At 46.0% G+C, this 144,179-nt stretch overlaps 1 protein-coding gene across 1 annotated transcript; it reads left to right on the top strand.

The window, feature by feature from the left end:
• Positions 1-67,117: 67,117 nt before the first annotated feature.
• On the top strand, positions 67,118-114,660 carry LOC141096233 (hydroxysteroid 11-beta-dehydrogenase 1-like protein A). Its single transcript, XM_073582735.1, has 6 exons — positions 67,118-67,274; positions 75,136-75,266; positions 75,511-75,622; positions 99,233-99,418; positions 112,937-113,080; positions 114,430-114,660. The coding sequence occupies exons 1-6, from the start codon at positions 67,190-67,192 to the stop codon at positions 114,639-114,641; spliced, it is 870 nt and encodes a 289-aa protein (XP_073438836.1). The 5' UTR covers positions 67,118-67,189; the 3' UTR covers positions 114,642-114,660.
• The last annotated feature ends 29,519 nt before the right edge of the window (positions 114,661-144,179 follow it).

Genomic DNA, 144,179 nt, shown 5'->3' with positions numbered 1-144,179 from the left:
GCTACCGGGACAACTTACAAAGCCTCATAACACCGTTGAATCGGGAGCGTAAAATGCGGGAGTACCAAGACACACTGGTGCATTCCATCATGTTCTCCATTCCACCCGAGCGCAGTGCTGCTAGTGCTTTACAAAGCAGCTCTGTGCGTCGAGGCAGTGGAGGAAGCTCTGCACAAAGAGGGAACAGAGGCAGTGCCTCAGCACAAGGCAAGACCAGTATGGCCCAAATGTGGCAAAGTTTTGTGTGCCCTTCACAAATGTCTACACCATCACAGACGGCTTCAGACAGCAGGAGGCAACGTTTCCGTCAGATGGTGACAGACTACATGTCTTGCCCTGTCAGTGTACTCGCAGACGGCTCTTCCCCCTTCAAGTTTTGAGTCTCTAAGCTGGATACATGGCTAGAGCTTAGCCAGTATGCATTGGAGGTGCTGGCTTGCCCTGCTGCTAGTGTATTATCGGAACGCGTCTTTAGTGCCGCAGGTGGTGTACTAACAGACCGTCGCACGCGACTATCCTCCGATAACCTTGACCGGCTTACTTTTCTGAAAATGTACAAGGCCTGGATCTCGCCGGAATTTGCCAGTCCTCTTCCAGAATAAATTGGTTGGCAACAGTATCCAGGTCTCCTGTTGTGTTCATGTTTCTACCACCTGAACTGTAATCCCTGGGCTCCAACACCGCCAGTTGTTGCTCAGAAGTGCCATCTGCACAGAGAAAAACACTAGCTCCTGTGTTAATGGGGTTCAGTAATGCCAGCTGCTCCCCTGCTGTGTGTCCGGCAATATCTCCTGCTCCCTCCACATTCAAACTACATCAGATTTTTCACTTGCTCCAAGTAGGCCTCAGCCTACTCCATGATAGACCCTGGGCTCCAACACTGCCAGTTGCTGCTTAGAAGTGCCGTCTGCACAGAGAAAAACACTAGCTCCTGTATTAGTGGGGTTCAGTAACGCCAGCTTTTCCCCTGATGTGTGTCCGGCAATGTCTCCTGCTCCTTCCACATTCAAACTACATCAGATATAAAACTTGCTCCAACTAGGCCTCAGCCTACTCCTTGATTGACCCTGGGCTCCAACACTGCCAGTTGTTGCTCAGAAGTGCCGTCTGCACAGAGAAAAACACATGCTCCAGTGTTAGTGGGGTTCAGTAACGCCAGCTGCCACCCCTGCTGTGTGTCCGACAATATCTCCTGCTCCTTCCACATTCAAACTACATCAGATTTTACACTTGCTCCAAGTAGGCCTCAGCCTACTCCATGATTGACCCTGGGCTCCAACACTGCCAGTTGCTGCTCAGAAGTGCCGTCTGCACAGAGAAAAACACTAGGTCCTGTGTTAGTGGGGTTCAGTAACGTCAGCTGCTCCCCTGCTGTGTTTCCGGCAATGTCTCCTGCTGCCTCCACATTCAAACTACATCAGATTTAAAACTTGCTCCAAGTAGGCCTCAGCCTACTCCATGATTGACCCTGGGCTCCAACACTGCCAGTTGCTGCTCAGAAGTGCTGTCTGCACAGAGAAAAACATGCTCCAGTGTTGGTGGGGTTCAGTAATGTCAGCTGCTCCCCTGCTGTATGTCCGGCAAAGTCTCCTGCTGCCTCCACATTCAAACTACATCAGATTTTACACTTGCTCCAAGTAGGCCTCAGCCTACTCCATGATTGACCCTGGGCTCCAACACTGCCAGTTGCTGCTCAGAAGTGCCGTCTGCGCCGAGAAAAACACTAGCTCCAGTGTTAGTGGGGTTCAGTAACGTCAGCTGCTCCCCTGCTGTGTGTCCGACAACATCTCCTGCTCCTTCCACATTCAAACTACATCAGATTTTACACTTGCTCCAAGTAGGCCTCAGCCTACTCCATGATTGACCCTGGGCTCCAACACTGCCAGTTGCTGCTCAGAAGTGCCGTCTGCACAGAGAAAAACACTAGGTCCTGTGTTAGTGGGGTTCAGTAATGCCAGCTGCTCCCCTGCTGTGTGTCCGGCAATGTCTCCTGCTCCCTCCGCATTCAAACTACATCAGATATTAAACTTGCTCCATGTAGGCCTCAGCCTACACCATGATTGATCCTGGGCTCCAACACTGCCAGTTGTTGCTCAGAAGTGCCGTCTGCACAGAGAAAAACACTAGCTCCTGTGTTAGTGGGGTTCAGTAACGCCAGCTGCTCCCCTGCTGTGTGTCCGGCAAAGTCTCCTGCTCCCTCCACATTCAAACTACATCAGTTATAAAACTTGCTCCAAGTAGGCCTCAGCCTAAACCCTGACTGAACCTGGGTTCCAAAATCGCCAGATGTTGCTCAGAAGTGCCGTCTGCACAGAAAAAAACACTAGCTCCTGTGTTAGTGGGGTTCAGTAACGTCAGTTGCTCCCCTACTGTGTGTCCGGCAAAGTCTCCTGCTCCCTCCACATTCAAACTACATCAGATATAAAACTTGCTCCAATTAGGCCTCAGCCTAAACCCTGATTGAACCTGGGCTCCAACACTGCCAGTTGTTGCTCAGAAGTGCCGTCTGCACAGAAAAAAACACTAGCTCCTATGTTAGTGGGGTTCAGTAACGTCAGCTGCTCCCCTGCTGTGTGTCCAGCAATGTCTCCTGCTGCCTCCACATTCAAAGTACATCGGATTTTACACTTGCTCCAAGTAGGCCTCAGGCTACTCCATGATTGACCCTGGGCTCCAACACTGCCAGTTGTTGCTCAGAAGTGCAGTCTGCACAGAGAAAACACATGCTCCAGTGTTAGTGGGGTTCAGTAACGCCAGCTGTCACCCCTGCTGTGTGTCCGACAATATCTCCTGCTCCTTCCACATTCAAACTACATCAGATTTTACACTTGCTCCAAGTAGGCCTCAGCCTACTCCATGATTGACCCTGGGCTCCAACACTGCCAGTTGCTGCTCAGAAGTGCCGTCTGCACAGAGAAAAACACTAGGTCCTGTGTTAGTGGGGTTCAGTAATGCCAGCTGCTCCCCTGCTGTGTGTCCGGCAATGTCTCCTGCTCCCTCCGCATTCAAACTACATCAGATATTAAACTTGCTCCATGTAGGCCTCAGCCTACACCATGATTGATCCTGGGTTCCAACACTGCCAGTTGTTGTTCAGAAGTGCCGTCTGCACAGAGAAAAACACTAGCTCCTGTGTTAGTGGGGTTCAGTAACGCCAGCTGCTCCCCTGCTGTGTGTCCGGCAAAGTCTCCTGCTTTCTCCACATTCAAACTACATCAGATATAAAACTTGCTCCAAGTAGGCCTCAGCCTAAACCCTGATTGTACCTGGGCTCCAAAATCGCCAGATGTTGCTCAGAAGTGCCGTCTGCACAGAAAAAAACACTAGCTCCTGTGTTAGTGGGGTTCAGTAACGTCAGCTGCTCCCCTACTGTGTGTCCGGCAAAGTCTCCTGTTCCCTCCACATTCAAACTACATCAGATATAAAACTTGCTCCAATTAGGCCTCAGCCTAAACCCTGATTGAACCTGGGCTCCAACACTGCCAGTTGTTGCTCAGAAGTGCCGTCTGCACAGAAAAAAACACTAGCTCCTGTGTTAGTGGGGTTCAGTAACGTCAGCTGCTCCCCTGCTGTGTGTCCGGCAATGTCTCCTGCTGCGTCCACATTCAAAGTACATCGGATTTTACACTTGCTCCAAGTAGGCCTCAGCCTACTCCATGATTGACCCTGGGCTCCAACACTGCCAGTTGTTGCTCAGAAGTGCAGTCTGCACAGAGAAAACACATGCTCCAGTGTTAGTGGGGTTCAGTAGCGCCAGCTGCTCCCCTGCTGTGTGTCTGGCAATGTCTCCTGCTCCCTCCACATTCAAACTACATCAGATTTTACACTTGCTCCAAGTAGGCCTCAGCGTACTCCATGATTGACCCTGGGCTCCAACACTGCCAGTTGCTGCTCAGAAGTGCCGTCTGCGCAGAGAAAAACACTAGCTCCAGTGTTAGTGGGGTTCAGTAACGTCAGCTGCTCCCCTGCTGTGTGTCCGGCAATGTCTCCTGCTCCCTCCGCATTCAAACTCATCAGATATTAAACTTGCTCCAAGTAGGCCTCAGCCTACTCCATGATTGACCCTGGGCTCCAACACTGCCAGTTGCTGCTCAGAAGTGCCATCTGCACAGAGAAAAACACATGCTCCAGTGTTAGTGGGGTTCAGTAACGCCAGCTGCTCCCCTGCTGTATGTCCGGCAAAGTCTCCTGCTGCCTCCACATTCAAACTACATCAGATATAAAACTTGCTCCAATTAGGCCTCAGTCTAAACCCTGATTGAACCTGGGCTCCAACACCGCCAGTTGTTGCTTAGAAGTGCCGTCTGCACAGAGAAAAACACATGCTCCAGTGTCAGTGGGGTTCAGTAACGCCAGCTGCTCCCAGGCTGTGTGTCCGGCAAAGTCTCCTGCTGCCTCCACATTCAAACTACATCAGATATAAAACTTGCTCCAATTAGGCCTCAGCCTAAACCCTGATTGAACCTGGGCTCCAACACCGCCAGTTGTTGCTTAGAAGTGCCGTCTGCACAGAGAAAAACACATGCTCCAGTGTTAGTGGGGTTCAGTAACGCCAGCTGCTCCCCGGCTGTGTGTCCGGCAATGTCTACTGCTGCCTCCACATTCACACTACTACTGATTTCAAACTTGCTCCAATTAGGCCTCTGGCTCCACTCTGTCTCTAGTATTTACCCTGGCCTCCTAGTAGTGGGAATGTGGACAGAGCAGGAGACATAGCCAGACACACATCAGGGGATCAGCTGACGTTACTGAAGCCCAGTAGCACAGGAACAAGTGTTGATTGTGCAGACGGCACTTCTGAGCAGCAACTGGTGGTGTTGGAGGCCAGGGTAAATACTAGAGACAGAGTGGAGCCAGAGGCCTAATTGGAGCCCGCTTAAAATCAGTAGTAGTCTACAACAGATATTAAACTTGATGAAATTAGGCCTCAGCCTACACCCTGATTGACCCTGGGCTCTAACATCGCCAGTTGCTGCTCAGAAGTGCCGTCTGCACAGTCAACATATGCTCCAGTGTTATTGGGGTTCAGAAATGTCATCTGATCCCCAGCTGTGTGTCCGGCAATTTCTCCTGCTCTGTCCACACTCACACAACTACAGATTTTAAACTTGCTCCAATTAGGACTCTGTCTCCACTCTGTAGTATTTTCCCTGGGTTCCAGCACCTCCAGCTGTTTCCCGGCATTGTCTTTGGCACAGGTACTCTCTCCTGCCCAGTCTGGTTCCAGCACGCCTGCTGTTTCCGGGTAGTGTCAACGTCACTTTGCCACCAATACGTTGACCTGTCGTGCTGCGGTCAGGTTAGCCGAGTCTATGGTGCCTGCAGTTTATGGGCTTCCTATGTGGGCTGCGGGATCTGGCAACAAAGGTTGGTTCCATAGTGCCAATAGGACAAGCACCCCCTGTAGGACTGTGGGTTTCGGTAATTGCGGCCGGCTCACGGCCTTGCAACTTTGTTTTTCTTGGGTACCTTCTGCTACCCATCCGGGTTCCAGCACCGTCAGCTGGTTCTCGGCAGTGCCTTTGGCTTAGGTGCCTCCTTCTCGGTATCCGAGTTCCAGCAACGTCTGCTGGTACTTGGTAGTGCTTTCTAGCACAGATACCTCCTGCTTAGTAACCAGGTTCCAGCACCGTCATATGGTCCTCGTTAGTGCCATTGGCTCTTGATCCTTCTGCTGCCCCTCCGGGTTTCAACACCGTCAGCTGGTCCTCGCTAGTTCCATTGGCTCTTGCAGCTTCTGCTACCCATCCGGGTTCCAGCACCGTCAGCTGGTTCTCGGCAGTGCCTTTGGCTTAGGTGCCTCCTTCTCGGTATCCGAGTTCCAGCAACGTCTGCTGGTCCTTGGTAGTGCTTTCTAGCACAGGTACCTCCTGCTTAGTAACCAGGTTCCAGCACCGCCAGCTGGTCCTCGGTAGTGCCATTGGCTCTTGTTCCTTCTGCTGCCCCTCCGGGTTACAGCACCGTCAGCTGGTTCTCGGCAGTGTCTTTGGCACGGGTACTCCCTCCTGCCCAGCCTGGTTCCAGCACGCCTGCTGTTTCCAGGTAGTGTCAACGTCCCTTTGCCTCCAATACGTTGTCCTGTCGTGTTGCGGTCGGGTTAGCCGAGTCTATGGTGCCTGCAGTTTATGGGCTTCCTATGTGGGCTGCGGGATCTGGCAACAAAGGCTGGTTCCGTAGTGCCAATAGGACAAGCACCCCCTGTAGGACTGTGGGTTTCGGTAACTGCAGCCAGCTCGTGGCCTTGCAACTTTGTTTTTCTTGGGTACTTTCTGTGTTGTGAGTTCATTTTCCCCTTCACCACTGAGGTCCGATGAACTCCCTCTTCTGGTAAAGAAAGGTAGTGAGGCTGATTATCAAGCACCTGAGCCTAATGATGATGACTGGCTGAGTGGAGTTACTGACTGGATATAAGGCCGCCAACGCCCTTCTGCCTTGCGGGTGATTTCTCTGAGGGATTCTTGGAGACCAGTCTGAATTCCTGCTCCTCTAAAGCTAAGTTTTCTGCTCTGCTTTTTGCATTTGTGCTTTGACTTTGTTTTGCTTTGTTTTTCTGGATTTCTGCCATTCCCTGCTGGGGTGAGCTGAATTCCTTTTGCTCTGTCTTCAGAAAATACCTGAGTGCTGATATAGTATTTTGAAGCCTAGCGGCTTCAGGGTCTTTTTCCATATCAGCCTGTTGGCTTTTGTCTTTGATAGGGTTTTGGCAGATTGCAGACAGCAACCTTCCTTTCCTGTCCTGTTTAGTTAGCTTGGGCCCCATCGTTTTCTCAACCTATCTTTCTATCTGTGTGAGTGTTTTTTCATCTTGCTTCACCGTCATTATATGTTGGGGGCTGCCTTTTGCTTTGGGGTCTGCTCTTGGGCAGTTCAGATTTCCCTTTCTGTCTTTAGGCTATTTAGCTCTCCGGCTGTGATCAAGGGGTCTAGGGCACCGTAGGAACCCCCCACGGCTACTGCTAGTTATGTTGATAGGTTCAGGGGTCTGCAATCTGATAGCTGCCAACTTCTCTGGTTTTCTGGACGTAGCTTCTATTTTTGTGTCTGCCTCCTACGGTGACTCTTTCATAACAGAATCACCCGCCATACCGCAGATCCTAGGGTACTCAATAGCAGGAAAGAATTGTAAAAAAAAAAAAAAGGGTGTGTATATTTTTTCCTCTATATCTCTGAGGCCGTAGGGGGGATTTTTTTTTCTCTCAATGGAGATAAAGCAATTGTCTGATCGTGTGGAGCAGCTCGCTGCGGAAGTGCGGGGAATTTCCGCCTACCTTGCTCATTCACATGCTGCTGAACCAAAGATTCCTACACCTGATGTATTTTTTGTGGATCGGTCTAAATTTTTGAATTTCAAAAATAATTGTAAATTATTTTTTTCCTTGAAGCATAACTCGTCAGGGAGCTCCGTGCAGCAGGTTAAAATTGTCATCTCTTTGCTGCGTGGCGATCCCCAGGATTGGGAGTTTTCTTTGAAACCAGATGATCCTATTCTGACTAATGTGAACGCATTTTTTCAAGCCTTGGGGTTGTTGTATGACGAACCTAATGCTATTGATCAGGCTGAAAAGACCCTGCTGGCATTGAACCATGGTCGAGATTCTGCAGAATTGTACTGTCAAAAATTCCAAAAGTGGGCGGTACTTACTACCTGGAATGATAATGCTTTGGCTGCTCTCTTTCGGAAGGGTTTGTCAGAAGCCGTAAAAGATACTATGGTGGGATTTCCTGTTCCCTCTGGTCTGGACGATTCTATGTCATTAGCCATTCAGGTTGATCGGCGTTTGCGTGAACGCAGGATTGCACGAGAGGTGTTGCCACCAGTTGAACAGGCGTCTGAACCTATGCAATGTTATAGAGTTTTGTCCAGGGAGCAGCGTCAGGAGTTCAGAAGGCGTAATAAGCTGTGTTTTTTCTGTGGAGATGCCTCGCATATTATTTCTGTCTGTCCTAAACCAGAGAAACGCTTTGCACACACGTTTTCTGTTGGTGGTGTTCAACCTAAGTTTCTTCTGGCAATTACTCTGATCTGCTCCCTGTCCACATTTTCCGCCAAGGCTTTTGTGGATTCGGGAGCAGCCCTAAACCTAATGGACTTGGATTTTGCTAAACGTTGTGGATTTCCGATGACACCTCTGCAGACGCCTATCCCTTTGAGGGGGATTGATGCTACTCCTTTGGCAAAAAATAAACCTCAGTTTTGGACCCAGGTGGTAATGCGGGTCGCTCCAGACCATCAAGAAAATTGCAAATTTTTGGTGTTGCATAATCTGCATGATACCATTGTTCTGGGGTTTCCCTGGTTACAAATTCATAATCCAGTTTTGGATTGGAAATCTGTGTCTGTGGTGAGTTGGGGTTGTCGGTGTGCCTTTAGTGAGGCTCCGGTGTTTTCCACCTCTCCTCAGTCGCATGATGTTCCTGACTATTTGGCGGATTTTTATGATGTATTTAGTGAGAATGAGTCTGCATCTTTGCCTCCTCATAGGAATTATGACTGTGCAATTGAACTGAGCCCGGGGTGTAAATTTCCCAAGGGTCGGCTCTTCAATTTATATGTACCCGAGAACGAGGCTATGCGATCCTATATTAAGGAGGCGTTGGAGAAGGGTCATATTAGACCATCCTCGTCACCCTTAGGTGCCGGTTTTTTTTTTGTGGCCAAAAAGGATGGATCATTAAGACCTTGTATTGATTATCGTGCCCTCAACAAAATTACTGTTAAATATCAGTATCCGTTACTCCTGATTTCGGATCTATTCTCTAGAGTTAAAGGTGCTTGCTGGTTTACCAAGCTTGACCTCAGGGGGGCGTATAATCTTATTCGCATTAAGCATGGGGATGAATGGAAGACGGCGTTTAATACTCCGGAGGGACATTTTGAGTACCTGGTGATGCTTTTTGGGCTGACTAATGCCCCTTCTGTCTTCCAGTGCTTCATGAACGATATTTTCCGAGATTTTGTCGATAAATTTTTGATTATCTATCTGGATGATATTTTGATCTTCTCCAAGGATTGGGATTCTCATGTGGAACATATTCGGACTGTGTTCCGGATCTTGAGGGAGAATTCCCTGTATGTCAAAGGATCTAAATGCCTTTTTGGAGTACAGAGGATTTCTTTTTTGGGATTTATTTTGTCTCCATCAACTATTGAAATGGACCCGGCCAAGGTACAGGCCATTTACGATTGGGTTCAGCCCACTTCTTTGAAGGCCCTCCAGAAGTTTTTGGGTTTTGCTAATTTTTATCGGAAATTTATAGCAAAATTTTCTAGTATTGCCAAGCCATTGACTGATCTGACTAAGAAGGGTGCTGATGTGTTAAATTGGTCTCCGGAGGCTGTTTCTTCCTTTCAGGAGCTGAAGCGAAGATTCACCTCCGCCCCGGTTTTGCAGCAACCTGATGTCTTACTCCCGTTCCAGGTAGAGGTGGATGCTTCTGAGATTGGTGCAGGAGCTGTTTTGTCCCAAAAGGATCCTGTAACATCTAAAATGAATCCCTGTGCTTTCTTTTCCCGAAAGTTCTCTCCATCTGAACGTAACTATGATGTGGGGAATCGGGAACTGTTGGCCATGAAATGGGCATTTGAGGAGTGGAGACATTGGTTGGAGGGAGCTAAACATCAAGTCGTGGTCCTCACTGACCACAAGAATTTGATTTACCTAGAGTCGGCTAAGCGCTTGAACCCTAGACAGGCTAGGTGGGCCTTGTTTTTTACACGTTTTGATTTTGTGGTTTCTTTTCTTCCTGGAACTAAGAATGTCAAGGCAGACGCCCTCTCTAGGAGCTTCTTTGCTGATTCTCCTGTGGTGACCAAGCCTGCTACCATCTTAGACGAAGGGGTAGTTCTTTCTGCCATCTCACCCGATTTGAGACGTGCTCTGGAAGAGTTCCAGGAGGACAAACCTGAGCGTTGTCCCAGTGGAAAGTTGTATGTTCCTGACCAGTGGAAGACGAGAGTGATGTCTGAAGTTCATTGCTCTGCTTTGGCTGGTCATCCAGGTATTTTTGGTACCAGAGATCCGGTGAGTCTGTCTTTTTGGTGGCCCTCCTTGTCTCGTGATGTCAGGAATTTTGTGCAGTCCTGTGGGACTTGCTCCCGGTCTAAATCTTGTTCTCGCTCTAGTGGGTTGTTGATGCCTTTGCCTGTCCCCAGGAGGCCATGGACCCATATTTCAATGGATTTCATCTCTGATATGCCTGTCTCTCAAAGAATGACTGTTATTTGGGTGATTTGTGATAGGTTCTCTAAGATGGTTCATCTTGTACCACTCCCTAAGTTGCTGTCTTCCTCTGAGTTGGTGCCCCTGTTTTTGCAACAGGTGGTTCGCTTGCACGGCATTCCTGAGAACATTGTATCTGACAGAGGAGTTCAGTTTGTGTCTAGATTTTGGAGAACTTTCTGTTCCAAGCTGGGAATTCAGTTGTCCTTCTCCTCTGCTTTACACCCTCAGACCAATGGGCAGACAGAGAGAACAAACCAGACCTTGGAGTCGTATTTGAGATGTTTTATTACCGCTGATCAGGATGATTGGGTTTCATTTATGCCCTTGGCCGAATTTGCTTTAAATAATAGAGCTAGTTCTGCCACTTTGATGTCACCTTTTTTTTGTAACTTTGGGTTTCATCCTCGATTTTCTTCAGGGCAGGTGGAGCCTTCTGTCTGCCCAGGTGTTGACACTGTGGTGGAGAGAATGCACCAGATCTGGGACCAAGTGGTGGATAAGTTATCTCTCTCCCAGGAAAAGGCCCAGCGGTTTTCCAACCGACATAGGACCATTGGTCCCCAGTTTAAGGTTGGGTATATGGTGTGGTTATCATCAAAAAATATTGCTATGAAGGTGGCTTCTCCTAAGTTTAAGCCTAGATTTATTGGACCTTACAAGATTTTGGAGATTATTAATCCGGTCTCTTTTCGTTTGGCTCTTCCTGTCACATTTAAAATCCATGTGTTCCATAAGTCCTTGTTGAAGAGGTTTGTTGAACCAGTTGTTCCGGGGGGTGGCACCTCCAGACCCTGTATTGGTTGAAGGTAACATGGAATATGAGGTAGAGAAAATACTGGATTCCCATCTGGCTAGACGGAGACTCCAGTATTTGGTTAAGTGGAAGGGTTATGGTCAGGAGGATAATTCCTGTGTCTCTGCCTCTGATATTCATGCCAAAAGATTGGTGCGTGCCTTTCATCGGGCCCACCCTGATCGCCCTGGTGGCGTGGTTGAGGGTTTGGTGACCCCTCCTCAAGGGGGAGTGTTGTGAGTTCACTACTGAGGGCCGGTGAACTCCCTCTTCTGGTGAAGAAAGGTAGTGAGCTTGATTATCAAACATCTGAGACTAATGATGATGACTGGCTGAGTGGAGTGGCTGACTGGATATAAGGCCGCCACGCCCTTTTTGCCCTGCGGGTGATTTCTCTGTGGGATCCTTGAAGACCAGTCTGAATTCCTGCTCATCTAAAGCTAAGTTTTCTGCTCTGCCTGTTGCATTTTTGCTTTGCCTTTGTTTTGCTCTGTTTTTCTGGATTTCTGCCATTCCCTGCTGGGGTGAGCTGAATTCCTTTAGCTCTCTCTTCAGAAAGTACCTGAGTGCTGATAAAGCTTTTGAAGCGTAGCTGCTTCAGGGTCTTTTTTCCATATGAGCTTGTTGGCTTATTTTGTTGTGAGGGTTTTTTCAGATTGCAGACAGCAACCGTCCTTTCCTTTCCTATTTAGATAGTTTGGGCCCCATCGTTTGCTCAGCCTATCTTTCTGCCTGTGTATTGTTTTTTCATCTTGCTTCACCGTCATTATATGTTGGGGGCTGCCTTTTGCTTTGGGGTCTGCTCTGGGGCAGTTTAGATTTCCTTTTCTGTCTTTAGGCTATACAGTTCATCGGCTGTGATCGAGGGGTCTAGGGCATCGTAGGAACCCCCCATGGCTACTGCTAGTTGTGTTGATAGGTTCAGGGGTCTGCAATCTGATAGTTGCCAACTTCTCTGGTTTTCTGGACGTAGCTTCTATTTTTGTGTCTGCCTCCTACGGTGACTCAATCATAACAGAATCACCCGCCATACCGCAGATCCTAGGGTACTCAATAGCAGGAAAGAATTGTTAAAAAAAAAAAAAAAAAGTGTGTATATTTTTTCCTCTATATCTCTGAGGCCGTAGGGGAAATTTTTTTTTCTCTCAATGGAGATAAAGCAATTGTCTGATCGTGTGGAGCAGCTCGCTGCGGAAGTGCGGGGAATTTCCGCCTACCTTGCTCATTCACATGCTGCTGAACCAAAGATTCCTACACCTGATGTATTTTTTGGGGATCGGTCTAAATTTTTGAATTTCAAAAATAATTGTAAATTATTTTTTGCCTTGAAGCCTAACTCGTCAGGGAGCTCCGCGCAGCAGGTTAAAATTGTCATCTCCTTGCTGCGTGGCGATCCCCAGGATTGGGCGTTTTCTTTGAAACCAGATGATCCTATTCTGACTAATGTGAATGCATTTTTTCAAGCCTTAGGGTTATTGTATGACGAACCTAATGCCATTGATCAGGCTGAAAAGACCCTGCTGGCATTGAACCAGGGTCGAGATGCTGCAGAATTGTACTGTCAAAAATTCCGACAGTGGGCTGTCCTTACTGCCTGGAATGATAGTGCCTTGGCTGCTCTCTTTCAGAAGGGTTTGTCAGAAGCCGTAAAAGATACTATGGTGGGATTTCCTGTTCCCTCTGGTCTTGACGATTCTATGTCATTAGCCATTCAGGTTGATCGGCGTTTGCGTGAACGCAAGACTGCACGAGAGGTGTTGCCACCTGTTGATCAAATGTCTGAACCTATGCAATGTGACAGAGTTTTGTCCAGAGAGCAGCGTCAGGAGTTCAGAAGGCGTAATAAGTTGTGTTTTTTCTGTGGAGATGCCTCGCATATTATTTCTGCCTGTCCTAAACGAGAGAAACGCTTTGCACACACGTTTTCTGTTGGTAGTGTTCAACCTAAGTTTCTTCTGGCTATTACTCTGATCTGCTCCCTGTCCACATTTTCCTCCAAGGCTTTTGTGGATTCGGGAGCAGCTCTAAACCTAATGGACTTGGATTTTGCTAAACGTTGTGGATTTCCGATGACACCTCTGCAGACGCCTATCCCTTTGAGAGGGATTGATGCTACTCCTTTGGCAAAAAATAAACCTCAGTTCTGGATCCAGGTGGTAATGCGGGTCGCCCCAGACCATCAAGAAAATTGCAGATTTTTGGTGTTGCATAATCTGCATGATACCATTGTTCTGGGGTTTCCATGGTTACAAATTCATAATCCAGTTTTGGATTGGAAATCTGTGTCTGTGGTGAGTTGGGGGTGTCGGTGTGCCTTTAGTGAGGCTCCGGTGTTTTCCACCTCTCCTCAGTCGCATGATGTTCCTGATTATTTGGAGGACTTTTATGATGTATTCAATGAGAGAGAGTCTGCGTCTCTGCCTCCTCATAGGAGTTATGACTGTGCAATTGAACTGAGCCCGGGGTGTAAATTTCCCAAAGGTCGGCTCTTCAATTTGTCTGTACCCGAGCACGAAGCTATGCGATCCTATATTAAGGAGGCGTTGGAGAAGGGTCACATTAGACCATCCTCGTCACCCTTAGGTGCCGGTTTTTTTTTGTAGCCAAAAAGGATGGATCATTAAGACCTTGTATTGATTATCGTGCCCTCAACAAAATTACTGTTAAATATCAGTATCCGTTACCCCTGATTTCGGATCTATTTTCTAGAGTTAAAGGTGCTTGCTGGTTTACCAAGCTTGACCTCAGGGGGGAGTATAATCTTATTCGCATTAAGCATGGGGATGAATGGAAGACGGCGTTTAATACTCCGGAGGGACATTTTGAGTACCTGGTGATGCCTTTTGGGCTCACTAATGCCCCTTCTGTCTTCCAGTGCTTCATAAACGATATTTTCCGAGATTTTGTCGATAAATTTTTGATTATCTATCTGGATGATATTTTGATCTTCTCCAAGGATTGGGATTCTCATTTGGAACATATTCGGACTGTGTTCCGGATCTTGAGGGAGAATTCCCTGTATGTCAAAGGATCTAAATGTCTTTTTGGAGTACAGAGGATTTCTTTTTTGGGATTTATTTTGTCTCCGTCTACTATTGAAATGGACCCGGCCAAGGTACAGGCCATTTATGATTGGGTTCAGCCCACTTCTTTGAAGGCCCTCCAGAAGTTTTTGGGTTTTGCTAATTTTTATCGGAAATTTATAGCAAAATTTTCTAGTATTGCCAAGCCATTGACTGATCTGACTAAGAAGGGTGCTGATGTGTTAAATTGGTCTCCGGAGGCTGTTTCTTCCTTTCAGGAGCTGAAGCGAAGATTCACCTCTGCCCCGGTTTTGCGGCAACCTGATGTCTCACTCCCGTTCCAGGTAGAGGTGGATGCTTCTGAGATTGGTGCAGGAGCTGTTTTGTCCCAAAAGGATCCTGTAACATCTAAGATGAATCCTTGTGCCTTCTTTTCCCGAAAGTTCTCTCCATCTGAACGTAACTATGATGTGGGGAATCGGGAACTGTTGGCCATGAAATGGGCATTTGAGGAGTGGAGACATTGGTTGGAGGGAGCTAAACATCAAGTCGTGGTCCTCACTGATCACAAGAATCTGATTTACCCAGAGTCGGCTAAGCACTTGAACCCTAGACAGGCTAGGTGGGCCTTGTTTTTTACACGTTTTGATTTTGTGGTTTCCTTTCTTCCTGGAACTAAGAATGTCAAGGCAGACGCCCTCTCTAGGAGCTTCTTTGCTGATTCTCCTGTGATGACCAAGCCTGCTACCATCTTAGGCGAAGGGGTAGTTCTGTCTGCCATCTCGCCTGATTTGAGAAGTGCTCTGGAGGAGTTCCCGGAGGACAAACCTGAGCGTTGTCCCAGTGGAAAGTTGTATGTTCCTGACCAGTGGAAGAAGAGAGTGATGTCTGAAGTTCATTGCTCTGCTTTGGCTGGTCATCCAGGTATTTTTGGTACCAGAGATCTGGTGAGTCGGTCTTTTTGGTGGCCCTCCTTGTCTCGTGATGTCAGGAATTTTGTGCAGTCCTGTGGGACTTGCTCCCGATCTAAATCGTGTTCTCGCTCTAGTGGGTTGTTGATGCCTTTGCCTGTCCCCAAGAGGCCATGGACCCATATTTCAATGGATTTCATCTCTGATATGCCTGTCTCTCAAAAGATGACTGCTATTTGGGTGATTTGTGATAGGTTCTCTAAGATGGTTCATCTTGTACCACTCCCTAAGTTGCCATCTTCCTCTGAGTTGGTGCCCCTGTTTTTGCAACATGTGGTTCGCTTGCACTGGATTCCTGAGAACATTGTATCTGACAGAGGAGTTCAGTTTGTATCTAGATTTTGGAGAACTTTCTGTTCCAAGCTGGGAATTCAGTTGTCCTTCTCCTCTGCTTTTCACCCTCAGACCAATGGGCAGACAGAGAGAACAAACCAGACCTTGGAGTCGTATTTGAGATGTTTTATTTCCGCTGATCAGGATGATTGGGTTTCATTTTTGCCCTTGGCCGAATTTGCGTTAAACAATAGAGCTAGTTCTGCCACTTTGATGTCTCCTTTTTTTTGTAACTTTGGGTTTCATCCTCGATTCTCTTCAGGGCAGGTGGAGCCCTCTGCCTGCCCAGGTGTTGACACTGTGGTGGAGAGAATGCACCAGATCTGGGACCAAGTGGTGGATAAGTTATCTCTCTCCCAGGAAAAGGCCCAGCGGTTTTCCAACCGACATAGGACCATTGGTCCCCAGTTTAAGGTTGGTGATATGGTGTGGTTATCATCAAAAAATATTGCTATGAAGGTGGCTTCTCCTAAGTTTAAGCCTAGATTTATTGGACCTTACAAGATTTTGGAGATTATTAATCCGGTCTCTTTTCGTTTGGCTCTTCCTGTCACATTTAAAATCCATAATGTGTTCCACAAGTCTTTGTTGAAAGGGTTTGTTGAACCTGTTGTTCCGGGGGTGGCACCTCCAGACCCTATATTGGTCGAAGGCAACATAGAATATGAGGTAGACAAAATACTGGATTCCCATCTGGCTAGACGGAGACTTCAGTATTTGGTTATGTGGAAGGGTTATGGTCAGGAGGATAATTCCTGGGTCTCCGCCTCTGATATTCATGCCAAAAGATTGGTGCATGCCTTTCATCGGGTTCACCCTGATCGCCCTGGTGGCGTGGTTGAGGGTTCGGTGACCCCTCCTCAAGGGGGAGGTACTGTTGTGAGTTCACTACTGAGGGCCGGTGAACTCCCTCTTCTGGTGAAGAAAGGTAGTGAGCCTGATTATCAAACATCTGAGACTAATGATGATGACTGGCTGAGTGGAGTGGCTGACTGGATATAAGGCCGCCCACGCCCTTTTTGCCCTGCGGGTGATTTCTCTGTGGGATCCTTGAAGACCAGTCTGAATTCCTGCTCATCTAAAGCTAAGTTTTCTGCTCTGCCTGTTGCATTTTTGCTTTGCCTTTGTTTTGCTCTGTTTTTCTGGATTTCTGCCATTCCCTGCTGGGGTGAGCTGAATTCCTTTAGCTCTCTCTTCAGAAAGTACCTGAGTGCTGATATAGCTTTTGAAGCGTAGCTGCTTCAGGGTCTTTTTTCCATATCAGCTTGTTGGCTTATTTTGTTGTTAGGGTTTTTTCAGATTGCAGACAGCAACCGTCCTTTCCTTTCCTATTTAGTTAGTTTTGGGCCCCATCGTTTGCTCAGCCTATCTTTCTGCCTGTGTATTGTTTTTTCATCTTGCTTCACAGTCATTATATGTTGGGGGCTGCCTTTTGCTTTGGGGTCTGCTCTGGGGCAGTTTAGATTTCCTTTTCTGTCTTTAGGCTATACAGTTCTCCGGCTGTGATCGAGGGGTCTAGGGCACCGTAGGAACCCCCCACGGCTACTGCTAGTTGTGTTGATAGGTTCAGGGGTCTGCAATCTGATAGTTGCCAACTTCTCTGGTTTTCTGGACGTAGCTTCTATTTTTGTGTCTGCCTCCTACGGTGACTCAATCATAACAGGGGAGGTACTGTTGTGAGTTCATTTTCCCCTTCACCACTGAGGTCCGATGAACTCCCTCTTCTGGTAAAGAAAGGTAGTGAGCCTGATTATCAAGCACCTAAGCCTAATGATGATGACTGGCTGAGTGGAGTTACTGACTGGATATAAGGCCGCCAACGCCCTTCTGCCTTGCGGGTGATTTCTCTGAGGGATTCTTGGAGACCAGTCTGAATTCCAGCTCCTCTAAAGCTAAGTTTTCTGCTCTGCCTGTTGCATTTGTGCTTTGACTTTGTTTTGCTTTGTTTTTCTGGATTTCTGCCATTCCCTGCTGGGGTGAGCTGAATTCCTTTTGCTCTGTCTTCAGAAAATACCTGAGTGCTGATATAGTATTTTGAAGCCTAGTGGCTTCAGGGTCTTTTTCCATATCAGCCTGTTGGCTTTTGTCTTTGATAGGGTTTTGGCAGATTGCAGACAGCAACTTTCCTTTCCTGTCCTGTTTAGTTAGCTTGGGCCCCATCGTTTTCTCAACCTATCTTTCTATCTGTGTGAGTGTTTTTTCATCTTGCTTCACCGTCATTATATGTTGGGGGCTGCCTTTTGCTTTGGGGTCTGCTCTTGGGCAGTTCAGATTTCCCTTTCTGTCTTTAGGCTATTTAGCTCTCCGGCTGTGATCGAGGGGTCTAGGGCACCGTAGGAACCCCCCACGGCTACTGCTAGTTGTGTTGATAGGTTCAGGGGTCTGCAATCTGATAGTTGCCAACTTCTCTGGTTTTCTGGACGTAGCTTCTACTTTTGTGTCTTCCTCCTACGGTGACTCTTTCATAACACTTCTGCTACCCATCCGGGTTCCAGCACCGTCAGCTGGTCCTCGGTAGTGCCATTGGCTCTTGTTCCTTCTGCTGCCCCTCCGGGTTCCAGCACCATCAGCTGGTCCTCGCTAGTTCCATTGGCTCTTGCAGCTTCTGCTACCCATCCGGGTTCCAGCACAGTCAGCTGGTTCGCGGCAGTGCCTTTGGCTTAGGTGCCTCCTTCTCGGTATCCGAGTTCCAGCAACGTCTGCTGGTCCTTGGTAGTGCTTTCTAGCACAGGTACCTCCTGATTAGTAACCAGGTTCCAGCACCGTCAGCTGGTCCTTGGTAGTGCCATTGGCTCTTGTTCCTTCTGCTACCCATCCGGGTTCCAGTACCGTCAGCTGGTTCTCGGCAGTTCCTCAGCCTTCTTGTACCTTCTGCTACATTTCCAAGTTCAAGCTTTTGGAAATGGTTTTTGGTTATCACTCTGGATCAACCTGATGATGACCCTGAAGACGATGACCCTGAAGACCACCCCGAAGAAGACGACGACCACGAAAACGATGACCCTGAAGACGACGACCCGGAAGACCACCCCGAGAAGACCAAAAAGATGACCCTGAAGAAGATGACCAAGAGGACAAAGAACATGAAGACAACCACCAAGATACAGAACAACAAGAGACAGAAGACCAAGAAACAGAAGACCAAGAAGCAGAAGAACAAAAAGCAGAACAACATTAAGCATAAGACTAAAAATCAGAGCAAAAGCTATTATCTAAATTATAAGCAGAAGAAGACTAAGCAGTGTATGGGGGAGAGTCCGTTCCTCCTCGTGGTGCCCCTGGAAAATGCCTGCTGCTGCAGGCCAAACTGAGCGCGGACAAATCCTGTTGTAAATCTTTTGTGACAGGCAGAACGGAAGGTGTAATCTTCAAACTTTTATAGATAACAACTACAGGAATGACTGTCACAAATAAGAATATGATGAAGAAGAAGAATAGGAAGAAGATGAAGAAGTAGAATATGAAGAAGAATAATAGTTGAATAAGAAGAATATGAAGAATGTAAAAAAAAAGAATAATAGGAAGAAGGTGAAGAAGATGAATAAGGTGAAGAAGTTGATGAAAAAGATGCTGCTGCTGCTAAGGATCATGAAGGAGAAAGTGTGGGAGAAGTCAAAAAGAAGGTGAAGAGCATGGAAGTAGTGAAACATACATATCTGACAAAATATAAAAAAGGTTAACATAGTCAATATATATGTAACTCCGAACGTCTTTAAAAAAAAAAAATTATTCCTGCTATTCCATTTGATTGGGCTAAACCTCTATGCCTTTAATGTCTCCTCCACCTCCCCCCAATACATTCTACATTATTATTAGTTGTTTTTCTTCATGTAGAATTAACATACAAGGAAAGAAAGGGTTTTTTTTAATTCCGATATTTCTGTCCCATTGACTTGCATTGGTTTCCGGTATCGGAATCGACGATACCCGATACTTTTTGGGTATCGGTCCGATCCAATCTGATCCGATATTTCACGATATCGGATGGTATCACTCAACACTACTTGCAAGACAATTGGCAGCGACTCGCTCACAGTTGTAGATAAACTGAGCACAGGCATCACTATTAGCTGTTGGAAGACACAAAATGGCAAGAATTATTTTATGGGGTGTACAAATAAAATGCATCTCTAAACTGCATTTCCTTAGAGTCAAAGTGATGAATACATTGCCCACTTAATATCCTTCGAAACTTTTGATAATTGGACTGCACACTTCTTCTGTCAGTCGAAATTATTTCTACACTTTTACAGAATAAAAGTGAACAAAAAAAATGTATGAAGCACTGTAGCTTTCTTAACCTGGTTATACATGCAAGGTGTGAGCTGACTGTTGGCGAATGCTTGATGGGCAACTACTGTATGTCCTCCAACCAAAGGCGATTAGGGGACAGTGAGGAACCATTATAAACACTAGGGCAAAAATTCAAAAAGACTAACATTTTAAACCACTAGTATTGATCCAGAGTCTGCTGGAGTAAGATGCACAAAATTCCTTAAGAGGTATATGCATCACACTGAATTTGAAGCTTCTCTCAGCTGCCCATATGTCAGCAATGGAAATCCCTCTCCAGTCCTAGACAGGAGTACATTTATATGCTATTATCCAAATACCCAACAATAATGTAAAAAACTCTAAAAATGACAATAACTTTAAAAAAAAGAAAGAGCTTAAGTACCAAGATAAAAAAATTGTAAATCTTTATTAATACTTTAAAAAGGAACGATATCAAACAAAGTACTAATGCCAAATCAGAGGCCGTAAATCCATTAATAGTCTAGGGAGACCATAGTTCATCTTTAGCTCATATATATGGTCTTAATTAGCAAAAAAATACATTAGATGCTAAAAAAAAATCATTGTTTTTAAATTGCTGCTAACAAGCATGCAAAATAAATTGTGCAAACAATGTACACTGCTGTCAACAAGCATGCAAGAGTCAGGCTAGTTTCACACTAGCGTATGGAGGAGCTGCGGAGGGATGCGGACTTCCTCCGTGAAGCTCCGCCTTCATCGGAATGCGGCCTGCGTACCCTATCTTTAGCATTGGGTACGCAGGCCATGCCGATGTATGCGGATGCCTCCACATGCATCGTTTTGACGGTGCCGTGACCTGCGCCGAACGCAACGTGTTGGATTTTGTTGCACTTGCCGCACCGTCAAAACAACGCATGCGGAGGCATCCGCATACATCGGCATGGCCTGCGTACTCAATGCTAAAGATAGGGTACGTGTCATAATCCAGCGTGGATCTGACAGTTTAAATGGATAAGTGAACTTTTTTTTTCTTTGGCTAGGTGCCAAAGTGATGTGATTTCCCCTGGTGGCCATTAGAATTATTACACGTGGTGTCGTTCATTCTAAGTTGCCCCGGTGGTGGTGTGTGGTAGTGCACTTTAGTTTCTTTGGTTTATGCATGTAATTATAATTCAGGTGTGAGGCTCTATAAAAGAGAGCCAGGTGTGTTCAATCACTGTTGGTGATATTGTGTTCGTCATTTGGGAAGCAAGCCTGGGTGAGGAAGGAGCTGAACATGAGTCCTGCGCAGCCCAGCCAGAGGGGATGAGTGGCAGCTGTGAGGTCTGCAAGAAGGGCTGGCAAGGCGTGGTGGAGTCACAGTTTATGGTGTCGGCAGGAAGTGCTTGCATGGCTTGGTGGAGTGACGACTATGGAGAGAGTTGCACTCAGCATGCGGGACTTGGTTGCTGAGAGCTGGACTCAAGCATGCTTGACTTTTTGGGCAGGACCTGAACTCATCTTTGGGACTCTGTTACTGGACTTCTGCAATTGGTGGTGGACTCTGCTCCAAGGTTGCACTATGGTGAAGGATCCAGTTATGGTGATGGATCCGGGTGGAGGAGAAGATGCACGCAGGTGGTGGGCTCTGTTGCTGGGAGCGTACGCGACAGAGCAAAGCTAAGTGGTGTTTCCCCTGTATTGTCATTTTCCCTCATGTGTGTTTAGTGCAGTGGTGGGATTAGTTTCCGCACGGACCAATTCCCTAGTGAGGGACTAGGTTCCGGGCGAGCTAGGGTTTTTAGGTTCCTGTGTGTCGCCCGGTGCGGAACCGGCATAGGGAACGTTAGGAGTGCAGGGACACTGGCTCAGGGGAGTACAGGAGGTCTCCACTTCCCCATTCCCTATTGCAGGGCCCACCATTGTTAATGTTACCCAGGTTCCCCTTTATTATTTAAATTCGCCTTACTGGAGGCGGGGTTCCCAGACTACTTTATATATACGTGTAATACCTAAATTCGCCAGTTGGAGGCGGCGTATCCAGCTGCACGTCCTATTATTTAAATTCGCCCAACTGGAGGCGGTGTATCCAGGGTCACGTGTGTCATATGGGTTCGCCTTGCGGTACTCGCTGCATCCAGACACACGTGACCATGACAGTACACAGGCCAAATGCCGATGGAAGCGTCTCTGAACGAAGGAGGTGCGTCCGTGGGCGCAGTTTCACAGAAGAAGTCCGCATCCCTCCGCAGCTCCTCCATACGCTAGTGTGAAACTAGCCTCAATTGTTGTGAGTTCATTTTCCCCTTCACCATTGAGGTCTGATGAACTCCCTCTTCTGGTGAAGGAAGGTAGTGAGGCTGATTACCAAGCACCTGAGCAGGATGATGATGACTGGGTGACTGGAATTGCTGACTGGATATAAGGCAGCCGACGCCCTTCTGCCTTGCTGGTGATTTCTCTGAGGGATTCTAGGAGACCAGTCTGATTCCTGCTCCTCAAAAGCTAAATTTTCTGCTCTGCTTTTTGCATTTGTGTTTTGGTTTTGCTTTGCCTTGTTTTTCTGGATTTCTGCCATTCCCTGCTGGGGTGAGCTGAATTCCTTCTGCTCTGTCTTCAGAAAATACCTGAGTACTGATATAGTCTTTTTGAAGCCTAGCGTCTTCAGGGCTTTTTTCCCTATCAGTCTGTTGGCTCTTGTTTTGATAGGGTTTTGGCGGATTGCAGACAGCAGCTTTTCTATCCTGTCCTATTTAGTTAGCTTGGGCCCCATCATTTGCTCAGCCTATCTTTCTATCTGTGTGAGTGTTTTTTCATCTTGCTTCACCGTCATTATATGTTTGGGGCTGCCTATTGCTTTGGGGTCTGCTCTGGGGCAGTGTAGATTTCCCTTTCTGTCTTTAGGCTATTTAGTTCTCCGGCTGTGATCGAGGGGTCTAGGGCACCGTAGGAACCCCCCACGGCTACTGCTAGTTGTTGTTGATAGGTTCAGGGGTCTGCAATCCGATAGCTGCCAACTTCTCTGGTTTTCTGGACTTAGCTAGTATTTCTGTTTTTGCCTCCTACGGTGACTCATTCATAACACTCAATTATACAATCAAAACACTAATGTGAAATACTTAATAAAATATTGTAACATTAATGTGCAAGCAAAATTAAAGGGAATCTGTCACCCCTTTTTTCGAATATGAGCTGCCAGCACCGACATCAGGGGCTTATCTGCAGCATTCTGTAATGCTGTACATAAGCCCCCGATGTAACCTGCAAAATAAGAAAAAAGAGTTAGATTATACTCACCCCGGCATCCGGTCCGATGGGTGTCGCAGTCCGGTCCGGCGCCTCCCATCTTCATACGATGCCGTCCTCTTCTTTTCTTCCTTTTATGGCTCCTGCGCAGGCGCACTGCTCTGCCCTGTTGAGGGCAGAGCAGATTCCTGCAGTGCGCAGGTGCCGAGAGAGGTCCGGTGCCTGCGCAGTGCAGTATTCTGCTCTACCCTCAACAGGGCAGAGCAGTGCGCCTGAGCCAGAGCCACGATGGACAGGAATGAAGAGTGCATCATCGCTGCAAGATGGGAGGACCGCGACTCCCTCCAGACCCGAACCGGACCCAGACTGCCCCTGGGTGAGTATAATATAAATCCTTTTTCTTCTCTTTCAGGGTACATCGGGGGCTTATTTACAGCATTACATAATGCTGTGGATAAGCCCATGATGGCGGTGTCGGCAGCTCATATACGAAAAAAGGGGTGACAGATTCCCTTTAAGTATGAACAAATAGAATGAACTTACATATATGAAAGCAAGGTAAGATGCTGGTGCTCCCGCCTCCCCAACGCGCGTTTCGTGATTGTATAGTTAACTCTTGCATGCTTGTTAGCAGCAGTGTATATTTTCAAAAGCACCTTTTAGCAATCAATAGATTCTTAATTCTATATTTAATATATATTGTAAACTACAGCACTTTACTATTTGACGAAGCAATTTATAAGAAAACATTGTTTGCACTATTTATTTTGCATGCTTGTTAGCAGCAATTTAAAACGAATGATATTTTTTTTAGCATCTAATGTATTTTTTTGCTAATTAAGACCATATATATGAGCTAAAGATGAACTATGGTCTCCCTAGACTGTTATTGGATTTGCGGCCTCTGATTTGGCATTAGTACTTTTGTTTGATATATTTCCTTTATGAAGTATTAATAAAGATTTGCATTTTTTTATCTTGGTACTTAAGATCTTTCTTTTTTTTAAGGTTTTGAAGGAGCACATTTATACTATAGTATACTCAACTTCTGTGGAATAATTAATACTGAATCTGAATACTGAATCTGTGCTCTGCCAGTCTTTCTTCAGCTAAGCATTGCACACTTTTCAAAGAGTTGTAAATGCACCAAAAGTCGCAACATTTTTGTACAACTGCTCATTGGGCAAAAATTTGCAATTATCTCACTCCAGGCATGAGATGCCCTGTATTGTCACTAAAACGGTGGAACAGCGGGAAATTGACCGGCTATTTACAGTGTGGAAAAAAAGTATGTAGTCAGCCACCAATTGTGCTAGTTCTCCCACTTAAAAAAATGAGAGAGGCCTGTAATTGACATCATAGGTTGACCACAACTATGAGAGTCAAAATGAGAAAACAAATTCAGAAAATCACCTTGTCTGATTTGTCAAGATTTATTTTGCAGATTATGGTGGAAAATAAATATTTGGTCATTAACAAAAGTTCATCTCAACATTTTGTTATATATCCTTTGTTGACAATGACAGAAGTCAAAAGTTTTCTGTGAGTCTTCACAAGGTTGGCACGCACTGTTGGTGGTATGTTGGCCCATTCCTCCATGCAGATCTCCTCTAGAGCAGTGATGTTTTGGGCCTGTCGCTAAGCAACATGGACTTTCAAATCCCTCCAAAGGTTTTCTATGGGGTTGAGATCTGGAGACTGGCTAGGCCACTCCAAGACCTTCATATCCTTCTTACAAACCCAATCCTTTGTTGCCCTGATGGTGTGCTTGGGTTCATTATCATGCTGAAAGACCCATCCACATTTCATTTTCAATGCCCTTGCTGATGGAAGGACATTTGCACTCAAAATCTCACAATACATGGCCCTATTCTTTCTTTCATGTACAAGGATCAGTCGTCAAGTTCCCTTTGCAGCAAAACAGCCCCAAAGCATGATGTTGGCACCCTCATGCTTCACAGTAGGTATGGTGTTCTTTGGATGCAACTCAGCATTCTGTCTCCTCCAAACATGTCCAGTTTTTTTTCTACCAAACAGTTCTACTTTGGTTTCATCAGACCATATGACATTCTCCTAATACTCTTCTGGATAATCCAAATGCTCTCTAGCAAACTTCAGATGGGCCCGGACATGTACTGGCTTAAGCAAGGGGACACGTCTGGCACTGCAGGATCTGCGTCCTTCGCGGCGTAGTATGTTACTGATGGTAGCCTTTGTTAAATACAAATATAAATTATGGTGAACAAACTAACAATGACAGACTGGTACAGAAAGGAGATTGCCCTGCCCTTGCTTACATTCTGCAAGATAATGGGGAAGGAGACAGTAGGTTGGGGGTTTGCAGCAGCTTCGGTGATGGTGAGGTGGCATTGTCTCCTTGAAGAGATGGGTTTTCAAGTTTCATCTGAAGGCTCCAAGTGTTGCTGATAATTGGATGTGTTGTGACACAGAATTCCAGTGGATGGGGGAAACTCGGGTGAAGCCTTTTAGACGATTGGGTGAGGAACGTATGAGTCTGGAGGAGAGAAGAAGGTCTTGGGAGGACAAGATATTGTGTGTTGGAAGATATCAAGAGATTAGTTCAGAGATATACAGAGGAGACAGATTATGGACGTAAGGACGGCTTTGTAGGTCAGTCTTTAGCAGTTTGAACAAGATATGTTTGAGAATTGTAAGCCAATAAAGAAAGAAGCAGAGGAGTAACATGGGGAGAGGTGGATTAGTCGGGCAGCAGAGTTAAGGATGGACTGGAGAGGTGCCAGATTGTTAGCAGAAAGGCCACAGAGAAGGATATTGCAGTAGTCGAGGAGGGAGATGATGAGGGCAATAGGTATTTGTGGCGCCCCTGAGGTTCAGTCGCCACAGAGGTACTGCACCTTCTCCTAAGGTATAGTGCCCCACCAACTAGGTAAGTTGGGGACTCCTTTCCACACTCCAACACCTGCATCCCACACACAGGATAGTTCGGCAGGACCACGTTGCGGCTCCATGCTTGGAGGGTAGCAGAGCACCTTTCATGGTTCCTGGCTTCGTAACACAAGATGTGCTGTGAGGTGGGTGGAGTTGAGATATATAAAAGGTTGGGAAGGTTTAGAATTACAGGTCAGTTTTACAGAAGGTCAGCCAGAAGGTTCAGTCTGGCGGGAGGTCAGGCGAGAGGAGAGAGGACAGTCAGTCAGGAGAGTCTGAGGATGGGTCTGAGAGGGAAGGAGATCCCTAGAAGAGGGGGTGAAGAAGGAGTGCTGCAGCTGTCTCTGTGATCTGAGTCAGCTAGCATTGGAAAGGAACAAGAAGGAGAAAGACGTAGAACTGCAACCTAAGCTTCCATAAGAGAGAGAAGGAACAGCGCGGAACGAAGGAGTAGGAGAACAGAGAGGAGTTGTGGGTTGGAAGAGGAACCCTGCCTATAGGTTCTCAGCGCAAGGCCGGGGCCCGGTCCCCGAGGTTGTATGGACACTTATGGTTCTGCAGCAGACACCGGTGGAGTAGTTGGCTGTAAATGCACTACTCCCATCTAAGACTTGGGGCACAACAGCAACCGAATAGAGAGCCAGGACTCTGGAGAAGAGAGTCCCCGATAGAGGTTACAGCTGTTTGTCATACAAGTAGAGTTGTTAGGAACATCTGACAGGAGGAACTTCAGAGTACCACGGTACTGGAGCTTTTCACACTAAAGGCGCAATAGAGGAGTCGTTCAGGAAAGGTACATGTTGACGGGGTGTTGGAGAGGAGAATCCTGACTTGCCCGGGAGGTTGATTGAGTCTCTGCCCCGGAGGACACGACACGGAGGCCAGCACCAGTGTGTACCATGAACTGGGAGTAAAGCTTTGGAACTACAAGCCATTGTGTCTTCCGTTCAATTGTGCGCCAACACCACCAGCACTGCTACATCTGGGTACCAACATTCCTCACACCGCCTGCACCTATTCCCATCTATTGCAACTACACTGCCCTGGGGTTACAGCTCCACCTGTGGGGAGCTACACCATCTATGCTGCAACACACCATCAGCCCCAGAGGATCTGCATGCAGCGTTGGCTTAACATCTTACTTGCCAAACACCACAGGTGGGGTCTCGAACTATTCCATTCCATTACACCGCTAAACCACCATTGATTTGGGCGCCCAGGGCCACGGACCGGGTCACCGCTGCTGTGACACATTCCCCTGACACCGGCCCGGTACCGAGTACCCCACAGCCCTGAGAGGGCGACCCATTTTATTTTTCTTTCTATAAATATTTTACTATCAAAATACATATGCAAATATTAAGGGCATTTTTTTATTTCTCCAAGTGCATACACAAGCTGAAAAAATACATCAATTTAACCCAAAATAAGCCATATTATTTTGTACAACATATAAATTTGCCTTACATAATTATGAAAAACCTAGACAGACCACTGAAATACAGAGACATTTGATATGATGGTTCGTTGTTTCTCACATCAGACAAAAAACGCTTACACTGCCAGGCTACCTAACTTTCAGTGGTGAAAAAAAATTTCTGTGCAACTGTTTGGCAGTTTACAGAAATTAGTGTGCAGTGGCTGTTGTAGAGTGAAAATTGCAAATTTAATTTGCTACTTAAGTGCCCAATACCTAGTGCCCTGCGGGTGCTTCTGGGGACTTGCACTCCTTAAATTGTTGTCCAGGACTACTCATGTTGAGATAGGTCATCAATTCTTATAGGTGTTGGTCTGACACTTCCATTAATCTGATGAACTAAACGATGTACAGGCTGAATTCTGAAATCCCGAATATTGCTTTGTGGTGGCTGTTGAGTACTACAGTACCCTCTGTTCAATGGAAAATAAAGCGCAGTAGTCATCAGCATACACTAAGCAATATACCGGGCTGCTGTGTTTCACCCATACATCACTGCCGGAGCAGTTTTCACCTAATCAGTGAGTGTGCCAGTTGTCAGACCCCAATAGTCTAATGTTTATGAACTATTCATCGAAAAAGTTGTCACCGATTTAGACCAGGACAGCCTTTTAAGAGAATTCTCCCATCTGCAGCGATGCCATACATTTGGATGTTGGATGTGGTTTGGGCACCCTGCAAAGCTCAGGAGGTGGGCCGTTCAGGAGCGTGGATTTTAATGAATTTTCTTTAGGAGTTAAGTTGCTTTTCCAGCGCTGTTGCGCTACTGGTAAAGTGGAAAATCTGTTTAAACATTGATAGACTAAAAATGTAAGTAGGGAATTGCTTTTTGCGATATCAGATGAAGCTTTTATTGGTGTAATTTGGAGTACCAATTTAGAAAATGGATTTTAAACCTGAGTTCTAACCTAAAACAGCTAACATAAATAAACCTCTAAAACATTAATGACTTATTAAAATGAAAGAGATTAAATCCCAAACACACACAACACGTATACACTAATATTTAATGAGCTAGAAAAATAGACATGCTAACAGCACCCTAGTGAAGGACCTGTTCTGTGTTCCTGCCTATCAACGGAGGTTGGCACCCTATATACACCGACAGTGGCGCCCCCGCTCCTCGGTGGCTGTCCCTGATATCTCTATTCCGCCCTATATTATAATGAAAAGGCAGTAAATTAAAGAACAGCCATTAAATGTTAGAACTCCAAATTTGACTGCACCATCTCAATCATCCTTATGGAATTTGTTTCTTTCTGTTAATAATCACTAAACCAAAAGCCAATGATCAATGATGGGTAACCCACTTATATAAATGCTGTATCAAACCATTCCCAAACTTTGGAAATATACCCACCCACAGTGACCCTACAGGGCACACAGAGATGGGGAAGAGTCTGGATCTTCATATAAGATTAAATCTTTCTGGTTGGACTACCTTACCCTGGTTATGCCTAATGACTGTCTCCTGCCTAGCTGTGGAGGTTGGCACCCTATATCGCAGGCGCCATGGCGCCCCTGCTCAAAGAAGGCTGTCCCTTGTTGCCCATATACAGCTCTCACAACAGTACCTTGCATTGACTGCTATCAGATCTTAAATCAATGGCCGTTCCAGAGGCATATCCTATTGTCAAACTGGGCCACTTGAGATTATCTGCATTTGTCACCCCACCCCTAACCACAACTAAGCCGGTGTATTAATGGGTTGGTTAGGGTATATCAAAAATAGGTATTTTAGCATATAGGTATCTTAACAAATCCCAGGAGGCCCATTTCTGAGGAAGAGATTATCGAAACGTGTGTCAAGAGGTGCACTGGAGTTTTCTGGACCCTGTGTAACTTTCTACACCTTCTAGCCTGGATTTATAAATGCCATCATGTGATACTATGCACTTGCCTTTACTTTCAGCTATGGTGTGCAAAAAAAAAACTTTTTTTGTTTCTGGATTCTCCTATGATTTAATCTTTTAACGAGCTCATTATACCCATTGTATAACACTTTCTAGGAGATACCAGAGACAAAATCCAGCAGTGACCAGCTCATTTATTTACTGGTATGTCCTTTTTTTTTTTTTTTTTTTTACATCTTAGCCATTTTCACCTTGCACTTTATTCCTCTTTACTTTCATACACCTGTCTTTATACATTAATTTAGAGCCTATTTTGCAAGGTGCTGTGTCTCATATATAACTTTGGACATAACTTACTTACCTGCTCAGTGTTGGCTTGCTTTCCATTCCTGTTCTGTGTGTTTACATCTCCATTCTTAATGTTTTAATCATGCGTTCCAATAAAAGTATTTGCTTTTCACACAAATTATGATTGGAGAACCACTTCTTTACATAGGTTGTCTCTTGTGTCACGGTCCTTCGTGTTTATTTTGTAGGGCACTCTTTTGTTGGCATAGATAAATAGACAGGGTAACAATATAAACAAAGAAATAAACTCCCTCTACATGTTTCAGCTTTTGGCTCATCAGGAGGCTTAGATAAGGATGTCAGGTCATGTTGATGTCTGATGTGGTATGCTCTCATGTCCATGGAACCATTTTAAATATCCCCCGCTTCATTAAAGCTACTCCCCACCTCTCGAGAAGGTAATTGGTGTGAGTCATAAACACTGTACGCTGCCCAGTGGTGTCTCCTGTCTCCTCTGTCTGACTGCGCATGCGTTATCCCGTATATAGTATGTGTGAAACTGGAAATGACGTCCTGAAACCAGTTTGTGCATGTCCGTGACTCTCTGCGTGTCACTGTGGGGGGGGGCAGTCCAGCCTTCTGGGGTCAGGGGCCGAGGATCACTTACCACTTGCTCCAATATCCTGGCCACAACCATCCCGTGACAATCAGATCCCTCCGCCAATGCAGTTGCGCACTCTGGCTCCTCCACTTCCGTTGTGAGCTCCTCCGGAGCAGGTACGGTATGTCTTTTCCAGCCCCAGATGACGTTCCGGCTCCGGCAGCCGCCGGCACCACTCCTCCACCGGTACAGGGAAATGGTGAGTTCAGAACTCGTCGGCGACTCCCCTTTGTCATCTGGGTTGAGTCTTTTCCGCTTCTTGTCTCCACATCTACTCGATGTGGCCTATGCTGCTGCAGCACCGCCTGCATGAGTGGTCCATCACTGCCGGTTCTGTAGCTTGTAATGGCGCAACTCAGCTGCACACGGGAATTTCTTCTGTGCCTCACCCATTCCAAGGTGGGGTCGCTTCCGGCCTCTCCACCCATTTCTTTGCAATCTGTTGTAAGGGGTGAGGTCTTCTTCTTCTCAGACGCACCCACCAGGGGCGGACACCATGCTTAGGCCGCCGACTCTGCCATACAGCTTTTCGCGCCATTTCTAAGGAAGTCCACGAGGGGTGAGATCAAAGCTGTCGTCCTCCATCGGCTCGCCATCTTCTGCCATCTTTAAAGTCGCCATCTTTGCCGTCAAAGTTTCAGTCACATCCCATCATTGGCCCTCTCCCCATCACCGCCATCATTGGCCCTCTCCCCATCACCACCATCATTGGCCCTCTCCCCATCACTGGCCCTGTCCCCATCACTCCCTTCATTGGCCCTCTCCCCATCATTGACACACACACACCCACATACTACAGCAGCTTCACTGGCTCAGTGGCCACACTCACCTTTCCGCGCGCCGGCAGCTTCCTTCCTCTCAATGGCACAGTGGTCACGGAGCTGAATGATGATGTCATCCAGTCGTGGCCGCGCTGCTCAATGTGTGAGGCAGGAAGCTGCAGCTCCGGAACCTATTTCCATATACCTGCCCGTGTTCCTGTCTCAACCAAGTCAGTACCTGTCTCACCTGTCCTGCCGGAGTGTCAGCTGTGCCCGCGTATCCTGCCAGAGTGCCAGCCATGCCTGCCTGTCCTGCCAGAGTGCCAGCCTTTCCCCTCCCCTGCCAGTGTGCCAGCCGTGCCCGCCTGTCCTGCCAGAGTGCCAACTATGCCTGCCTGTCCTGCCAGCAATGCCCGCCTGTCCTGCCAGAGTGCCAGCCATGCCCACCTGTCCTGCCACTGTCTTAGCCGTGCCCGCCTGCCAGTGTCTCAGCTGTACCCACCTGCCAGTGTCTCAGCTATGCCCGCGTGTCAGTGTCTCAGCTGTGCCCACCTGTCTGTCAGCAGAGCCCATTGCCCGCTCCTATCCTAGTGTTCCGTCCCCCAGTGGGATCAGCAGCCACAGCCAGACACCACCCTGGAGTGGTACCTGGTAGCTACCTGCCACACAAGCCTGACCTCACCATCAGAGGCTCCAGGGAACACCAAGGTAGCTGCTTAGTCATGCCCCTTCCAGGTTAGTATGGTTTGTGGCACAGTGGGGTCACAATCCCACGCTCGCACCAACCAGTCAGAGTGTGAGCGTAACAGTTTGCTCAGGCCGTGGTCCCCGCTGAATCCCATGTCCTTTTGCTCCTGAAGCAAGATGAACTTTTTTCTGGTCAGCATGAGCAACTGGATAATTTCTTTACCTGGTCTGAAATCCGGTCCTTCACTGCACCACCCACAATCATAGTCTCTAATGAGCTGTTTAATCATCTTGGGGCTTACGCTCCTAAAGCTGAACCCGCCCCAGCGGATCCGCCATGTTACGATGGGGAGCCGAAGCAGTGTCGTGTGTTCTTGGAGCAGTGCTTGTGTTATTTCAAATGGTATGCTCCCTATATCGCCACAGATCAGATAAAAGTAGGATTCTTAATGACCTACCTAGCAGGAGATATTTTGGAGTGGCTCAACTCCCTCTGGGAAGCAGGGGACCCCATCACATCGAATCTTCCTGCCTTCCTGGTGGCCTTCTGTAAGGTCTATGATAAGCCTAGTACAGCGTCTTCTGAAAAGTCTTACCCCCAAGCTCACAGAGATGGACCAGACGAATGAAACCTGTGGGTAAACTGTCACATCCATCCATGACCGTCCAAGACTTACCTGTTCCACAACCTGCCAAAGCAGCCACTCGAGCAAGATCCAAGATTTCTGATAAAAGTGGGCTGGCAAACCTGCAGCCTGAATCTAGTCCTGAGAAGGAAATACGGTATCGCTGCGGTTGTAAGGAACATCCTGATGGTCTCTGCCCTGTGAAGCCTATACTCCAAAACCCAGGCCAGTAGGAGAGGCTGCCCTTGGCGAGGGTCATTTTGAGTGAAGAACTATTTTACCCGTTCAGGTCTGGAGACCCAGCAAGCTGCTGCGTTTGAAACAACCTAGTCGCAAGAGGTGTCTGGTTCCCATGCGTCAGAGTCAGTCAGCAGCGTCATCTTCTTCATCTGGTCTTCTGGTCATTGAGTCTAGGTGTGAGGAAGTCTCCAAAGAAGGGGAAGCGGTGGAGTTCTTTCCACACGGTCCCAACGACTATACCGGTGATTTGTTTCCAGGAATATCCCTGCCTTCTTAATGTTTTCCTCTGGATAACGGGCAGAAGATAGATTCTATGTGGGTACCTTCAGCTTCCATGTGGCCGGTTGGTGAATATTAGAGTTGAGCGACATTCATCCACTCAATGCCGAATTTTATTTCCCATTGGGGTCGGGTTTCGGATGAAACGCCGACTTTTTTTGCCCTAGTCGGACCAGTTTCATCTGAAACAAATTTTGTTTCATGAAAACCGATCCGACCAAAGTCGCTCAACTCTTGTGAATATACCAAAACGGAAGTTTACTTATCTCTGCTTTTCTCTGACCTGGAGGAGAGGGTCAAGTTTTCTCAGGATAACGGGCAGAAGATGGATCCTGTGTGGGTGTCCTCAGTTTTCAGGTGGCCAGTTGATGCAGACACCAAGACTGAGCCTTCCAGGTCCCTACTTTCCATTTACCTGGAGGTAGTGGTCATTGTGGATGCTGACCTCGTCGGGCACCAAGAGACTTGGCTTTCTTGATTCCTGATGTCACACCTACCTCATTCTACCCGAAAAGATGTTGTGATGGCCTGGACTGTGTGTGGTCCTTTACTCCTTCTGCAAGTCATCCTGGCAGGCTTGAAGAAGAGGTGGTGTAAAGGGGGGGTACTGTAGCACCCTTGACGGCATCACTGCATAGTGTCCCACCTTTCATCTTACTCACCACTCCGGGTCATGCTGTGAGTTCTGTCCTCTGTCGGCTCTTTGCTCTGGGCCTCATGTATTTACTTGGTGCATACGTCCTGGCTGTATGCTTAGGGTGGCGGCCCCAGCACTTCCTGAGTCTTATAGAGACTGTGTGCACTTTCCTAAAGTGTCCCCAGCCAATTGTCAAGAGGCCTCAGGAATTTTAGGCATCTCCACCCATTGGAGGATGCCTGAGAAACATTTTTTCTCAGTCAGTGCCTTGCTGCTGAGTTGCCTGGTCCTGTCCTGTTTCCGCCTTCTCTGGGGGCTGCATACCCAGACCTGTCTCTGTGCTTTGAGTGTCTTGTTTCCTGCCTTCCTGAGGGCTTCATATTCAGTCTTGTATCCTAGATCCTGTCCCTGTTACTAACCCTGTCTGAACTCAGTCCTAACCTGTACCTGTTTGTATCCTTGTCTGTGGCTTCCTTTCCCTGCTGTGTGTATCATTGTGTTTACTCTGTCTGCCTTGCTGTTGCCCCGCACCTTGCGGTTGTGCCTTGCTCTCGCTCCGCACCTTGCCGTTCTGCTTTGCTCTCACTCTGCACCTTGCCGTTCTGCTTTGCTCTCGCTCCGCACCTTGCGGTTATGCTTTTGCTCTCGCTCTGCACCTTGAGGTTCTGCTTTGCTCTCGCTCCGCACCTTGCAGCTCTGCTTCGCTCTTGCTCCGCACCTTGCGGTTCTGCTCTTGCTCCGCAATCTTGCAGTCCGGCTCTGCTTCCGTTCCGCAACCTGCAGGTCTTTATCCCTCCTGTCTGAACTGTTTCCTAACAGTTCCTGTCCCTCCTGTCTGAACTGTTTCTTAACTGTTCCTGTCTCTCCTGTCTGAACTGTTTCCTAACAGTTCCTGTCCCTCCTGTCTGAACTGCTCCTACCTGTTCCCATACGCTATTCATACCTGTCTGTGTACCTGTCCTTCCCGAATCAGTTCCAGCTCCTCCGGTCTTAACAGGTCCCTACCTGTTCCCATATACCTACCAGTCTGAACAGGCCCCTACCTGTTTCCATATACCTGCCCGTGTTCATGTCCCTACCAACTGCCTGTCCTGCCAGTCTGCCAGCCGTGCCCACCTATGCTGCCAGGGTGCCAGCCATGCCCGCCTGTCCTTCCAGAGCGCCAGCCATTCCCACCTGTCCTGCCAGCGATGCCTGCCTGTCCTGCTAGAGTGACAGCCGAGCCCACCTGCCAGTGTCTCAGGTGTGCCCGCTTGCCAGTGTCTCAGCCGTGCCCGCCTGCCAGTGTCTCAGCCGTGCCCGCCGGCTAGTGTCTCAGCTGTGCCCGCCTGTCTGCCAGTCGAGCCCGTTGCCTGCTCCTGGTGCTAGCATTCCATCCCCCAGTGGGATCAGCAGCCACAGCCAGACACCACCCTGGAGTGGTACCTGGTAGCTACCTGCCGCACAAGCCTGACCTCACCATCATAGTCCCCAGTGAACACCAAAGTAGCTGCTTAAGGACGCCCCTTCCAGAGTAGTCTTGTTTGTGGCCCTGTAGGGAAGGTGACCTGACGGACGGACTTAGGAAGAAGGGATGCTGGCTGCACTGTAGAAGGACGTTTATAATAATAGAAGGGAAACAGCTGGGGGGAAATGGAATAGGAGTGCAGTACCTAAGTTTGACCACAAGATGGCAGGGGGGAGCGTGAGTACAGGACTTGATAGCTGCTACGGTCATCAAGAGGACGGCCAATAAACTCGGACCTGTTTTAACTGAAATCTGCCTCCGTCTTGTGTCTGTGTCGTCTGATCGCGGTAAGCAGTGGACCACCCCCCAATCTGGGCCCCACCACATTTGGCGTAGTCGGCAGGATCGCCGCCGTCAATACTACAACATCAGCGGCAAGCCTGCGACAGAAGAAATCAAAAGGACTTGAATTGCTTTACTTGTGGATTACAAATTTGAGACTTTGTTCCGGATCATTGGCTGTCATCAGAGGATCGACTGTGGATTGCTGGTTTTCCTCAGGCAGATCCAGAACGGAAGAAGAAGAAAAAAACTTTGCTAGATGGTGCCTGAGTGGAATATGAATTGGGACTGTGTTTGGAGCCAGCAAAAGAAAACCCGAAAGAGACTCTGTGCCCTTGCAACGCCGGTGACCTGCGAGTAGGAGGGAGTTGGCGCTGAAATGGATTGCCCGGGGCGGCCACTGGAGGAACTGTTGTCGGCCATCCCTGCAGAACTATCCGGCCTGGAGGCTGGTCCTGCCGAAGGGCAGGATGAAAAGCAGTGGCGGACGCCTGACAACAGGAGCGGGAGCTGCGGAGGAGCAGTGGAGGCCGGTGACACCCCGGACCGACCTCTGGGAGAGTGGAGGGACGGCCTGCAGAAAGCTACATCCCGAGCACACGACTGGTCCCAGGGCCCCGACACCGGCCCTCGGCCTCCCCGCTCGGCCTCCCGCTCTCCAGTGTCCCCAGCTCTGGATGACTCCGCGACCCTCGCCGGGCCAACCAACGCCTTGGCCAACAATCCCAAGCTGCCCCACTCGGCGGCGCCACGTCCCGCGTCGCCGGCGTGGAACCCACCTATGGCCACTCCTGCCGCGCTCCATCCTCCAGCGGTGGTCTATCCATCGAGACCTGCCACCACTTCGACCCCGTCCCGTAATGCCGCGGCAGCCTACCCTTCGACCTCCGCAGCCGCCACTGCCTCGCTCACGGTTCCAGCGGTAGCCTACTCACCGGTACTTGTGGCCGCCGTCGTCCTTGACTTCGGTTGCGGCCTGCTCACCGGGACCCATGGCTGCCTCTGCCGCACTCCATACCGCGGCTGCAGCCTGCCCATCAAGGTCCGCAGCCGCGCCCACCCCACTCCAGATTGCGGCTTCGGCTGGGTCGCCGGGCTCCGCCGCCTCTGCGGAGCAGTCTGCCATCTCCACTAGCAGGCCCCAGCTTCTCCGCTCCGCTTCTCGCCGGTCAACAACCACGGTCACCTGCCTGCGGTTGGAACTGTAGGAGCTTGGGGCTGGATGGAGCGAAGCCATCGCTTCACCGGAGATGAGAGCGCCTACGCCACCACCGGTGGTGGATTGCTGGGCCCCTGCACTGTCCTCCAGCGGGGACATGGGACCTAAGGCTCCTGTCACTGAACATCCGTGCTGGGCACCCCCAGGGGTCACTGGACCCTGTGGAGAGGGTGCCAATCCCAAAGCAGGGGCGACTGAGGCCGGCTCTGCCCCTGAGACTTTTCTGCCAGTTAACGATGTGCCAGGGCCTGGTCCCCAAGCAGAGAAATGGCGCGGAAGGCGCGCCGTGGAACCACCTTCGGCCCCTTCTACCCCTTTTGACGCATCTCTGAGGAGGGAGATGACACCTGAGCCCTGGGCAAAAAGAACAGTCGGGGCCCAGGAACAGTCGAGACTTCCCGGGAACTCCACGGCTGTGGAGTTCCTTGCAATTGGCGGAACATTGGCCGTCAGGAGATGGCCCGGACTACCGGGATTTTGATGCACCATTGTGCAGCCTAAAGGACAGTTTCACGTCCAAGTTAAGGAAAATGTTTTTTGTTATTTGTTGTTTTCTCCTGACACAGCGGGGATGCGGGGGAGGAAGTGCTCATGTTAAAGGAAGGGGGAGTACTTACATTTTGTTTTTGGAAGGTTGTGTTTTAAGGAAAAGAAAAAAAGGGGGTTACTCCTGTTGCGTTACTCTTATTGTTATTAAAACAAAGGTAACTGTGGATGCGGTATACTAAAAGTTGGTTTAATGTGTAAATTGTATAAGAATGTGCAATAGGTCCCGGGTGCAGGGTATGATAAAAACGCTGACCATGACTTTCTAACTTGATGGACAAAGAGGCGGAAGACATTGAATCAGACAGTGGTCCTTCAGTCAGGTCCCCGACACCACGCACACCCAAAAGGATAGGCGGGTGCTGACGATGACCTGGTAGGCGTAAGGCCTTGGTCATGGCGTTCCAGCAGTTGAGGGTAACAGAAGGTGAGAGTAGTGGGAGGTACATGCCGTAGAGTAGTCCGGGTGGACCTAGCCCAACTTGAAAGAAGTTGTCATGTGGCGTGCGCGTCGGCGAGTAGCGGTAGGCTGCTCGGAGCATAGTGCTCCCTGTTTGGTTCGGACCCCCCCCCGCATATGGCAGGTTTGGCCCAACCACCGGTCTGACAGCAGACAGTGACAAGCTTCAGGACGACGAAGGTAGGGAATACGATTGTTGAGGACGACAATAGACAAAGGAAGGGGGAGTGTAGGGAAGGTGACCTGACGGACGGACTTGTCTGTAGGAAGAAGGGATGCTGGGTGCACTGTAGATGGACGTTTATAATAATAGATGGAAAACAGCTGGAGAAAAATGGAATAGGAGTGCAGTACGTAAGTTTGACCAGAAGATGGCAGGGGGAAACGTGAGTACAGGACTTGACAGCAGCTTATGGCTTTAGAAACCGCTTAGTCATGGGGGGCGGAGAGACAGGGACCCAGGAGGGGATTTCCCGAGGAGGGAGATAAATAGGACAGGAGAGGGTTCCAGAGGGTTCCAGTCCCGGGAGGAGCTCAGGAGGAGAAGAATCAGAAAGGAGAACGAACAACAGTGGAGAGCTTGACCAGGGGGCTGACAGGAAGAGACAGTCAGGGGGGTGGCCCCGACACAAAGAACCGCAGAACAGACGAGGCCCAGGGGTACCAAATTGACGACAACCTCGAACTGGGTAAGCGCTGGCGGTAGATAGGCCTAGGGCAGCCCCAGCGAAAGAGCCGCGAGGAACGTCACTACAACAGAAGAAAGGTGCAGGTACCCTGGCCTGAATACGGAGAGCTGTGAAGGTGCTGCGGTGTATGACTATGGTTGTCAGGAGGACGGCCAATAAACTCGTACCTGTTATAACTGAAATCTGCCTCCGTCTCGTGTCTGTGTCGTCTGATTGTGGTAAGCAGTGGACCACCCCCCAATCTGGGCCCCACCACAGCCCAGTGGGACCACAATCCCACGCTCACGCCAACCAGTCATGGCGTGAGCGTAACACTAACTATCATCAGGAAATGCTCCTTGCTAACCCACAGTAGGCCCCTCCTAAATTAACTATTTGTTATCCTAGATTTCTATTCCTACTCTACTATACCCCCTCTAGTGGACTAACTAAGAACTGCGCAGTAATATACATATCACAGCAATTCAGTATACATGTAAAACATTATTTACACAGTAAAACATAAATCAATAATTTCCCGGGACGAGTGTTGAGAATAATACCGTCCTTGTAACCCCTTACATCACGCTGGAGCGCGAATGGCCGGACGTGATGTCTTCTCACAACTTTGGCCTCCATAGCAGCCACAATTGCGTTATCTGAGTCTGGTTGTGCTTGTGACACTCACAGCATCGTTTCTGCCTACAGCCTTCAGGTGGATCATGCCTATTATTTTCCCCTGGGGTAAATCTATATAGCACCCCTGCTCTCAAGATAAATATAAATGTAAAAGGACTCTCCATTAAAGTTGGAGAAAATATTCCTTTTACTTCTCCTAATTCTGAGGGGGTGGGAGGCAAATGATGAACAATAGATTTTGCTGGAGATCATTAAGCTCTCAGTGATATGGTTCCAATGACAGTATAGTTACCATGTGTAACGACAATATATAATAACAATTTTTCACACTAATCTGTTAAACCTATTCATGTAGGCAATGAATGGCAAGTAATCTGTTATATACATGTAGAGCCTACGATAAGACAGCTGAAATATTTACAAAAAACAGGCATAGGAATTAAGTTCATTTAGGCCCCTTGGGGCCAAAGAGTCCATGCAGAAAATCCACTCACTCCTTTTGTACTATTTTCCTGTCATAGTTTCCCCCCCCACATTTGGTCTTATTGTTCTGGCACCCTTAACTTTGTGCTTAAATAAAGCGAGTTGACAGGCAGCTAAACTCTTTCCTTCGATGCATTGAGTTAGATGCTGGGGGTCCTTTACAGCTTTTATTGATAGGATCAGTGTAAAACTACAAGAAAAATGAAACACAAACCCTGAATAAACCCTATATTATTAATAGCATTATATGGTCTGTCAAGGCGAGGTCAACCTAAGGTCAACATGTCAGCTGTGGTGATCCACGAGCAAGTTCAAACTGGCTTTAACCAGTTTTCTGGTGCCTTTTCTAATGGCTCCCTATTGGCTAGTTATTAATTTGGTGAGCTGTTTCTAAGATATAAATAGCCCTGTTACACCTGGTTTTCCCTATTACGATTTTGGATGAAGAAAAGAAGATACCTGAAGAATGGAGAATCTTCTACAACAGCTTCTTTCAAGGGCTGGAGAAGGGGACGGAGTGGACTGGCTGAAGAGCTGCTTAGCTATGAAACCTTCTACAGCAGCTTCGGAAGCCATACCTCCTCCTCAAGAACCATGCCTCCAGTTTCAGCCACTGCGTCAAGATGAGTTCATCCCACCGAGGTCAAGCAGCGCTCCAAGAATTAGGAAACCCCTGATGTCCTATTCCCCTCCAGCGTTGCCGGCGAGATCATGCAGCCACGCACAGGTAGTGCACAGGAAATCGGTCCGTCCTCCATCCAGGAAGTCTCACTGCCCGGCGCGAGACTTCCATCGTGGTCATTGGCAGAGCAGGCAGCTTCTTCTACAGACCAACACAAACCCAATGAATAATAATCACGGCAAAAACTCCTGACGAAGAAGCGAAACGCGCGTTGGGGCGAGGGGGAAGCCAGCGCCATTACTCACATCTTGTAAGTGCCCCTGTGTGAACTGCCCGTATGCTTGTTTACTGTCTTTTTACTATAGCACTTTTGTTTTGGGCGCTCCCAGTAATTGATATATAACCATGGATTGGCTATGTTTATTCCCACTGTGGAAAGCACTGTGAGTTCAGTTGCATTTGCGCTGTTCTTATTCTGATTACTGTTACTAGTTTATGTGCAGCATACTTTATGCCATTCCATGAACAATAATTGTATTTGATTTGTATCTTTACTTATATGTGTTCATTCGGGCACGTGTGCATTATGGCTCCCTCTTTGGATAGCAGTGACCCATTTTTGTAATTTTTATCTATTCATTTGTCATGCTTTTGCATTCAATAAAATTTGTATTTATGGCAATTTATACTTATTTTCGTGGTTTATAGCTTCTTCTACAGAGCCTAGTTGCATGAGACGAGCATCACCGACATGCATCCAGGCACCTCAGCCTGTAGAGGTGTCATGATACCAGTGCTGGGTGACCGGCACTTCTGGGGTTAATGTTTTGATCTCAGTGCAGACTCTTACCTGTACACCTGGGACCTATTATGGTGGCCTCTCATTGGTTCTGGGAAAGCTTCTTATAGTCTCAGGAAGCTCCCATCCCCCGTCGGTTATACTTTCGTCCTTGGCATTGTGTGGTGACCCCTGAGTGTGTTTGTGCTGTGTTCTGGTTGCTTGTTTCTCTGTGTATGACTCGGTCTGTTCTCTGGATATTGCTTTGGATTCTGCTTGGTACCTTCTATGTCTGTTTGGTTTTGACTTCTGCTTGGCCCTGACTATCCGTTATGTCTCATCCCTGGTACTTTACTGATATCTCTGTGTATGACTTCCGTTTTGCCTGACTCTGAGTATTTCTGTATAGTGTCCTGCCATCTCTGAAAGCAGGACGCTAAGCCCCGCCCCCTTGCAGTCACATGACCGTAGGTCCTGTGACTGCTTGCTAAACTTCAGCGTCCACAGGTCCTGTGTATCTGTACTTTCCGGCTGTACCTGAACCCGGGCCCCCCTACAGTGTGGGTGAGTCCCTGCTCAGCGGAGGCTGCACGCCGGCACTGACAGGATCCTGACATTATAACTGACCATTAAGTTTTTGGGGTTTTTTTGTGCAGAGAGTTATGGATCCCATACAGTCTCTGGCTGACCAGATAAAAAGTCTGGCTCAGATGTTTCAGGGTTTATCTCTGGAGCAGCAAGCTCTGGCTCGTTCTCAGCAGCAGGTTTCTGAGACAGTGCGAGGGGCTTTATCTTTATCTCCTGGGTCTTCAGGGGCTGGGGCGAGGGATGTTGTTCTGGTGTCCCCGGAACCAAAATGCCTGACATTTTTTCTGGGAACAAAAAGGAGTTCAGGGTCTTCATGGAGGGGTGCAAACTTTTTTTTAGTTTGAGACCACGTTTCTCTGGGGACGAAAATCAGAAGGTAGGGGTCATTATGTCGTTTTTAAGAGGGTCCCCACAAGCTTGGGCTTTCTCCCTTCCTCCCACTGCCCCTGAGAGACTGTCTGTGAATGCATTCTTTGAGGCCCTCGGGCACATTTATGATGAGCCTGACCGAGTGTGATTGGCAGAGGACATGGTGATGAGCGTCTGTCAGGGGAAACACTCGGCTGAGTGGTTTTGTACTGAATTCCACCGCTGGGCCGCAGAGGTCTCTTGGGACGATGCCGCACTCCGAGGGCTTGTCCGAGCGGCTGCAGGATGCCTTGGCGTTACATCCCCCACCTAACTCTCTCGAGGACGCCATGACCCAGGCCGTCCGGATGGACCGCAGGCTGCGGGCCAGAGGGGTGATGTAGGTGGAGACTTCATTGTTCCCCAGTGGAAAAGAGACTGCCCCTGAGCTCACGGATGTAGGCGCCCTCTCCCTGAAGGATACGGAGAGGAAACGCCGGAAGGACAGGCAGTTATGCTTTTACTGCTGTAAAAGGGGACATTGTTCTGATTGCCCGTCTTCGACCCGGTCAGCGGGAACGACTAGGTCTGGGTAGTCAACGGGGAGACTACTCAGACCCTCAGGTACCCTTTTCCTCATTTTCTAAAGTGTTACTTCATGTGGAACTGTTTGTAGACGGTAGTTCTTTTCCCTCTACAGCCTTCGTGGACGGCGGATCATCGATTAATCTCATTGACTCCCAATTGGTCACACACTGCAAGATAGGGACAGTTAGGCTCAAGGTTCCGATCAAGGTGGTGCCCATCACTAAGGAGGGAATTCTCTTTATGTCTGGCTTGTTTTCGCTCAGAGTGGGCGCTACTCATGTGGAAAACCTTAGTTGTTTTGTTCTGGACAATCTACCTGCAGGGTTGGTGTTTGGCATGCCCTGGTTACAACGCCATAACCCAGTTATTAACTGGAAAACGGGGGAAATTGTTCAATGGGGGTTTAATGATTTTAAGTTATGTGATAAATCCGCACTTCTGGTTGAACCTGTTAAATCTGTGTCTGTATCATCTGTCGAGCTGGTAGGTATTCCAGAATGCCTGAAGGACTTCGAAGATGTATTCTCTGAAAGCGAGACCGAGACGTTACTGCCACATAGACCCTTTGACTGCGTTATCGAGCTGGTCCCGGGGGCTAAATTACCTAAAGCCCGTCTGTTTAATTTATCTGGCTCTGAGCACTTGGCTATGAAGGAGTACATTGCTGAAAGTCTGCGCAAGGGACACATACGTCCTTCAGTCTCACCTGTGGCGGCAGGTTTCTTTTTTGTAAAGAAAAAAGATGGCGGGTTATGTCCCTGTCTCGATTTTCGTGAGCTTATTCAGATTACTGTACGGAATACGTACCCCCTTCCATTGATTCCTGACTTGTGTAACCAACTATCAGGGGCAAAGTGGTTTTCTAAACTGGATCTTCGAGGGGCATATAATTTGATAAGGGTCCGAGAGGGGGATGAATGGAAAACTGCGTTCGTCACGTCCAAGGGACTGTTTGAAAATTTAGTCATGCCGTTTGGTCTTACCAATGCCCCCGCCATATTTCAGAATTTCATCAACGTGGTATTCTCGGATCTCATTGGTCGTTTTGTCATTATCTACTTAGATGATATTTTGATATACCCCTCCGACAGGTATTCTCATCTGGAACATGTACGAACTGTTCTCCAAAGACTGAGAGAAAATCATCTGTATGCCAAATTGGAGAAATGTGTATTTTGTGCGCAAGAATTGTCTTTTTTGGGATTAATTGTATCCTGTGAGGGTTTTCGCATGGACCCCAAGAAGGTGCAGGCCATTGCGGATTGGGTGCAACCCCAAGATCTTAAGGGTCTTCGGCGCTTCTTGGGGTTCGCCAATTATTGCTGCAAATTTATCAGGGGGTTTTCGCAGGTGGTCAAACCTCTCACGGATCTAACATGCAAATGTCTGGATGTGAGAAATCAGTCCTCGCTCACAAAAGAGGCCTTTGCGATGCTGAAAAAATGTTTTATGTCTGCTCCTGTGTTGGTACAGCCAGATCCATCCAAACCATTTGTGGTGGAGGTGGATGCCTCCGAGGTGGGGGTGGGGGCAGTGTTGTCCCAAGGGCCTGCCACTCTAACCAACCTCAGGCCATGTGCTTTCTTTTCCAGGAAGTTCTCTGCTGCTGAAAGAAATTATGATGTAGGCAATAGAGAGCTTCTTGCGGTCAAGTTGGCGTTTGAGGAGTGGAGGCACTTTTTGGAGGGGGCCAGTCACCCGGTTACTGTGATCACTGATCACAAAAATTTGTCATACATTGAGTCTGCTAAAAGATTAACGCCCAGACAGGCCCGTTGGTCACTTTTTTTTCTCGTTTCCAGTTTACTATTACATTCTGTCCAGGGTCAAAGAATGTCAAGGCTGACGCCTTATCTCGTAGTTTTCACCCTGTGTCTGCCCCTGAGCCACTGTCCTCCATTCTGCACCCTGGGGTGGTGTTAGCAGGGATCTCGTCTGAATTGGAACCGTCAATTGAGGGGGCCCAGTCGCTGGCTCCTGCGGCCAAGCCAGGGGGCGAGTTGTTTGTCCCAGAGCAACTTCGCCTTAAACTCTTGCAAGAGTTCCACGAATCCAAGTTGTGTGCTCACCCTGGTATATCAGCCACGCGACTGGCGGTGGCTAGGACCTTCTGGTGGCCTACCCTTGGTTCTGATAAAAAGAAATTCATTTCTGGTTGTGGGGTCTGTGCTCGTTCTAAGAGCTCCCATAGCCGGCTGGCGGGGGAGCTGATGCCCTTGGAAGTTCCCGAAAGACCATGGACCCACCTGTCCATGGATTTTATTACCAATCTTCCCTCTTCCAGGGGTAATACGGTGGTACGGGTAGTGGTGGACAGATTTTCAAAGCAGGCTCATTTTGTTCCTCTGTCCGCATTACCTTCAGCTGAGATCTTATCCAGATTGTTTGTGCAGCATGTGGTCCACTTGCATGGGGTACCCCTGAATGTGGTGTCTGATCGTGGTGTGCAGTTTGTGGCTAAGTTTTGGCGTGCTATCTGCAAAAAATTAGGGATATCTCTGTCCTTTTCGTCCGCATACCATCCTGAAAGTAATGGTCAGACGGAACGCACTAATCAGTCTCTGGAACAGATCCTTAGATGTCTGACTTCTGCTAGACAGAATGACTGGTGCGATGCACTGCCGTTGGCTGAATTTGCCTTCAATAGTCGGGTGAGTAAATCCACTGGTATGGTATGTCCCCTTTCTTGATCAACTATGGGTTCAGTCCTCATTTTGGTGAGTTTTCTCGTCTGGATTTGGGGTGTATCGGGGCTGAGGACTCTGTTCAGCGGTTAAAAGATACATGGGCAGAAGTCCAGCGGCGTATATCTAGGTCTCAAGGCAGGTATAAGTTTTTTGCGGACAGGAAACGAACACCTGGTCCCATGTTTCAGGTTGGAGAGAAAGTTTGGCTCTCCACGCGAAACATAGTAACATACTTTTGAAGGCTGAAGGAAGACCTTATGTCCATCTAGTTCAGCCTATTTTTAGTGCAGCTGTTCTGCATTGTTGATCCTGGGGAAGGCAAAAAACCCACAGAGTAGAAGCCAATTTTCTCCATAGGGGAATTCCTTCCCCTAAGCTGGGTCAACCATCTACCTATAATATTATGTTATTCGTAACCTTCTATACTGTTACTCACAAGAAAAGCATCCAATCCTTTCTTAAATTCATTCAGTAAGTTAGCCATCACCACTTCCTCAGGAAGAGAATTCCAGAGCCTCACTGCTCTTACCATGAAGAACCCTCTTCTATGCTGGTGCAGAAATTGTCTTTCCTCCAAACGAAGAGAATGCCCCCTTGTTCTTGTCACAGTCCTTGATACAAACAGTTCATTGGAGAGATCTCTGCATTGTCCTCTGATATACTTGTACATATATATTAGGTCTCCCCTAAGTCTTCTCTTTTCTAGAGTAAATAGACCTAATTTTGATTCCCCTAGCCCAAGCTTTCTCATCTTACCAATCTTTTATGTGGGACAGTGTCAAGTGTTTAAGTTAAAGATTCTGTCAGCCAAGGTGGGCCCCAAATTCATTGGCCCGTACAAGATTGTGGAAAAAATCAACCCAGTAGCATACAGGCTGTGCCTTCCACCCTCTTTCAAGATCCCTAACGTCTTCCATAGATCTCTACTGAAGCCTTTTGAAGCAGTCCAGGGAGAATCTGAGTCCGCTGCTCCTCTGGTTTCGGTTGAGGGACATGTGGAATATGAGATTGGTCACATCGTAGATTCTAGGTTGGTATAGCGGTCAGTACAGTACCTAGTTCATTGGAAGGGGTATGGGTCGAAGGACAGGTCATGGGTGCCGGCCCGGTTGATGCATGCGGATCGCTTGGTTCGGGCTTTCCATGCTAGGTACCCGGGCAAGCCTGGGGGTCCAGAGGCCCCCCGTTGAGAGGGTGGGGTACTGTCATGATGCCAGTGCTGGGTGACCGGCACTTCTCGGGTTAATATTTTGATCTCAGTGCAGACTCTTACCTGCACACCTGGGACCTATTATGGTGGCCTCTCATTGGTTCTGGGAAAGCTTCTTATAGCCTCAGGAAGCTCCCATCCCCCGTCGGTTATACTTTCGCCCTTGGCATTGTGTGGTGACCCCTGAGTGTGTTTGTGCTGTGTTCTGGTTGCTTGATTCTCTGTGTACGACTCGGTCTGTTCTCTGCATATTGCTTTGGATTCTGCTTGGTACCTTCTATGTCTGTTTGGTTTTGACTTCTGCTTGGCCCTGACTATCCGTTATGTCTCAACCCTGGTACTTTACTGATATCTCTGTGTATGAGCTCCATTTTGCCTGACTCTGAGTATTTCTGTATAATGTCCTGCCATCTCTGAAAGCAGGACACTAAGCCCCGCCCCTTGCAGTCACAAGACCGTAGGTCCTGTGACTGCTTGCTAAACTTCAGCATCCACAGGTCCTGTGTATCTGTACTTTCCGGCTGTACCTGACCCCGGGCCCCCCTACAGTGCGGGTGAGTCCCTGCTCAGCGGAGGCTGCACGCCGGCGCTGACAGGATAATGACAAGAGGAAAACGGACCAGCCTCCACTGATTCGCAACTGCACTCCCATGACTTGCAGGGTTTGAGTGCTGGCTGCTCATCGGATCCAGATCGTGAAGAGAACTTTTCCAGAATGGGTGAGAACTTTAATGTGCCCCTGTCTGTCTCCCAGGACAATTTTAAAGCCATTATTAAAGATGTATTAGCCGAAGCTTTGGGCGAAGCTTTTAATGCTTCTACACCTTCAAGTGATCTTTCTAATTTAAATGGTCAGGTCCCTGCTATGGGTAGTTTAACCCCTCAAAACCCATTTAAGGAAGTTCTTACTTGCGAGCTGTCTCCTTTGGGTTTTTACCTAAGCCCCTCTATCAAAGAATTAATTTGAGAAAACAAGTATGTAGATTTATTTTCATTGCTTCCCCGTAGAGAGCAGCTGGGTAGATTTGAAAAAGATAAATCAGAATCAGATGATTCTAAGCATAGTTCTTTCAAATCATTTAATAATTGGATTCAAGCTTTTTCAATTTACTCTTCTGTCCTCGGCGAAAAATTTCCTAATCTTTGTAGCAAATTATTTCAACATGTGGATGTAATTTTAGAAGCATGTAGGAATTTTGGTGGCTATGCATGGCTTAGCTATGATGAAGCAATTAGGCAAAAGTTTGCGGTTCATCCAGAGGTCAAATGGGGTGTGAAGGATGTTGGACTTTGGATCAACCTCATTCTCCCTCAAAGGCAGTATTTAGGTAAGCAAACTACATCTGCTGTGAATAGGAAATGTGTTTGTTTTGCCTTTAATGAGTAATTTTGTAAATGGAATAACAGCTGTAGATTTCAACACGAGGGTTCTTTCTGCGGTAACGCACACCCCATTTCGAAATGTTTCAAAAAACAAGCCGCTCAACAATCATATCCCAGAGATATTAGTTTTAAAGGATCAGACTCCAGTGAAACTGGAAAAAATGCTATTTTGGCTAAACAGTTAACCAGATCTGGATACCAGTAAATTATTAATTAATGTGTTCTCTTTTGGTTTTCACATTCCTCCATTCAGAGTTTCAGGCTGTAAGTAAGTAAAAAAATCTACTTTCTTTATCTTCACAATCAAAAGTTGCTTGGTGTTACAGTTCTGCAGCACAGGACTAGGGGAGGAGGGGGGAAACTGACCCTGCACTGCGACTAGGCTGATACCCTACGATGGGATGGGCAACCCATTCCTTGTGAATAGACCCACCAACGATCCTAGGTAAATCTCAAGCAAAGACCTATAGATAGGGGGAAGGGGGTCCCTGAAAGATCTAAGGACTGGGTACAAAACGGGTCACCTCCTAATAGAAAAACAAAGAGAAGGCTGCAGGAACAAACTGAAAACAGAAACTAAAACTAGCAGGACAAGAGGCCCCAGAACTGCACTAATTAAACACACAGGAGGCAAAGCAAGGTTCCAAGCCAGACTTCAAGCTGATTAACACTGTTGTCCAGCAAGGAATGGGAGATAGGTGCAGGTTAATAAAGGGTGATACAATCACCTGACCCAAGACAAACCCAGCACCAGGGAAAAAAGAGCAGCAGACAGAACACTACAAGAAAATGGCAGATAGTCACAAACTGAACAGATTCTAACACTAGGGACAAGATCTTTAATGAAGCATTATTAGGAAGGTTAGCAGGTCCATTCTCATCTCCTCCATTTCACAATTTTCGTATTTCCTCTTTAGGTATTATAACTAAAAAGGAGGCTGGCTACTTTCACTTAATTCATCATTTGTCATATCCAAAAGGTTTATCATTAAATGATGAAGTAGACAAGTCTTTATGCTCTGTGTGCTACTCATCATTCGATGAAGCTATAGATTTGCTTAGGAAATTTGGTAAAAATGCATTGGTGTCCAAATCGGACATCAAATCCGCATTTAGAATTCTCCCTGTACATCCTGATAGTTTCAACTCCCTTGGGTTTTACTTTGAGAATGAGCATTTTTTTGATAGATGTTTACCCATGGGTTTTTCTTTGTCCTGTTTTTATTTTGAGAGCTTTTCAACTTTTTTATATTGGGTGTTAGTGTAAAATACCAGCATCTCGACAATTTGACTCCACGATTTTCTTTTTGTTGGCCCTCTTGCATCACAAATTTGCTTACAAACTCTTAACAATTTTATTCTAATGTGCGAGTATTTCGGGGTACCAATTGCACGTGAAAAACAGTCTTTCCTTCAAATTCATTTGAATTTTTGGGTATTACTTTGGATTCTGAGAAGATGGAATGCAGGCTTCCTGTAGAAAAAATCCTAAAACTGCAGAAAGCCCTAGCTAGCTTTCTGTCCAAAACAAAAATTATCTTTAAGGATTTGCAATCTTTATTAGAATTGCTAAATTTTGCTCTGAGAATTATGCCCATGGGCCGAGTCTTTTCCAGGCGTCTTTATGACGCGACTAAAGGCCTTTCATCTCCTTGCTCTCATGTCAGAGTTTATTCAGAGATGAAAGAAGATGTTAGAATTTGGCTTGCATTCCTCTCAGAATTCAATGGTAGATCCTTTTGGCAGTCTAATTTTGTGTTAGCTGACTATTTGCCTTTCATTTTTTCAAGCAGCAGTTTTTTGGGTTGTGGAATTTTGTTTTTATCTCATAGGACAGTTTAATGTTGGCCTGAAATCTGGGTTAAGTGCAATGTGACCAAGAATGCAATGGTGTTGGAGCTTTTTTGCATTTTTGGGGGGTATTTATTTATGGGGCTCCCTCATGCTCAATTTCAGAATAATTATCCTTTCAGCTAATCAGAGCGCAATTTTTTCCATTAATACTCTTCAAAAAATATATGGGCGGCTAGGATTCTGAGACATCTAGCGTTAGTTTGCTTAAAATACAACATTTGGCTTAAAGCAACGTTAGGAACGAGTGACAAGGCTTTAATTGCTAATTCCCTATGCCTTTGTCAGTGGTCAATTTTTCATCAACAGGTTCCCAACGCAGACACGGAAGCAACACCCTGCCCCCCATCGATTTGGGACAATCTCAATAAACACTGCGTGCAGAATTATTAGGCAAGTTGTATTTAAGAGGATAATTTTTATTATTGAACAACAACTATGTTCTCAATCAACCCAAAAGACTCATAAATATCAAAGCTTAATATTTTTGGAAGTTGGAGTGGGTTTTTTTAGATTTGGCTATCTTAGGAGGATATCTGTTTTTTCAGGTAGCTATTACTGTGCAGAATTATTGGGCAACTTAATAAAAACCAAATATATACCCATCTCGCTTGTTTATTTTCACCAGGTAAACTAATATAACAACACAAAATTTAGAAATAAACATTTCTGACATTCAAAAACAAAAAAAAGAAAATCTGTGACCAATATAGCCACCTTTCTTTACGATGACACTCAAAAGCCTTCCATTCATAGATTCTGTCAGTTTCTTGATCTGTTTACGATCAACATTGCGTGCAACAGCCACCACAGCCTCCAAGACACTGTTCCGAGTGGTGTACTGTTTTCCCTCCCTATAGATCTCACATTTTATGAGGGACCACTGATTCTCTATGGGGTTCAGATCAGGTGAACAAGGGGGCCATGTCATTATTTTTCCTTCTTTTAGACCTTTACTGGCCAGCCATGCTATGGAGTATTTGGATGCATGTGATGGAGCATTGTCCTGCATGAAAATCATGTTTTTCTTGAACAATACCGACTTCTTCCTGTACCACTGCTTGTAGAAGGTGTCTTCAAGAAACTGGCAGTAGGTCTGGGAGCTGAGCTTCACTCCATCCTCAACCCAAAAAGGTCCCACAAGTTCATCTTTGATTATACCAACCCATACCAGTACCCCACCTCCACCTTGCTGGCATCTGAGTCGGAGTGGAGCTCTCTGCCCTTTACTGATCCAGCCTCGGGCCCATCCATCTGGCCCATCAAGAGTCACTCTCATTTCATCAGTCCATAAAACCTTAGAAAAATCAGTCTTAAGATATTTCTTGGCCCAGTCTTGACGTTGTATCTTATGTTTCTTGTTCAAAGGTGGTCATGTTTCAGCCTTCCTTACCTTGGCCATGTCCCTGAGTATGGCACACCTTGTGCTTTTTGATACTCCAGTAACTTTGCAGCTCTGAAATATGGCAACACTGGTGTCAAATGGCATCTTGGCAGCTTCACGCTTGATTTTCCTCAATTCATGGGAAGTTATTTTGAGCCTTTTTTTATCAACACGCTTCTTGCGACCCTGTTGGCTATTTGCCATGAAATGCTTGATTGTTCAGTGATCACACTTCAAATGTTTGGCAATTTCAAGACTGCTGCATCCCTCTGCAAGACATCTCACGATTTTTGACTTTTCAGAGTCCGTCAAATCTTTCTTCAGACCCATTTTGCCAAAGGAAAGGAAGTTGCCTAATAATTAAGCACACCTTAAATAGGGTGTTGATGTCATTAGACCACACCCCTCCTCATTACAGAGATGCAAATCACCTGATTTACATAATTGGCAGTTGGCTTTCAAGCCTATACAGCTTGCAGTAGGACAACATGTATAAAAAGGATGATGTGATCAAGATACTCATTTGCCTAATAATTCTGCACATAGTGTAATTCCACATTTCATTGAGCATTCGTTATCGAAAAGAACATGGGCCGATTATTCGGCTGCATGGCAACATTGGTTTAATTTTTGTAATTTGCATAACTTTGATTTTACAGTTTCTAGTTCCATTTCTGGTTTGCATTTCACCGAGTTTCTAGTGAATAAAGGCCTGTCTTACTCTGGTATATCAAAATATTTTGCAGGGGTATCATTCTTTTTAAAATTATTAGGTAAAACCCCACTGACAGGTCTTTTTCCTATAAAGCAATTTTAAAGGGCTTTAAAAGAGGTAAATTTAGGCTCGATTCTCGACGCCCCATATCTCTTCCCCTGTTAAAAGACCTTTGTTTATCTTTAAATAAAGTGTGCTTAAATCCTGATGAAGCTTCTCTATTTTGCTCTGCTTTTTCGGGGCCCTTCGTATAGGTGAGCTAATTTCTGCTAAGAAAGCAGAGTCTTCTGGTCTCATGATATCTGATATTAGTTTACATGATTCCTTTCTCTTCATTTTCATAAGGAAATCTAAAACAGACCAAGTGGGCAGGGGGTCTAGATTAAAAGTGGAATTTATATCTGATCCAGTGATTTGCCCTGTAGGCAACATTAAAAAAAATGGATACTCAGGAGGCCTAATGTTCCAGGCCCCTTGTTTATCCATAAGGATAATTCACCAGCTAATTTTCAATTTAACTGTATTCTTAAAAAATGTTTATGCTTGTTGGGTAAGTATCACCTCAAGATAACTTTGCATTCTTTCAGAATTGGCGCAGCTACCGAGGCATCAATGTCTGGTCTTTGCAATTCTGAGATTATGCAATTAGGAAGATGGGAGTATGAGAGCTTTATTTAAATTAAATGTCCGTCATGATTTGTATGTTTATTAATTTTTAATTTGATTACAGGTCCAACTGTAGTATGGATTATCGGGCATTCCTTTATTGCTTTGGGCTCAGAAGAGAGCTAGTCAACGATCGTATACAGAGAACCTTTCTTTTAATCCTGCTAGTGTACAAATCTTTTGGCACAGCGTTCATGGTATGAGATGGTCTAACTTTGTTAATGAGTTCAAAAAATATTGTAATTGGCTCCCTTATAAAGATTTAGTGATTTTTTCATGTGGTTGGGAACGATATTGGAAAAATTAAAACTTTGGATTTACTAGCTATTTTGAGGTCTGATGTTACAGGTTTAAAACAATCTTTCCACAAACTGGCTTTTTTTAAAATCGTTCCCAGACTAATTTGGGTTAGGAGTAATTTTTTGTTTTTAGATAACATACGTAAGAAAGTTAATAGGGGAATGAACCTTGAAGGTTTTTTTGCCTGGTTTGTACAGAAGTGATTTAGTTCATTTGTTTGATATAGGACTTGATTTATTTAATTTAAATTTGCAGTCAATGGTAGAGAAATGGCTGTGTTGTTGTGGGGGGCCATGACTCTTTGAGTCTTGGCTTGTGGGAAAATCTCCCAGGAGATGGGTGGATTAGTTATTGGCATGGAATTCTGGTAAATAATACTGAAGTAATTTATTTAAGCAATTTATTAATTTAAGTTAAGTAACCCTAAATAAATATCACGGCAATTTCTGGCAAAAGAAATATTGTCAAACTAAGGTCAACATGTTAGCTGTGGTGATCCACGAGCAAGTTCAGACTGGTTCTAAATAGTGATGAGCGAGTATACTCCTTGCACGGGTTTTTCGAGCATGCTCGGGTGGTCTCCGAGTATTTTAGCGTACTAGGAGATTTAGTTTTCGTCATCTCAGCTGCATGATTGGCGTTTTCCAATCACAGCTTGAATACATGTGAGGAATGCCTGTTTGTTAGGGAATTCCCACATGTGTTCAGCCTGTCTGCAAGTCGCAAATCATGCAGATAAGACACCGAAAACTAAATCTCCGAGCACGCTAAAACACTAGGAGGACACCTGAGCATGCTTGGGAAAGCCCAAGCAACAAGTATACTCGCGCATCACTAGTTCTAAACAGTTTTCTGGCGCATTTTCTAACGGCTCCCTTTTGGCTACTTATTAATTTGGCAGGCTATTTTAAGATATAAATAGCCTTGTTATACCTGGTTTTCCCTATTACGATTTTGGATGAAGAAAAGAAGATCCCACCCTCCCCTTCCTTATTTATTTAATCTTGTCGTGATGTTTATTTGTGGAAAAATCGCTCAGGAGATAGGTGGATTGGTTATTGGCATGGAATTCTGGTAAATAATACTGAAGTAATTTATTTAAGTAATTTATTAATTTAAGTTAAGTAACCCTAAATAAATATCACGGCCATTTTTGCCATAAGATTGTGTTGTGTTTTTCTTGTATGAATGGGTTTTGTGTGACCATGCAATATGATGAACTCTAACAAGGGGAAAATAATAACTCACTGACTGTGGTATGTGGAGATAAACAACCAGATGGGCTGAAAATCAGAAAGATGAACCGCATGTCAGCATCCATGAGGTCAATATGGCTGCTGGAGAAGAGGGCAAGGCTAATGGGATTCCCGTCTCTTTAGTATCCTGATGCGGTCTCCCCCACGTCTCGGGGCTGGGACATGTTTCTTTGCCCCATCACTTTCATGAATTTGGACACAATGTGTCCCAACTCAAATTTCAAGTAATTGAACATGTCCCAGCCCCGAGACGTGGGGGAGACCGCATCAGGATATTAAAGAGACAGGAATCCTTTTGGATTCATGAATTACAGACATTAACCCCTAAGGGTTAAACCGGGACTATGATTTATTATCTATCATGTAGGTTCATGACTTAGACCATTATGTTGTTCCCATTTTTTCAAGTGATTCCTATGTAAAGAATGCTCACGTGGACACTTCAGTGTTTGTATAAGTTGTGGACATTTCTGTATTTGTAAAAGCTGTAACAACTTACACTTATCCATGTTCCATTGACTGGTCTATTATTATAGAGTAATATGGTTTTCCTTTTATTACAGAGTCGCTTATATTGATTGCTCCAGGCTATCTTCACATTTTCGTCCTTCTCACCACTGTCCTACTCGACTGCAACTCTATTCACAAAGGGTATCAAGAATGCATTACCCTGTAGAGTAACTTACCCCCTTTTAAAAATTTATTTTATTTTTCTGATTTTTTTCTCATTATTTTTTATTTCATTATTTTATTTTTATATTTCTTTTTCCCATTTTTTATTTTTATATGGGTACCCTATTTGGTTCACATCTATAATCACCACACCAGGGGTTAAATGAGACACATACTCCCACAGTATATATTACATGTGATTACTAGATGTTACCAGGCTACTTGCATAATCAGAAGTATTATCTCAATTCCCCATACACTGGTAGAATGCTATGGGGTACATTAACATACTTATTAAGCACAACTACTTCCGGTCCTTGGAACGTTAGGGTGGCCTATTTACATATTGGCAGAGCACACACAGTACCACCTCCTGCCTGTGGAATGCAAACAATAGCGGCTTCCTGTCTCTGGAATGCACGCTATTGTCACCTCCTGTCTAGCTGTGTGGGGCACATGTTACCTTAGTCCCGCCCCTTCCTTATTTAGTCTCCAGCATTCTCACACCGATATGACAAGCGGTGGAAACCACGTCTAATCTGACGCCCAGCACTACTGACCACCTATGGTAAGAACTACTTTGATTATTATGCCCACACATTCACTATATACCTAATACCATTTTTCTATGGGACTATAATAGCTTCTTGGTACCTTTATTTACAGCTTCACGGGGAGCTGACACACTGATATATGGAATCCACTATAGTGACAGGTAAAAGTGCCTCCTGTTTCATAACTCTCTCTATACAGATATTTATAGCTCACTTTACATTATTTTACTATATCTATGTATATATATTCCCAACAGAAAATTCTATTACAAGCCTCGTTTTCAACATAGCAGATATCTTTATTATATCACCCTAATCATCACTGATTCAACTCCTCCTGTGGGGTTCCAATATTTATGATCTGTTTTCTCTTGGCCTCACAAAGGTTCTGCCATCAGCTACTCTGGACTGTTGTGAATTTACAGTATCCTACCATAATAGGAATCCATCAGTTCCTCGGGATTTTTTTTTCACTACATTAATACACAATATCCCACTACTATAGGGAGCTGGACAGCTCACCTATAATCTACTATACACAGGTATTTTGTTATACCTTATGTCTCTTTCTCTTGTGGATAACCCCCTTTTTTCCACACTGATATTGTTATATATTGCACTTCAATAGGGTCCTAAGCTTGAACTTCATATTACCACAACAATTTTAAGCAGTCAGGTAGGTTTATAACTTTTTTCTTGTTTTTTCCTTTTTTTCTTTCTTTTTCCAGTCTTCCCATCTGGCTCTCAACACAATTAAATTTTTCATTGTACTCCTCTTATAATGATTTTTCATCGTGTTAATGTATTTCAATTATCACGTTTGTGAAGTATATGATGCAATTTTTCATATGTTTGGAATGGGACATATTGATTATATGCCTGTATTTATTTTGGGTTTTTCTTTTTGGTTGCAGACGACTGATGAAGGCCATGTTGAAACGTTATACAGACTGTGCAAATAAAAATTATCTTCTACTTACGCCTTAAGTTGAGTGCCAAGTTATTCTTTATTATTGGACTTTGGTTTGGGTAACCTACTTGTGCACCCTACAGTAGTACCACACTATATAATACACAATTCCCCCCACCGGTTGACATGGGCGATCTTCCCCTGCCACCGATTGATGGTGGCGATCTGCCGCTGCTGTCATCATCTGCTCCCCCCCGCTTCCCTCCGCTCCCCTCCACCCCCCCGGTACCTCCTATGTCCCCGTGCCGCTCCTGGTGTCCCTCCTTTCTCCTGGGCGCCGCCATCTTCCAAAATGGCAGGCGCATGCGCAGTTCGCTCGTCGAATCTGCAAAGCTGCAGATTCCATTCATTCATTCATTCTCATTTGCACAAGGAAAGACTAGAAGCAATGGGATGAAACTGAATGGGAAGAGACACAGATTAGATATTAGAAAAAACTTTTTGACAGTTAGAGTGATCAATGAGTGGAACAGGCTGCCACGAGAAGTGGTGAGTTCTCCTTCAATGGAAGTCTTCAAACAGAGGCTGGACAGACATCTGACTGGGATGATTTAGCGAATCCTGCTTTGAGCAGGGGGTTGGACCAGATGGCCCAGGAGGTCCCTTCCAACTCTACGATTCTATGATTCTATTCTATTTTGATCACTGTGATAAACTCTCACAGTGATCAAAATAAAAAAATCATAAATCACCCCACCTTATCATCCCCATAGGTACAAATAATAAAATAAAGAAAATATTTTTATTTTTATTTTTCCATTAGGGTTAGGGTTAGAATTAGGGTTAGGGTTGGAATTACTGTTAGGGTTAGGGTTGGAATTTGGGTTTGGGTTGGAATTAGAGTTAAATTAGGGTTAGGGTTGTGTTGTGGTTAGGGTTAGGCTTGTGGTTAGGGTTATGGTTAGGGTTGGGATTAGGGTTAGGGATGTGTTGGGGATAGGGTTGTGGTTAGGGTTTTTGTTAGGTTTAGGGGTGTGTTGGGGTTAAGGTTGAGTTAGAATTGAGGGGTTTCCACTATTTAGGCACATGAGGGCGTCTCCAAACATGACATAGCACCACCATTGATTCCATCCAATTTTGTGTTCAAAAAGTCAAACAGTGCTCTCTCCCTTCCGAGCTCTGCCAGATGCCCAAACAGTGGTTTACCCCAACATATGGGGTATCAGCGTACTCAGGACAAACTGGACAAGAACTTTTGGAGTTCAATTTCTTCTGTTACCCTTGTGAAAATAAAAAATTACAGGCTAAAAAATCATTTTTTTGAGGAAAAAAAATGATTTTTTATTTTCACAGCTCTACGTTATAGCCTTCTGTGAAGCACTTGGGGTTTCAAAGTGCTCACCACACATCTAGATAAGTTCCTTGGGGGGTTTAGTCTCCAAAATGGGGTCACTTGTGGGGGGTTTCTACTGTTTAGGCACATCAGAGACTCTGTAAACGTAACATGACGCCCGCAGACCATTCCATCAAAGTCGGCATTTCAAAACGTCACTACTTCCCTTCCAAGCCCCGACGTGTGCCCAAACAGTGGTCCCCCCACATTTGGGGTACCAGAGTACTCAAGACAAACTGAGCAACATCTTTTGGGGTCCAATTTCTTCTGTTACCCTTGTGAAAATAAAAATTTGCTGGCTGAAAAATCATTTTTTGGAGAAAAAAATGATTTTTTCTTTTCACGGCTCTGCGTTATAAACTTCTGTGAAGCACTTGGGGGTTCAAAGTGCTCACCACACATCTAGATAAGTTCCTTGGGGGGTCTAGTTTCCAAAATAGAATACTTGTGGGGGAGCTCCCATGTTGAGGCACACAGAGGCTCTCCATACGTGACATGGTGTCCGCTAACGATTGGAGCTAATTTTCCATTCAAAAAGTCAAATGGTGCTCTTTCCCTTCTGGGCCTGCCATGCGCCCAAACAGTGATTTATGACCACATATGAGGTATTGGTGTACTCAGGAGAAATTTTCCAACAAATTTTAGGATCCATTATATCCTGTTGCCCATGTGAAAATAAAAAAATTGAGGCTAAAAGAAAATTTTTGTGAAAAAAAAGTACTTTTTCATTTTTACAGACCAATTTGTGAAGCACCTGAGGATTCAAAGTGCTCACTATGCATAAAGATAAGTTCCTTGGGGGCACTAGTTTCCAAAATGGGGTCACTTGTGGGGGTGCTCCAATGTTTAGGCACACAGGGGCTCTCCAAACGCGACATGGTGTCTGCTATCGATTGGAGCTAATTTTCCATTCAAAAAGTCAAATGGCGCTTCTTCCCTTCCGGGCCCTACCGTGCGCCCAAACAGTAGTTTATGACCACATATGAGGTATCGGTGTACTCAGGAGAAATTGCTCAACAAATTTTAGGATCCATTTTATCCTACTGCCCATGTGAAAATGAAAAAACCAAGGCTAAAATAAAATTTTTGTGAAAAAAGTACTTTTTTTTAACAGATCAATTTGTGAAGCACCTTGGGGTTCAAAGTACTCACTGTGCATCTAGATAAGTTCCTTGTATGGTATAGTTTCCAAAATGGGGTCACTTGTGGGGGAGCTCCAATGTTTAGGCACACAGGGGCTCTCCAAACGCAACATGGCAACCGCTAAATATTCCAGCATATTTTCCATTCAAAAAGTCAAATGGCGCTCCTTCCCTTCTGAGCCCTGTCGTGTGCCCAAACAGTGGTTTATGACCACATATGAGGTATCGGTGTACTCAGGAGAAATTGCCCAAGAAACTTTAGAATCCATTTTTTCCTGTTGCCCATGTGAAAATGAAAAAATTGATGCTAAAAGAAAATTTTTGTTGGAAAAATTAAAATGTCCATTTTTTTCCTTCCACGTTGCTTTAGTTCCTGTGAAGCATCTGAAGGGTTAATAATCTTCTTGAATGCAGTTTTGTGTAGCTTGAGGGGTGCAGTTTTTAGAATGGTGTCACTTTAGGGCATTTTCTGCCATATAGACCCCTCAAAGTGACTTCAAATGTGAGGTGGTCCCTAAAAAAAATGGTTTTGTAAATTTTGTTGTAAAAATTAGAAATCACTGGTCAACTTTTAACCCGTATAACTTCCTAACAAAAAAATGTTGCTTCCAAAATTGTGCTGATATAAAGTAGACATGTGGGAAATGTTATTTAGTACCTATTTTGTGTCATATAACTCTCTGGTTTAGCAGAATGAAAAATGAAAATTTGAAAATTGTGAAATTTTCAAAATTTTTGCCAAATTTCCAATTTTTTCAAAAATAAATGCAAAACTTATTGACCTAACATGCAGCTCAATATGTCACGAAAAAACAAACTCAGAATCGCTAGGATCCGTTGAAGCGTTCCTGAGTTATTACCTCATAAAGGGACACTGGTCAGAATTGCAAAAAATGGCCTGGACATTAAGGTCAAAATAGGCTTGGTCATGAAGGGGTTAAGTACTGACCGGGTACCGAGTATCCCACGGCCCTAGGGGCGCTTCAAATGCAGTGCTTGCAGACCTCAATTAATGCTAAGAAAACAAGCTCATAATCATTTAGAAACGATACTGTTTTAATTCAGGAAGAGTTCAGAAGTCAATATTTTGTGAAATAACCATGATTTTTAATCACAGATTTGATGCGTCTTGGCATGCTTTCCACCAGTCATTCACACTACTTTTGGGTGACCTTATGCCACTCCTAGTACAAAAATGTAAGTAGTTCTTCTTTGTTTGATGGCTTGTGACTATCCATCTTTCTCTTGATTACATTCCAGAGGTTTTCAATGGGGTTCAGGTCAGAAGATTGGGTTGGCCACGAAAGGGGTTTGATGTGATGGTCCTTCATCCAAACATTGATTGACCTAGCTGTGTGGCATGGCGCATTGTCCTGCTGTAAAAAACAGTCCTCAGAGTTGGGGAACACTGCCTGAGCAGAAGGAATCAACAGTTTTTCCAGGATAGCCTTGCATGCAGCTTGACTCATATGTCCTTTGCAAAGATTAACCTGTCCAATTCCAGCCTTGCTGAAGCATCCCCAAATCATCACCGATCCTCCACCAAATATCACAGTGGGTGCAAGACACTGTGGCTTGTACACCTCTCCAGGTCTCCGTCTAACCATTAGATGACCAGGTGTTGGGCAAAGCTGAAAATTAGACTCATCAGAGAAGATTACCTTACTCCAGTCCAATCCTTATGGTCTTTGGTAAGCTTCAGCCTGGCTCTCCTTTGCTTATCATTGATGAAAGGCTTTTCTCTACCTTTACATGACTTGAGCCCTGCCTCTAGGAGCCTGTTACGAACTGTTCTTGCCGTGCACAATGTGAAGGGTTAAAACAAAAATCAGAGCTGAAGTTTCATTTCTCCATTTCTCTGAAGGCTTCGTTTCTCCATTTTTGTTGCTGTAAGATAAATTTTTGTAATTGGGATGGGCTGTCATGAAGCCAGACTGTTCCCATCAGGTGCAAGATAAGGGAGGCGGGGGTGTAGAACTCTGAAGAATATGCCATTATACTATTTTCTATTTGGATACGGACATATATGTAGTTTCCGGTTTTCTTGCAATATTATTGGCTTATAAAGTGAAATGATGCTATTGGTAGTTGAGAACTTTGCATAATTAAGCAAAAGATTATAAAAGAAGTGACTAAAATAAAGGGGACTAGTGATCTGTCTCGATCCTCCCATACAGAGACCCCCGTCTCCGTGTGGTCATTTGAGTTGCTAGAAACACTCTGTGGAATAATTTGGACATCACTGGCTCAACCGTGAAGGGTTAATTTAGCCCTCAATAGCTACCCAGACAGCTGGCCACCCAACGTGGGGCCCCCGAACAAGGACGCCTCTGCCCCCGGAGGACTACAAGACAAAGGACCCTCGGAGTGGACACAGGTGCTGGAAAATTGGGACTGATCATCCCCCACAATAACCACGGTAAGTTGGCAGTTATACTGTTCAGACTGACCGTTGGTGTGGTTTTCCTGTGCTTGTGGCTGCAAAGAGGATCTGAGGTTTGTCCCCGTGGTGGGGTGATTCATGGGTGGAATCATATAGAGGTGCAGTCCCGTTGGGGGCCCAGTGCTCGAACCGTACCTCATAAGGGATGGACACCCCGGATTGACCAGTGATTGTGACTCTCTTTATAGTCAAAATATCCTGAAATCCTGAATTCACTGTTAGAGTCAGGCGTGGTGATGTGATCGAAGACTGCGTAGGATACGTAACTCAGGTATACATAGATAGATATATATAACCAGAGGTGTCCGGAGGGATAGTCTGAGACGCCCTCCTCCTTTCACTGAGTACCGCGTTGAATTTTGGGCTTCCCAGAGGGGGTTGACCCTGTGGAACAGACTGATACGGCCGCTCCAGATCTGTGCACAACTGAAGTAACGATATTTAGCTCTAAATGAGAGAATCCGTGGAAGGAAAAGAAGAATTTTGTGGCCTGGCACATGAATTGTGTAACAAAGGTGTTAGGAAGAACAGAGAAAGTGAATTCTGATTGTTTCTGTTACTGCTATGTTGAAGAAGGAAAAATTGTCTATTATTATGTGGTTCAAGAAAGTGACTGTGCCGTGAGAAAGTGATTAAAGAAGGAACTGAGATCGAGACTAATGTGTCAGGCAGGTAAATAGTTAAAAGTGATGATTTGAAAGAAGAGGTCTCCCTGCTAGATGACAATTGTACAAGGAGACCGAGAGTCGCAGCCCCCACCTTTCTTTGTTAAATGCTCACGGTATCTATTATCAGCCACCGCCACCTGCCTCAGTCCCTGTTATGCCTAATATTGCTAGTGGTTATGAGTATCCACCCCCTTCCAGATCCAGAAAAAAAAAGTTTAACCAGCTCTGTATCAGCAGGGAAAGAAAAAAAAAGCAAGCTAGCAACTGCAGCTGCTCCAGTTCTCCCTCCAATACCAGCTCCCCCTCCCACATCGCCCCCACCACAGCTCGTTCACACACAGCAAACCCCAGCCCTCCCTGCTAATTCTCGTCTGCAATTCTGGTGCTGTGCCCGACTCAGACACTTTCAGAGAGATTGTCATTCCCCTGCTGTTTTAATCGGGGTAGATGGCAGACCCAATTAATATACTTTTATAAATCCTATCCCTGTGGGACCCTACTGCTCAGTTTGTAATCTCTCCCACATGTCCAGTAAATTTACTAGGGGGCAGATTTATTATCACAGTTCCGCTCCAGAATACAATTCCAAGATGATGGTCAGATGGTTCTTACGTTATATAATCCCTATGTAGATGAAGACAGTGAGGAAATCTGTATTTTGCATGCCTTTCCCACAGATGCCACAAGGGGCCCAAAACAGTCCCAACCAGTTTACAAAAAAGAAAAAATATATGAGCAGTTGTCTTTTGCCATTGCTGCCATTGTTAGCCTCCTTAAGTATCTGGCAGCACTGAACTGTCGGGTTTCGGCCTCGAGACTTCAGCTCTGCCTTGGTCAAGTGATATTCTTGGGTCACTGTCTCCTTCAGGGTGCCAGACACCTCGCAAAAGAAAGAAAAATAGCTGCCAGCTCCCTTCCTTTCTCAAAAGATGAAACTAGATGAAACTGAACTCCAGCGTTTTCTTGGACTATGCACTTATTTTTGTCAGTGGATACCTGATGCATCCTGCATAATGCAACCCCTTTACAATGCCTTGAAAGATGGTATAATGAACTATAAGGATAGATGGCAGTGAGGAGGATTATCTCCAACATGATTGTTCCCAACTTCTGACTGAAGAAACAGCTACTCCACCAAATGCCAGTGAGAATTCACTCCCAAATCCTGATCTGGTGTTATACACGGATGGTTCAAGATATGCTGATGAGTTTCGTAGATTCCACACGGGATACACTGATCTACAACAGACTGAAGTTTTCTGTCGGACCCCGCGAGACCGCTTAATGACAACGCAGAGAATGTCTCCAAAGGAAGAGGTGAAGCAATGGAAGACTGACGGGGCGCGAATGGATAATGGTCTCTGGAAAAAGGACCAACTCGTGTGTCTCCCTAAGCTGTGATCACAGCAACGAGGATATGAAATTACTGGTATTGAAAGGTAACTTCAATTCTCAGAGAGAGAGACGAGTTTGGGAGTACAAATTTATGACGATCTTTGACACTCTCAGTGCTGGAATGAATGTGTCGCATGGATTTATGTCTTTTTACATCAATTAAGGAATTTCCTTTTAAAACCTTGTGGGGGCATCACAACACAGAACTAGACCCCAATCAGAGGACCATAAAACATCCGGACTCCTTATCTATGAACTGGTCCAATGTTTATATTTATGTTTCTCCCTCTCCCATATTGATAGTTCTGCTTCACGTCACTTGTCTTATCTATTGCATTTTTTCTAGGCTGTATTGTGCATAAATATGTGACTTCAGATTTTGTATTAGTCTAGCCTGATGAAGAGACCTGAGTAGTCTCGAAAGCTTGCAATGTGTTACCATCTTTTCAGTTAGCCATTAAAAGGTATCAACTACTGAGGACTCTCAATCCTGAATATTTTTCTATCTACTGGCTAACACGGTACAAATATATACATCTTTCCTGTATCACAGTTTTGACAGCGCTCAACCATGCCTGTAATATCTGTCAGACTTGTAATCCCGGTCAACTTCAACGTGTACCCCCGAAGCATCTTGCTAAGCCCGACTATCCTTTCCAAAGGCTCCAGGTGGACCATATCACGTTACCTAAGTCTGGAAGGTATGAATATTGTTTGGTTGTTGTTGACATGTTCTCCAGTTGGCCGGAAGCATTCCCTGTTACCAATATGACTGCGAAGACCACAGCGAAGAAACTGGTGATGGAAGTTATATGCAGATATGGGGTTCCAGAAGTTGTTGAAAGTGATCAAGGTCTGGCCTTTTCTTCTCATGTGTACCAAGAAGTTCTGACAATGCTTGGATCCTCTGTAGCCCTCCATACTCCGTATGACCCACAATCCAGTGGGAAAGTTGAGAGGCTGAACGGCACACTGAGGGGACAATTGACCAAAATGATGCAGGAGACTACAGCTCCATGGCCAGAGCTCCTACCCATTGTACTATACCACATTCATACTACCCCTATTACAAAACATGGCTTGTCCCCATATGAGATATTGTTTGGTGCTAGGCCCCCAGTTGCGAATTTCCAGCCTCAGCAGTTATCAGAAGAAACTGACCATGCTGTTCAGTGTGTTATTCAGCTTAGTAAAAATCTTGCTAACACCTATGCTCTAGTTTCTTCTTCTTTTCCAGATTCAGCAGAAACCGACACCTGTTATAACCTGAAGCCTGGTGATTTGGTAGTCGTGAAAAGGCATGTCAGGAAGCACGGACTAGAACCCTTGTATGACGGTCCCTATCAAGTTCTTCTTATCACCCAACAAGCCAATAGCATATAAAGGGGGCATAATGTTTTGGTTTTTCACATTTTCCATATTATTATTGGTAGAAGTTAAAAGTTAAAGTTAGAAGATATTCAAAGACTCAGAGATCAATATGATAAAGACAATGATCGTAATAAGGTCAGTTGGTGGTCAGATACCTTCTCCTTTCTCAATCCAGCCAATTGGTTTAAGGGAATTGGGGGCTGGATAGCTGGGATCTTACAAAGCTTGTTGCAAATTGATGCCTGTATCCTTGTTGCATATGTGATACTAAAACTTGTTCTTTGGTGTATTTCTGTATGTATTAGGAAATTCTGTACTAAAACAGTTAATGATGATACCAAAGGCGTCGCTGCCCCTGCTCTTCTCTGCACCGATCTCAAAAGGCTACTTGATGAAGATGTTGAAGCCAAGCACATGCCTACCTACAAAAGCATCAAAAATTGTTATTCGTGAATTGCAGTATACAGAGGGGACGGGTGCGCCGCGACAGCCATGACTGGTAACACGGCATCAGTCATGTGAAGACCAGTACCCCTCAAGCTGTTAGCTTGGGACAGCACCTCTGATGCTGCATATGTGTTAAAAAAATTTATCTGGGGGGAATGTGAAGGGTTAAAACTAAAATCAGAGCTGAAGTTTCATTTCTCCATTTCTCTGAAGGTTTCGTTTCTCCATTTTTGTTGCTGTAAGATAAATTTTTGTAATTGGGATGGGCTGTTAGGAAACCAGACTGTTCCCATCAGGTGCAAGATAAGGGAGGCGGGGGTGTAGAACTCTGAAGAATATGCCATTATACTATTTTCTATTTGGATACGGAGATATATGTTGTTTCTGGTTTTCTTGCAATATTATTGGCTTATAAAGTGAAATGATGCTATTGGTAGTTGAGAACTTTGCATAATTAAGCAAAAGATTATAAAAGAAGTGACTAAAATAAAGGGGACTAGTGATCTGTCTCAATCCTCCCGTACAGAGACCCCCGTCTTCGTGTGGTCATTTGAGTTGCTAGCAACACTCTGTGGAATAATTTGGACATCACTGGCTCAACCGTGAAGGGTTAATTTAGCCCTCCCTCAATATCTACCCCGACAGCTTCACCCCAGCTGCCATTTGCCATTCCGATTGTAGGTCACTTGATGTCATCCTGCGGTTGCTGAGTGACATTCAAATAAGATGACGGTCATCCCGGTCAGTTGGGAGTCATTTTCGCCCTCTGCCGGTCTGTAGCTTTGCTGTCCCCAATGTCTGCTGCTTGACCTTGTTGTAATGGACTGCCGTCTTAGAAATTTTAAGGATGGAGGCAACATGACGCTCACTGTATCCCTTCTGCTAGTAAAGCCAGAATTGGTCCCTTCTTTTCCTCACTCAAGACTTTTCTTTTCAACTCCTTTGGCATGGTTAAAAGTTATTTTTTCATTCCTATTACTTTTAGGATATTACTAACACTTGTTTTGCCATCCAGCTTGTCCTTTTGCAAGAGGATTGTGAACACCACAGCAGGGTTTTTTATACTTCACTTTGTTAAATAAGACTTGGTTCAGGTGCTCACCTAATCAGAAACACATTAAGTAGAATGAGGTGTACTCTGGTTGGAATTCAACTGACACTGGAATGGAATGGCTGTCAGACATGTAGAGAAGCTGATTTTTATAAAACTGTGCAGTGGTCTCTTAATTTTTTGCCAGAGCTGTACAGTATGAAGCCCCATATAGCCACCTATATACAGGCACACATCTCATACACACATGAAAGAAAAAAAAACACATACCTCGCTCCCGTTCCCTAAGCAGAACTGGAACAGCCAACTGGAACAGCCAGAGAGCCAGATGTGGCCTGCGGGCCGCTATTTGTCCAGGTCTGCTCTAAAGAATGAACATATTAATTTCTATGTAAAAATGACTTCCTCTCCACGAGGATGTTTGAACCACTTGAGATTTCCAAAGAAGCAAAGACGTCAAGTGACTTAATCATTCTTCAGGCAGGTTCTGCTATGAAGACGCTCCATAGTTACAGCACAAGTCAATGAGAAGGCTAAAAAGAACACCTACACATCTTTTTCAGCATATCGTGAGAGTTATTGGTTAAAATGTTAGCAGTTCCTTAATTGCTGAATGGAGTTTAAAAAAATCCAAAAAACACCAGTACTAAAGGCGTCTCCAAAACATTGAAATAACGCTAAAAAAGATGACAGGGGTCAAAAAAACGTTCGGAAAGGCTGGTTTCACACTAGCGCTTTTTAGCGCAGCACATCGTGCATGTCCATGCGCATGCGCCACGCGCCCCTATGTTTAACATGGGGACGCATGGTAGCGTTTGCACGCGTTCGTATGTGTTTTCGTGCACATGCGGGTTTTGTAGTGTGTGCCTAGGCGCGCCGGACGCAACCTGTTGCATTTTTGAACCGTCCAACCTGTGTCACAAAAACGCATGTGCACGGAATGCGCCAAAATAACACATCACAGTCTATGGGAACGCAGGCCTGCCTGTACATGCGCAGGCCTGCGTTTAAAATCGCATGCGTTTTAAGAGTTAACATGGCTAGAAACTGGTTAAAACGCATGCGCCTAAAAAAGCAAACGCATGCAAAACGCATGATGCATTTTTGTATGCGTTTCTATTGTGCACAAAGCGCAGCGCTAAAAAACGCTAATGTGAAAGTAGCCAAACAACTGAAAAACAGTAAAAAAGAGGCTTTAGGTTTGCAAAACGTCACATAAAAAGAGAGTTTCCTGAAGTGTTTTCGGCTTGGAAAATGGACGGTTTTGGCTTCCTGAAGACACCATGTGCGCATATTCTAGTACACATTCAGTGATCTGGAGTCGTCTCCATGTGTCATTATTGTAATCGGCTCTCAATTATAAAACGCGAAGATAAACAAGTGAATAAATGTCTTCTTGCTTACAGGGAAGATTCTCGGGTATATGTGAATGCTGCGTTTTACTGTATCAGCAAAGAGAATGAGATTTCTGAAGTCTCTGGCACACGCGACTGTTTTGTACTTTCCTTGCAGATTTAAACCTTCAAATAGTTTTTTCAAATCTGCAAAAATGTCAATTCTTTCAGTGGGTTTGCAATGTGTTTCACCCAAATGAATGGAAAATACACAGCGTTTCTACTTTTACCTGGGAGGAGCAGTTTACCCTGAATGTAAACTATCAAGGCTAGAAAAGAAGCTGGAGGTCATTCTCCTGACACAAGCAAACAGTTCTCTAGCAGCATGGCAGGGATGAAGCTGTTGCTGTCCGCTCTGCTCGTAGGGCTCTGTGCCTATTACTTTTACAGCACAGAGACCATAACTCTGGGTGAGTAGATTAGTATTCTATTTAACATGTTGTAGATGGAGTTTCTACATTCATATTCAAGCTTACTACATGAGAAATATCATGAATAGTGTAGTGTATGGGATTGTACAACATAGCTAAATGGGGATGTGCAGTAGTGTTCAAAATAATAGCAGTACTCAAAAACATGAGTTAATCACAAAATCTTTATACTAGTTTTTATTTCCAGCATTGGGAACATTGCTCATGGTTTTCTAATTCAAAACATGAAGCGAAATGTATATAATTTTTAACTACTTTATTTGTCTTTACAAACTCACAATATGTGCATTTTTGTGGATTTAGCATTCCTGCGAAACATTAATCTAATATTTAGCTGTATACCCACAGTCTTCTTAAAACTGCGTCATATCTATGTTACATAGAGTCAACCAACTTCTGGCACCTGTCATCTGTTATTCCAGCCCAGATGCTTAGACTATATCCCACAATTATCCCATAACCTTTATTTTGTGGGACTAGAACCAAGATTTTGCTTGTTTACTGGTGTGTTTAGGGTCGTTGTCTTGTTGAAACACCCATTTCAAGGGCTTATCCTCTTAAGCGTAATGTAATATGACCTCTTCGAGTATTTTAATAAATGCAAGCTGGTCCATGATCCCTTGTATGCGGTAAATAGGTCCGGAACCATAGTAAGAGAAACATGCCCATATTGTGAGTTTGCACCATCCTTCACTGTTGTCAGAGTGTACTGTGGCTTGAATGCAGAGATTGGGGGTCGTCACATGAACTGTCTGTGGCCCTTGAACCCAAAAAGAAAATTTTTTCTTTCATCAGTCCACAAAATGTTTCTCCATTTCTTGTTAGGCCAGTTGATTAGGGATGGGTGAACTCGAACAGTAAAATTCGGCATCCATACTGAACACAGACTGTTCAGGCACAAACACCGAACACAGACTTTGCCAGGAAGTCCTTGTTACTGTTTGGGTTCGGCTTCCCGAACACCGATTGTTTGCCACGCTGTCATGTGCATGACAGCATGACAAACACCACTTCTGATCGGCGGTGAAATCTTCCCCGCTGGCCAGAGAGCCATGGTTCCCATGCTGTCAAAAGACAGCGTGAGCGCCAAGCAGAGATCGGAGGTATAAAGTTTACCACCGGTCACTGATGTCAGCTGATGGGACTGCCACTACCATCATCTGACACCTGCTGCCGCTAATAAAAGCTGGGAACGCAGCCTCAGTGATTGGAGGTAACCTCAATGATGTCACTGGCGGTCACTGACGTTGTGCTCGCAGCAGGTTAGTCACCAGTAGTTCTCTCAGCCTGGATGGTCACATCATCCAGGTTGAAAACTGAAAACTGTTTTTACCCCAGACATGGATTACGACGGACCCGAACATCCAGGTATCCGCCCATCTTTACAGTTGATATGTCCTTTGGCAAATTGTATCCAATTCAGTATATGACTTTTTTTAACAGAGGGACTTTGCGGGGAATTTTTGCTAAGAGATTAGCTTTACACAGGAGTCTTCTAACTGTCAAGGTATGTTCCCACTGATAGAAAACACTGCAGGATGGATGCTGCATGTATCCGCAGCATCTATCCCGCAGCGTACAGATGTTACAGCATAGTGGATGGGATTTCAAGAAATCCCATGTCTACTATGCGTGCACGGACACTTACGACTTACCTGAGGAGACAGACATGTGGCGTGTCTTTCCAGACTGCAGCATGTCAATTTATGTAGACGCTCAGTTTCCACTGCGTAAATTGCCCATACACTTTCTTTGGATGCAATAAAACCGCGTTATCTTCCTAATCACATGCGCATAAAGTGCGGGAACGCAGCTTACTACACAAGTGTACTAATTTAAATAATGGTGTACCTTATTTTAGCCAGAAGTACATGTACAATGCAGTTCTCGCGATCAGTTGATCACCGGGGACTGGGTTATCTACAGTCACTATCCACTATCCACATTCTCACGATCACAAGAATTGCAGTGCATATGACTTCTGGGGACCGAGATATCTCACATGATCATCTTCAAGCTCAGCTGTGCTCTGGATGTCAGACTGAATGGAGGCATAATGCCACCGTTTAGTCAAAGGCATCCAGATGTAGCAGAGATGGACACATCATGGGACAGTATGTATATCTTCTTGGCGGATAGGTAAGGAATATTGTTGCTTTTTTATTTTAATTCTCTTCCAGGAGACAAGGGCATCGGTGCAATAGGCGTTCGGTAAGTATGGTTTAATTAATATCTATTAAAGGAGTCTGTGTCATTTCAATTAAACTACTTTATTATTGGTGTGTGTGACATCAACCCCACAAATATGAACCCAACTTGCCACCGCTACAGTGCAAGTGGGAAGAGTCAGGTAAAGTGTCACAACTGGCGCATCTTTGGATGTGTCAATTGTGGGGCGGATGCAGGCTATTATTTTTAGGCTGGTGAGGGCCAATATCCATGGGCATCGCTAGCCTGAGAATACCAGGCCGCATCTGTCTGCTTTTTCCTTGGCTGGTTAACAAAAACAGGGTGACCCCATGCTATTTTTTTTGGAGGGGATCCCACTATTTTTGCTATCCATCCAAGGTAAGCAGGCTGGTAAGGTTCATGGCTATTGGATCCTTACCAGCCTGAAATACTAGTCTCAGCAGTCTGCTTTTTTCTGGCTGGTTAAAAAACATAGGGGGACCCCCACACTATTTTTTTTTAAATTATTATTTATTTATTAAAAAAGGAAGGGAGCTCTTTCTGTGCTTTCCTCCACTTCCTGTGTCATGTACTTCCGGCTGTGTCACAAGATTCACCATTATTTAAATTAGTATACATGCATAATAAGCTGCGTTCCCGCACTTAATACGCATGTGATTAGGAAGATTATGCGGTTTTACCTCATCTAATGAAAGTCTATAAGTAATTTATGCAGCAGAGACTGAGCGTCTCCACTACATAAATAGAAATGTGATCTGGAAAGATGTGCCGCATGTCCGTCTCAGCTGGTGAGCTGCGGTCATCGGTGCACCCATAGTGGGCATGGGATTTCTTTAACATCAACAGACCTGCTGCAGACTAGGGTCCTGTGTAAGGAGATAGACAAGTGAGAAGATGCAAACAGTTAATTCCTAACATAGTGGCTGCAAGCGAACACCAACATTTGCTATAGAAAAAGTAAATGCAGAAAGAATTGCATTAGTAGGAACTCATGTGCATGTTCCCACAGGGAAGAGTGTTGTGAATTCTCTGGATCTGACTTCTGAGTCGGGGCTCCCTCTGGTGGTTACTACGGGTAGTGGAGCTGGCCGGGTTGATAGAAGTCTGCCATCTGACGCCAATGATTAGAAATCAGGGGTTACTGACTGGGAGGATATAAGTGAGCAAGCTTCCCTCAGTTGTTGCTGGTGATTAGTTTCTTCCTGTGCATCTTGAGGTCTGCTGTCTCCTGCCTGATCCTGCATTTTTCAGTTAAGTAGTTCATTCGCTAATCCTTTGCATCTGATCTGGTTTTGCCTCTTTCTGCTTTGCTGTGAGGGTTCAACGTGCTCCCTGCTGGGGCTGTGCTGGACCCCGCTCCATATGTTACAGCTTGTGTCAGTTTATTCAGTCCCCTGTTATATTAGTTTCTTTTGCTTTGCTGCCAGTTCACACCAGAATGCTGATATAGTGGGGGAGAGGTCGTGAGACCTCAGTGTATTTTATACATCAGACATGTTGGATTTTTTAGGGTTTTTGCATGATTGCAGAAAGTCTCTTTCCTTTCCTATCCTATCTAGACAGTTTGGGCCCCTGTTATGAGCTCATTTTCTGCTCCTCCAGTTGAGAGTTCTCTTTCCGTTCTCCCTCTGGTGGTGACAGGAGGTAGTGAGGTTGGTTTAAGTGGTAGTGATCTACCACCTGATGAGAAGGATAACGATTGAATCTCTGGAGTATCAGACTGGATATAAGACAGCCGTCGCCCTATCCTGCTGCTGGTGATTCAGTCTCTTCTCAGGTCTTGGACTTCAGCTCTCTTCCAGTCTTCTTAAGTTAAGTTTGTTTTTTGCTAATGTTCACACTTGCGCTTGTTGGTCAATTCAGTTTTTTGTGTAGTCAGCTTGCCTCTGCCGGGGCTATGCTGAACTTCCACTCCTTATCTGTATTTGCCAATTTGTCTTTTTGTCCCTTATTAGATTGGCCTCTTTTTGCTCTGTTTCAGAATATTTCAGAGTGCTGATATAGTGGGAGAAGTCTAGTGACTTCAGGGTTAATTTTGCTATCAGACGTGTTGGACATTATTTTTGGTAGGGTTTTTTGGAAGATTGCAGAGAGTGGCTTTCCTTTCCTGTCCTTTCTAGTTAGTCGGGCCCCATCATTTGCTCAGCCTATTTTCCTGCCTGTGTATGTGTTTTCATCTTGCTTCACCGTCAATGCATGTGTGGGGGCTGTCTTTTCCTTTGGGGTCTGCTCTGGGGCAGTTAGTTTTCCCTTTTCTTTCTTTAGGTTTATGCAGTCCTCCGGTGGTGGCGAGGCGTCTAGGAGCAACGTAGGAACGCTCCACTGCTACTATTAGTTGTGTGGTTAAGATCAGGGATCTGCAATCTGCATAGTGACCAACCTTTCTGGTTTTCTGGGACTTAGCTTTTTGTTGTTCCTCCTCGGTGACCCATTCATAACAGGCCCCATCATTTGCTCAGATTTGCTCAGTCTATTTTCTGCCTGTGTTTGTGCCTCATGTTGTCTCACCGACAATATATGTTTGGGGGCTATCTATTTCTTTGGGTTTCTACTCCAGGGCAGTTTAGATTTCACCTTTCTTGCTTTAGGCTTAATTAGTTCTCCAGCTGTGCCGAAGCGTCAAGGGCAACATAGGTACGCTCCACTGCTACTGTTAGTTGTGTTGTTAGGATTAGGGGTCTGTAATCCGCTAAGTGACCAACCTTTCTGGTTTCCTGGTGGTCTAGCCTATTTCTGACATCCTTCTCGGTGACTTATTCATAACAGAAGAGTTTGGAGGAAACACCAGGTCACGTGACAGCTGTGACGCAGTTAGTAATTATAAAATGCCCAGGATGGCAGTGAATGTTAGAAGTCGACACCTAAACCTGTAGCAAGACGGATGTTCGGTACAGCAAGCTGGATTGTAGTCGCCAATACGAAAGACCAGATCTGAGTAAAGGAGTCAAGAGACCAGATCCTAGTAAATGAGTTGACAGACCAGATCCAAGTAAAGACTCGAGAGAGACCAGAGCCGGGAATGCTGACCCAAGCGAGCAGAATCAGAGCAGAGACAGAGAGACGACTATGCCGCAGCAGAAGGATGTTCGTGTGAGCCGTCGCTTCCAGTGTAGATGTACGGTACAAAGAGGAGACCAGGGTCGTGCTTCAGGGAATGAAAGCGGCTCATGTGACGAGTGTTACGAGTAACTCACCCATTTGGGACTTGCAGCCTAGTGGGTAGTATCTTTGACTCCCATTAGGGCCTGTGTGATGTTTTATGTTGCCTATAGAGTGATGATGGTAACGGGCCCAGTAGTGACAGAGACGCCCTTTAGGTTAGGATATTAGGACTAAAACATCACTGACAATAGCAGTTATTTAATGGTAATAATAGTGTGAGGCTGTGAGGGGGATCATATGCGAGGGTCGATATGTGTCCCCCAGGATGCGGATAGAGTAATATTAAATCCACTGGAGCACCTTGTGTTTACAGCAGAACAAATGTGAATCACAAGGCAAAATAAAAGGAAGTGTGGATTGGGTCCTATTAATAGACCCATTCAGATTTTTAGGAAAACTTGTCAAGGGCTTTTATTTTTAGAGGCATTTGCAGGTTTGGTAGTGGGGTAAATCCGTCTCTCCAATATGGATTTTTTTAAGTGGTTCTAGGGTCACGATTCCATTTAAATGTCTCAGTTTGGCCTTGGGTGTGTCAGTTTGGAGTTTTCAAGCTGCAGAGTAGGAGGCTCTGTGCAACCCAGGACTCTGTGAAGCTAACACAGAGCCAGGGACTTCAAGTCAGCTGATGCACCCAAGAGACACGGCAGTGCCATTGCCCACGGCAAAAGGTTTTGAACACGGATTGCATTTGTGGAAACCCGGCTGCGATCTGGAAGATATCCCTCCTGTTATGCGAGTCTGAGAATAAAAACTGTTTATATTGAACTTTCTGTGGTCCGTACCTGTCTGTTGCACTGCACCAACCCCGCTGCACTACAATAGAAAGATAGAGTGTAAATCGCAGTGTGCCAATATACTGTTCATCTGAATAATTATTCTTCTTGTAACATGACTTGTTTCATTTTCACCGTTTGTGTTACTACCTGTTATTGTGCCGAAGGCACCCCTTTGATTGTGTTGATCAAATAAATTGTTGGTTTAAGTACCACTGTCTCCTCATTGTTTGCGCTGTTACATCCGTGTACCTGTTAACACTTGCACAACCCTCTGTCAAAAGCTGGCACATGATCTTTAAGGGGTTAATAAATAAACAACTTGGCTTTGTGAAGCATACCCAATTTAGGTGTCAGTGAATTATTTTATTTAAAGGGAACATGTCATTAGGTTGTAATACCCTGAGCTAAAGTCATATACAGGTTCTTCTCACAAAATTAGAATAGCATCAAAAACTTCATTTATTTCAGTTCTTCAATACAAAAAGTGAAACTCATATATTATATAGAGTCATTGCAAACAGAGGGATTTATTTCAAGTGTTTATTTCTATTAATGTTGATGATTATGGCTTACAGCCAATGAAAACCCAAAAGTCATTATCACAGTAAGCCATAATCATCATTAATAGAAATAAACACTTGAAATTGATCACTCTGTTTGAAAGGACTATACAATATACGAGTTTCACTTTTTGTATTGAAGAACTGAAATTAATTAACTTTTTGATGATATTCTAATTTAGCGAGAAGCACTTGTAAATAACATTAGTTTGGGGGTATAAACACCTGATGACAGGATCCCTTTAATGACATTTTTATCCAATCATCCACACTTCATGATTATTCTTTAGTCCTATGTAATTATGGTTCCTATTGGTTAGATGTTTCGGCTCTTTCTTGGCTTTTCTATGTGTAAATCCCATTGCATTGTGCTGATTTCTACAGGTGAATACTGTACTGTATTTCATTTTCATAATTTCTTTGATGGATTTTCTATTTTCAAGGCATATTGCTTTAAGTTTTCTATCCTGATTGTTTCAGTCCCCCTTTGTACTACCTATACATTTTACTTTCATAAACTTCCCATTTTGTTTGCTAGTCTATAATTTCATACTCAGGATTGAGTGATTCCATGTTTTTTTTTCTGTACTTGATCTGGAGAAATCTATAACGGTAATTAAACTAATTTACCGTACTTTCATTTGTTACACAAAGCAAAATTGTTCAGATATTACCAGACTTTTTACGTCATGTTTATGATTTTTGTATTTGTAAGGCTAATTTCACACGACTGTATAAAAAAAAGAAATCGTCCGATTTTCATTTATAAAAAATGACTGATTTTTCATCTGTATTTTTATCTGTTTGGCATCGATTTTTATAGATCAGCAATAAATGTAATTTAAAACCGTTTCCTATGTCAGGAATTACAATATATCTGTAAAAAAATTAATGCTATACCGTTGATCCGTATGGGATCAGATTTTTTGGCACACCCATAGACTTGAATAGACAATCATATAAAAATATTCAATTTTTTTCATTCAGACATTTGATTTGTGTGAGAAAAAAAAATTTGTCATCTGAACAGTCACCTTACCATATAAATAAGATATATTAATTTGTGATTCTATCAGTTTTTATCAAATGTTGACTTGTGAACACTGGGGAGCAAGGTTCCACCTGTAATTTGTGTAACTTTGCTTCTTCTAGAAATGGTAAAAGGGAAGAGAGTACTAGTGACTGGATCAAGTACAGGAATTGGAGAGCAAATTGCATACAGATTTTCAGAAATGGGGGCTCATGTTATGCTCACTGCCAGAAGGGCTAAGCAACTACAGGAGGTATGTTTATATAGCTTCAACTTTTCATGCATAATTACATGTCACACTATTATCATATGAGTATCAGGAACATCCATGTGCGAATCTGGGCGTCAGGTGTCATCATTGCTTTTCTAGCTAAACCAACCATAAGTTAAGGTGAGCAGTCACCTAAAAGTCTGCCCAAATGAAAATACTGATTCAGGTAACAGAACATTTTTGCTTTTTTTTCCCCTCTATCCTTGAAATTTTGTTGGTATTTTAGGTGGCAAAGAAGTGTTTGGAATTAGGAGCAGCATCTGCCGGTTATGTGGTAGCCGATATGGAAAATTTGACTTTATCTCAGAATGCGGGCAAAGAAGCAATTAAACAATTAGGTAAAATTGTTCTTTATTTATATGCCAATCAGGAGAATTTACTTTGTATGGTTACCAATGTAAAGACAATCTATCATGCTTTAGTCTTAGCTTTTATTACATCATAGATAACCCATAATTCAAAATATGAATCTGTAACCACATTTGTCTTATTTAAACTATTAATATGGGCATACAGGTTATAGACTGCTGAAAAACAGTCCAACCTGTATGCATCATTCAGATGCCTTGTTGAGAAAACATCTTTTATCACTTTATATAAATGACCTCTTCCAGGCTACGGGGCGGATGTTGCCCAGAAGATCACTCTATTTCCAGAGATTATTTTACATGAAAGGGAGTTACCAGAGGGATGTGTAATGGTTGCTCTCTGCTCCCCTGATTTCCATGCAGAGCTGTGTGTGATTAATTCTAACTGACACATCTGCAGGTAGGGCCGGTTTTAGGCAAAGTGGGGGCCTAGGCAAAGTTTAAAATGGGGCCCCAAATGCTAACATATTGCACATCACATAGAAGCATTTTGATTGTATTTACATATAATGGCTGCTGTTCCCCTCACAATGTCATAAACAAGACTATGATGTAACAGGAACAATCCCACAATACATTGCAAATTAAACTAGAATCTATGCATTAAATGGCCAGCAGGTGGTGCTGTTACCTTACAGTATGAAATATATGAAGGATTAATACACACAAAAATGACTTTCTAGACAGCAATTATATGGCTGGACAGAACAGAGAGGTTTGTTGGAACCCGGGTGTTTACAGTGTTTTGGGTAATGAGGAGCACAGATGGAGAAACTCACTGAAATATAGAGGGGATCAGCATGTCTGTAAAACAAGAATAGGCTAAGGTTAGATATAGATCATACAAGCCAATCAATAACAGGGTCTACAGATGGACCGATTCAACCAGTACCACCTCATGGTGAAGACAACAAGGCCAGCACAGATATGGATCCTTCAGCTCGGGCAGCAATTCTTCAACCGGACAGAGCAGACAACGAGTAGACAACGTTTTTTTACCAAAAGACCACAGGGGAGGATACCAACACGCAGACCAACCCGAAGATCGAGATGAATGACAACACACTCCCAGGTAAGCCGACCAACCTGGTGATGAACATCTCAGGCTAAACACTCTCCTCTGCAAAACTCTCGGTATTACTAAAGGGGCTATCTTTCTGTCCGACCACCAACTGGGACGCTCTCCAGCTGGAAAAGGACCTTCAGTGGTCTTACCGCACAATCAGACTTCAGACTCATTTTGGTGTTTCTACTGGGCCCTCCAAGAAGAGTGATGCATACGCCCGGAAAACGGTAAGGCAAGCTATGCAGAAAATGACCCCAGGAGATGATGTGGAAGACTTCATGACAGTTTTTGAGCAGATGGCTGAACAGGAGAGATTTCCACCAGAGCAGTGGGCAGAGGTATTTGGTCATATCTGACAGGAGAGCTCCAGAAGGTATATTATGACTTAGCCCTCCAGGATGCCAAGGAGTATGGGAAGTTTAAAACTGAGATACTGGCACGCCTGGGGGTGACAATGTGCTTAGCGAATCCACCGCTGGGCATATGATGGTGATAAACCACCTTGCTCACAGATGTTTGACTTGCTACACCTGGACCTAAAGGGGCTGCAGCCAGAGTCTTCCACTCTGGCCCAGATGATCAAGCGTGTGGTGATGGGCAGTTTCATCCACTCTCTACCCAGGCCAATACAGACCTGGGTTTCCCAGGGCGACGCCCGGAATGCAGACGACCTGGTTGGACTGATTGAGAGGTGCCAGGTGGTGGAGAAATTCCTGGAGAGACCAACATTACTACGTCCCTGTACTGTGATACTCAAAAGGGGGAGGGCTCACCAAAGAGGGTGGCTAGGCCCACAACTGGGGGACGGTCCAATCCTGCTGAGGGGACCTCTAAGACTGGGATGAAGAATATGGTCTGTTGGTGGTATTGCAATCCTGGGCACGTAGCCGCCCGATGTAAAATGTCCCCAGAACCTGCAGTCTCGGCAGACAGTGCTCGTATTACGCTTACCCTGCTTGCGGTGTGGACTGTAAACTCGGTGACTGTCCCCAGTCATGTGCCATATTCTTCAACAGGGTGCGGGTCCTCGGTCTGTTGGACTCTGTAAGTCTGGTAACACTAATCAACGATGCACTGCCCCACCATTTAATCCCCAATAAGTTGGTAGGTGTCCGTTGTCTACACGGAGACGCCAAGGACTACCCTGTAGCCAGAGTAACTGTGGGGACAAACTGCGGTGAAAAGACCCATGATGTTGGAGTAGTGAGAGACTTGATCCATCCCGTCATACTGGATCATGATTTTTCTCTATTCTGGGACTTGTGGCAGAAGAGGGCAGTACAGAGTGTCCCAGCTAAAATCCAGGCCCCTCTGAAGGTAACTCCGTTAGGAGCAGAGGTGAAGGAGTTTCTCCTTTGTGTCCTCACTGGAGAGGAGGACAAGGCTGTACCAGAGAAGCCCAGCTTCCCTGATTTAGAGGTGCTTGGAGAGAACTTTGGGACTGCTCAGCTTCGAGACCTCACGTCAAAATATGCCTTTGAAAATGTCACTGTATGTAATGGGGTTGCTCAAGAGATGGAGGCTGACACCAGATTCCCTCATCTTGCAGTGACTAGCAAGCTGCTGTATCAGGTGACCAAATTGAGGGGTGGAGAAATTGTGGAACAGTTGTTCTGACATCGTACCGGCGGAGGGATCTAGATATGGCCCATGCTCATATACTGGGTGGTCATCTATGGGTAGAGAAAACTCAGGAGAGGGTACTGCAGATATTTTATTGGCCAGGCTGAATTATTGTAGGTCCTGCCCTACCTGCCAGATAACTGCCCCTGTCTCTCACTGCAGAAACCCCTTAGTTCCATTGCCGGTGATAGAAATTCCCTTTCAGAGACTTTTTATGGGCCTGATGGGACCTTTTGTTAAGTCTGCACGCGGCCATCAATACATCTTGGTTGTCATGGATTATGCGACTCGATATCCCGAAGCAGTGCCACTGAGGAACTCTTCAGCTAAGAGGTTGGGAGCTGGTACACATCTTTGCCAAGACCGGTTTGCCCAAAGAAATTTTGACAGACCAGGGAACGCCATTCATGAGCAAAGTGTCACGCCTTGCTCACCTGGGGGCGGGACCTCGGTCCCGACGTCATCTCTTCCGAAGCCGTGGTCACTCCGGGGGTCCAGCCGGGTGCGCACGCGCACCTCTCATACCTAGGTTCCTGTCTCCTCCATGTTATGTGTGCGCTTGCGCACTCTTCTCAGTTCGGTCTCCAGGTCAGTCCTCTCTATGGTACTGGAGGACTTGACCTGGAAGCCCTCGTGATCATGTGCTATATCACGATATATCCTGTGCCCACGTTTTACAGTTCCTGCAGACACACTCACTTATGTCTCCTGTGAGCCGGCCATCTGGTGCCAGCAGTCGTGGTACCTCACCCCCTGGGGCTTGCCCCTGACACTCCCTGTATAGGGGGTGGTCTTCACTAGGTCAGCTCGCCCTGGGAGGGTTGGTGCCACGACCCAGAGGGTCCACTCCAGGAGTCGTCACAGTATAATCAGGCCATGGACCCTGCTGGTACCACCGCCTCTGCCCAAAAGGAATTGGTGTTCCCCCTGGAGAATCAGACTAGGATCATGTCCTCTCTGAAATGCATGGAGTCCCGCTTGTCGACCATTCAGTCTTCTAATCAAACTAGGATTATGGCCTTTTTGAAATCCTCTGACCCTGGGAATGCTTCCCTGTTGTCCAGCCTCCAGCAAGAACTCACACAGCAACGTGACACCCAGGCCCGTATCCTCAACTATATGGCGTCGGTAGATAGTCGGCTCCTTTCAATACAATCCGTTTCTGCCCAGCCTTCGACCCTGCACCCACTGCCGCGTCTCGGCAAGCCACCCCGATATAGCGGGGACCCTAAGTTTTGTCGAGGATTTTTGAACCAATGCCTGCTACATTTTGAACTTTTGCTGCAGCACTATCCCACCGAGCTCGCCCAAATTGCCTTTTTTGTTTCACACTTAGAGGGGGAGGCGTTAGCATGGGTGAACCCCCTCTGGGAGCACAATGATTCACTCGTCTCTCAGCTTTCCACCTTTTTGGACACCTTCTGCAAGGTGTTCGATGAGCCGGGTCGGCTGGCTTCTACCACTGAGTCCCTCTTTAACCTCCATCAGGGTACGCTACCAGAGGGATAGTATGCCATCCGTTTTCGTTCCTTGTCCTCCGAACTCGGTTGGGACAACGAGACCCTCGTAGGGATCTTCTGGCGTGGCCTGTCCGGTCAGATCAAAGACGAACTGGCAGGTCGGGATACCCCCACCTCTTTAGAGGATCTGATCTCTCTGGCGACATGCATTGACCTGCCATTTCAGGAGCGTGCCCGTGAATCAGCCAGAGAGAAGCTCCCATTATCTCCTTCGTTCCTGCCCCAAGAACCCGGGAAACTTCTCCACCTAGGGTTGGTAGGAGAGGCCTCCCTAGGTGTACATGACCCCTCTCCTTCCCTGCTCTTGTCCGTGTTACTGAATCTTGGTGCCAAGCATTATTCTGAGGAGGCTTTTCTGGATTCTGGCGCAGAGGGGAATTTTATCACACTCAAGGCGGTTAAAAAATACCGGATCCCTGTCAGATCCCTGGAGACTCCTCGGTCGATAGTTTTGGCCAATGGTACATCCTTGCAGGAGACCGTTACCCAGGCCACCGAAGAGATCGAGCTGCAGATCGGAGCCCTGCACCGGGAGAAGATCTCCTTCCACGTCCTGTCTACTATGTCTCACACGCTTCTTCTAGGTCTCCCTTGGTTGTGGACTCATGAGCCAACCCTGGACTGGCAGTCGGGCGATATACTCCGTTGGGGACCGTTCTGTCAGGAGAAGTGCCTGTTGCCCATCCATCCGATGAAGTCTGCCTGTCTGTCCTCGGCACCTACAGGTCTGCCGTCGGCTTACTGGTCCTTTGCAGCTGTCTTCGACAAGAAGGAGGCCGAGACTCTGCTCCTCCATCGGCCATACAACTGACGATCGACCTCATTCCTGGTTCTATGCCACCCAGGGGTAGAATATATCCGCTATCCCCTGCTGAAACCCAAGCGATGTCTGAGTATATCCAGGAGAACCTTGCAAGAGGATTTATCCGTAAGTCCTCCTCGCCTGCGGAAGCGGGATTTTTCTTTGTCAAAAAGAAGGACAGCTCCCTCCATCCTTGCATAGACTACCGAGGCCTGAACGATACCACGGTCAAGAACAAGTACCCATTGCCATTGATCCCGGAGCTCTTTGACCGGCTTAGAGGAGCTCGAATTTTCACCAAACTGGATCTCCGTGGGGCCTACAACTTGATCCGCATTCGTTCTGGAGATGAGTGGAAGACTGCCTTTAACACCAGAGACGGTCACTACGAGTACTTGGCCATGCCCTTCGGCCTCTGCAATGCCCCAGCGGTGTTCCAGGAGTTTGTGAATGATGTCTTCTGGGATATGCTCTACTCCTGCGTGGTAGTCTATCTGGATGACATCCTCGTTTTTTCTCCAGACCTCTCCGCTCACAGAAAGAACGTGCGTCAAGTTCTCCAGCGCCTGAGGGAGAACTGCCTTTATGCCAAGCTTGAGAAATGTGCCTTCGAGCAAACGTCCCTGCCATTCCTGGGGTACATTATCTCAGACTCAGGTCTACGCATGGATTCGGTGAAGGTGTCCGCCATCCTTGATTGGCCACAGCCCCATGTGGTGAAGGCAATCCAACGCTTCCTTGGTTTTGCGAACTACTACCGACAGTTTGTTCCTCATTTCTCCTCGTTGGTTCGCCCCATCTCGTCTCTTATCCGCAAAGGAGCTAACCCAAAGGCTTGGCCCTCTGAGGCTGAAGAGGCTTTCCAATCGCTGAAACAAGCCTTCGCCGATGCTCCGGCGCTTCACCGACCTGAGGTTAGTAGACCTTTCACTCTCGAGGTGGGCGCATTCTCTACCGGGGCTGGTGCAGTCCTTCTGCAGAAATCCTCTTCTGGTCGTTTTGTCACCTGTGGCTTCTTTTCTAAAGTATTTTCCTCCACTGAGCAGAACTACTCCATTGGCGACAAGGAGCTATTGGCCATTAAATTGGCCTTGTAGGAGTGGAGGTACTTACTGGAAGGTGCCATAAATCCATTCAAGATCTTCACTGACTATAAGAACCGGGCGTACATCCAGTCCGCACAGAGGCTCAATCCTCGGCAAGCCAGGTGGTCTCTATTCTTCGCCCGCTTTGACTTTGAACTACATTTTCGGCCCGGCAATAAAAACGTTAGAGCGGATGCGTTATCAAGATCATTCTTGTCATCTGATGCAGAGGAAGAACCCTCTCATATCATTGACCCGTCCAAAGTAATTACCGTGGCTCCTGTCAAGTTCAACACGTTACCTCCGGGAAGAACCTTTGTGGCTGAGAATAACTGAAAACGAGTGTTAAACTGGGGACATTCGTCCAAGATTGCCGGCCACGTTGGTGTCAAAAAGACTTTGGACTTAATTTCTCCCTATTATTGGTGGTCTTCTCTCTCCCAGGATGTTAAAGACTTTGTGGCATCTTGCCCGTCCTGTGCCCAGAACAAGATACCCAGACAACCACCCTCCGGTCTTCTGCTCCTGCTTCCCGTTCCGTCGGCTCCATGGCAACACATAGCCATGGATTTCATTACTGATCTGCCTTGTTCTTCCGGTTGTACTGTGGTCTTGGTGGTTGTAGATCGATTTTCAAAGATGGCCCACTTCATTCCTCTTCACGGACTACCCTCTGCTCCTGACTTGACGAAGATCTTCATTTCCCATATCTTCAGGATTCACGGCTTCCCCCAGCACATCGTGTCAGACAGAGGGGTCCAATTCACCTCTCGGTTCTGGAGAGCTCTATGTGGACTCATGAAAGTGTCATTGGATTTCTCTTCTGCATATCACCCCCAAACCAATGGGCAGGTGGAACGTACCAACCAGATCCTTACATCCTACCTCCGGCATTTTTCTAATGCTCATCAGAAGGACTGGGTCGGTCTACTTCCTTGGGCTGAGTTCGCCTACAATAATCACTCCAGTGAATCATCCACCAAGTCTCCTTTCTTCATCGTCTTTGGACAGCATCCTAGTGTGCCTCTACCGGTACTTCCTGTCTCGGGGGTACCTGCTGCCGATTCTCTGTCTGTGGAGTTCTCCAGGGTATGACAGGAGACCAAAACCGCTCTCGAGAAAGCACGGGACAGAATGAAATTTCACGCTGACAAGAGGTGCCTGGATGTTCCTCCATTTCTCCCTGGTGACAAGGTGTGGCTCTCCACCAAATACATCCACCTTAAGGTACCATCTTACAAACTGGCAGTGGCGTAACTACTGTGGTAGCAGCCGAAGCGGTTGTTTTGGGGCCCGGCCCATATAGGGGCCCGGGTCTCCGGCTCCAATCGGCACTACCCGGGTAGTGCAATTAACTACAACTCCTCCCCTAGCAATGCATGTCTCTTGCACTTGCAGGCAGCCCTGGCTGGTGGCGCTTATTCCATCTTCATTTCTCCGGTGTTCTTCCAGCTTTCAACGTCCGCTCATTACCTATGCGCATAAGTAATGAGCGGTTCATTACATATGCGCATATATAATGAGCGGCACCACGTGGACGCTGAAAGCAGGAACAACACTGCTGAGATGAGGAGATGGAACAAGCACCGGCCGGGGGTTGCAAGAGACAGAGAGAGAGGTGACTGAGTATAACGGAGGGAGGCTCAGGGGCAGGCTCTGTCTGGCCTGGCGGGCTACCGGGTAAACATACACCATGTGGTGCTGGGCGCTATATACCATGTGGTGCTGGGCGCTATATACCATGTGGTGCTGGGCGCTATATATATACCATGTGGTGCTAGGTGCTATATACCATGTGGTGCTGGGTGTTATATACCATGTGGTGCTGGGCGCTATATAAACCATGTGGTGCTGGGCGCTATATACACCATGTGGTGCTGGGTGCTATATACACCATGTGGTGCTGGGTGTTATATACCATGTGGTGCTGGGCGCTATATATACACCATGTGGTGCTGGGTGCTATATACACCATGTGGTGCTGGATGCTATATATATACCATGTGCTGCTGGGTGCTATATACCAGGTGGTGCTGGGCGCTATATACCAGGTGGTGCTGGGCGCTATATACCATGTCTTGCTGGGCGCTGGGTGCTGTATACCAAGTGGTGTTGGGTCAGCAACTTAAAATATAAAATTATCAATGCTTAACTAATTTGATTGTATTGACTGAGTTACAGGATTAGGAATAATTGTGTTATATTATTTCTAATTCTGTTACTTAATGTGACTCTAGTATGCATTATCAGTAAGGGGGTGTGTCTTGAAGGGGGTGTGGTTTTGAGGGTGTGTGTCTTTAAGGGGCCCCATTTAAAAGTTTGCTATGGGGCCCAATCAGTTTTTTCTTTACGCCCCTGCAAACTGGGTCCCCATTACATTGGTCCTTTTGAGGTCCTCAGGTGGATTAATGATGTTGCCTACAAATTGAAGCTGCATCCTTCACTCCGTATTCCCAATTCCTTCCATGTGTCTCTCCTTAAACTTGTGGTACTTAACCGATTTCATCCTTCTCCAGGCCACACACCCCAGCCTGTTGGCATGGGGGATGAGTTTGAGGTGAATGACATTTTGGCCATGAAGAAGGTAAGAGGGAGAACCATGTTCTTGATCGATTGGAAGGGTTTTGGCCCCGAGGAGAGGTCATGGGAACCCAGGGAGAATATCCACGCACCCCAGATTTTGTCTAAGTTCCTCTCCAGTTTTAGAAAGAGGGGGCGTAAAGGGGGGGTACTGTCACGCCGCGCTCACCTGGGGGCGGGACCTCGGTCCCGACGTCATCTCTTCCGGAGCCGTGGTCACTCCGGGGGTCCCGCCGGGTGCGCACGCGCACCTCTCGTACCTAGGTTCCTGTCTCCTCCATGTTATGTGTGCGCTTGCGCGCTCTTCTCAGTTCGGTCTCCAGGTCAGTCCTCTCTATGGTACTGGAGGACTTGACCCAGAAGCCCTCGTGATCATGTGCTATTTCAGGCTACCTCTTCCTAGGGGAGGTGCCTGACTATTGTTGTGCTTCCTGGCTTGGTCTGCCGTGTCCCTGCCTGGCTGCGCGCTGTATTCGGGTCCACTGTCTTATACTCCGTTGTGCCTCTTGGCACACACTCTGGACCTGCACTCTGCCTTGTACTCTGTTGTGCCTCTTGGCACACACTCTGAACCTGCACTCTGCCTTGTACTCTGTTGTGCCTCCTGGTGCACGCTCTGAACCTGCACTCTGTCCTATACTCCGTTGTGCCTCCCGGCACACGTTCTGACCCTGTACTCTGTCTCATACTCAGTTGTGCCTCCTGGCACTCGCTCCAGTCCTGTACTCTGTCTTATGCTCAGCTGTGCCCTCTGGCACACACTCTGCTCCTGTACTCTGTTACACCTCCTGGCACACCTGTTGCCTAACTCAGTACTCTGACGTGCTCCTTTGCACGCATCCTGCTTTGCTCACACCCGGATGTACTAGTCGCTGCACGCCATACGTGTCCCCGTATACACGCCTTGTGTTCCCGAGTACACCCAGTACCGTCCTATACACCACGTGTTCCTGTGCCCACGTTTTACAGTTCCTGCAGACACACTCACTTATGTCTCCTGTGAGCCGGCCACCTGGTGCCAGCAGTCGTGATACCTCACCCCCTGGGGCTAGCCCCTGACACTCCCTGTATAGGGGGTGGTCTTCACTAGGTCAGCTCGCCCTGGGAGGGTTGGTGCCACAACCCAGAGGGTCCACTCCAGGAGTCGTCACACAAAGAGATGTGGGAGCTGTGCAGAGTCCTCCAGATCGCCTAGCTGGGAACCTCTGTGTACCGTCCAGAGACCGATGGCCTGGTGGAGAGCTTCAACAAAACCTTGAAGGCCATGCTCAAGAGGGTCGTTGAGAAGGATGGTCAAGAAACGGGCTATCTGCTCCTATTCTTGCTCTTTTCCATCAGAGAAGTTCCACAAGCATCTGCTGGGCTCCTGGACATCGCCAAAGAAACCTGGGAAGCCGAAATCACGCCACACTGAAGCGTGATAGAGCATGTTATCCAGCTGCAGGAGAGGATGACTCAAGTAATACCTATCATGAAGGAACACCTTCTCCAGGTGCAGGAGGCCCAAGCATGGGTGTACAACTGATCAGCGAGGCTAAGGCAGTTCCAGCTCGGGGACCGTGTGATAGTTCTCATATCAACGGTGGAGAGCAAGTTCCTAGCCAAGTGGCAAGGCCCATATAAGATCGTGGAGAAACTCAGGGACATGAATTACACTGTGTTCCAAATTATTATGCAAATGATATTTTTCTATGATTTTCCTAAATAGTCGGTAGAAATGACAGTCAGTCTAATAAAGGTCATCACCTGTTAGGCTTCTTTCACACATCAGGTTTTCTGCTTCAGGCGCGATCCGGCGCTTTTGACTAAAACCGGATCCGTCGAAATGCAATGCCGGATCCGGTTTCCCCCCCCACTGACTTGCATTAGAGCCGGATCGAGCCGGATGGCCATGCGTTTCATCCGATTTTCGCCGGATCCGGCAATGTGACGCGATCCGGCGTCTGGAAAAAACGTTGACTGTAACGTTTTTTGTATCCGTCGAAAAAGGCGGACACGCCGGATCCGGCGTGTCCGGCTTTTTCATACAATGAAAGCCTATGAGCGCCGCAATGCGCCGGATCCGGCGATAGCCGGATCCGCCGGCCGGATCCGGTTTCTTTGGTCTGAGCATGCTCAGTAGCTCTGCCCACAGGACATATATAAAAGCAAGACAATGGGACCCTCAGCCACACCCAACATGCCACCCAAGCCAAGAACCAGGAGCAGGAGAAGGCAGCAGACATCTGCAGCAGCAGCACCATCAGCACCACCCCAAATGGAGCAGCATGCTGAACAGCGGGAGGGGAGTCCAGCAGCAGATGAGAGACGGTAATTATCAAATCCCCCATTCCTCCAAACTAGGGCTATGGAATATCAAGATATTCATTGGCCCTTTGTTTCTCTTTATTCAACAGCCGCCCAATAGATGCAGCAGCAGCAGCAATGGCAGCAGCAGAAACACCACCCACAGCCATGGAGTCTGGCCATGAGGAAGACAGCACATCTTCAGGGAGCCCTCCCTCGCATCATCAGCGTTTGACGGTAAGTTTTTATTTCCAAAATCCATCATCTCTGTAATATATGTGTATTCATTGCCTTTTATTTCAAAACAGGAATCACAAGATGAAGAGGAGCTCCCAGAAGAAGAAGGAAGGGGTGGACAGACACTTGGAGTGGGCTCACAATTGGTAAGTTTTTTGCATCAAACGCAGAAACACAACATCACACTACACACAACACATAGAAAACAATGTTCTGCAGACCACACACAGCAAACAAATGCCTACATCCAAAGACATAACATTTTTTGTTTTCTTCTCTAGTCTTCCCAATCTGGTGCTCGGCCAAGAGGTCCTCGCAGTGCCTCCCAGGGTCGTCGGCGACAGCAACGCGGCGGTCACCAGCGTGTAAGTATAAATATTTTTGCTTTGTTTTTTTTGCACTTTTTATTTCATTTCTTTTGTGGAGGCTAATTATGTTATTTTTGTCTTTTTCTTTAACAGCCTTCACAGCGTGCTCCCGACTCTGACGGTGAGGATGGAGGGATTGATGTGGACCGCCTCATCGATCTCGTCAGAGAAAGGGAGCCGCTCTGGAATATGGCTGACCGACGCCACGCTGACCTGATCGTTACCCGACGACTCTGGGAGGAAATCTGTTCGCTCCTTGTGGACCGCTGGGAGGACCTCGAAGCTCGGGCCCAGATTAAAGAGCGTAAGTATATACAGTACCGGTTGCTTGATTTAAACCAGTGTTTCCCGAACTCCAGTCCTCGTGGTCCCCACGGATCATGTGTTCAGGATTTCTATTTACTTTGGAAATCCTGAAAACATGACCCCTGGGGACCATGAGGACTGGAGTTTGGGAAACACTGATGTTGTATACTAACCACTTTGTCCTTTCTCGTTTCAGGGGAGAGAATTGTGAAGCGGTGGCGGTCTGTGAGGGATCGTTTCAAGAAGGAGTTCAATAAAGAGATGCGGGCCCCGAGTGGATCTGGAGGACGCAGGAGCAAGTACAAGTACACACGAGCCCTGTCGTTCCTCCGGGAGACAATGCTCACCAGAAGGTAAATATTACACACCACATGTGACAAAAAAATGTTTAGATGTAACTTTTTTTTTTCAGCCAGGGCCATACCATGTCACTATTTTAATTGTTTTTTTTTCTCTTTATTCCACAGCACGGTGAGCAGCACTCGGGAGCCTGCACGATTGGACCCTTCTGAGGCGATCCCTGAGGAGACCGGCACCGAGGGACACTTCGACCGCCCCGGTACATCTGCACCTTCCCAGCCTTCCCACACATTCGACCCATCTGTCCCATCCACCAGCACAGGAGTATCGTGGCCGCCTACATTACATGAAGCTGCTGGTGAGGAGATCGCTTTCCCTTTACCCCACCCTTCTGCCCCTGCCACCTCTAGTACACCTGCGGGTACTGGGCGGCAGCGGCAGAGGGGTCAGGAAAAGACTTATGCGCCAGAGTTCTTGCATCTGAATGCATCTTTCCAGAACTGTCTAAAAGTCTTGTCAGAGCAAATCTCCGCAGGCTATCAGCAGATCAACTCCAGCATTCTGGAGGTGAAGACACTTCTGCAAACCATGCATTCAGAAGCAAGATCTTCGCCAAACCACATCTTTTTCAGGTCTGTTGTGGAGCGCATGGAAACGCTCTCTCCTGCCCAGCAGATGCATGTAATGCATTCATGCCACGCTGCTCTCCAGCAAGTTACCTCCCAACCTCCTCCTCCCACCACAGTAGTTCCTCCACCTGCACCCCCTCCAGCCACTTTCCATCCTCCCCCTCCTATTACATCTACACCCCCTCCAGCCACTTTCCATCCTCCCCCTCCTATTACATCTACACCCCCTCCAGCCACTTTCCATCCTCCCCCTCCTATTACATACCATCCACCTCCCCAGCACCATCCACCTCCCCAGCACCATCCACCTCCCCAGCACCAGCAACCTCCCCAGCACCAGCAACCTCCCCAGTACCAGCAACCTCCCCAGTACCAGCAACCTCCCCAGTACCAGCAACCTCCCCAGTACCAGCAACCTCCCCAGTACCAGCAACCTCCCCAGTACCTGCAAACTCCCCAGTACCAGCAACCTCCCCAGTACCAGACATCTCCCCACTTCCAGCAACCTGCCCCGTACCAGACATCTCCCCACTTCCAGCAACCTGCCCCGTACCAGACATCTCCCCACTTCCAGCAACCTGCCCCGTACCAAACTCCTTCCCCTTACAACTTGCCATCAACATCATCTGCTCCTACAGTCCCTGCCCAACCCTCCACTCCACCACCCACCACCTCTTCTGCTTCCCACATGTCCACCCATTCTGTAGTTTTTTCCACACCTTCACCTCTAACTGTTCCTTCCCCACCACGATCCCAGTCCTCTCTCCACACTCCCAGTGTCGAAGTGTCCCGCAGCACCTACAGCAGTATTTCCACCACACACTACACAGATTTATAATGTGTGTATTTAAATAAAAATGACCAGTTTTATGGTTTCAAAGCTTTATTAAACAAGTTTATTAAAATTTTAAAAAGGTTTACTAAAAAAAACATTTTTCAATAAAAGTTAAATTATTTTACACTGGTTGTCTGTCATTTCTTTCTGCGGCGAAAAAGGTTTAATACAGGGTATTTAAAAGGTGAAATGGTATTCAAAACTAGGTATATAACTGTGGGTAAATTTTAGCTTTTTGCCACAGTTGTGTTCCTGGTTGTGTTTGAAGCAAAGTATTTCACCTAAAAAGTTGTGTTTATTGTTGGTGATTTCATAACAATGTACACAACTTTTGTTAAAAGGTGAAATACTTTGCATAAAACACAACCAGGTACACACCTGTGGCCTAAAGCTAAAAATAGAGACCATGACAAGATAGCCAACTTTGGTTGGCAAAGGTATATACTGTTGGTACAGAAGGTACACAAGTTTGGTTGGGCACAAATCTTTCACACTCTGTCATCCTGCCAGTGTACTCTGCCTTGAGGTGACATAAAGTATAGTGCAAAATTGTCCCTCATTACTGAAACCGTCACAGAACTTCTAGTGGTAATGTCATGGTAATCTTGCAAGGTGGTTTCTTCAGAGGTGTCCTCAATGGAAATGGGTTCCTTGCAGATAACAAAATTGTGGAGTACCACGCACGCTTTGATCACCTCGTCCACAGTTTCTGTCTTGAGGTTGATCGCAGTCAATAGGACCCGCCATTTGGCTGTCAGAATACCAAAGGTACATTCAACCATTCTTCTTGCTCTTGTGAGGCGGTAATTAAAAATGCGTTTTGGTCTTGTCAATCCTCTGCTAGAGTACGGTTTCAAAAGGTGTTCTGACAGCTGGAAGGCTTCATCCCCTACACAGACAAATGGCATAGGTGGACCAGATGTTTGCGGCAGCGGTCTAGGTGGTGGGAACTGGAAGGTGTTTCCATACAGTTTACGCCCCATGGCAGACAGTTTGAAAACTTGAGAGTCATTGGAGCGGCCATAGGCCCCAATATCAACCGCAATAAATTTGTATTCCGCGTCAGCGATGGCCATGAGGACAATTGAAAAATATTTCTTGTAATTGAAATATTCCGATCCCGATCCAGCTGGCTTTACAATGCGGATATGTTTCCCGTCCACAGCGCCCAAGCAGTTGGGAAACTGACATATCTGTTGAAACTTGTCAGCAATTTCAATCCACCTCTCTGTTGTGGGCTCTGGTAAAAACTCTTCAGCTAAGGAGTCCCACAGTGCACGGCATGTGTACTTCACTATTCCAGATATGGTGGAAATCCCGAGTCTGTACTGGAAATGCAGTGACGAAAGGGATTCTACAGTTGCAAGAAATCTGTGGGGAATTAAAAAACAATAAATTAGTTTTAAATCACAGCATTACATACCAAAACTGAGCTATAACATTTGGAGATACAAACTACCACCAACAAGATTGCAGTGAAAGTGTGCTCTGATGCGATCACATCCAATAAATGTGGCTTACCTTAAAGTCACCATCAGACGCTCTGTGGGTGAAACAGAGAAGCGGCAATAGGTGTCCGCTTTTCTTATGAGGTGTGCAATGCGCTCCACCAAGTAATCAAAATTCTCCATTTTCATCCTAACACATCCAAAAAATTTATCCGGGTTTCGTCGAAGGTCCATGCAGAGTGTAGAATAGACCCCACGCGTCATTCTCTTGGCTGTGATGGGGTGGATCCACAAACGTCGTCTACGATGCCTGATGCGCTGCTGTCTCGCTCTCTCCTTCTCCAGAACAATCACCCTCAAACGATTCGCCTCCGCTATAAAATCCGCCAAATTCTTCAAAATATTTCCAATGACAACATCCATCTTTGCCAGTAACTTGCTCTTCTCTCCAACCTGCACTTTCTCCTCTACAACCTGTCAAAGAAGGGCTGTAGGAACATGCTATATATAGTTTTCCAGTAGCCAATCCCGTTCGGAAGGCCACAAGGGTCAATTTTAAAAACCGGATCCGGCGTAATCCGTCGAAAAACGGATAGAAAAACGGATGGACCGGATGAGACGGATCCGGTTTTGTCTGTCAAGAAAAAGACGGATCCGGCAGAAAACCGGATCCGTCACATCCGGTTTTACTAAACATTTGCCGGATCCGGCGTTCCGGCATGACGCCGGATCGCGCCTGACGCCGAAAACCTGAAGTGTGAAAGTAGCCTTAGAGTATACATCAAATTTTATTGAAGAAACCTCCCAATGATAACAGTATAATCTCCAAAATGAATAAAAACTCAAAATGCACTGTTCCAAATTATTATGCACAGTAGAATTTCTAAACATTTGATATGTTTTAAAGAACTGAAAATGTTCATTTGTGGAATTTGCAGCATTAGGAGGTCACATTCACTGAACAAAAAAGCTATTTAAATCCAAAACATCCTAACAGGCCAAGTTATATGTTAACATAGGAACCCTTCTTTGATTTCACCTTCACAATTCTTGCATCCATTGAACTTGTAAGTTTTTTGGAGAGTCTCTGCTTGTATTTCTTTGCATGAAGTCAGAATAGCCTCCCAGAGCTGCTGTTTTGATGTGAACTGCCTCCCTCATAGATCTTTTGCTTGATGATACTCCAAAGGTTCTCTACTGGGTTGAGGTCAGGGGAAGATGGTGGCCACACCATGAGTTTATCTCCTTTCATGCCCATAGCAGCCAATGACTCAGAGGTATTCTTTGCAGCATGAGATGGTGCATTGTCATGCATGAAAATGGTTTTGCTCCTGAAGGTACATTTCTGCTTTTTATACCATGGAAGACAGCTGTCAGTCAGAAACTCGATATACTTTGCAGAGGTCATTTTCACACCTTCAGGAACCTTAAAGAGCCCTACCAGCTGTTTCCCCATGATTCCGGCCCAAAACATGACTCCTCCACCTCCTTGCTGATGTCGCAGCCTTGTTGGGACATAGTGGCCATCCACCAACCATCCACTACTCCATCCATCTGGACCATCCAGGATTGCTCGACACTCATCAGTAAACAAGACTGAATGAAAATTAGTCTTCATGTATGTCTGGGCCCACTGCTACCATTTCTGCTTGTGAACACTGTTTAGGGGTGGCTGAATAGTAGGTTTATGCACCACAGCAAGCCTTTTAAGGATTCTACACCTTGAGGTTCGAGGGACTCCAGAGGCACCAGCAGCTTTAAATATCTGTTTGCTGGTTTGTAATGGCTTTTTAGCAGCCGCTCTCTTTATACGATGAACTTGCCTGGCAGAAACCTTCCTCATTCTGCCTTTATCAGCACAAACATGTCTGTGCTCAGAATCAACCACAAATCTCTTAACAGTACGATGATCACGTTTAAATTTTTGGGAAATATCTAATGTTTTCATCTCTTGACCAAGGCATTACACTATTTGATGTTTTTCAGCAGCAGAGAGATCCTTTTTCTTTCCTAAATTCCTTGAAACCTGTGCCCTGCTTAATAATGTGGAACATCATTCTTAAGTAGTTTTCCTTTAATTGGGCGCACCTGGTAAACTAATTATCACAGGCATTTGAGATTGATTTCAGTGATCCAAAGAGCCCTGATACACAATACTATCTATGAGTTTATTTGAAAAACAAAAAATTACATCTTTATGACACTTAAATCCAATTTGCATAATAATTTGGAACACAGTGTATAAGGTACACCAGCCTGGTCGCAGGAAGCCGTAACAGGTGTACCATGTGAACCTGCTCAAACCTTGGCGGCAACCACTTGAAGCTCCTTTTGCCTGGAGGCCCATCCCGAAGCTAAGATCGAAGAGGTCGTGATTGCAGAGACTTTAACACCAGTCAGAAGTATCAATGTCGAGAACTGCTGCAGCAGAACTGTGATCTGTTTTTGGAATTGCCAAGGCGCACACAGGTCATTGAACACGACATAATAATGGAGCCGCATGTAAGGGTGATCATAAAGCCTTACAGAATCACCAAAGCACTCCGGGAGATAATCTCTCAAGAGGTGAAGAGGATTCTGGACCTCGGGGTAATAGATGAATCAAAAAGTGGCTGGTAAAGTACCATCATCCTTGTACCAAAGCCCAGTGGTGAGTGGCAGTTTTGTAACGACTACCGCAAGCTCAATAAGGTATCCAGTGCTGACGCGTACCCAATGCCCCACGTGGATGAACTCATTGAGTGACTGGGGCCCACAAGGTATATCACCACCCTCAACCTGACAAAGGGATACTGGCAGCTCCCCATGTCAGAGTGCCAAAGTGAAGACGGCCTTCTCGATGCCATATGGCTGCTTCTATTACACCAGGATGCCATTTGGTCTGTCTTCCAGGGGGCAATGGATTGGATCTTGGCACCACATAGAAAGTATGCCGCATCCTACTTTGATGATATCATCATCTTCAGCCATGACTGGAGTTCGCATCTCCCAAAAATAGGAAATCGAGTTTTACAATGAATCCGAAGAAGTGTGCCGGAGGAGGAGGCAAGGTATTTGGGCTACATCATCGGGAGAGGCGTAATCAAGCCCCAATTGAATAAAATAGAGGCAATTCAAGAGTGGCGGCAACCGCTGTCCAAGAAGCAAGTGAGAGGATTTCTTGGGATTGTGGGGTATTACCAGCGGTTTATCCTGAACTTTGCCACGATTGCCGCACCATTAACGGACCTCCTCGTGGGCACCAGGCCGACAGTAGTAAAATGGACTCCAGACACAGAGGGCGTTTCAGAAACTCAAGTGGACTCTGTGTAGACATCCCGTCCTGGTCGCACTAGACTTTAAGAAAGAATATGTGGTGCAGACTGATGCTTCAGAGACTGGATTAGGAGCAGTGCTCTCACAGGAAATAAAGTGAGAAGAGCATCCCATCCTGTATCTGAGCTGAAAACTCTCTTTTTGCCAGAAGAATTATTCAATTGTGTAGAAGGAGTGCTTGGCCATAAAGTGGGCCGTAGATACACTACCTTCTAGGCCGTAAGTTCAAATTTGTGTCAGACCATGCCCCGCTGAGATGGTTGAGTAAGAAAAAGGGTAAGAACGCCAGGGTGAGTAGATGGTTCTTAGCACGTCAGGACTTCTCGTTTCATGTGGGACACAAGCCACGGAAGCTACATGACAATGCGGATGCCCTTTCCTGAATTCCTTGTCTAGCGTCTGATGGTGCCAAATCCCCCGGATTTGGGAAGAGGGGGGAATATGAGACAGAGTCACTGGCTTTGTAGAGGAAGGAAGGTACATGTCACTACGCTTGCAGCGGTCAGTGATATGAAACCAAAGTGTTGTGTTTCCAGCACATACAGTATGTGCTAAGAAGCTGTGTACAGAGTTTTAATAGGCCGGTTTTATGTAAGCAGCTGCAGTGTGGGCAGGAGGTTGCTCACCATACCCCTTTTTGCCTGCAGGATCTGCAGGTGTTTGAGGAACTGCAGTGATGTCACAATCACGAGACCAGCCATATGATATATACCTTGACCTGTGGTTCAGTCTGTGTGTGGTGCTGTGGGGAGAAGCTGTACTTCCCACAGAAGTAAGGACTGGGAGTGTTTTTTCCTAACAGTGTGCGGGAGGGCCCCACACCAAGGAGGACTGTATGCTATTATTTTTTTGTTTTGTTTTTCTGTCGTGCCCAGAGGGCTGTGTTTTGTTTTCAACACCGTGGTTTATGCTGTGTGTAATAAACCCACTGGTGCTTTACGTGCATGGGATCCTGAGTCTACCTGAAGGCTTCTACTGAGCGTGACAACCCCTCACACTAGTTATCCAGTCCAGCTATTCTGGATAACCCTATACTATACCTCTATTGCTTAGTTATCCTCTACTTAACTTACACATGCCACTTCTCAGGCCACCTTATTCTGCAAATAGCCATGAAAAATAAGTGTCATACTAATCCTGTGTTTATGGTCATTTTCATTAAGGCTCCCCTGTGTTGCCCTATTCCACTCTATGCCTCTCACCAGTCATTTACTACAAGGGCCGCCTGAGCAGGATTATCTGGCTGCTGTTCACAGCACGATGCACACACTGGACTTCTCACCGACCCCTTAATCTTGCATTCAAAGTGTCGACAGGCTAGGAAGCATCAGCACTTCCCTGACAACCGCCACGCATGCGCACTGTAAGTCCTGCACCCGGCGCAATGTCACTTCCGGCTGTGGAGAGGAGGACTCCCAGACAGTGACAGAGCAGGTACCCAGGGGACCGCCATCAGGGTTCCTGAGGGAACGATACTGGGAGGACATTAAAGGGAGATACTTGACTAAAGTTGTCAGGGAAACAGGGGGCGGGGCAAGGATAAAGGGAGCAGGGGGCGCGCTGAAGTGGCAGTTGGGAGAGAGTGTGACAGGAGGCAGGAAGCCGGGTGACTTGGAGGGACACCGACAGGAGCCTATGAGGAGGATACTGCGCACTCACTGACAAGGGAGACGTGAGAGACTTTTACCGGAGGCCACTTCCCGCCCCCGTTTGCAGAGAGACATGCCCGCCACCCCCCGCCTTTGTGAGACTGATCCCTTACCTCAGGTCGTGGCTGTGACTACACGTAAACCGGCCACAGAGGCCTGGACACTGCCCCCCGGCCTTCTCCCACCGCGGCGACCCTGTTATCACCGGCCTCAGGGGACACCACCTCGTCCTAGGCGACATTAGAGGTCACATTTCCCAGCTGTGGAGGGACCCTTATCAGAGGACAGCTACTGGTCATTTGGGGAACTGCATCATTACTGCGCCCCACCGACATCGTTTCTTCAGGGCCTGTTGCGCCCCACTGTCATCGTTTCTTCAGGGCCTGTTGCACCCCACCGTCATCGTTTCTTCAGGGCCTGTTGCACCCCATCGGCATTGTTTCTTCAGGGCCTGTTGCGCCCCACCGACATCATTTCTTCAGGGCCTGCTGCGCCCCTCCGGCATCGTTCCTTCAGGTCCTGTTGCTCCCCACCGTCATCATTTTTACAGGGCCTGTTGCACCCCACCGGAATCGTTTCTTCAGGGCCTGTTGCGCCCCAACGCCATCGTTTCTTCAGGGCCTGTTGTGCCCCACCGGCATCGTTTCTTCAGGGCCTGTCGAGCCCAAATCTTCCCGGAATATCGAGGCGCATTAACGGTCTCTAAGCGGCCGCATCTGCGATCCCGAGTGATGCAAGGAAGGATAAGTGGACTATAGCCATAAGTACTATAGTTTGGCCACGTTCCGGCTTTCTACACCCGGACTAGCCCAGTTTCCTTAGAAAAGTATTGTTTGTTTTATTGAGTCCCTGCAAGGACAGATTTGTGTTTACCCCTTTCTGCCTGTTCAGCATAGCCCTAGGGGCTCCCATTTATAAAAGTTGATTATACAAGTTATACCCTGTTTCGTGTCTCGTCACTGCATCCTGAGAATCTGCTGGTCACTACACAATGTCACTTCCGGCTCATTGCCGGGTGACGCCCTTCCGGTGCGGCGATCACCGCTGCCATTTAAAACACTCCTTGTGTATCGAGGGACCATGCCAGCACCACGCCATTTTATTTTTTATTTCTTCCTTTCCACCAATGATGGTTTTATGTGTTAAACTCACATGTTATTTCTTTTCTTTCAGCGACTCGATGAATAAGACCCAGGAAGGGTTGAAACGTCTGACCACAGGTCACTTGTAAATATGGGTCATTCTATATATTATCACTTGTTTTGCTCCTCCATACCACTGTTATTGGACATTGAATTGTAATAAATATTTATTTTCACTATAAGTCTAAAGAGTGTGCAATGAACTTTTGACTACTGGGGCTCTTCAGCCTGTTACACCAGCACTTCGACTACCAAGCCAGAGTGCACACTAATTATTGTACTGTTATTGGCTACAGCAGAACAAAGTGATGATTCTGGAGTGGCGTTCTCAGTCTCCTGACCTCAATATTATTGAGCCACTTTGGGGAGATCTCAAGCGCGCAGTTCATGCTAGACAGCACAGGAATTTACAGGAACTGGAGGCTTTTTGCCAAGAAGAGTGGACAGCTTTACCATCTGAGAAAATAAAGAACCTCATCCACAACAACCACAAAAGACTTCAAGCTGTTATTGATGTTAGAGGGGGCAGTACACGGTATTAAGAAATTGGGTATCTAAAGTTTTGATCGGGGTCATTTGGATGTTTTGGGTTGGCATTATGAATTAAAAAGAGAAAACCCAGTAGTTTGACAATAAACGGCTTCACCCAACCACTAACCGTGAGTGGAGAAAAAGGTTTGGTGTTTTCATTCATATCTCTGAAAAAAGGCTAAGAAAGCAAATATTCTGCTGGGGTATGTAAACTTTCGAGCACAACTGTAGATAGTGGCTTCTGAATATAAATTCATATAATTTAGGTCAGTTTTTTTTATTATCAAGATGGCAAATGTCGGTTGGTCTGTGGGTGTATTAAAGGGGTTGTTCATTACTTGAACAACTCCTATTTATATATAGTGGCATGTAAAAGTTTGGTCACCCTGGTTACAATTTCTATTATTGTGAACAGTTAAGCAAGTTGAAGATTAAATTATCTCTAAAAGGCCTAAAGTTAAAGATAACACATTTCCTTAGTATTTTAGGCAAAGCATATACGGTATATATTTTATGTATATTTTTTCATCTTTTACTTTTTCAAAACTACAAAAAGGAAAATGGGTCTATGCAAAAGTTTGGGCACCCAGCATGGTTAGTACATAGTACCACCCCATTTTGCAAGTATCACAGATTGTAAACTCTTTTTGTAGCCAGACTTGAGTCTTTCAGTTCTCGTTTGAGGGATTCTCATCCTTTCTTCTTTGGAAAATTCTTCTAGTTCTGTGAGATTCCTGGGTCATCTTGCAGCATGAATTTCAGAAACAATTTTTTTTTTTTAATTAATATTTTTTTTTCATTCAACATAGAATGTGATTGCTTATATTTTGTGATTTATATTTAACTCACATCAATTGTTAAATATAATGTATCTATGTTTTTATGTCTTGGAATCTACATACTGATTTAAGTTCTCCATTAGTGTTCAGGTGTTCAGGTGTATCCCCAGTCATGTGGTCGCCCTCCTAATTGCAATTACGTCATGTGTTTGTCTACCATGATTGTTTTTTGAGCTTTAATAAAGACCATTATAATACAAGTTTATGCCATGAGTAAGGGTAAGTGACTCTCCAGAAACGCGTTGGTTTTAAATCCCTTGTTTGACATTTTAATGGATACATATTAAAGAATTATTGACTTTTATTTACCTTGGATGTGCCTTCTCTTCCGTCTTCCCCATGGCAAACAATATTACAAAAACCCTGGGAGACCCGTCATTGACATCACTTCAATTACACCGGTGTGGGAGGTGAGTATATATTATTTTTATTTTACACTGGAAAATATAGTATTTAGGAAGGAGGTGTCTGAGTAGTGGACAACCCTTTTAAATGTTGTTAGAATTGCACACATTCTTTACTGTGTCTGTGTCTTTATTGTGAAGTGACTCAGGTATAATTTAGGCACAAACCTACGCACCGTTTCTACAAGGATTTTCCATTACTCCCAACCAGTTCCACTTATGGTGGCTCAGAGGTTAGCACTGCAGCCTTGCAGCGCTGGGGTCCTTGGTTCAAATGACAACATGTGCAAGGAGTTGGTATGTTCTCCCCGTGTTTGTGTGTGTTTCCTCTGGGTTCTCCTGTTTCCTCCCACATTCCAAAGACATACTGATAGGGAATTTAGATTGTGAGCCCCATTGGGGTCAGCGATGATAATGTAAAGCGCTAATAAGCAGAGCATAAGAAATAAATTCTTCCATTTTTTTTTCCAGCTATAGAGATGCTTTCACATTTCTGAATCCAAAAAGCCTGGCACATTGTGACCTAGGATATGATGACATAGTCTGCAGCCAATCTGTTACAGAGATAGTGATGTTTTATAGATTGGTTCACCAAGAGTTTATTTCTTTATTTAGGTGGACTTGATTATCTGGTGTTAAATCATGCGGGAAATGTGAGATTTGAATATTTTAAAGGTGACATGGAGGATGTGCTGAGTTCCAACAAAATAAATTTTCTCAGTTATGTCGAACTGATGTCCACAGCTCTGAAGGCGCTTCTGGAATCAAAAGGGAGCATCGTTGTTATATCCTCGATAACCGGTAATAATAATGGCTTGGTTGTATAGCACTTTTTCATGCCTTACTAGTTTGGATTACCAGAACAGTTTATATTGGTGGTAAATGCAGATCATTGTAGCAATCTATATTATCACATCTAAAACAAGAGGCGGAATTCAGCGTGTATAAGAAATCCACACAATTTCTAAACTTTTTACCCTTCCCCCATCTCATAGCTCACTCAAAAAGTTCAATTTTCGTCTCATCAGTCCACAGAGCATTCTCCCAAAAGTCTTGAGGATCATCAAGATGTATTCTGGCAAAACTGAGACGAGCCTTTATGTTCTCATTGCTCAGCAGTGGTTTTCATCTTGGAACTCTGCCACATACAGGCTATTTCTGCCCAGTCTCTTTCTTATGGTGGTGTCATGAACACTGACCTTAACCCCTTCACCCCGAAGCCTGTTTTCACCTTCTTGATCAGGCCGATTTTTACAATTCTGATCACTGTCACTTTATAAAGTCATAACTCTGAAATGCTTCAACGGATCCTGGTGATTCTGAGAATGTTTTCACTTGACATATTGTACTTTTATGATAGTGGCTATGATATGACTTATGTTTATTTATGAAAAAATGGAAATTGGCGAAAATTTTGAAAATTTCGTAATTTTCAAACTTAGTTTTTATGCCCTTAAATTAGAGAGTCATATCACACAAAATAGTTAATACATAACATGTCACACATGTCTGCTTCACATCAGCAGAATTTTAGAAACATAATTTTTTTGTTAGGAAGTTATTAAGGGTTAAAAGTTGACCAACAATTTCTCATTTTTACAACAAAATTTGCAAAACCATTTTTTTAGGGACCACCTCACAGTTGAAGTGATTTTGAGGGGCCTATATGACAGAAAATGCCCCATCCCTAACTTTAGCCCCAACCATAACCCCAATCCAAACCCTAATGGGAAAATGGAAATAAATACATTTTTTTATTTTATTATTTTTCCTTAACTAAGGGGGTGATAAAGGTGGGTTTGATTTACTATTTATAGTGGGTTTTTATAGCGGGTTTTTATGTTTGGCAGCTGTCACACACTATAAGACACTTTTTTTTGCATCACCACATTTTGAGAGCTATAATTTTTCCATATTTTGGCCCATAGTCATGTGAGGTCTTGTTTTTTGTGGGACGAGTTGATGTTTTATTGGTACCATTTTCGGGCACATGACATTTTTTGATCGCTTTTTATTCCGATTTTTGGGAGGCAGAACGAACAAAAACCAGCATGTCATGAATTTCTTTTGGGGGTGTTTATACTGTTCCGCATGTGGTAAAATTGATAAAGCTGTTTTATTCTTCGGGTCATTACGATGACAGCGATACCTCATTTATATCATTTTTTATGTTTTGGTGCTTTTATACAATAAAAACTATTTTATATAAAAAATTATTTTTGCATTGCTTTATTCTGAGAGCTATAACTTTTTTATTTATCTTCTGATGGCACTGTATTTAGGCTTGTTTTTTACGGGAAAAGATGACGGTTTCAGCGGTACCATTTTAATTTACATCCGTATTTTTTATCGTGTTTCATTGCACTTTTTGTTCGGTGTTATGATGATAAAGCATTGTTTTTTTCCTCGTTTTTAAATTATTTTTTTACAGTGTTCACTGAAGGGGTTAAATAGTGGGACAGTTTTATAGAGTGGGTCGTTACGGACATGGAGATGCCAAATATGTGAACTTTTATTGTTTTTTTTTTCATTTACATAAATAAATGGATTTATTTGAAAAAAAATTTCTTTATTTGGGGATTTTAAAAAAAATTTTTTTTACAGATCCTAATTTTTTATTTTTTTTACTTTATAACATTGTCCCAGGTTGGGACATCACTATATCATGTCAGATCGCTGATCTGACACTTTGCATAGCACAGTGTTAGATCAGAAATCTGACAGGCAGTGAAGGTAGATTGCCGGCGCCTGCTCACAGCAAGCCACCTCCCTGCAGGACCCGGAAGGACCCCGCAGCCCTCTTGGAGCTGGGAGTCTCCATTTAGACCACCGAAACAACGCAATCACATCGAGTTGTTCCGGTGTGAGAGCGTAGGGAGCCCCCTCCCTGAGCGATTGTTCTCTATGCCGCTGTCAGTGCTGACAGCGGAATCAGAGGGGTTTAATGCCCACGATCGGTGCTATCACCGATCATGGGCATTGTTGCGGGGTGTCAGCTGTCACATACAGCTGACTCCGGCACGCGATTGCCATGGCGCTCAGCATGAGGCCGCACAATCGTGCCACCAAACTAGTACTGCTGTTTGCGGGAACGCAGTTCCCGCAGAGCAGTACTAGTACGGCACATGTCGGGAAGGGGTTAACTGAGGGAAGTGAGGACTGCAGTTCTTTGGATGTTGTTGTGGGGTCTTTTGTGACCTCTTGGATGAGTCATCACTGCTCTGTTGGGGTAATTTTGGTCGGCCGGACACTCCTGTGAAGGTTAATCACTGTTCCATGTTTTTCTATTTAGTGGATAAGGGTTCTCACTGTGGTTCACTGGCGTACCAATGCTTTAGAAATGGGTTTACAACCTTTTCCAGTCTAATAGATCTCAATTTCTTTGTTTCTCATTTGTTCCTTAATTTCTTTGGATTGTGGCATGCTGTTTAGCTTTTGAGGAACTTTTAGTCTACTTAATTTTGTCAGACAGGTTCTATTCAAGTGATTTCTTGATGGAGAATAGGTGTGGCAGTAATCAGGCCTGGGTGTGGCTAGGGAATTTGTACTCAGCTTTCCAAAGATGTGATAAACCACAGTTAATTTATGTTTGGGAGGGAACAAACACTTTTTCACACTGGGCCCTGTAAGTTTGGATTTCTTTTTCCATTAATAAAGACCTTCTTTTAAAAACTGCATTTGTGTTAAATTGTGTTATCTTTGTCTAATATTTAAAGGGTCTTATGCCACTTTTTCAAACTCACAATAACACATACAAAAACAAAACCAAAATGGATTTCCTGGGAAATATGTTAAGGAACATCCTTTCCAGGGTAATGAATTATATATAAGGCAAAATAAATAACAAAAACAAAAATGCTCTTGGGCTACGTTCACACGTTCACAGCATTGTTGAGGCATTTTTGAACTTTAGCATTGCTTTCAACCAAGACAAATGCATTTACATAGAAATGTCATTTTAACATTTTACAACCTTAGCTGGCCATGTGGTGTGTGACACAGCATCAGACACATCCTCTTTCAGGCGGCCTTTACTATTCTTAAAGGGCCAGCAGTCGGCCCTCACTATTCTTAGAGACCCATCAGCCGGCTATGCTTTGTTGTTCCCATTAGTAAACAGGGGGTCTCCTATACTGTTATTGCGTATGCAGTGAGTGGCAGGGCTGCCCTAATATTTTGAGAACGTGAGGGTCATGGGAAAGGCAGCATAACATAGCAGTCTGGCACGTATGGCTGAGTTTAATAGTCAAGACTTCCATGTCCTCAACAAGAGGACAACCGGCCATCCTCTCCTCCTCCTCCTCCCTGTCCTCATACCATCCACGCTGAACTGACGGTATGACAGTTGTGCAGGTATTACCATATATAGTGCATGAAACTAGCTCCTTTTCTTCCTCCTCCTCCTCTTCCATATTGTCACCCAATCCACGTTGGGATAAGATGAGGCTGTGCTGTGTGTAATCACCCTGTATGGTTGCTTGCTCCATCTCATCGTGCTCTGCCTGCAATGCATTCTCTTTGATTGTGAGCAGAGAGCATTTCAGAACACAGAGAAGTGGAATGGTGACGCTAATTATGGAGTCATCACCACTCACCATCTTGGTGGAGTCCTCAAGTTTTGGAGGGTGGTACATATGTCTGACATCCATGTCCACTCCTGAGGTCTTATGTGTGGAGTCTGAACTGAATACCTATGGCCTTGTTGATGCTGGTAGCCAACAACTGCCCTCTTCTGCTCACAAACCCTTTCCAACATCTGCAGTGTAGAGTTCCAATGTGTGGGAACATCACACACCAGTCAGTGAGCCGGAAGTTGCAAACGCTGCTGAAGCACGGCAAGGGTGGTAGGAGCTGTAGCTGACTTTCTAAAATGGGCACACAGGCGGCGTACTTTGACAAGCAGAATCAGCAGTTCCAGGTAGGTTTTGAGAAACTGCTGAACCAAGAGGTTAAGCACATGGGCCAGGCATAGTACGTGTGTGAGCTTGTCTCGCCTCAGAGCCTCCACCAGTTTCTGGCCATTATCACACAAGACAATGCCTGGCTGTAGGTTCAGCGGTGTCAGCCACAGATCTGCCTGCTCTTTCAGAGCTGTCCACAACTCTTCAGCATTGTGCGGTTTGTCACCTAAGCATATTAGCTTCAGCACAGCCTGTTGCCACTTGGCTGAGGCAGTGCTGCAGTGCTTCCAGCTTGTGACTGATGTGTTTTTTTTGGAGATGGAGGCTGAAGAGGAGAAGGAGGTGTAGGAGCTGTAGACTGTGGGGGCAACCCTGATTGACCTGGGGCCCACAATCCTCGGTGTCCGGAGGATGTGTTCCATCCCAAGGTCCGACTGGGTCCCAGCTTCCACTGTATTAACTCTGTGTGCTGTCAGTGAGATGTACCATCCCTGCCCACAAGCACTTGTCCACGTGTCCATTGTTAGGTGGACTTTCCCAGTAACTGCATTGTTTAGGGCATGGCTAATGTTGGGGGACACATGCTTGTGTAATGCCGGGACGGCACACTGGGAGAAATAGTTGCGGCTGGGAACCGAGTACCGAGGGATGGCCACCGCCATCAGGTTATGGAAAGTTTCCGTCTCCACGAGCCTAAAAGGCAACAGTTTGAGCACAAGCAGTCATGAAATGTGTGAATTTAGTAGTATGGCCTGTGGGGCATTGGCTGCGTATTTGTGCTTGCGTTTCAAGGACTGGGGTATGGACAACTGAACGCTCCGCTGGGACAAGGACATGGACATGCTTGCTGATGGTGCTAGTTGAGTGTGTGCAATGACAGGTTCAGGGCAGGAGGCATCTTTGCATGCACCATGGACAGGGGATTGGCTTGCACGCACAACAGTGGAAGAAGCAGTGGTGTCACCTGCAGACACTGTTCCTGGACCCTGGGGTTCGGCCCACAAAGTAGGGTGCTTTGCTGCCATGTGCTGATCATGCTGGTGGCAGTCAGGCTAGTAGTTTTGCTACCCCTGCTGATGCTGGCCTGGCAGGTGGTGCAAATGGCCTTTTTGTGGTTATTGGCAGAGTCTTTAAAAAACAACCAGACTCGGGAAGACCTAACAGTTGGATTGGTAACTTCCGTCGTGCTGGCGTTACGGGGAATGGTTGTCTCCCTTCTGTCTGTGGCCACCACACTTCTGCCTGTTGGGGTACTACGCCTCCCTCTCCCTGTGTGCTGCTGTCCTCGCTCTGCATGTCCTCCTGCCAGTTTGGGTCAGTTATTATATCATCCACCACTTCGTCTTCCACGTCCGCACCCTGGTCCTCCTCCTTACTTTCTGGCAATTGTGTCTCAACATCATCCACCTCTTATGACACTTTCCCACCGTCACCTTCATGTGACCGTGGCTGCTCAAATATTTGGGCATCACAACATGCGATCTCCTCTTGCCCCGCTTCAAGTGGACCGAATCTATAAATGGAAAAGTGAACAGCTCTTTGAAGTGTTCAAGTGTAGGATCGGTTTTCTCCGGGCACTCGACATGGTGGGAGGAAGGAGGATCAGGGTGAGGAATATGCAGTCCAGACTCACGGCTACTGTGACTTGACTATGTGGAAGACAGGGTGGTGGTGGCAAAATGATTGGAAGCATTATCCGCTATCTAACCAACAACCTCTGGACACTGCTCTGGGTTCTATAGTGGTGTGCTGCGGTCCCCTAGTAATTGGTACAGGAAGGTCGGTGCGAGAAGATGTCGGTGTTTGTTGTGGCACACTTTCATCTTGCCCACGGTCTCTGCATGCACCATCACCATCACATCCAGTTCCCCGTCCCTTGCCACGCGCCTTGCCAATTTTAAATGGAGGACAATATTTTGGCTGAATTTGGAGCACAGTTATATGTGATCCATGTGACGGACAAACCACAGTTTTTAATTGCTGGCCTGTAGGGAACTATTTTTACCAGCAAACTGGTGTCAATAAATTTGATAACACACTGCAACAAAATTTAAAGGGAGGCCAAAAATGGCCGAATATTGAGCGCACTTTTTAGCTCTGATCAGTGTGAGGGACAAACCACTGTTTGAAATAGCTCGCCTGAAAAAAAATTATTCCTGGCCCCTGATACCTGGGGCTATGTCTACAAATATCTGAAATAGCAGCAGAACTGCAATGGACCCTCTTGCTATATGCTCTGCTGTCTGGCACATACACTGCCTGCCTGCCTAGCACTGATATCTATTACTCCTGAGAAGGACTGTTAGTTGAGATGGATATGTGTATTATATATAGTATACCCACACTAAGTAAGAACCAAGCAAGCTAATCTCTCCCTAGGTCAGCAGCAACTCTCCCTACACTGCCTGATTCTGGAGCAGACTGTGAGGAGCATGTCGGCGCAAGGTCTGATTTAGACCTGATGACGCTGTACGTCCAGCCAATCACTGTAATGCCACAACCAACATGGCTGCAACATTACAGTGTGTTGCAGCCAATCCCTGCATGTTTATTGGCTCTCTAAAGAGCTCCAAACATGCAGGGCGGGGACCCGAGCTCCCGCCGAGCAACCCCGTAAATACTCTGCGAGCTCAGAGCATCTTGAGTAGTGAGATGCTAGTCAAAATTGGCACATCAATGCAAGTGGACATACATATTAACACCATTTAAAATGAGAAAAAGGGAATGTGTAAGATTCAAAAAACAGATGCAATATAAAAACATTTTACATTTACAACAAAATACCATTCATATATACTGGAAGACCTGTTCATCAAACCACCACATTGGTTGTAAATATAAGATGGAAAGATATACACACATACAGTAGAATATAAGATTGAATAATGAATATTAGAGTGATCCATAGAGTAAAAAGATATACAAATGTATATATAAAATCAAAAGAAAGTATACAAAGTGCATTCAAATAATACTCCAAGGTGTGACAGTATGGGAGTCTCACAAGGGGAGAACTAAGCCAGGGCAAGCAAATGAGCAGACCAAGGTGCAAAATCAAATAACATCCACACATAACCATAATATGTTAACCCCTTTACTTTACCCCCCCCCCCCCCCCAAGGCTGTTTTCACCTTCATGACCAGGCAAAATTTTACAATTCTGGTCAGTATCATTTTATGTAGTAAAAACTCTTGAACGCTACAAAGGATCCCAATGAGTCTGAAACTGTTTTTTGCGACTTATTAGAAAATAACATGATAGAAGTAAAATTTGTTCCTTATGACTTGCGTATATTTGTGAAAACAAAATGGAAATTTGGCGAAAATTTTGCAATTAAATTTTATGCCCATAAATCAGAGTTATGTCACACAAAATTGTTTATAAACAACATTTCCCACATGTCTACTTTACAACAGCATCATTTTTGAAGCATAATTTTTTTGTTAACAAATTAGAAGGATTAAAAGTTGATCAGCGATATCTCATTTTTACAACAATTTACAAAACCATTTTTTAGGGACCACCTCACAATTGAAGTGACTTTGAGGGGCCTATATGACAGAAAGTACCCAAAAGTGACATCATTCTAAAAACTACACCACTCAAGGTGCTCAAAACCACATTCAAGAAGTTTATTAACCCTTCGAGTGCTTCACAGGAATTAATGGAAAAATTGAATATTTAACTTTTTTTCACAAAAATTTTACTTTAGACCAAAATTTCTTTATTTTCACAAGGAGCAGCAGTGCTTACCTGCACAGGTCTCAGAACTAATGCACTCTCAGGATGCAACAAACCCATGCAGTAAAGATGGCGGCAACATAGGTGCAAAATACTGATGAGACAACCACTCACAACCTACCAACTCAAGGAGAGGGTGATTGCTTAGTATTATATTGCACAAAAGTGGCTTGTATAGGGTGCTGGTCACGCACAGGTAATGCACAGTATCTGACTTACAGCCTATTAGTGACGCCCATACTACGGCAGCACGGTGGCTCAGTGGTTCGAATCCCACCAAGGACAACATCTGCAAGGAGTTTGTATGTTCTCCCCGTGTTTGCGTGGGTTTCCTCCCACACTCCAAAGACATACTGATAGGGAATTTAGATTGTGAGCCCCATTGGGGACAGTGAAAATGTGTGAAAACTGTAAAGCGCTGCGGAATATGTTAGCGCTATATAAAAATAAAGATTATTATTTGACCAGGCAGGCTGCCCAGCACTATGTAAATGCATCCCGTGAGAACAAACACCCTAGTTTACAAGGCTAAAAATAATGGGCCTGGCTGCACTCTGAAAATGAAGTGCAATATATAAATATATATATTATGAGGTATTGGTCAATATTTTGGTGAAGATATGGAAGCTCGCAACTCGCATCAAAGGTCCTCACACTTGTGAGTCCTAACAATAAGCTTGTAGTAAAGATGGCGGCAACACATCATCAGTATTTTGCACTTGTGTTGCCACCATTTTTACTATATGGGTTTGCTGCATTCTCAGAGTGCATTAGTTCTGAGACCTGGGCAGGTAAGCACTACTGCCCCTGATGTGCCTAAACAGTGGAAACCTCCCACAAGTGACACTGTTTTGGAAACCAGACCCCTCAGGGAACTTATGTATATGTTTGGTGAGCACCTTGAACCCCAGTGCTTCACAGAAGTTTATAATGATGAGCTGTCAAAGTAAAAAAATCTAATTTTTCCCACAAAAATGCTTTTTAGCTCCAAATTTTGCATTTTCACAAGGATACCAGGAGACATTGCACTGTACAACTGGTTGTTGTGCAATTACTCCTGAGCACGTTGATTTCCAATGTGTGGAGGAAAATTACTGTTGGGCGCACTGTAGGGCTTGGAAGGGACTTTTTCAATGCAAAGCTTGCTGGAATAATTAGCAGACTCTATGTTGCATTTTGAGAACCCCACGGCAGGCCACGGAAGGAGTGATGTTTTGGAACGTACACTTTCATGGAATGGTCTGCCGGTGTCATGTCAAATTTGGAGAGCCCCTGTGTTAGGTACGGCGGAACGCACTAAATAAAAGTAAATAATAAAGTGCTTCACCGCTCGGGGTCCACCGTGCAGTAGGTGTTACACCGCTGCTAGGTAATGGCAGACGCACAATATGGCAGTATATCGCGCACGGGTTGAACGTCACCCAAGTGCGGTAAGCAATCTCTGTTTGCTCACAGAGATATCAGCAGAGATAAACACAAAAGGCTGAGCCTGTTAGTGTCACAGGACTCAGGTAAATGAACACACTGTATATGGTCAGAGGAGCAGGACCCAAGACAGAGGAGCTGCGTCCGTCTAGACCTACCATGCGTGCGGCGTCACTACTGTGGATGCCAAAGAGGGCTGCAACTGCAGCGCAGCGTAGAACACTGCCGCTAGTCGACAAAGCAAGGAAGCAGGCGCAATGTCGGACGCTAGCACTGTGGATGATGCTGTAGTGGCTTGAGGCCTGCCACGCGCTGGTGCTGACTCTAATCTAAGTCCCTGTACACATTCGCAATATCAGAGGAAGGGGATCTTAATGAGTCATTCTCAGGTTCATACATCCATCATCATTCACACAGTAGCAACTAGAGACTATACTAGCTCATGGCCGAACGGTCATGCGCGCTTTTTATAGCTGGGACCTTCCAGAAGCTTCCAGATCTCCGAGATGGACCAATGAGATCTGGAGCAGGACCTGGGCACATGACTCGCGATCTCCAATGGGAGATCGTCTCGTGAGCATGCCCAGTAGGTGAACAGAGGGAATTAGTCTCTGGAGCGATCTACTGCAAAGCAATCTCCTCTGCGGTAGATAGACAGCAGGAGACCGCAGAATGTGAGGCTCTGGATTCCTGCAGAGCAGATGCAGAAACCTGACGCCTAACACCCTGTTGTGTCTAAAACGTGAAAGACCCCCACAAGTAACCACATTTTGGAAACTAGACCCCTCGAGGAATGTTTACATCAATAAATGTCTTATTGTGGCAAGTCACCACTAGACAAGAAGAGATTCCAACATTGTTAAGATAAAAAAATATAAATGTTTATTAATAATTGGTTAAAAAAGATGTGATAGGATACTATAAAATAGACAGGGCTGAAGCCTCAAAAAAGAAGGGAAAAACACAGCCAAAAAGGCACAGAAACAATAATATCAATTAAATTTGTACGTATGTATCAATATAAAGACACAGGATGGCCATCACTATATTAAATCTATTAATGCTGTCAATTAACAAAGTATTATTGGTATACTCCCTATGAAACTTCGTAGATAACATAGAGCTGTGTTACCCTCCCACCAGACGGACGCCATTTCGCTCACTTCTTCCTGGGCCATGTGCACTGCAGGGTGCCAGTGGATTTAAATAGGGAATGAGAAATCTTGATAGGCAATCTTCGCTTGTGTAGTAGCGCATGCGTCTGTGACGCTGCCCCTTGTGACCAAAAGGAATACCGGAAAGCTCTCCATGGAACGCAGTGGAACGCACTGCTGTCACATGTTGAAGCACTTCTGGAAGTCAAAGAGGAGATCAGACCGGTGCATGCGCAGACAGCAGAAGATCAGTCCGACACTATAAAAAGACCTTTCCAAAATTGTGGGTAAAAAACTTTGTTTCAAACATGTGATGCTTGTTCAAACTCACCTGTGGCAAATAACAGGAGTGGGCAATATGAAGACCACACCGTTTTCCTCAATTCCATACACTTTTATGGACTGTCAATGTGCATGATCGATGATCGTTCAATGCCCTTGTTTCTGAGACCCGGGAAGATGTGACCTATATGTAGACACCATAGACATCTCCACCCCAGAGGAGGCGGCTTACCATTCAGGTGCAGTATGGAGGAGTTGCATTGAACGGTCAGCAATCACGATTAGACAACTTTATTCTTCGGATCAGTGTGATTACAGCAATACTAGATTTATATTGGGTTTTAATGTTTGGCTGCTGTCACACAATAAGGCCTACAAAACATACATGAGTTCAAAAACGCCCAGGTTCAAAAGAATCACAAAGAATAAAGCACACAAAAAACAGTTTTTTGTGCAAAAATCAGTTAAATATCTTTATTAATATAAATATAAAAACACGTATAAATACAAAATACATCAGTACATAAGGTGGAAGACTAGACAGCAACCACCTGAAAAATTGTAGTCATAGCAGCTAACGCCATATAGGCAAAATGGCCGAGAGGCAAAAAACTAATTAAGATAATACTGGAATGTCAGTATATCCTGAGAGGCCTATAAGTAAAAAAGTCCTTATTCATACAACATAGTATATAAGAGTCCCATTCAGTAAACTAAAGGACTAAGGCCCTAAAGTAATAGGCCAAAGACCTCACTAGTCACTCCATCTGTTTATCATGCCAAGCGGTCAAAGCATACAAGGACTAAAGTTTCTTACCCATATGGGAATTTCAGGTGGCGCCGGCTCGGCCCCGACGCATTTCGCTCGAAAGGGCTTCCTCGGGGGGGCTGTGTGGCTTGTGTTATGGACTGGGACCCCTTTTATAGCGGCACTAATAATCCTGACGCGCGCGGCCATCTTGCGCATGCGCGGTGGACACAAATCCTCTGCCGCGTCATTTCCGGCCATCCCGGAAGTCGGCGCACGTCATGGCATCCACATCGTCATGGAAACCCGACGAGCGCTGAAGCCGTCCGGATGCCTTTCATGACGCAGCGGGCATGTGCCCAGCGCACGCGCCAGCCACAGAAGTCACTACCAATAGAGCAAATGGAAGGGCACAAGGGGAAAAGACAAGTGTACACATAAATCCCCATGACGCGCGCCGACTTCCGGGATGGCCGGAAATGACGCGGCGGGGGACTCTTCCAATTTTTGGGAGGCAGAATGAACAAAACCCAGTAATTCAGGAATTGTATTTTTGGGGATTTTTTATGCCATTCTGCGTGTTGTAAAATTGATAAGGCAGCTTTTTTTCTTCGAGTCAGTACGATTACAGTGATACCACATTTGTATAGTTTGTATTTGGCACTTTTACGCAATAACAACTATTTTATTGAAAAAAATTATTATTTTTGCATCACCTGTATTCTTTTTCATTTTTCGGTTGCTGGAGCTGCATGGTGGCTTGTTTTTTTGCGAGACAAGATAACGATTTCAGCTATACCATTTTTATTTACATTCATCTTTTTGTTTGCATTCTATTCAATTTTTTGTTCAGTGGTATGATAATAAAGCATAATGTTTTTACTTTTTTTTTTACAGTGTTCACTGAATGGGTTAACTAGTGGCATTGCACATGATCTAACTCTTTTGCTAGTGCCTGGTGACTCCAATGTTGTCGTGACGACATCAGGTCACCATGGCAACAATCAGGCCCTCGCGATAACGTTGCAACCTGACTGCTAAATGCTGCGATCACAATACTGCGCTTCCAGCAGGACCTTCATAGGAGATCAGTAAAATAAGAAATAAACCATAAAAACTATATTAATTTGTAACTAATATATTAATATTATTAACTTGCACAAAGTAGTTAAAATGTTATTTCTACAACACAGTGAACACCATAAGATCCGAAGTTAGAGCAACAATGGAGAATTTTTCTTGTTCTCTATTCCTCATCAAAATAGTTTTTTTTCTGTTTTTCAATGCATTATTTGGTAAATTAAATGGTGACAGTCAAAATTCTAGCCCACACTACAAAAATAGATCTACACTCTGCTTACTATATCAAGGAAAAAAAATAAGAAAAAAGTTATGGCTCTTGAAAAATGGGTATGCAAAAGAGGAAAAATGTAAAATGTCCTGGTTAAAATTGTAGACAAATAATAGTCTATAGGTGTTGTAATCCTTCCCCTTCATCTACTGTACATCGTAGTAACAGCGAAAGCTACACAGTTGGGAATACAGCTCACAACTGCGTTCTTAGAACTCCACATCAGCATTAGTTTTTTTTGTTTTTTTGTAAGTAGTTGTCCACTACTGGAAAACCCTTGCTTAAATAAATTCTTGGCCCTGTAGAATATAAAGACAATGTCTACTCATCTCCGACAGTGGCGTCATTCCAGCAATGTCACCCCTTCTTTCTTACGTGATATTGCAGTTCATTATTCCATTACAATGGACATCCCCTCTAACACAATTGTTAAGACTGAAGTCAGAGAGAGGCCGCCGATTGGGTGCAACAGACACGTGACACAATCTCACGTCACCCGTTGTGAAATGTACAGTAGTTCCAACATCTCTGGGATGACGCCACTACAGGAGGTGAGTATATATTATTATTTTTTCTCTATTGATTAATCAAGGGTTCTCCAATAATGAACAACCACTTTAAGCATTTCCTCTGTCCGATTAACGTCAAAAGTAGCATTTTTTTTTTTTACTTGATAATGAAAAAACGTCTCATATAGCTCTTCTCATTCCATACAGGACGTATTGGGTCACCATTTCTAGTAAATGACTGTGCTGCCAAGTTTGCACTTGAAGGTTTCTTCAGTTCTCTCCGTAGAGAATTTATAATCAGCAAGAATAATGTATCTGTGACTGTGGCTGTTCTGGGATTTATTGATACAGGTGAGGTTGAAGGCATTTTTTCAATAGGCACTAAGATATTATTTTTATAAATTAGTTGTGAATGATGTCTGTTTTGACATATCCCTGAAATGTAGGATTAACACTCTTTTACCAGAACACCCGGTAGAGAAAAAAATAGGAAAATTTCAGGAAAGCCAAGGCAACAAAATAACAGGCTCTTGATAAAAAAAACCCTACTTTATTCCATGTCAATTAAAAAGTGTCGCAGAAAACTCTGTATGAATTTTCAGTTATGGCTGGCATGTATTCTTCCTGTGATGGTTTTTAATTGACATGGAATAAAGAAGAAGTTTTTTTTAATCCAGAACCTGTTATTTTGGTTCCTCGGCTTTTTTGAAATTGTCTTATTGTTTTTGGACCAAGTGGGACGCCCTGCTGAGTTTAGCACATATTAGTCAAAGGTGCAGATTAATTCATTTCTGGGAAGAAAATAGGAGTAGAAGCTAAACCTATGGCCACTAGCAAGTGACAACTAATTACAAAAAGATGAATATGCAATAAAAGTATATGCATACGTGTACGCCGTGGAAGCACGTAGCGATCTACACTCTGAAGCAGATTCCCCAAATCAATGATGTATGACATGATAGCGGTTCAGATATTGTATGTAATAAATGGTGAAGAATATGTTGCTTGTTTTCCATGTTTGATGGTTGTAAGTGGAAGAATCCCATCCATGGTGTCTGCATGTCTTAATAAGGCCGGTTTCACATTTGCGCTTTATAGCGCTGCGACGGACTGCGCACGGCCGCCGCTAAGCCCCGCCCCCTGCCGGCTCCCTGCCCGCCCCATCCGGTCATCGCCGCCTACTAGCGCACATGGACGCTTGCTATCTTTAGCATAGGGTGCACAGATCGTGCGCTGGCCGTGCGCTAGCAGGATTTTGCCGTGCGCTGCGCACTTTTGAAGGTGCGCCCGTGTGCGCCGAATGCAGCATGTTGCATTTCAGCGCGCACGGCGCACCTTCAAAAGTGCATAGCGCACAGCAAAATCCTGCTAGCACACGGCCAGTGCACGATCTGTGCACCCTATGCTAAAGATAGGGTGCGCAGATCGCAAGCGTCCATGTGCGCTAGTAGGCGGCGATGACCGGATGGGGCGGGCAGGGAGCCGGCAGGGGGCGGGGCTTAGCGGCGGCCGTGCGCAGGCCGCCGCTGCGCCATAAAGCGCAAATGTGAAACCGGCCTAAGACATATGTTTATAAGCTTTCTTGTAGGGACTAAATCTACATAGTAATAAATAGTGAGGTTCTAGGTGAGCATTTCATGATTTCAGGTATATTGCTATCACAAGGGAAGACTATGTGACATCTGTTTTGTGTTTTACAGAAAGCGCTGTACAGATAGCAGGTGACAAAATTACCCTGTCACCATCACCCAAAGAGGAATGTGCCGTCGAGGTAGTTAAAGCAGCCATCTTGCGTCAGCCAGAAGTTTTTTATCCTTTCTGGGACACTAAGCCGATTTGGTTGTTGCATAATTTTGCTCCACATCTCATTGAAAATCTACTAGATAAAATGTATGTGCTAGAAAATATTTAATAAACTGCAAAAAAAAAGACTCCAATGTCTATATCTCATTATTTTTAGCCCTTTTTTGTTAGTAAGTAGGGTTGGTGAGACCAGCGAATGATGACATGGTCTTTGTGATCTGTTGTGTTATCCTGCTGGTAATAGACATTAGTAGACTGTGAACAAAAAGTGATACACGTGATCAGCAATAATACTCAGGTTATTTTTGATATGCAGTCATGCTCCATTGGCAGTAAAGGTTTTGTCCAACGAACAAAGTACATTTTAATCAATATATATTGGAATAATAATAAGGTCCATGATTGGATGTGTTAAATACAAACGCTCCTGCGCTGTATATATAAAAAAAACGGCATGGGGACACCCCATTTTTGACAACCAACCTGACTAAAGCACACAGCTGGGGGCTTCTATTCTCAGGCTGGTAATGGGTCATTGATTTTGCCCCCCACAGCCTAAAAACAGCAGCCCCCAGTTGCCCAGAAAAGGCACATCTATTAGATGCGCCTATCCTGGAGCTTTGCCTGGTTCTTCCCACTGCCCTGTAGTGAGGGCAAGTTGGGTTTATAAGGGGTTAAACACACCCACAATAAGAATAAAGTCTTTTAATGAAAGAATACACTACACACATTTTTTCCATCTTTATTAAACTGCTATTCTAATATCAAAGCCCTCGTTCTCCTGCAAAAAAATTCAATAATAAACCAACAATATAGCATACCTGTCTGGCGTACAGTCAAGTCCCACGGGGTAAATCCATCTCAGGGGGTTAATCAGTTTACAACCAGGAGTGGTGCTAAAGCGACTGCTCCTGGCTGTAAACTACTGGGGAATGAAGGAGAAGCAGTGGGCACAGACTCAGTGAGTAGCGGTGACGTCACTCAGTCTGTGCTCGCTGCCGGCATGAATTCCTGTGATCTCAGCAACATGGGAAAATGACAACGCTGAGGTCATGCCAGCAGCGAACACAGACTGACTGACGTTACCACTACTCACTGAGTCTGTGCTCGCTGCCAGCCTGACCTGAGGTGAACTCTTCACCATGGGAAAATGACAGTGAAGAGGGTACCTCAGGTAGTCAGTCAGTCATGTAGTCAGTCAGGCAGTCTGTCCGATTTTACCATCCGTCCGTGTGATTTTACCATCCGTCCGTGTGATTTTACTATCCCCCTCCCTGTCAGTGTGATTTTACCATCCCCCTCCCTGTCAGTGTGATTTGCACTTGAATTGCTGACTTTTCAAAGGAGTTTACCTGATGAAGGTGGATTCACCGCCAAAAAGCTTTGTGAGGATATGACCAAGTAATGAAGTTTCTTTTCCATCCAAAACAAGTGTCTGTCTTGGTCTGAGCACCCTAATCAGCCGTACTTCTCTTTCCTTGCATTTTACACCCTTCTGGGTGAGCGGCTTGGTGCAGCACGGACCTAGCAGACTTCCAACCATCCTGCAAGACCTGAAAGACGGAGGACCTGTGGTGACATCAGCATCATGTGACGCCCCTTGTGACCGGCTACCCTCTGAACTTGGAAGCCAGGACGACGAATGGTGCACGATAAGCACAGCAGGCTCTGCAAACGTGGCTATGCCGGCAGCATATCCACGGTAGGTTAGTGTACTTTGTTCCTAACCTCCTCTAGTTGACCACCGGGTATCACACCAGGAGTGCCCCCTCCTCTCTCCTATTTTGTTTCTATAATATATATAGTGGGCGCTGGGCCTAAGACAGGTATATGTGAAATAAGTGTGAAGAATAAAAAATAAAGAAATAAAATATATTAACCCCTTCGCACTCAAGCCTGTTGTTGCCTTCGTGACCGGGCCAATTTTTTCAATTCTGACCAGTGTCACTTTATGAGGTCATAACTCTAGAACGCTTCAACGGATCCTACTGATTCTGACAATGTTTTCTCATGACATATTGTACTTCATGATGGTGGTAAAAAATTTTAGATATGATCTGCGCTTATTTGTTAAAAAAATCGAAAATTTAGAAAATTTTGCAATTTTTAAACTTTTAATTTTTATGCCCTTAAATCAGAGAGTGATATCACACAAAATAGTTAATAAATAACATTTCCCACATGTCTACTTTACATCTGCACAATTTTGGAAACATAATTTTTTTTTTTAGGAAGTTATAAGGGTTAAAAGTTGACCAGCGATTTCTCATTTTTACAACAAAATTTGCAACACCATTTTTTTTAGGGACCACCTCACATTTGAAGTGAGTTTGGGGGGTCAATATGACAGAAAATACCCAAAAGTGACACCATTCTAAAAACTGCACCTCTCAATGTACTCAAAACCACATTCAAGAAGTTTTTAACCCTTCAGGTGCCTCACATGAATGAATGGAATATGGAAGGAAAAAATAAACATTTAACTTTTTTTCACAAACATTTTACTTCAAAACCATTTTTTTTATTTTCACAAGTGTAAAAAGATAAAATGAACCACAAAATTTTTTGTGCAATTTCTCCCGAATACGCCAATAACCCGTATGTGGGGCTAAACCACTGTTTGAGCACACGGCAGAGCTCAGAACGGAAGGAGTGCCGTTTGACTTTTTCAATGCAGAATTGGCTGGAATTGAGATCGGATGCCATGTCGCATTTGGAGAGCCCCTGATGTACCTAAACAGTGGAAACCCCCCACAAGTGACCCCATTTTGGAAATTAGACCCCCCCAAGGGACTTATCTAGATGTGTGGTGAGAACTTTGAACCCCCAAGTGTTTCCCTAAAGTTTATAATGTAGAGCCGTGAAAATAAAAAAAATCATTTTTTTTCCACAAAAATGATCTTTTAGCCTCCAATTTTTATTTTCCTAAGGGTAACAGGAGAAATTGGACCCCAAAAGTTGTTGTCCAATTTGTCCTGAGTACGTTGGTACCCTATATGTGGGAGAAAACTACTGTTTGGGCACACGGTGGGGCTCGGAAGGGAAGTAGTGACGTTCTGAAATGCAGACTTTGATGGAATGGTCTGCGGGTGTCATGTCGCGTTTGCAGAGCCCCTGATGTACCTAAACAGTGGAAACCCCCCACAAGTGACCCCATTTTGGAAACTAGACCCCCCAAGGAACTTATCTAGATGTGTGGTGAGCACTTTGAACCCCCAAGTGTTTCAGTAAAGTTTATAATGTAGAGGCGTGAAAATAAAAAAATCATTTTTTTTCCACAAAAATGATCTTTTAGCCTCCAATTGCAGACTTTGATTGAATGGTCTGCGGGCGTCATATTGCATTTACAGAGCCCCTGATGTACCTAAACTGTGGAAACCCCCAATTCTAATTCCAACCCTAACCCCAACACACCCCTAACCCTAATCTCAGCCCTAGCCATAACCCTAACCACAAACCTAACACCAACACACCCATAATCCCAGCCCTAGCCCTAACCCTAGCCCTAACCCTAACCCTAACCCTAACCCTAGCCCTAACCCTAACCCTAACCCTAACCCTAGCCCTAACCTGTGTACCTGCTTTTTTTTTCTTTACTTTTTTTATTTTTGTGACAAGATCGCTGCCATGTGATCTGACTCATAGTAACGCCACTTCTCCTCTGATCTCACACTGACAGATGATCAGAGGTGAAGCAGCGTTACTATGTGACAAGATCGCTGCCTGGCACATAATAACGCGACTTCTCCTCTGATCTCGCCACAGCTAAACAAACCTACTTCTCATCTCTCATATCCTCCCTGTCTCACAACCCGAAACAGTTATTCAACACCTTCAATTCTCTCCTCCGCCCCCCAGCACCTCCTCCCTCCCCACTCATCTCAGCTGAAGACTTTGCCTCATTTTTCAAGCAGAAAATTGATAACATCAGGGACAGTTTTGGTCAACAACCCCCAGAGCCCTTCCTCCCGACTTCCCAGCCCTCCACCTTCAAAACCAACTTCTCCACCATTACAGAAGATCGACTCTCCACTCTACTCTCAAGATCACATCTCACCACCTGTGCACTCGACCCGATCCCATCCCACTTCATCCCAAACCTCACCACAGTCTTCATCCCAACCCTAACCCATCTCTTCAACCTGTCACTAACAACTGGTGTTTTCCCCTCAAGCTTTAAACATGCCTCCATCACACCTATCCTCAAAAAGCCCTCTCTTGACCCATCCTCTGTATCTAGCTATCGCCCTATATCACTTCTCCCATACGCCTCCAAGCTACTGGAACAACACGTCTACCTTGAACTGTCCTCCCATCTCTCTTCTTGCTCCCTCTTCGACCGCTTACAATCTGGCTTCCGGTCACACCACTCCACTGAAACTGCCCTTACTAAGGTCACCAATGACCTCTTAACTGCCAAGAGCAAGCGACACTACTCTGTCCTCCTCCTCCTGGACCTGTCGGCTGCCTTTGACACAGTGGACCATTCCCTATTATTACAGACCCTCTCATCCCTCGGCATCACAGACTTGGCCCTCTCCTGGATCTCATCATACCTAACAGACCGGACATTCAGCGTCTCCCACTCACACACCACCTCCTCACCTCGCCCCCTATCTGTCGGAGTCCCACAAGGTTCAGTCCTTAGGCCCCTGCTGTTCTCTATTTACACCTTTGGCCTGGGACAGCTCATAGAATCTCATGGCTTTCAGTATCATCTTTATGCTGATGACACACAGATCTACATCTCTGGACCAGATATCACCTCCCTACTAACCAGAATCCCTCAATGTCTGTCCACTATTTCATCCTTCTTCTCCACTAGATATCTGAAACTCAACATGGACAAAACAGAATTCATCATCTTTCCCCCATCTCACGTGACCCCCCCTACGAACCTATCAATTACAGTAAATGACTGCCCACTCTCCCCAGTCCCACAAGCTCGCTGCCTCGGAGTAATCCTTGACGCTAATCTCTCCTTCAAACCACATATCCAAACCCTTTCCACTTCCTGCCGACTTCAACTCAAAAATATTTCACGCATCCGTTCATTCCTCACCCAAGAATCTGCAAAAACCCTAGTCCATGCCCTCATCATCTCTCGCCTTGACTACTGCAACCTCATGCTCTGTGGCCTCCCCTCAAACACTCTCGCACCCCTCCAATCTATTCTAAACTCTGCTGCCCGACTAATCCACCTGTCCCCCCGCTATTCCCCAGCTTCTCCCCTCTGTCAATCCCTTCACTGGCTCCCAATTGCCCAGAGACTCCATTACAAAACCCTAACCATGACATACAAAGCAATCCACAACCTGTCTCCTCCATACATCTGTGACCTCGTCTCCCGGTACTTTCCTGCACGCAACCTCCGATCCTCACAAGATCTCCTTCTTTACTCCCCTCTTATCTCCTCTTCCCACAATCGCATACAAGATTTCTCTCGCGCATCACCCCTACTCTGGAACTCTCTACCACAACATATCAGACTCTCACCTACCATCGAAACCTTCAAAAAGAGCCTGAAGACCCACCTCTTCCGACAAGCCTATAACCTGCAGTAACCACCGATCGACCAAACCGCTGCACGACCAGCTCTACCCTCGCCTACTGTATTATCACCCATCCCTTGAAGATTGTGAGCCCTCGCGGGCAGGGTCCTCTCTCCTCCTGTACCAGTTATGACTTGTATTGTTTAAGATTATTGTACTTGTTTTTATGTATACCCCTCCTCACATGTAAAGCGCCATGGAATAAATGGCGCTATAACAATAAATAATAATAATAATAATAATCTCACAATGACAGATGATCAGAGGAGAAGCAGCGTTACTGTGTGACAAGATCGCTGCCTGGCACAGCTGTGCCAGGCAGCGATCAGCTGTGCCAGGCAGCGATCTAGTCACACAGTAACGCTGCTTCACCTCTGATCATCTGTCAGTGTGAGATCAGAGGGAGAAGCCGCGTTACAATGAGTGAGATCGCCGGGAAACAAGCAGCTTTCCCAGCGATCGCTCCCATTGGCTGCTGTGATGCTAACATCATCAGGACCTGAACCAATCAGGTCTCGATGACGTCGGGGGTCCCAGCATGCATTGTGCACCGGGATCCCCGTGTTGTAAGGTATGTGGGGGTCCCAGGGGGCACAAAACCGCCGACAGTAGATAAACGTCGGCGCTGCACAAAGCCCAGCAAGCGCCAACGTTTATCTACTGTGGGCGGTCGGGAAGCGGTTAACAGTATGCAAAGCGCAGAATATGTTTCCAAAAGGTAAAGTCCCAGTGACCACTAGCCACGTAGTATAAAATCCATTGACACATATAGCAATTTGCAACACATAAAAAAGATAAATGAAGTATGCGGCAGTGACCAACAGAATTCAAGGGCACTAGAAAATGAAGGATAAAATAGACAAGAAATCTATTGACGATTAGCGCACACATCAACAAAAAACAAAAAGACAAGGCCAAAATGGAGGAAGTGGTACATGTGAAGACACACCAGACCCTAAGGCTACTTTCACACATCAGGTTTTTTCCAACAGGCAGGATCCGGCGTCACACCTAAGTGACGGATCCGGTTTCATCCGGCGTCAATTTTGAAAACCTGATGAAACGGATCCAGTTTTCCGCCGGATCCGTCTATCGTAGGGTTCCCCAACTCCAGTCCTCAAGGCCCACCAACAGGTCATGTTTTCAGGATTTCCTTAGTATTGCCCAGGTGATAATTGTTTCACCTGTACAATACAAGGGAAATCCTGAAAACATGACCTGTTGTTGGGCCTTGAGGACTGGAATTGGGGAACCCTGGTCTACCGGATCCGGCAAAAAACCTGATCTGTTTCATCAGGTTTTCCATTCGATTCTTCCGTTTCTTAATCTGTTTTTCGACGGATACCGTTTTTAAAAAAGACCATAGGAGGCTCCCAAATGTGATTGGCTACTGAAAAACCTAACTATACAGTGCTCCGACAGGCCATATTTGACAGGTTGTAGAGGAGCAAGTGCAGGTTGTAGAGGAGAGCAAGTGGCTGGCGAAGATGGAAGGCGTGATAGCAAACATTCTGAAGATTAACGTTGATTTTACTGTTGAGGCGAATAGTTTGAAAACGATTGTTCTGGAGAAGGAGCGAGAGAGACAGCAGTGCATCATGCGTCTGCGCCGAAAATGTTTGTGGATCCACCCCATCACAGCCAAGAGAATGACACGTGTATTCTACACTATACATGGAGCTACGAGGAAACCCGGAGAAATTTTTCTCATATGCTCTGATGCAAATGGAGAACTTTGATTTTTTGGTGGAACAAATTGGACACTTCTCCATTTCACCACCGGAGCGTCTGATGGTGACTCTTCAGTAAGGCATTTTTATTGTATCTCCTCCTTGTAAAGCACACTTCTAACTATATTGTTGTTGCTGGTAGTTTTTAATAATTCTTTTTATTATATCTCCAACTGTTAAGCTGACTTATAAGGCTATGTGCACACGTAGTTTTCGGTGGTGCGGATTTTGGAAAAACCGCAGGTCAAAAAGACCTGCGGATTACCTGTGGTTTAGGCTGCGGTTTAGCCCTGCGGTTTCACACCTCTACAATGGAGGAGATGAGAAACCGCAGCGGATTCCGCACAAACAATTGACATGCTGCGGATTGTAACCCGCGGAAAAATCCGCAGCATGTGGCCAGCGTTTTTGGTTTTACCACTGGAAATAATGGTACTGTACAAAGCAGCAGAAACTGCTGCGGACCCGCAGGGCCAGAAACGCTGCGGATCTGCAGCATAATCCGCACGGTGTGCACATAGCCTTAGTGTAATGTTATTTTTTATTATGTCCTCATTTTTCCCTTTTTTTGTCACAGACTCCTTGCAACTGGAGAATCTCTTTCGTCTCTCCATTTCCAGTTCAGACTTGGGATTTCCACCATCTCCGGAATTGTGAAGCACACATGCCGTGCATTGTGGGACTCTTTACATGCTGAGTTTATACCACATCCCACAATGGAGAGTTGGCTTCAAAATTGCAGATAAATTCCAACAAATCTGTCAGTTTCGCAATTGCTTGGGTGCAGTGGATGGGAAACATATCCGCATCGTCAAACCTGCTGGATCAGGATCAGAATATTTTAACTATAAAAAATATTTCTCCATTGTGCTCATGGCCATCGCTGAATACAAGTTTATAGCGGTTGATATTGGGGCCTATGGCCGCTCCAATGATTCCCAAGTTTCAAATTGTCTGCAATGGGCGTCATCGCTATGGAAACACCTTCCAATTTCCACCCCCAAGACCACTGCCTGAAACCTCTGGGCCACCAATGCCATTTGTTTGTGTTGGGGATGAAGTCTTCCAACTATCGGAGCACCTGCTGAAACCATACTCCAGTAGTAGATTGACACCAACTAAAAGAATTTTTAATTACCGCCTCACACGAGCACAAAGAATGGTGGAGTGCGCTTTTGGGATTCTGAAAGCCAAATGGCGAGTTCTATTGACCGCTATCAACTTGAAGACAGAAACTGTGGACGAGGTGGTGAAAGCTTGTGTGGTTCTGTACAATTTTGTTATTTGCAAGGAACAGATTTCCATTGATGACCACCCTGAAGAAACCACCTTGCATGATTATCTCAACATTACGTATAGAAGTTCTGTGTCAGTTTCCCGAATGAGGGACAAATTTGCTGAATACTTTATTTCACCGCAAAGAAGAGTAGATTGGCAGGATGAGAGAGTTTGAAAAATTTCTCTTGTACCTTGTAACCAAAAGTAATTGACCTTCTTTACCCAAAGTATTTTACCTTCTTTACCCAAGTTGTGTACCTGCTTGTGTCTTACCCAAAGTCTTTTACCTTCTTTACCCAAAGGATTTTACCTTCTTGACCCAAGTTGTGTACCTGGTTGTGTCTTACCAAATAATAATAATAATAATAAATTTTATTTTTATAGAGCCGACATATTCCGCAGCACTTTACATTTCAGAGGGGATTTGTACAGACAATAGACATTACAGCATAACAATAATCACATACAGTAGATTATAACAAATACCAAGAGGAGTGAGGGCCCTGCTCGCAAGCTTACAGTCTATGAGGAAAGAGGTAGACACGAAAGGTGGGTGGTAACAGTTGCCCTGATTGTATGGACCAGCCATAATGTTAAGTGTGTAACAGTACAGACACAGAGGGCTAATGGATGCATAAAGCATGTGGGAACATGATGCTGGGAACCTGGTTATGGTAAAACTTTCGGCTCTGCCACACAGGGATAGGTTAGGTTAATGTGTTGAGGCGATAGGCCAGTCTGAATAAATGCGTTTTCAGGACACGCTTAAAATTGTGGGGATTGGGGACTAATCGTATTGACCTGGGAAGTGCATTCCAAAGAATTGGCGCGGCACGTGTAAAGTCTTGGAGACGGGAGTGGGAGGTTCTGACTATTGAGGATACTAACCTCAGGTCATCAGCAGAGCGGAGGGCGCGGGTAGGGTGGTATACTGAAACAAGGGAGGAGATGTAGGGTGGTGCTGAGCCATGGAGGGCTTTGTGGGTGAGGGTAATAAGTTTATACTGAATTCTGGAGTGGATGGGTAGCCAGTGTAATGACTGGCACAAGGTAGAGGCATCGGTGTAACGATTGGTGAGGAATATGATCCTGGCTGCAGCATTCAAGACAGATTGGAGAGGGGAGAGTTTTGTAAGAGGGAGACCGATTAGAAGAGAGTTACAATAGTCGAGACGAGAATGAATAAGAGAAACAGTAAGAGTTTTTGCAGAGTCAAAAGTAAGAAAAGGTCGAATTCTAGAAATGTTTTTGAGGTGCAGATGACAAGAGCGAGCCAGTGATCGAATGTGGGGGGCAAAGGAAAGCTCGGAATCAAGTATGACCCCAAGACAGCGGGCATGTTGCTGGGGAGTAATAGTGGAACCACAGACGGAAATGGCAATGTCGGGTGTAGGTACATTAGTAGCGGGAGGAAACACAAGGAGTTCAGTCTTTGACAGGTTCAGTTTCAGATATAGTGAGGACATGATATTAGACACAGCGTTTAGACAATCGCCAGTGTTTTCTAGAAAGGCTGGCGTGATGTCAGGAGAAGAAGCGTATAATTGGGTGTCATCAGCATAGAGATGGTAATGGAAACCAAATCTACTGATTGTTTGACCAATAGGGGCAGTGTACAAGGAGAAGAGGAGGGGGCCTAGAACCGATCCTTGAGGAACCCCAACAGTAAGGGGAAGGTGAGAGGAGGAGGAACCGGCAAAAGAAACAGTAAAGGAGCGGTCGGAGAGATAGGAGGAGAACCAGGAGAGAACGGTGTCCTTGAGGCCAATGGAATGGAGCATAGTGAGGAGGAGCTGATGATCCACAGTGTCGAATGCTGCAGAGAGATCCAAGAGAATTAGCATGGAGTAATGACCATTTGATTTAGCTGTTAGCAGATCATTAGAGACTTTAGTGAGGGCAGTTTCAGTGGAGTGTAAAGAGCGGAAACCGGATTGGAGAGGGTCGAGAACAGAGTTTTCTGAGAGATAGCGGATAAGACGGGAGTGGACCAGGCGTTCCAGGAGTTTAGAGATGAAGGGAAGATTAGAGACAGGTCTATAGTTAGCGGCACAGTTTTGGTCGAGGGATGGTTTTTTAAGTAGTGGATGTATGATGGCATGCTTAAATGAGGAGGGAAAAATACCAGAAGAGAGAGAGAGGTTAAATATTTTAGTTAGGTGAGGGGTGACAGCAGGGGAAAGGGACTGAAGGAGATGTGACGGAAATGGGTCACTGGTGCAAGTAGTTGGGCGAGAAGATGCAAGGAGCCTGCTTACTTCTTCTTCTGTGACTGGTTCAAAATCAGAGAGTGAGTTAGATGCAGTGGGGGAGGGAGGACAGTGCATGGTATGAGGGGATTTGGAGATAATTTCCTGTCGGATCTGGTCAATTTTTTCTTTGAAGTAATTGGCCAGATCGTCAGCTCGGAGCTCCGTGGTTGGGGCCTGTACTCTTGGATTGAGTAGAGAATGAAAAGTGTCAAAGAGACGTTTCGGGTTATTGGACAGTGAGATGATGAGGGTGTTGAAATAGGTTTGTTTGGAGAGGTGAAGGGCAGTGTTGTATGTTCTAAGCATAAACTTAAAATGGATGAAATCTTCGTGTAGATTGGATTTTCTCCACAGACGTTCGGCGCACCTGGAGCACCGCTGCAGGAAACGTGTTTGCACCGTGTGCCAGGGTTGTCGCCGTCTGCGTTGTGGTGTTCTATTTATAGGGGGTGCAAATTCATCCAGGGCAGTTTGAAGTGTTTCATTGTAATGCTTCAATGCAGAATCAGGACATGAGAGGGAGGAGATAGGGGCCAATGAAGACTGCAAGTTCTTCAGAAGTTTCTGGGTGTTAATGGCCTGTATGTTTCTATAAGTCTGGACAGTGGGGGTGACCTGAGCAGCTTGGCAGTTCTTGATAGAGAATGAAAGAAGATTGTGGTCAGAGAGTGGGAGAGGGGAGTTTGCAAAATCATCCACTGCACAAAGCCGAGAGAAGACCAAGTCGAGGGAGTTTCCGTCTTCATGCGTTGGAGAATTAGTAAGCTGCGAAAGGCCAAATGAGGAGGTTAGAGATAAAAGGTGAGTAGCAGATGGGGAGAGGGGAAGAGCAATGGGGATGTTGAAATCTCCCATGATGAGGGTAGGGATGTCACAGGAGAGAAAATGTGGAAGCCAAGTGGCAAAATGATCCAGGAACTGATGGGAGGGGCCGGGAGGACGATACACCACCGCCACTCGCATGGAGAAGGGGGTGTAGAGTCTGACGGCATGGACCTCAAAAGAAGGGAAGACAAGTGAGGGTACTTGAGGGATAACCTGAAAGGTACATTTTGGTGATAGGAGCAGACCAACGCCTCCACCAGCTCTATTGTCTGATCTTGGGGTATGAGAGAAGTGTAGCCCCCCCGTATGAAAGAGCAGCAGCAGCGGTAGTATCTGACTGCTGGATCCAGGTTTCAGTAAGAGCCAGAAGGTTAAGAGAATTAGAAAGGAAGAAGTCATGAATGAAGGAGAGTTTGTTACACACTGAGCGAGAATTCCAAAGTGCACAATTAAGAGAAACAGATGGCATGCAGGGAATATTAATAAGATTAGAGGGCTTTCTGAGTGTAGCAGTGGGGGGGTTTGACTTTCTATAACATGGGGGACCAGGGTTGGGAGCAATGTCTCCTGCAACTAGGAGAAGGAGGATAGAAAGAGTGAGCAGATGGTTAAGTGATTTGTGAGAGCGTCTCTGGTGTTGAATGGTGGGACTGGCTGGATCTGTGCAATTTAACAATGTGAAAAGAGCATGAGTGCTATACATAGGAGAGGAAAGAAGCGAGGGGCCAATATGGATGGAGTGTGGAGAGTTAATGCCAGGGCGGTGGATGTGTGTGAATGCAGCGGCCAGGATAAAAATTACACAAATGCATATGGTATATATTTGTTGTACTCCAAATGTACAGAGAGTAGATGTATATAAATATAAATACCAAAAGTATTTTAACTTCTTTAAAGGGAATCTGTCATCAATCAGCTGCAGCCACCGGCATCAGGGGCTTATCTACAGCATTCTGTAATGCTGTAGATAAGCCCTCGATGATACCTGAAAGAGAACAAAAATGAGTTAGATTATATTCACCCAGGGGCGTTCCGGGTCCTGTTCAGGTCTGGAGGGAGTTGCGGTCCGTTCCGGCGCCTCCCACCTTGCAGCGATGACGTCCTTTTCATTCCTAGCCGTCGCAGCTGCAGCTTGGCGCATTGATCTGCCTTGTTGAGGGCAGAGCAGAGTCCTGCAGTGCGCAGGCCCTCTTCCTGCGCCTGCCCCCTGCAGTAATCTGCTCTGCCCTCAAGAGGGCAGAGCAGTGCGCCTGCACCTGAGCCGCGACGGCCAGGAATGAAGAGGACGTCATCGCTGCAAGATGGGAGACGCCGGACTGGACTGTGACTCCCTCCAGACCCGAACCAGACCTGGATCGCCCCTGGATGAGCATATAATCTAACTCATTTTTCTTCTCTTTCAGGTAACATTGGGGGCTTATCTACAGCATTACAGAATGCTGTAGATAAACCCCTGATGCTGGTGGCCGCAGCTGATTGTCCTCAATTTTTTTGCCTGATTCCCTTTAACCACATTATTTAACCTTGTTTTCAAAACCTTCTTTTTAACTTAGAAACCTTATAACCAAATAAAAGACCAAATTTTTAAACAAACTGTTTATTAACAAATTATTAAAAAGAAAAAATTACAAATATACATAGTGGGGGTGGAAATAATGCTGGAGGGGCTGTCAGATTGGGACACTTTGACATTGGGAGTGTGGAGAGAGGAAAGTGATGGTGGTAGTGAAGGATCAATAGGAACAGGTGAAGAGGTGGACATGAAACCGGGAGTAGTATTGGGAATTTGGAAGGTTTGAGGGGTGGAGTGGAAGGATTGGGAGGCAGAAGATTTGGAGGGTGGAGAAGAGGGTTGTGTTTGGGGCATGATGGGCGTTGAAGGAGAATGGTGGTAGTAGGCAGGGAGTGGAGATGCGGGTGATGTGGTTGGGAACTGGTACGGGGCGGAATGTTGGTACAGGGCAGGCTGCTGGTATTTGTGATGGCCGACTGCAAATCTGGGCTGCAGTAGGAACAGCACCCCAAGTAACCCCGAGACCCTTAACCCCTATACAGGGATCTGGAATTGTAGCAAGGCCCAGGGGGTAGCTGTTCAGAGGAGCAGTGGACCAGAGCAGGATGGCCACCAAGGGGTCAAAACTAAAACTCGTAATCAAAGTCAGGAGGCAGGAGTCGGAGGCCGGAGGCCAGCAGAGGTACGAAATCAGCAGACAGAAGGAGAGTCAAAATTCCAGGCCTGGGTCAGTAAAACCAGGAGGGCAGCAAGGTACAAAATCAGCAGGCAGGCAGAAGGAGAGTCGGGAATCCAAGCAAAGGTCAGCGCCAAAATATCAGAATAGAGGCAGAGGTACAAAAACGGCAGGCAATAGAATGGTCAGAAATCCAGGCTGAGGTCAGAGTTTAACTATAGCAAATTACACAGTAGCACGCAGGGGAACCAAGAATATATCCGGCGGCTTGCAAGACCAGTCCCAAGGTATTTGAGGGATCAGGTCATCCCTCACAGGTTCCCGGACTGATGATGTAACCAGGACCGCCCCCAGGACCAGGCCAGACGGACATGCAGTAAGCCCTACATGATTGACAGAGGGGCGAAGCCTGCAGCCACCAGATGCCTGCGCGGGGGCCTCTTCTCTGTCACCACCCTCACCCTGAGGCCGGGGTCACACTAGTGATTAAATCGGACGAATGCAATGCGATAAAAAAAAATCACATTGCATTCATCCCAATGTTATTCTATGGGGCAGCTCACATCATGCGATTTTTTATCGGATCCGATCCTCGGACCGAGACAATCGCAGCATGCTGCGATTGTCACCGATTTTCGGATCGGATTCGACAATGCAAGTCCATGGGGGCGAGAAAAAATTGGATTGCAAACGGACCAGATGTGTGAGTTGCGGTAAAATCGCACCAAAAGCCGGCAATTTTTTTTTTTCAAATACAGTACAATCACAGCGACCGGTTAAATAAAGAAACGAATTAATAGATCTAGACACATATATTATACATGTCATAGAGAGACATTTATATATATATTTCTAATTCATACAGTTCTTCATTGCAGAATAGCCGCTGAAACATTTGCCGGCTTTTGTATAATCATTCTCCTGCCCGACATGAAATGACACATGGTTTACATATAGTTAACCATTTCATTTCATGTTTTTTTATGTCTATCACTATTAATTATATGAGGGTTTGTGGGTAAAATTTTGGAGTTGTAGGGGTTCATTTAAGGGGTTAATTCGTTGTATTAAATTGCTGGGATTCCCGCTGACGTCAATGAGGCTGCAGGGAGTCCCCGCAATTTAATTATATTTACCCTTGTAGTAACTGAAGAAGGTCACATTGACCGAAACGTCTTTTTTCGTGTACTACAATAAACCGCCTTACAAATACCTTTAAGTTGACAGCCTTATAATGTGACCTGCTCCTGAACCAGAGAGCTGTATGTGGGGAGGACTACACCTCCCAGCATGTGCTGAGACTCGCGGTCTGAGTCTGCAACCACGAACGTTTATGTTTTTGTTTGCATAAGCTAGAGGCTATTCTTGGTGACACGCTGTTTGATGGTTTATGACAGAAATAAACCGCATGCTCTGTTGAAGAACCTGTCTCCTGATTGTCTCCCGCTGCACCTGAGTGAGTCACATCCCCACAATTGGTGGTACACGTGCGGGCAGCGGTCCCAGCAGAGACTTGAGACAGTTGCTGCATGTCCTGGGTGAAGTTTGCAGCGGGGCAACAAGCACTGCCGGGAATCATGGAGGACCTGCTGAAACACCTGGTCCAGTCCCAGGCACTGCAGCAGGAAACCAACAAGCTGTTGTTACAGCAGATCCAGCAAGGCCAGCAGGAGCAGCGGCAGCAGTTCCAGCAGAGCCAGCAGGAACAACGGCAGCAGATGCAGCTTCTGGCAACCGCCATCCAGGAGGGCAGGACGAGCGCCCCAACCCCAGGTCGGGCTGATGCCACCGACGTCAAGAAGGCGGTAAGACGCGCATTACAAAAAATGACCCCTGAGGATGATGTTGAGGCCTTCCTGACGGTGTTTGAAAGGGTGGCTGAGAGGGAAAAACTTCAGCCAGAGCGGTGGGCGGAGGTACTGGCCCCATACCTAACGGGGGAGCCCCAGAAGGCGTACTTTGACCTGACGGTACAAGATGCCAGAGAATATCCCAAATTAAAAGCGGAAATTCTCGCCCGCTTGGGGGTAACAATGACTACCAGGGCACAGAGAGTTCATCATTGGGCCTATCACCGGGACAAACCCCCGCGCTCCCAAATGTTTGACCTGTTGCACCTGGTCCAGAAATGGCTGCAGCCAGAGTCGGCTTCCCCTGCACAGATGGTAGAGCGAGTTGTGATGGATCGGTTTGTGCATTCTCTGCCGAGACCTCTACAGACTTGGGTTGCCCAGGGTGATCCCCAAAATGCTGATGAACTGGTTGGGCTGGTTGAGAGATACCAGGGGATGGAAGGTTCCTTGGGGAAGCAGCCCATTCCGTATTGGGGGTCCCAGCAGGGGGTGGAGTCACAAAAAGGGGTGGTGCGTCCAAGGTCAAAAGGGGCGGGGGAGGCGGTGCCCAAGGTCCCCTCGGGTGTTATTTGCTGGAAGTGTCATGGGCCAGGACATATAGCGGCCCGTTGTCCCCAGACCACCGAGCAGATGGACTGCAGCATGGGACGCCGTAGTTCATACTACGCATATCCAGCTTGCAGTGGGAACTTGCTACCTAACAAGGGGCCACAAGCGTGTCCCGTGAAGGTGAACGGTCGAGCAGTAATTGCGCTTCTGGATTCCGGGAGCTTGGTGACCCTTGTGAGGGCCAGTTTTCCTCTAAACATACTCCCGGGTAAAAAGATTGGTGTTCGGTGCATACATGGCGATGCAAATGACTACCCTATGGCTAGGGTGAAGATTGAAACAGCGCATGGCACCGAGTCGCATGAAGTTGGCGTTGTTCGAGACTTGTTGCATCCCATAATTATTGGCCGGGATTTCTGTCTGTTTTGGGATCTGTGGGGGATGGGTTCTGAGTGTGCTAGCAAGAGCAGGGAACCAATCCAACCCACTGAGGTATCGCCACCACCAGAGGCAGACGAGTTTCCTTTATGTGTCCTTGTTGGGGATGAAGAGGAAGGGTCCCCTGTACCTGACATCCCGGAGTTAGGGGTGGCCGGGGAGAATTTTGGGACTGCCCAACATAGGGACCCCACACTAAGGGAAGCCTTTAACAATGTCACCGTCATTAATGGGGTTGCACAAGAGCCAGGAGCAGACACAAGGTTTCCCCATTTTATGTTGAGTGGGGAATTGTTGTACCGGGTCACGAAAATAAGGGAGGAGGTGGCAGAGCAGTTAATAGTACCAGGCCCCTATAGACGAAAAGTGTTGGACATTACCCATTCACACATCTTGGGGGGACACCTGGGGGTGGAAAAAACCCAGGAACGGATTGTACAGAGGTTCTATTGGCCTGGGTGTCACCGGGAAATAGTAAACTATTGCAGGTCCTGCCCGACATGTCAGTTAACTGCCCCCACATCTCATTTTCTGAACCCTCTTGTGCCACTGCCCATTATTGAGGTGCCATTTGAGAGAATTGCCATGGACTTGGTCGGTCCCTTAGTTAAATCAGCTCGGGGGCATCAGTATATATTAGTCATCCTGGACTATGCCACACGCTATCCTGAGGCCATTCCCCTGAGAAACTCCTCCGCGAAGAGTATAGCCCGTGAGCTGGTCCATGTGTTTTCCCGGACGGGTTTGCCGAAGGAGATCCTGACCGACCAGGGGACACCTTTTATGAGCAAAGTGATGAGAGAATTGTGCAGAGTCTTGCAAATTTCCCAGTTGAGGACTTCAGTGTATCATCCGCAGTCAGATGGCCTTGTTGAGAGGTTTAACAAGACCCTGAAGAGCATGCTGAGAAAAGTCATAGAGGAAGATGGTAGAGACTGGGATTGTCTCTTACCGTATTTACTGTTTTCTATCCGTGAAGTTCCCCAGGCCTCCACGGGGTTCTCCCCCTTCGAGCTTCTGTACGGCCGGCATCCGCGAGGTCTCCTAGATATAGCCAAGGAAACCTGGGAAGCCGAAGTCACGCCCCACAGAAGCGTAATTGAGCATGTGGCACTGATGCAGCAGAGGGTTGCGAAGGTGATGCCCATTGTTAAAGAAAATCTCCGCCAGGCACAAGAGGCTCAGGCCAGGGTCTACAACCGGTCAGCCAGAGTGAGGCAGTTCAATCCGGGAGACCGAGTTCTCGTGCTAATCCCGACGGTGGAAAGTAAGTTCTTGGCCAAGTGGCAAGGGCCATATGAGGTGGTGGAGAATCTGGGAGACGTAAACTACAAGATCCACCAACCTGGAAGACGGAAGCCATACCAGGTTTACCATGTTAACCTTATCAAGCTGTGGCAAGATAGAGAGCCAGCGGTAACTCCGTGCTTGCTGGGCAACCTAGAAGGGGAGGTTGGAGCCGTTACCATAGCGGAGACTCTATCGAAGGCCCAGAAGCAGCAGTGCCTGGAGTTACTCCAGAAAAACCGAGACCTGTTCTCAGAGTTGCCGGGGTGCACGAAAGTGGTGGAGCACGAAATTCTGACCGAGCCACATGTGCGGGTGAACGTGAAACCATATCGTATTCCTGAGGCCCGGCGAGAGGTAATCTCCAAGGAGGTGCAGCGTATGTTGAAGCTCGGGGTCATTGAGGAATCCAAGAGTGGCTGGTCGAGCCCAATTGTCCTGGTCCCAAGACCTGATGGTGAATGGAGGTTCTGCAACGATTACTGGAAGCTGAATGAGGTCTCCAAGTTCGACGCTTATCCCATGCCACGTGTTGATGAGCTCATCGAGAGACTTGGACCTGCCAGGTACATAACCACTTTGGATCTGACCCAGGGATATTGGCAGATCCCCATGGCACAGGAAGCCAAAGAGAAGACGGCATTCTCCACACCAGACAGGTGCTTCCAGTATGTCCGGATGCCGTTTGGCCTACAGGAAGCTCCAGCAACCTTCCAGAGGGCGATGGATAGAATCCTTGCACCTCATAAGCTATATGCTGCCGCATACCTGGATGATATCGTCATCTTTACCCCGGACTGGGAGACTCACCTGGAAAAGGTCCAAGCAGTCTTTGACGCTCTAAGAGAGGCGGGGTTTACAATAAACCCGAAGAAGTGTGCCTTGGGGAGAGAAGAAGCCAAGTACCTCGGATATGTAGTGGGGCGTGGCGAGATCAAACCCCAAATCAATAAAGTGGAGGCAATTCAAACATGGCCGAGACCGCTGTCAAAGAAGCAAGTTAAAGCCTTCCTGGGGATTGTGGGATATTACAGGAGGTTCATCCCAAACTTCGCCACAATGGCTGCACCTCTAACTGATCTGCTTAAAGGGACAAAGTCAGTGATGGTCAGCTGGTCCGAAGAAGCAGAGTCCGCCTTCCAAGAAATGAAGGGAGCTCTTTGTAAGCAACCCGTTTTGGTGGCCCCAGACTTTAAACGTGAATTTGTCCTCCAGACAGATGCCTCAGATGTCGGAGTAGGAGCTGTCCTTTCCCAAGAGATACGTGGGGAGGAGCATCCTGTTCTCTACTTGAGTAGGAAGTTGACTTCTTGTGAGAGAAATTACTCAGTTGTAGAGAAGGAGTGTTTGGCCATAAAATGGGCAGTGGACACATTACGGTACTACCTGGTGGGACGGAAGTTTAGGTTAATATCTGACCATGCCCCACTCAGGTGGATGAGGGAAACAAAGGGCAAGAATGCTAGGGTCACCCGCTGGTTCTTAGCCCTACAAGACTTCAGCTTCCATGTAGAGCATAGGGCCGGGAAGCTACATGGGAATGCCGATGCCCTCTCCAGAATCCCTTGCCTGGTAGGTGAAAGTGCCAAGCCCCACGGCTTTAGGCAGAGGGGGGAGGTATGTGGCAGGGCTAAGGGTCATGTAATTGATGGGAGATATGTGCCTCATAAATGGCTTGTCTCTATAATGTAAGGCATAAGTAAAGCGTACCAGATATTATTATTATTGTTGTTTGAAGGACCTGTGGTGAGGTCACAGTCAGGTGACCAGTCAGCTGCTGGATTCGTGGGTGTGGCTACAGCCTTATAAAGTGACCTGCTCCTGAACCAGAGAGCTGTATGTGGGGAGGACTACACCTCCCAGCATGTGCTGAGACTCGCGGTCTGAGTCTGCAACCACGAACGTTTATGTTTTTGTTTGCATAAGCTAGAGGCTATTCTTGGTGACACGCTGTTTGATGGTTTATGACAGAAATAAACCGCATGCTCTGTTGAAGAACCTGTCTCCTGATTGTCTCCCGCTGCACCTGAGTGAGTCACATCCCCACAATATATATATATATATATATATATATGTGTGTGTGTATTTAATGTGTCTAGATCTATTAATTCGTTTATATGCAGAAACCTGTCATTGGGCTCCATTATATGTCCATTTAGCTATCCTGCGAGAAAATCTCGCAAGACGGATGTCAAAAGGATCCTTACATGCGATTAAAATCGCATCGATGAAGAAAAATCGCATCAAAAACGGATCAATGATTAAGATACCTTTGTGCGATTTCGGACCGTTAAAATCGGACCTTTTTTTAATCGTTGTGTGTGACTCCAGACTGAGGCAAACCACGGCGCCTCCCAGTGGTCGAGGCAGGAACAGCCTTCCCCGAGTCTGACGGCGACGTGACGGCCCGGCGCCTCCTAGTGACCGAGACCGGAACAGCAGGCCCCGAGTCTGGCGGCGAAGTGTCAGTCCGGTGCCTCCTAGTGGACGGAGCCGGAACAGCAGGCCCTGAGTCTGACAGCGACGTGACATTATTTGGCAGGCTGCTGGTACGGGGCAGGCTGCTGGTATTGCATAGGAGGGGGAGGAGGGACAGTGGCTGGAGGGGGGGCAGGTGTGGGAGGAAGTACCAGGGTGGGTGCAGACTGGCACGATTGCATTAAATGCATCTGCTGTTCAGGAGATAGCTTATCCATGCGCTCGAGTACAGACTGGAAAAATGTGTGGTTTAGAGCTTTACTTGCATCTGAATGCATCCTAACCAGAAATGTGCGCAACTCAAGAATACTGTTGTTGAGCAAATTAAATCCTGCGGTCATTTGCTCAGACAACAGTTTCAGACAGTTCTGGAAGGATGCATTCAGATGTAAGAACTCGGGCACATAGCTCTTTTCCTGACCCCTCTGGCGCTGCCGCCCAGAACCCACATGTGTACTAGAGGTGACAGCAGCAGAGGGGTGGGGTAAAGGAAAAGCTATATCCTCACCAGCAGATTCATGCAATGCAGGTGGCCATGATGCTCCAGTGCAAAGGGGTGGGACCAAGGGATTAGATGTGAGGGAAGGCTGGGAAGGTGCAGATGGTCCGGGACTGTTGAAGTGTCCCTCGGTGGCGGACTCCTCAGGGATCGCCCAAGAAGGGTTCAACTGTGCAGGCTCCCGAGTGCTGCAGATGGTGCTGTGGAATAAAGAGAAAAAAAGATAATATATTGATATTGCATGTCCCTGGCTGAAAGCAAAAAAAGTGTTAGACATGTAAACATTTTTTTATTAAATAGGGTGGGTAATATTTACCTGCTGCTCACCATCGTTGACTAGAGGAACAACAGGGTGTTCGCATATTTGCACTTGCTCCTGCATCCTCCAGATCCACTCGGGGCCCGCATCTCATTGTTTAACTCCTTCTTGAAGCGATCCCTGATTGACCGCCACCGCTTGACAATTCTCTCGCCTGAAAAGTGAAAGCACAAATTGGTTAGTATACAAAACGTTTACATCTAGCAACATGACTGAACTGTGTATACTTACGCGCTTTATGCTGGGCCCGAACATCGAGGCCCTCCCAGTTGGCAACAAGTTGCTGGCAGACTTGCTCCCAGAGCCGACGGGTCAAAATGAGATCAGCGTGGCTGCGGTCCCCCATATTCCACAGTGGCTACCTGTCTCGGATTACATCGATGAGGAGGTCAATATCTAGCCTGGCCTCCTCCTCACCGTCCGAGTCAGGAGCACACTGTGAAGACTATTAAAAAAGACAACAACAAATACATTAGACTCCAAACAACAAAATATAGTAGGGACAAAAAATGAATTTTAAAACAACAAATAAGGAGCTTACCCCATGTTGATTGACGACTCTGGGAGCCGCTTTGAGGACCTCTGGATCGGACACCAGAATCTGAAGACTATAAATTAAAAACAAACAAAAATTATGTGCATGAATGTACGCTTGTGCTGTGTGCAGGGTGATGTCTGTAATAATCACTTTATGTGTTGTGTGTAGTGTGATGATGTTTTTCTGCGATGCGTGCAAGAAATGATCAATTGCGAACCTACTCCGGGTATCTCTCCACCCCTTCGGTCTTCTTCTGGAAGCACCTCTTCTGCTGCTGCAGCTTCCTGTTATACAAAAATTATCGATGACCATCAAAAGAATACACAGGGCATCATTATTTTCTAGGGGTAAAATCTGGTCACCGTCTTCTAGGGAACTTGCACAGGGCATTAACATTTTCTAGGGGGCAATTTTACCATCTAGAGGGCGCGAATATGGGGGACAGAAAATGGAGCACTGGTATTGTGTCAAATAGCCGATGCAGTAAGGCTAAGTGCACACGTACCGGAACTCTCGCGGAAATTACCGCGAGAATTCCGGAATTCCAGTCCGCGGGAAAATCGCATTTTAAATTCCCGCGATTTTCCCGCGGAAAAACTAGCATTTTGCAAGCATATTTAGCTTGCAAAATGCTAGCGTTCTCCAAGCGATCTGTAGCATCAGTAGTAAAAGATAGAATGTAAATAGAAGAATTAAAAAATGGTGTTATTCTTACCTTCCGACGTCCCGCGCAGCCGTTCCCAGTAATCCTTTGCGAAAATGCCCGCGATGACGTCAGTTCTCATGGGATCGCGACGTCTCGCGGTTATTCGCGATGACGTCGCGCGAATGACCGCGAGACTTCGCGATCCCGCGAGATCGGATGCCATTGCGGACATTTTTGCAAAGGACTACTGGGAACGGGAGCGTGAAGAGAAGCGGGAAGGCTGCGCGGGACGTCGGAGGGTGAGAATAACAATATTTTTTATTTTATAATTCTATTTTTTACAGGGATATGGTACCCAAAGCCCGGAGGACAGTCTCCTCTCCTCTGGACCGTGGGTACCATCCGCAAATGTTCTGCTTACTTTTCGCATGGTGTGCACAGCCACATGCGGGAAGGAAGCGGAACAATGCATTCCTATGGGTGCGGGATCGCCGCGATTCCGCAAAATAATGAGCATGCTGCGTTTTTTACCGCAAAGCGATTCCACCGCGGTAAAAACCGCAGCATTAGCACAGCATTGCGGAATCCCATAGGAATGCATGGGATGCTTATTTTTCGCGTTTTCGCGGCAAAATCGCGCGGTTAAAACTGCCGCGGAAACGCGAAAAAAACGCCACGTGTGAACTCAGCCTAAAAGGGACGACGTGCTCTGAGATGAGATGGTATATCAGAGATGGATTGTGATATACATAAAGACAAATAAAAACAAAACCCAAAAAATTTTTTTTTACCTCTAAGCGCCGACAACGTGAGGGAAGGCTCCCAGAAGAAGAAGAAGACATGTCTGGCTGGCTAGCCTGACTCTGTGGATGCTGGCTGCTATGTGGCTGCTGGCTGGCCTGGCTCTGCGGCTGCCGGCTGCTCTGCACGTGGACACGCTCTGTCGTTGGCCCTGCTCTGTGGCTGTCTGCGGCTGGATCCTCTGCGGCTGGCTGGCTGCATGATAATGAATGGATGAGTGCCTCACTGGCATTATCTATATGTTATCTGGGGGCTGGGCAATGGGATCTGAGCACGCTCAGACATAAAAATGGATCCAGTGGTCGGATCCATCTTTTTCCGGATCTGGCGCATTCCGGCGCCCATAGACTACCATTGTTTAAAAAAAAATGGAAGCGCCGGATCCGGCGCTGTCCGTTTTTTTGCAGCAGACAAAAAACGTTACAAGAAACGTTTTTTTCCAGACGCCGGAATGAAACATTTAGCCAGATTCGGCAAAAATTGGTAGAACCAGAAGGCCATGCGGCACGATCCGGTGCTAATACAATTCAATGAGACAAAAACGGATTCGGCGGCAGATTTTGCCAGATCCGGTTTTGGAAAAAATAGCTGGATCCTGCCTGTCGGAAAAAACCTGATATGTGAAAGTAGCCTAAGAGGAAGATTGTAACATGATCCAACATCCGCTTGGAAGCATAGATGCATGTGATGTGCTGGGCACATGAATAAAAGTCCATCTAGATGATCCAGAGGAGGCATGTGAGAAGGTCACATGATCAGATGAGACCAAAATAGAACTTGTTAGCATCAAAACTCCACTCGCTGTGTTTGGAGGAAAAAGAAGCATGAGTACAACCTCAAGAACATCGTACCAACTGTGAAGCATGGTGGGGAAAAAAAAAATCATACTTTGTAGGTGATTTTATGCAAAGAGGACAGTACGACCGCACCATGTTGAAGGGAGGATGGATTGGCTCATGTATCATGAGATTTTAGTCAACAACCTCCTTCCCTCAGGAATGGCATTGAAGATGAGTCATGGTTGAGTATTCCAGCATGACAATGACCTGGAACACAGCCAGGGCAACTAAAGAGTGACTCTGCAAGAAGCATTTTGAGGTCCTAGAGTGGCCTACCCGGACCTGAACACAATAGAAAGTTTTTGGAGGAAGCGGATACTCAATGTTGCCCAGCAAAAGTGTCATGTCGGACGCTATTCACACCACAGCGTCCGGCAGGCACCGGTAGTTCCATCTCTGTCCACTATAGCCTCAGTGGCTTGATTTCACTCAGGTTATCGGGGGTTAATCTAGCTGGAAATCAGGTGGGATGCTTGGTCACGCCCACGGAATCTAAAATCCGCGCCCTCCTTCAGGGGGAACATATGGCGGAAGACTATTGTTCAGAGTTTCGCCGTTGGGCAGTAGACACACAGTGGAATGACCCAGCGCTGCGGAGTCAGTTTATTCATGGGGTTTCAGGAAGAGTTAAACAGGCCCTCCTGATATATGAGACTCCTGCATCTTTAGAGTCTGCCATGAGTTTGGTTATTCGTATTGATCGCCGTTTGCGTCAGGGGGCGCAGGAGACGCTGCCCCTGGGGGAAAGCAGGGGTGCAAGTGTGGTTGCTGCAGGTGAGCCCACTGAACCTATGCAAATCGCTGGGGTATCACATGTTAAGCGTCGCGTTCCTGGGTTCAGGAAGCAAGGAGCATGTTTTTACTGTGGTAAAAGAGATCATGTAAATGCTTGTCCTGTGCTACCTAAGAAAGTCGCACTGGCGGAAAACTGGTAAGCTCAGAGGGTATGGAGGAGGCCCAACTGAGCGTATGCATATCCTCCATGATGGTATCCCAATGTATGCTCCCTGCCAGGGTTATTATTGCGGGGCAGAGAGCTACCAATATCAGTGTTTGTGGATAGCGGTTCCGCCACCAATCTCATGGATGAGGAGTTTGCACGCACGGCCGGTTTTAAGATCGAAAAACTCCCTCATCCTATTCGGGTGGTTACCATTAATGCTGCTCCCCTCCCACAGGGGGAGATTACTGAGTTCGTAGCTGAGGTTAAACTCCACATTGGGGTCCTACATTCTGAGTGGGTTACATGTAGGGTGCTCAATAATCTCCCAGCACAGATGGTCCTGGGTTTCCCATGGTTGTCCAAGCACAACCCGGTGATTGACTGGAGAACCCAGGACATAGTCCAGTGGAGTGGTTTCTGCCAGGAAAATTGCTTGGCCACATGTGTGTCCGCCGTGAAGTCCAGCCTTCCGGAGGCATTGCTGGATTTTGCGGACGTGTTCTCTGAGAGGGGTTGCTCAGAACTGCCTCCACATCGAACCTATGACTGTGGGATTAGGTTAAAACCCAGGGCCAAATTGCCAAAGGCTAGGATGTTTAGTATTTCTGGTCCGGAGAGACAAGCTCTTAAAGACTACATCGCAGAGAGCCTAAGTAAAGGGCACATCCGGCCTTCATCCTCGCCTGTAGCGGCGGGGTTTTTCTTCATTAAGAAGAAAGATGGGGGGTTACGCCCATGTCTGGATTTCCGGGAGTTAAACCAGATTACGGTCCGTGATCCCTACCCGATGCCTCTGATCCCTGATTTGTTCAACCAGGTGGCTGGTGCGAAGTGGTTTTTCAAACTTGACCTCAGGGGGGCGTACAACCTCTTAAGGGTCCATCAGGGGGATGAGTGGAAGACGGCGTTTAATACCCCTGAGGGTCATTTTGAAAGCCTAGTTATGCCATTTGGGTTGAATGATGTATTCGCTCATGTGCTGGGGAAATTTGTGATTGTGTACCTGGATGATATCCACATTTATTCTAGCGACCGGGACACTCATTTAGAGCATGTCAGGCAGGAGTTACAGTTGCTTCGTGAGAATAAGCTCTATGCTAAGCTTGAAAAATGCGTGTTTTTTGTTCAGGAGTTGCCTTTTTTGGGATATATTGTGTCCGCCGCAGGGTTTAAAATGGACGCCGCGAAGGTGCAAGCGGTGCTGCGATGGGAACTGCCTGAAAATCTAAAAGCGCTCCAGCAGTTTCTTGGGTTTGCCAACTATTATAGGAAGTTTATTAAGAATTTTTCTACTATAGCCAAACCGCTCACGGACATGACGAGAAAAGGTACCAATCTCGCTATCTGGTCTGAGGTTGCGGTGCGTGCATTTGAGCTTCTGAAAAACCGTTTTGCTTCGGCCCCCATTCTGGTGCAACCGGACGTATCTAAACCTTTTACTGTGGAGGTCAATGTGTCTGAGGTGGGAGTGGGGGCAGTACTGTCACAGGGCTCGTCCTTGAGCAATATGCGTCCATGCGCCTACTTCTCCAAGAAGCTGTCGCCTGCCGAACGGAATTACGATATCGGCAACAGGGAGTTGTTGGCCATCAAATTGGCTTTTGAGGAATGGCGACACTTCTTGGAGGGGGCGGCCCACCAGGTCACAGTCATCACCGACCATAAAAACCTGCTCTATCTGGAGTCGGCCAAGCGTCTGTCTCCCAGGCAGGCTCGCTGGGCATTGTTTTTTACACGATTTAACTTTCTGGTGACTTACCGTCCTGGGGCTAAAAACACCAAGGCGGATGCCTTGTCCAGGTGTTTTCCGGGGGGAGAACCTCGGGAAGATCCGGTACCCATCCTCCAGGAAGGTGTAGTGGTTTCGGCTCTCACGACTGAGGTGGAGGCGGAGATTGCCGAGGCCCAGGAGGAGGTTCCGCCAGGACTTCCCGCTAACAAGTCATTCGTACCCCTTCATCTTCGTCTTAAGGTGTTGGGGGAACACCACGACTCTGTCCTGGCCGGTCATCCAGGGGTTAGGGGCACCTTGGAGCTGGTATTGCGCCGCTTCTGGTGCCCAAAAATCCGGCAGGACGTGGTCTCGTACGTGGCAGCCTGCATCACGTGCGCTAGGGCCAAGTCGCCCAGATCTCGTCCTGCTGGCACTCTACAGCCTCTGGGGGTACCTAGTAGGCCATGGACGGAAATCTCCATGGACTTTATCACAGACTTGCCTGCCTCGGCGGGGAACACGGTCATCCTGGTGATGGTTGATCGATTTTCGAAGATGGCGCATTTTGTGTCATTGCCTTCCTTGCCCAACGCGAAGACGTTGGCTCAGGTTTTTGTGCAGGAGGTGGTCAGACTACACGGAGTTCCGTCGGACATAGTGTCTGATAGGGGTACCCAGTTTGTGGCGAAGTTTTGGAAAGCTTTTTGCTCACGATTGGGTATCAAGTTGTCTCATTCGTCTGCGTTTCATCCGCAGTCAAATGGTCAAACTGAGCGCATGAACCAAAATCTGGAGCAGTATTTGCGATGTTTTGTGTCTGACAACCAAGAGGAGTGGTCGACATTCCTTCTCTTGGCCGAGTTCGCGTTAAATAATTACCGCCAAGAATCATCGGGAGAGTCTCCGTTCTTTTGTGTTTACGGGCATCATCCTCAATTTTGTACCTTGCGTCAGGGTGGCTCTGGGGGCATCCCGGAGGAGGACCAGCTAGGAGCTCAACTATCATCGGTCTGGAGGAGTGTGAAACAGCGATTGCTGAGCATGAGTGCAAGGTACAAACGAGTGGCTAACGCTAGATGCGTGCCAGGTCCGGACCTGTGTGTGGGTGATTGGGTGTGGTTAGCTACTAAAAACATAAAACTCAAAATTCCATCATTGAAATTGGGTCCAAGGTTTATTGGCCCTTTTAAGATTGCTGCCATCATTAACCCGGTTGCTTATCGGTTGGAACTTCCGGCAGTATACAAGATACACAACGTGTTTCACAGGGCTTTATTGAAAAAGGTGGTAGGCTCTGTGGACACGACGCCGATGCCACCTCCAGTCATGGTGGATGGCGATTTAGAGTTTGAAGTCTCCAAGGTGGTGGACTCTCGAGTACTGCGCCGTACTCTTCAGTATTTGGTACACTGGCGGGGGTATGGTCCAGAGGAGAGGTCTTGGGTACCAGCCACGGACATGCATGCGGATCGGCTGGTCAGTGCGTTTCACCACCGTTATCCGGACAAGCCGGGTCCTATGAGTCTTGAGGGCCCTGGGGTCCCTCGTAGAAGACGGGGTACTGTCATGTCGGACGCTATTCACACCACAGCGTCCGTCAGGCAGCGGTAGTTCCATCTCCGTCCACTATAGCCTCAGTGGCGCCGGCTTGATTTTACTCAGGTTATCGGGGGTTAATCTAGTTGGAAATCAGGTGGGATGCTTGGTCACGCCCACGGTCTTTAAATAGTCGTGCTGGCCTATGGGCGTCGCTGATTATAGCTTGTGTTTTATGCCAAGTGGTTCCGGTCTGGAGAGGAGGTGTTGGAGAGAGAAATTCATATCTGGTGGCGTATGATCCGTTGTTACCTTTTCGCCTTCCTATATTTGTGTTTTGCTTTGCCCTGTTCACATTTCGGTATTGTCCTGTGTGTATGCGGCGCGGTGTGGTTTAAATTCTCCCTGTCTGTCATTACTGTGTGGGCTTTGGTGGTTTGACGCCTCACTGAGTGGAGGGTGGAGGGTTCAGCTTAGGGCTGAGCAGGAGAAAAGGAAAGGTTGGAGGCTCAGGCATTTGCACCATTAGCAAAAACCCTGGGTTGAGGGTCAGACAGGGTTTTCCCTAGTTGGAGGGACTCTGCAGGGGCCCCGGGTATTTCAGCCTTAATTGACCTAAGCCCCGAGTAACAAAAAGCCCCGAAAACCTGAAGGATCTGGAGAAGATCAGTGTTGAGGAGTGGGTCAAAATGTCTGCTGCCGTGTGTGCAAACTTGGTCAAGACCTACAGGAAACATCTAACCTCTGTAATTGCAAACAAAGGTTTCTCTAACAAATATTAAGTTGTTTTTCTATTGTATCAAATGCTTATTTCATGGAATAAAATGCAGATTAATTATGTAGAAATCATACAATGTGATTTTCTGGATTTTTTTTTTTTTTTAAATACTCACTATTCTGTATATATAAATAATAATAATCTTTATATAGCGCTAACATATTCCGCAGCGCTTTACAATTTACACACATCATCACTGTCCCCAATGGGGCTCACAATCTAGATTCCCTCTATCAGTATGTCTTTGGAATGTAGGAGAAACCCACACAAACATGGGGAGAACATACAAACTCCTTGCAGATGCTGTCCTTAAGTGGGATTTAAACCCAGGGCCCCGGCGCTGCGAGGCTGCAGTGCTATCCACTGAGCCACCTTGCCGCCCCAAATAACCTTGCAGTATAATTAACCCCTTAAGCCCAGGAGTTTTTTACGGTTTTGGTTTTTCACTCCCCTCCTTCCCAGAGCTTTTTCATTTTTCCATCAATATGGCAGTGTAAGGCCTTGTTTTTTTTTGCGGACAAGTTGTACTTTTGAACAATGTCATTGGTTTTACCATGTTATGCACGAGAAAACGATAAAACAATTCCAAGTGCGGTGAAATTG

This window comes from Dendrobates tinctorius, unplaced genomic scaffold (assembly GCF_039654945.1).
Source record: "Dendrobates tinctorius isolate UK_male_01 unplaced genomic scaffold, ASM3965494v1 ptg000073l, whole genome shotgun sequence".
Taxonomy (NCBI): domain Eukaryota; kingdom Metazoa; phylum Chordata; class Amphibia; order Anura; family Dendrobatidae; genus Dendrobates; species Dendrobates tinctorius.
Note: the sequence above shows the minus strand (reverse complement) of the source record. Positions and strands in the feature narration are given on the sequence as shown.

Coding starts and splice junctions, on each gene's coding strand:
- LOC141096233 (XM_073582735.1), top strand. CDS start 67,190: ATGGCAGGGATGAAGCTGTTGCTGTCCGCTCTGCTCGTAGGGCTCTGT. Junction 67,275..75,135: donor CACAGAGACCATAACTCTGG/GTGAGTAGATTA, acceptor TGCTTCTTCTAG/AAATGGTAAAAGGGAAGAGA. Junction 99,419..112,936: donor TGTTATATCCTCGATAACCG/GTAATAATAATG, acceptor CATTCCATACAG/GACGTATTGGGTCACCATTT.